The 144,179-nt window shown below is 42.8% G+C and overlaps 6 protein-coding genes, 1 long non-coding RNA gene and 1 pseudogene across 59 annotated transcripts in view; 3 read left to right on the top strand and 5 right to left on the bottom strand.

The window, feature by feature from the left end:
* LOC139549324 (calmodulin regulator protein PCP4-like) overlaps nt 1-3,570 on the bottom strand; it is a 54,630-nt gene extending 51,060 nt beyond the window's left edge. Inside the window, exon 1 of the mRNA XM_071359693.1 lies at nt 3,392-3,570. Within this exon, the coding sequence (XP_071215794.1) occupies nt 3,392-3,400 (9 nt within the window). The 5' untranslated portion in view covers nt 3,401-3,570. The remainder of the gene's footprint in view (nt 1-3,391) is intronic.
* A 37,968-nt stretch (nt 3,571-41,538) lies between these two features.
* Nucleotides 41,539-51,914, bottom strand: LOC139549638 (uncharacterized; annotated as a pseudogene).
* A 4,956-nt stretch (nt 51,915-56,870) lies between these two features.
* On the bottom strand, nt 56,871-74,723 carry LOC139549318 (adapter SH3BGRL-like). 50 transcript variants are annotated; one of them, XM_071359634.1, is made up of 13 exons: nt 74,562-74,723; nt 70,791-70,976; nt 70,558-70,638; nt 70,037-70,165; nt 68,458-68,613; nt 65,308-65,337; nt 65,185-65,211; nt 64,206-64,232; nt 61,624-61,650; nt 60,422-60,451; nt 59,160-59,192; nt 58,694-58,757; nt 56,871-57,821 (listed from the first exon to the last, which is right to left on the bottom strand). In XM_071359634.1, exons 1-12 carry the CDS (start codon nt 74,604-74,606, stop codon nt 58,737-58,739), a joined length of 792 nt encoding a protein of 263 aa, XP_071215735.1. In that variant the 5' UTR covers nt 74,607-74,723; the 3' UTR covers nt 56,871-57,821; nt 58,694-58,736. The 50 variants fall into 50 exon arrangements, with proteins under 50 accessions (XP_071215735.1, XP_071215736.1, XP_071215737.1 ...); XM_071359635.1 differs by having other exon boundaries at nt 58,694-58,754; XM_071359636.1 differs by having other exon boundaries at nt 60,431-60,451.
* A 1,010-nt stretch (nt 74,724-75,733) lies between these two features.
* LOC139549323 (lebercilin-like protein) lies at nt 75,734-81,505 on the top strand. The gene is made up of 8 exons (XM_071359692.1): nt 75,734-76,044; nt 77,779-78,056; nt 78,585-78,827; nt 79,054-79,191; nt 79,955-80,024; nt 80,124-80,257; nt 80,432-80,522; nt 80,814-81,505. Exons 1-8 carry the CDS (start codon nt 75,753-75,755, stop codon nt 81,419-81,421), a joined length of 1,854 nt encoding a protein of 617 aa, XP_071215793.1. The 5' UTR covers nt 75,734-75,752; the 3' UTR covers nt 81,422-81,505.
* Nucleotides 81,506-81,803: 298 nt separating this feature from the next.
* Nucleotides 81,804-94,409, bottom strand: LOC139549321 (guided entry of tail-anchored proteins factor 1-like). Of its 3 annotated transcripts, none has more exons than XM_071359688.1 (5): nt 94,254-94,409; nt 92,368-92,533; nt 82,969-83,036; nt 82,694-82,808; nt 81,804-82,366 (listed from the first exon to the last, which is right to left on the bottom strand). In XM_071359688.1, exons 1-5 carry the CDS (start codon nt 94,341-94,343, stop codon nt 82,293-82,295), a joined length of 513 nt encoding a protein of 170 aa, XP_071215789.1. In that variant the 5' UTR covers nt 94,344-94,409; the 3' UTR covers nt 81,804-82,292. The 3 variants fall into 3 exon arrangements, with proteins under 3 accessions (XP_071215789.1, XP_071215790.1, XP_071215791.1); XM_071359689.1 differs by having other exon boundaries at nt 82,996-83,036; nt 94,254-94,389; XM_071359690.1 differs by lacking the exon at nt 94,254-94,409 and adding an exon at nt 92,963-93,232.
* A 391-nt stretch (nt 94,410-94,800) lies between these two features.
* LOC139549322 (high mobility group nucleosome-binding domain-containing protein 3-like) lies at nt 94,801-98,161 on the top strand. The gene is made up of 6 exons (XM_071359691.1): nt 94,801-95,044; nt 96,425-96,448; nt 96,537-96,566; nt 96,688-96,726; nt 96,842-96,973; nt 97,189-98,161. The coding sequence occupies exons 1-6, from the start codon at nt 95,027-95,029 to the stop codon at nt 97,246-97,248; spliced, it is 303 nt and encodes a 100-aa protein (XP_071215792.1). The 5' UTR covers nt 94,801-95,026; the 3' UTR covers nt 97,249-98,161.
* Nucleotides 98,162-100,297: 2,136 nt separating this feature from the next.
* Nucleotides 100,298-114,736, top strand: LOC139549317 (bromodomain and WD repeat-containing protein 3-like). Of its 2 annotated transcripts, none has more exons than XM_071359633.1 (41): nt 100,298-100,518; nt 100,621-100,679; nt 100,783-100,812; nt 101,031-101,090; nt 101,950-102,097; nt 102,224-102,322; nt 102,492-102,652; nt 102,756-102,977; nt 103,285-103,385; nt 103,476-103,546; nt 103,774-103,874; nt 104,056-104,096; nt 104,194-104,295; nt 104,385-104,538; nt 104,867-105,001; nt 105,093-105,221; nt 105,311-105,536; nt 105,774-105,941; nt 106,202-106,391; nt 106,554-106,644; nt 106,749-106,892; nt 106,991-107,061; nt 107,173-107,374; nt 107,505-107,621; nt 107,860-107,967; nt 108,112-108,236; nt 108,341-108,423; nt 108,562-108,673; nt 108,785-108,846; nt 108,936-109,091; nt 109,236-109,482; nt 109,565-109,634; nt 109,723-109,770; nt 109,859-109,984; nt 110,071-110,223; nt 110,417-110,586; nt 110,689-110,984; nt 111,075-111,230; nt 111,402-111,761; nt 111,888-112,037; nt 112,158-114,736. In XM_071359633.1, exons 1-41 carry the CDS (start codon nt 100,482-100,484, stop codon nt 113,576-113,578), a joined length of 6,702 nt encoding a protein of 2,233 aa, XP_071215734.1. In that variant the 5' UTR covers nt 100,298-100,481; the 3' UTR covers nt 113,579-114,736. The 2 variants fall into 2 exon arrangements, with proteins under 2 accessions (XP_071215734.1, XP_071215733.1); XM_071359632.1 differs by having other exon boundaries at nt 111,888-112,043.
* Nucleotides 114,737-120,606: 5,870 nt separating this feature from the next.
* Nucleotides 120,607-126,350, bottom strand: LOC139549316 (uncharacterized). Its single transcript, XR_011669865.1, has 4 exons — nt 126,173-126,350; nt 122,268-122,318; nt 121,183-121,229; nt 120,607-120,969 (listed from the first exon to the last, which is right to left on the bottom strand). It is a non-coding gene; the product is annotated as an uncharacterized lncRNA (long non-coding RNA).
* Between the last annotated feature and the right edge of the window lie 17,829 nt (nt 126,351-144,179).

Raw genomic sequence — 144,179 nt, 5'->3', positions numbered from 1 at the left:
GCGGACACACACACACGGGCGGACATACACACACGGTTGGGCACAGGCGTGCACACACACGCACGGGCACACACGCCCAGCGGGTTTCTTCCACAACTCAGATGGTATTTTCAGCACAAAATGTCCGTAAAGTGACAGTGTCATCCTCGCTTCAGTCTACCCCAGAGTCTATGTGCTACCAGCCTAAATGTGTGAGTAAACTCAAATACTAACTTGTCACTCGTGTTCTGAAGACAGAATGTCACAGTAAGAGCACAAAGCCTGTTAATTCCCTGGGTGGTAGAAAAGCTTTCTTTAATCTTTCACTCTTTATTTTTCCACAATTGTGACAGCAGAATTGAGAGCTGAACATCTGACTTTACAGACAATAAGCTGACAGACAATTCATAATACTTGTGCCCCAATTCAAACTAACAAAATGTCAGATACTTGGTTGGGATATGGCTATAGCTTACTACAGTATGTAAAGAGTATATGGGTGGACAAAGCATGGAAAACACCATTACAACACGGTTATTCAACATTAGGTCAGCAAATGTGTATTGCATGCTGTCAGTCAAATTACTTAAAGGCCCAGTGCAGTCAAAAACGTGATTTATCTGTGTTTTATATATATTTACACACTATGAGGTTGGAATAATACTGTGAAATTGTGAAAATTATGATAATGCCCTTTTAATGTAAGGGCTGTTTTCAGCCTTTTTTGGTGGGATGGAGTTTTGACATCACCAGGCAGTAAATTAGTTAACAGACCAATAAGAAAGAGAGTTCCAAGCCTCTCTGCTAGTATTCAGTTTCCCCTGCCCATTCAGACCACTCCCAGACAGTCCTAGCAAAATTATTTATTGAGAAATTGCTCTTGCTAAGAAGCTATTTTGGTTTATTTTTTACCATTTCTGGTGAGCGATTAACCGACATTTCGTTTTTTGGGGGTTATCAAACAACTAATTGACCGACATCTGTTCAATTACTTCAATTCCATTAAGTTCTGTTTTTTTGTGAGCTCTAGAGAGAAATCAAATCATTCACGGCAGAAATCAAGTCAAGAACTATGTGGGACGCTGGACTGAAGGGAGTTTTCATTAAGCAAATATTCAACCTAGTTCAGCTCAGAAACGTGGTAATTAACTAATTAACCAGTTTTTCAGTCTCGGACGGAGATGGATCAGAGAGAAAGAGACAAAACGAGAGCTTTCATTCTCGCCCAAATCTGTCCAAAATAAGCCCAATGCGTTTCTATAGGCTTATTTTGGAACTACATTTGTCGCCTGCCTTCCCGTCTTTGGGACAACGACTCCCATTTTTAGGGCGGAGACATGAGCATCCCATCATTATATACAGATCTCTGGACGGATACACGTTTATGCCTGCTATATTAGGTTAGAAACACACAGACCGCATGAGAGATGAATGTACACAACAACGAGAGGGACAGAGACGGTTCGTGAAAGTATCCCTTCTCTACTTTGAAGAATTAATTCAAAAAAGTACATCTGACAGCTCTGCAGCATAGGCTAATTAGGCAGGCTAGCTAAATAGGATGACTAAAGACAGTGCAGTATGGGGAGCACATAGATAATGTTAGGTTTGGCTGGCAGACTGCTACTGCCTGAACAGAGATGAGATGACTTTAAGGAATTTTTGGATAATAAAGTAATCAAATAAAAATTAAGTAAAATACACAACTAAAATATTGTATTATTTTATAGTATTTTCCTATTGATGTCTACCCAATGTAGACCTAACAGAGACAATGGAATATTTTCAAAGTTTTGGCAATTGAATGCTACCTAAAAAAAAGCTATATTTCATGCCTTTGATGTAAAAAAATAAAATGTTATACCGAAATCAAAAACCGTAATTATTTTTGCATAATTCAACCGAAACGACCTCAGAAAGCACTAATCGCTCAACAGTACTGAGCATTTAGTGGTTAATGCGTTGAACTATTAACCGAAAGGTTGCAAGATCGAATCCCCGAGCTGACAGTGTAAAACACTGTCGTTCTGCCCCTGAACAAGACAGTTAACCCACTGTTCCTAGGCTTTCATTGAAAATAAGAATTTGTTCTTAACTGACTTGCCTAGTTAAATAAAGGCTAAAACATGTTTTATTGAAAACAATCACAGTAAGGTACATAATTGTTACCCAGAAATAATTTGATATTGAGATAAAACAGCTGCATTGGACCTTTAACACTGTAATGTGCACAGTGCCAAAGTTTATGGCATTATGACACTCTATTAACACTAAAGTTTATGACATTGTTACATATAGGCAAGCTATTAACACCATAGCTGCAAAAGGGATTGGTGACCTCCACCAGTGTGAATATTCAATAACGAACTTTTGAAACTCTGCCTGATAAAATGTTCTTGCTCTGACAGCAAAAATGGCTATTAATATCCCCCTCCAACCACTTTGAAATGAATCAAGCCAGAACATCTGTGACTAAGGATCAGAGGCCAGTTAGCTGTGGGAAAACCTAACAGCAGTTTCCCATTCCAAGCTGTAAACCCCTGAGAAGTTGCTTGTTGCCTATGACCGTGCTGTATATTGAGTAGCCAGTAACCATCTCAATAATCACCTAACATATAGACTGCCAGTGGTACAGTAGCTTATATGAATTGAGAGGAAAAGATCATTCGTTCTTGAATGAATGATAAGAAACCTATTCATGGCAGTCATCGAGTTATTTGTTCCTCAAGGAAATGGTTAAGACATGTTTACATGGTGCTATAGTATATTGGCCATTGCAATTCATGGTGAGGAATCATTGACATTGTATCTTAATAAAAGTTATTCTTCATAAGACATTTTGAACTGTGATATTCTCAATACACTCATTAGCCTAAGACTGGAAATTAATTACTATACTCTAGGCACCCGGAATTCACCTGTCCATGCAACAATTACTTAATACCTGTTCCAATTGGTACAGTTCCCGCTTATATGTCACATTTAATCGAAAAACAATTAAGCTTCTGACATATCTATTGTAAAGTCATAAACAAGAGTTTCGTGGTCATATTGCAACTCAGTGCCCATGAATGAAGATTAGGCTAAAGTTTTTTAGTCCACTCGTAAACCCATTTAAACCTTTGTAAACGGCAGGTGAGTTGAGAATAGTACAGACTTTTATGGTGCAGCATCCAATTCTGCAAACGTGAATCATGTCTGTTCGCAGCATCAGTGGATTCAAGGTAAATAAACCACATCATTTGGTAGTATTGCAGCAATCTGTCGGTTATGGAGCATGAGGAATATTGAAAGATACCTATCTTATGTATTTCAATGTATTCATAACTAGGCTATTCACACAAGAGCTGTGCTCGTGTGTAAATACTTCTCCATTCTAAAAATGTTCATTCAAAATAAAAAATTATCCTACCTCACTCATGATGTACAGTAGTAATCTCGAGGTTGCTCTCGGTTTCCAACGCTTGAGTTCACCTATTAGGAGTTAACTGTCGTCTTTTTCGCAATGGCTCACCACGGACAGAGAAGCTTTATAAAATATTATGCCGAAGTCCTCAGTGTCATCACGTTCCCACTAAACCAATAGGAATGCCGTCGGCAAATTTGTCTCACAAGTCACCACCCAACTTCTTGAAATATTCATAGTGTGAAAGCTTTTTTAAAAATTATAATAAAAAAAACAGGGCTTCTGATTCTTTCTGATAAACGTTAGGTCATGAATTAAAACAGGGGGAGGCATTTTATGAATGTTTTATTTTTTTTACATAGAAGTCATTATTTCATCATTGCGCATCGCATCATATGCAGAGCACAGGAACGACAATGTATATGACTATCTTGACACATACAATACCAGTCAAAAGTATGGACACACTCATTCAAGGGTTTTTCTTTATTTTACTATTTTCTAAATTGTAGAATAATAGTGAAGACATCAACACTATGAAATAACACATATTCAAAGTAGCCACCCTTTGCCTTGATGACACTTTTGATCACTCTTGGCATTCTCTCAACCAGCTTCATGAGGTAGTCAACTGGAATGCTTTTCAAACAGTCTTGAAGGAGTTCCCACATATGCTGAGCACTTGTTGGCTACTTTTCCTTCACTCTGCAGTCCAACTCATCCCAAACCATCTCAATTGGGTTGAGGTTGAGTGATTGTGGAGACCAGGTCATCTGATGCAGCACTCCACCAGGTTCCTTTTTGGTCAAATAGCCCTTACACAGCCTGGAGGTGTGTTTTGGACTCATCAGACCAAAGGACAGATTTCCACCAGTCTAATGTCCATTGCATGTGTTTATTGGCCCAAGCAAGTCTTTTCTTATTATTGGTGTCCTTTAGTAGTGGTTTCTTTGCAGCAATTCGACCATGTCTTAAAGTAATGATGGACTGTCATTTCTCTTTGCTTATTTGAGCTGTTCTTTCCATAATATGGACTTGGTCTTTTACCAAATCTTCTGTATACCAACTCTACCTTGTCACAACACAACTGATTGTCTCAAACGCATTAAAAAGGAAAGAAATTCCACAAATTCACTTTTAACAAGGCACACCTGTTAATTGAAATGCATTGCAGGTGACTACCTCATGAAGCTGGTTGAGAGAATTTCAAGAGTGTGCAAAGCTGTCATCAAGGCAAAGGGTGGCTACTTTGAAGAATCTCAAATATATTTTTATTTGTTTAACACTTTTTGGGTTACTACATGATTAAATATGTCTTATTTCATAGTTTTGATGTCTTCACTATTATTCTACAATGTAGAAAATAGTCCAAATAAAGAAAAACCCTGCCATGAGTACATGAGCAGGTGTCCAAACTTTTGACTGGTACTGTATGTAGGCTAGTACTTTTCACACTTTTACTTTGATTTCAAGACTAGGCTATAGGTTGTGTTGAGAGGTTTGAACACTTGCATCAGAGAGCTAATGAGAGTAAATTGTACAAAGTTCCACATGATCTCACCATGCGTGAGTGTTTGAGTTTTATGGCTTTACAGAATCTCTGAGGTGAACTCAGACATAAAACTGTATTTGCCTTTTTTGTTCAGAATCAATTAGAATTCCTTTGGCATATCCTCAGTCACAGGGTTTAGATTAAATTGGTAGTCAGAGTGACAATTGTGTTTAAAGGGATCTTTCTTTAGGACAGTTTTCTTGGTGTTATAAGGATATGGTAATTCATATTATGACGAGCTATATCAACTGTTTGACAATCAGGACATTTCCCCAAACAATTCTGCTAAGGGATTGAAAAACTCAGATGTTATTTGTCATATTATTATGATTATTAGTAGGCTAGTCCTCAACGCCATTGCATGTCATTGCATATAGGCCTATTGGCATGAAAACATCCACTATTACTCCACCCCCCCACCCCCCTTTATAATCATTTAATTTGCTTCAAAGCTGTAAATGTTTATCTCTGAACATAATGGACAGAAATTAAGCAATGGCAAATTCCATTCACTCAATAGGGAAGGAAAGATTTCACCCACATTTAGCATGCTCCCCATTCACACTCATCTCTTTGTATCTTTTTCTTTAACAGAAATAATATTGGACAAGGAGGAATTGCGGATGAGCGATATTCTCAGTGCCTTTGTAGTTGGTTTTCACTGTAAGGGTGTACAGCAGAGCAGGCTGGTGGGAGGAGCTATAAGAGTATGGGCTCATTGTAATGGCTGGAATGGAATTAATGGAACCGTATCGAACACATCAAACATATGGAAACCGTGTGTTTGACTCAGTTCCATTAATTCCATTCCAGCCATTACAATGAGTCTGTCCTCCTATAGATACTGTAGCATCCTGAGACCGGGACTGTCATCAGAGTGCCAGTGAAGTCTCTGAAGAGTGATGACAGATGGAAGGGAGAATGATTACAAATGTAGCCTAGGCCTCTTGTCTGTGTCCTTCTGATGAGGGCATCACCTCATCTAGAGGAAATATCTATCCATTTCCATCCAGTGAGACCCATATGGGCTCCCGAATGGCGCAGCGGTCTAAGGCACTGCATCTCAGGGCTAGAGGTGTCACTACAGACCCTGGTTTGATTACAGGCTGTATCACAACTGGCTGTGATTGGGAGTCCCATAGGGTGGTACACAATTGTCCCAGCGTCTTTAGGGTTTGGCCGGTGTAGGCTGTCATTGTAAATATGCATATCGTCCTTATTATCATACATGAAAAGAGAAGCCAAAGGACATTCATATTCACTATGTGCCAATGAGAAACCCCAGATCTTAAAGGTACTAAATGTCTTGCACCCCACAATGAGTTTATAATGATAATGTAGGAGACTTAGCTCTTCATTAATAACTTTGTATACTTATCTTTCATATCTCATATCTTCATGTTTGTAAACATGAAGTGTGACCTCCATAGTGTCTTTTAAGGGATAGCATTGTATTTGATTGTATTTGCTTCGTTAGTTCTGAGCATTGCTCATCCCTCAGTGGGTTGCATAGAGTGTCTATTTCAGAGGTGTGTGTGTACGTATGTGTGTGTGCGTGTATGCGCGTGTGCGTTGTACGTGCGTGTGAGCACTGCTCCTCTCATTCCCAGGTAAGATAAAAGCATTGGTCCCAAGTCAGGTGCTCCTGGCTCAGACACGGTTCAGAATCAATCTCCTCTTTAATACACGAGCCCGAGGAAGCTATTAGACCATAAATAGACAGCTTCTCTTTTTATCTCCAGCAGAAAGAGCTCACCTTACGCTGCAGAAGAGTGGAGGAACAGAGGAACAAAGACAAGAGCTAACAGAGAGGCAGCAGGTAGCCTAGCGGTTAAGCGTGTTGGGCCAGTAACCGAAGAATTGCTGGTTCGAATCTCCGAGCCAACTAAGTATAAATTCTGTCCATATTCCTTTGAGCAAGGTACATATGCCTGAAATGTAACTGCATGCCCTTGTTGACTGTGTGGGATGTTATTGCATAATACAACCTCCTGGTCTAACCAGACTCATGCATGTACAGTATGAGCTGAATTTAAATACTGTAGAAAACAGTTGAATGAACAACACCCATATGCTGTTTTATTACTATCGTAATTGGTCATAGCTTCCCTGTCTATACAGCGGCAACCTGTCATTCAGGCTAGGTGGGGCACTTTAGCTAAAAAATATAGATTTTTTAAATTCAATTTTTTTCTTCTGTTTTGCAAGTTAATTTGGCATTAATTCGTATCACATATCAGTTAGCGAACAATGTAAAAACACATTTATTGACTGAATAAAGCCGCATACAAACATGGTCTCTTTCTTGCTTTCGTGAGTAAGGCAGCTCCAAAATGTAGGTGTTTCAGCCTAACTCAGTGTTTTGTATGGTAGAGAGGCAGCCAGCAGAAAATACAGACTGTAGGCATTGGTCATCTTCTCTAGTTGTGCCGTGATTGGCTCAGTGTTCTGTCACTCATGGGGATACTACGTCACCGCAAAATCTACAGGAAGAGCTAGCCAGTTCAAGCCCCCTTGAGTGCTGCCATAGATTTACATTACAAGTTCCCATCCAAGAAGGCCCAAGGTCATTGGCCACATATAAAATTACGTCAAATAACGTTATATCAACCGTAGCTTTGATTGGACGGATCATGTCAACATACTTTCAAAATCTTAGCTAGCAAGCTAGACAAGCAGTCATTGTTAAAAACATAATAATTCACCTTTGTTTAACCAGGGAGGCCAGTTGAGAACAAGTTCTCCTTTCCAACTGCGACCTGGCCAAGATGAAGCAAAGCAGTGAGACAAAAACAACAGAGTTATTTAATTATTATTTATTTAACAGAGTTAAATTGGATGCAGTCTATCACAGTGCCATCCGTTTTGTCACCAAAGCCCCATATACTACCCACCACTGCGACCTGTACGCTCTCGTTGGCTGGCCCTCGCTTCATACTCGTCGCCAAACCCACTGGCTCCAGGTCATCTACAAGACCCTGCTAGGTAAAGTCCCGCCTTACCTCTGCTCGCTGGTCACCATAGCTGCACCTACCCGTAGCACGCGTTCCAGCAGGTATATCTCACTTGTCACTGTAACGGCAGCCTTCCTCCTCTTCAAGAGAAGAGAAGGTGTAGCAAGGATCGGACCAACACGCAGCATAGCCAGTGCTCAACATGTTTAATTACGACGAATAAACGTGAACACTTACAAAACAAAATAACAAACGTGGCAAACCAAAACAGCCCTATCTGGTGCAGAGAAAACACAGAGACAGGAAACAACCACCCACAAAATCCCAACACAAAACAAGCCACCTATATATGATTCCCAATCAGAGACAACACAAAACATCTGCCTCTGATTGAGAACCATATTAGGCCAAACATAGAAACGGACAAACTAGACACACAACATAGAATGCCCACCCAGCTCGCGTCCTGACCAACACTAAAACAAGCACAACACACAAGAACTATGGTCAGAACGTGACAGTCACCCCCAAAGCCAATTCCTCCTTTGGCCGCCTCTCCTTCCAGTTCTCTGCTGCCAATGACTGGAACGAACTACAAAAATCTCTGAAACTGGAAACACTTATCTCCCTCACTAGCTTTAAGCACCAGCTGTCAGAGCAGCTCACAGATCACTGCACCTGTACATAGCCCATCTGTAAATAGCCCAAACAACTACCTCTTCCCCTACTGTATTTATTTATTTATTTTGCTCCTTTGCACCCCAGTATTTCTACTTTACACACTCATCTACTGTCAAATCTACCATTCCAGTGTTTTAATTGCTATATTGTATTTACTTCGCCACCATGGCCTATTTATTACCTTTACCTCCCTTATCTCACCTCATTTGCTCACATTGTATATAGACTTATTTTTCTACTGTATTATTGACTGTATGTTTGTTTTACTCCATGTGTAACTCTGTGTTGTTATATGTCAGGACCCGGTGCGAGAAACAGTCACTAATAATCGTCAGAACCCAGAAGATGAGGCAGACACAGCAGTACTAGAGATGGTGGTTTAATTAAAGAACAAAATCTTCAGGCAAAGAAACTAAATCCACAATGTCCAAAAATAAAGCCAAGAGGCACAAAATGGAAATCCTCCAAAATACAAAAGAAACTCCACAAAGTGGTAAAAAACAGCAGGGAAAAACAAACCTCAAAAGACTACTCAAATAATACACAAGAACTAAACCAGAGAACCTCTGGAAAATCCAACAAGAGAAATATCTATATAAAACAAGGCTTGGGCTGGGGCTGGGTGCTAACTTACAAACACTGAGCAAGGAACTGAGGAACACACAGGGTTTAAATACTAACAAGGGAATGACCTACAGGTGCAAACAATAATAAGAGCAAGAAAAACAAAAGGTACAAAAAAGGTGCAATGGGGACATCTAGTGACCAAAACCCGAACAGTCGTGGCCAAAACCTGACAGTTATATGTGTCGAACTGCTTTGCTTTATCTTGGCCAGGTCGCAGTTGAAAATGAGAACTTGTTCTCAACTTGCCTACCTGGTTAAATAAAGGTGAAATAAAAAATAAAATAAATTAAACACATGGGATAAACAAATGTACAGTCAATAACACAATAGAAAAATCTATATACAGTGTGTGCAAATGTAGTAAGATTAGGGAGGTAAGGCAATAAATAGGCCATAGTGGCAAAATAATAACAATTTTGCATTAACACTGGAGTGAAAGATGTGCAGATGATAATGTGCAAGTAGAGATACTGGGGAGCAAAAAAGCAAAAATAAATAACAATATGGGGATGAGGTAGTTGGGTGGGCTATTTACAGATGGGCTGTGGGGATGACCAGTGAAATATACCTGCTGGAGCGCGTGCTACAGGTGGGTGTTGCTATGGTGACCAGTGAGCTGAGATAAGGCGGGGCTTTACCTAGCAAAGACTTATAGATGACCTGGAGCCAGTGGGTTTGGCGATGAATATCAAGCGAGGGCCAGCCAACGAGAGCTTACAGGTCGCAGTGGTGGGTAGTATATGGGGCTATGGTGACAAAACGGATGGCACTGTGATAGACTACACACAATTTGCTGAGTAGAGTGTTGGAGGCTATTTTGTAAATGACATCGCCGAAGTCAAGGATCGGTAGGATAGTCAGTTTTACGAGGGTATGTTTGAATGAGTGAAGGAGGCTTTGTTGCGAAATAGTAAGCCGATTCTAGATTTAATTTTGGATTGGAGATGCTTAATGTGAGTCTGGAAGGAAAGTTTACAGTCTAACCAGACACCTAGGTATTTGTAGTTGTCCACATATTCAAAGTCAGAACCGTCCAGAGTAGTGATGTTAGTCGGGCGGGCAGGTGCAGAAATCGGTTGAAGAGCATGCATTTAGTTTTACTAGCATTTAAGAGCAGTTGGAGACCATGGAAGGAGTGTTGTATGGCATTGAAGCTCATCTGGAGGTTTGTTAACACAGTGTCCAAAGAAGGGCCAGAAGTATACAGAATGGTGTCGTCTGCGTAGAGGTGGATCAGAGAATCACCAGCAGCAAGAGCGACATCATTGATATATAGAGAGAAAAGAGTCGGCCCGAGAATTGAACCCTGTGGCACCCCCATAGAGACTGCCAGAGGTCCAGACAACACCCACTCCGATTTGACACACTGAACTCTATCTGAGAAGTAGTTGGTGAACCAGGCGAGGCAGTCATTTGAGAAACCAAGGCTGTTGAGTCTGCCGATAAGAATGCGGTGATTGACAGAGTCGAAAGGCCAGGTCGATGAAGATGGCTGCACAGTACTGTCTTCTATCGATGGCAGTTATGATATTGTTTAGGACCTTGAGCGTGGCTGAGGTGCACCCATGACCAGCTCGGAAACCAGATTGCATAGCGGAAGCCTTGACCAGTTCGATGAAGACGGCTGCACAGTACTGTCTTTTATCGATGGCAGTTATGATATTGTTTAGGACCTTGAGCGTGGCTGAGGTGCACCCGTGACCAGCTCGGAAACCGGATTGCATACCGGAGAAGGTACGGTGGGTTTCGAAATGGTCGGTGATCTATTTGTTAACTTGGCTTTCGAAGACTTTAGCAAGGCAGGGCAGGATGGATATAGGTCTGTAACAGTTTGGGTCTAGAGTGTCTCCCCCTTTGAAGAGGGGGATGACCGTGGCAGCTTTCCAATCTTTAGGGATCTCAGTCGACATGAAAGAGTGGTTGAAAAGGCTAGTAATAGGGGTTGCAACAATTGCGGCGGGTTAATTTTAGAAAGAGAGGGTCCAGATTGTCTAGCCCAGCTGATTTGTAGGGGTCCAGATTTTGCAGCTCTATCAGAACATCAGCTATCTGGATTTGGGTGAAGGAGAAGCGGGTGGGGCTTGAGCAAGTTGCTGCGGGGGGGTGCAGGTCTGTTGACCGGGGTTGGGGTAGCCAGGTGGAAAGCATGGTCAGCTGTAGAGAAATGCTTATTGAAATTCTCGATTGTTGTAGATTTATCAGTGGTGACAGTGTTTCCTAGTCTCAGTGCAGTGTGCAGCTGGGAGGAGGTGCTCTTTTTCTCCATGGACTTTACAGTGTCCCAGAACTTTTCGGAATTCGTGCTACAAGATGCAAATTTCTGTTTGAAGAAGCTAGCCTTTGCTTTCCTAACTGACTGTGTATATTGGTTCCTAACTTCCCTGAAAAGTTGCATATCACGGGGGCTATTCGATGCTAATGCAGTACGCCACAGGATGTTTCTGTGCTGGTCAAGGGCAGTCAAGTTTGGAGTGAACCATGGGCTATATCTGTTCTTAGTTCTACATTTATTAAATGGTGCATGCTTATTTAAGATGGTGAGGAAAGCACTTTTAAAGAATAACCAGGCATCCTCTACTGACGGGATGAGGTCAATATCCTTCCAGGATACCCGGGCCAGGTCGATTAGAAAGGCCTGCTCGCTGAAGTGTTTTAGGGAGCGTTTGACAGTGATGAGGGGTGGTCGTTTGACAGCGGACACATTACGGACCCATCATAATGAATCACGTCGACAATCTACTGGCAAATCCTTTTCAATCCTTGTCATATGAAGAGAAATTATAGATAAAACGTATCGGTGCTCATCGGCCAATAGACATAAATATTACACAACAAGTTGGAAATCGCAAATTCAACATTGAGTGGTTTGGAAGGAGTCAGCGGCTAACTGGAAGAGTTGCAAAGCAATCACTATTTTGCTTCCCCTGCCTGCTATTCGGTGGAGAGGATGTGTGGTCCAAGTCTGGTTTTAAGGATTTAAAACATCTGTCTGAAAGGGTCTATTTTCCAAGGTTAAATGAATAAACATTTATATGCAACACCATGGGCCAGAAAAGGTTGAATACATTGGCCATGCTGTCAATCCAGCATGACGTTCTGCCACGTTCAAAACAACTGGAAACTCGGAACTAGGAAATCTCAGACTTCAGTGAGTTCAAGACAACTGGGAACTCGGAAAAACAAGCTCTGACTGGGAAAATGAGTTTTGAACGATCATCCAACTCAGAATTCGAAGTCCGGAACTCGGGCCTCTTTCTAGAACTCCGACCTGAAGATCACTGACATAATGATTCGACCTTGTTTTTTTCCGAGTTCCCAGTTGTCTTGAAAGCACCATAAATCCAGAAAATTCCAGACTTTGATGACACTAGTTTGATCCGCCACGCCACCTTCCTGTTCAAGTGAGCACAGCACAACAACGGTGAGTCCAAAAAGGTCTTGTATGCTGCTGCATAAATTATGTAATATGCCAGGGAGATATGTATACTGTAGCTAAGAAAGTAATACTAAGTGTATGTTGTGTTGTAAGCTGTTACTAGCCCAAGTGCCTCACCATATTAATTTGGTTCTGATCCCCCTCTGAAATTAGCCTACTGTTCTGACTTGGTGGTGCACATGTAGCCTATAGTCTGTTTTAGAAAAATGTCATCATCAAATATTGTAAGGGCTTACTTTGTCTGCTTATATGCCCCCTTTATTTATCCTACGGTTCTGGCTTAGTGTACAAAGAGACTACTGTAAGAACGGCCCATGTTCTGAATTATGTCACTGTACATTTCAAAAGTGATGGACCAATAGCTATATTGACTACATCCATTTTAGTTCGCTCATTAATGTCTTAATCTAAATGACAGATTGCCTCTTATCTGCTCATCGTTCCCTTTGTCATAGTTTGTACATCTCAATTGTTATAGGCCTATTGCTTCTATAGGATAATCTCATTAGTATCTTTTTCATAATTTTAGGCAATGTTGGAATTATTTCATTGTTTTTCTTACTTTGTGTATTATAATTAGCTCATGTTCTTTTCTTGACGAGGAAGAGATACTATATAATGTTGTTGTGTCTGTAACCATGTTTGCCAGTGACAGTCTCTTCTCATTCAAATATTTGTTTTCAACAAAATGTTCCATAATAGACCCATGTAATTCCAGTTGATGTTGCAAGGGTTGATTTGTTTGCGCAATCTACTGTCTGTGCGTTGGTATACTGTATATAAAAGTGGACCCTCATGATTGTATTTTCCTTCCTTTTTAGACCACATAGGCCTAATAAAATACTGCAAATGGTAGGCTAACCGAGTCTCTCTCAACATCTAGCTGAATTTATCTGAACTAACATCTTTCTGAATTTCTGTCGGTGTCCATTTTGAAAGTGTTACAAGATAAACTACACATGGAATGATGGGAAAGAATATAGGATATAAGGATATAAGGCTTCCCACAATAAATCAGGAGCGATAAGAGAATGAGATTTGGTGACACCAGTTCAGCACTTCAGACCCTATTTCTGGCACATGAAATGTCATTATAAGTGTGACTTTAATGTCTTTCAAACCTCATACAGAAGTAGGATCAGTCATAGACTGTTCTCTCTGCTACCGCACAGCAAGCGGTACCGATGCACCAAGTCTGGAACCAACAGAACCCTGAACAGCTTCTACCCCCAAGCCATAAATAGTTATATAGTGTCTATAGCCAAGTTATCATTACTCATTGTGTATTTATTTTTTCTCTCTGCATTGTTGGGAAGGGCCTGCAACTAAGCGCTTCACTGTTAGTCTACACCCATTGTTTACTAAGCATGTGACAAATACAATTTTATTTTATTTGAATTTTAGCCAGTTTGCCACAGCAGGAAAATGATCATGCAGCAACAGGAAATGTGAATTATTACATGGATTATATTCAATGGACATTTTTGTAGGGGCTGATACATTTTTCATATGCGAAAATCAAGTCTGAAATTTCATGTGGAAATTACAAACTTCAGAAGGCTTTTCAAACCTCAAATACACCACACATTTTCGATTTCCTGCATTTCAGAAAATGTATCCTGCAACAGGCTGATCAAATTAAGATCCTACGTATGTAGTTATTGACAGAAGAGAGTTTAATCAGTGACATCATTAGGGGAATGCTCTTGGCTTTTCTCACAGATAAATACTTGTCTTTGATTAACCAAAATTAACCACTAATGTTATCTTCCTTTAATTCATTAATTTAGATTAGTTAATCATGGAAATGTATCTCCACTGCAAATATGGTGGGGACATTTGGTCTATAGCAATGAAATTACCTAGCTCGATCATCGATCGTGGAATGGATCTTAATGGTTTGTTGTTGTTTTTCTCATCATAATGAGAGTTTAATTTGTTGGCTTAATCGCTTTGGTTTTACTTATATGGTAATATTCAATGTTCATTCTAGATCTAATGTAATGCTGATGTTTAAAGGTCAAGGGGTAGATTAGTTACTGCTACATGCAAATATTTATTTCATTGATAATTTAACATCACATTTAAATGCTTTTTTGTTGTTGTACCTAAATGATTTTAATAACATTTTTATTTAACCTTTATTTAACTAGGCAAGTCAGTTAAGAACAAATTCTTATTTACAATGATGGCCTACCCCAGCCAAACCCTAACCCGGATGACGCTGGGCCAATTGTGCGCCGCCCTGTGGGACTCCCAATCACGTCCGGTTGTGATACAGCCTGGGATCGAACCAGGGTCTGTGGTGACTTCTCCAGCACTGAGATGCAGTGCCTTAGAACACTGATTGATAAAATTCTGAACATTTAAGGAAAAACATCTCCATATGGATTGACACACAGTGATGTACACAGTCCAGGCCTTATTGCTATCTCTGTCGTCCTCAATATCGGGACAGTTAGACCGGTATTAGCTGAGCTTGGTAATATGTCCATGCACTTTCTCTCCATGCCTTCCACATAACCTTGAGGATGGTATGTGGGTGTTTGTGTGCGTTTATGTGCACGTGTCTGTGCATGTCTTGTGTGTGTGTGCCTTAACCTTTACCCTCCCTACATAACCTCTCTCCTCTCTTTATACTGCCCTGCATCCAGAGATCCTACATCCAACACTGGTGTGCCTATCTGTGCACTCTCCAAGTAAACAATGTGACCAAAAAGCCTGGGGACATTCTTAGTGTTTTCATGACTATGGCAAGAAACTTAATTTAATCCTGTGAGCATGGGCACTGCCAGCAACCCCGAGACAGCATAATGAAACCTAATGAAACCTCACACAGGGAAAGCCTGACAGCCTTCCCTGGGCCATGCTGGGCCCAGAACTATTTTAAGGCTCTGTGGGCTGTCTGCTGTCTCTGTCGTTCGCTCTTCCTCTGCCTCCCTTCATCCTAGCCTGTTGTGTTCCCTAATTGCTAGTCGTGTGCCTCACTGTTGTTCAGTCAGATAGACCCCGTTTGGTCAGTGAAGCCCAAGTGTTTTTTGGGCGAAGTCCCTTCTCTGGAGAATCCTCTTCATCAGAATGTGCACAGTGATTGGCTTAACAACTGTTCTTTGGCGCTCTAAGTGGATGGGTGCATCTGCTCCCATTACCTCAAAGCTCATTGAAGGAAAAGTAGGGTGGCTTTAATGCAATGCAATTTGTCTTCCCTCCTGAGTTCATGATCAATACCAATTGTATCACAAGTGGAGCAGTGCCAAGCTTATTTGCACTGTCAGCAGTTGTGTATTGATTGATGTGTCCAGAAATATTGGCATAAGCTGTGTATTTCCCCCATCCAAATGGCAGCTGGCTTTCATTAAGTCATTCCATGCAAAACCCCTCAAATTGTAATTGGATCCATTTCATGTCGGTTTCATTCAGGAAATGCATCGATATCAGTGATTATTGTTGTGTGTGTCACGCCTGCTCCTGGTCCCCCTCCCTGGCGCTCGAAGGAGCCAGTCTCCCCAGCATTACGCACTCCTGCCACCATCATTACGCACAGGTTCCGTCGCCCGTCATGCGCATCAGCAATTATTGGACTCACCTGGACTCAATCACCTGTGTCATTACCTCTCCTATATCTGTCTATTCCCAAGCTCTGTTCCCTGCTTCAGGATTAATGTTCGTATGCCGTTATGTTTCCCGGTGCTGACGCTGTTCCTGTCCTGTTTGATGTCTGTTCTACATTAAATGTTCAACTCCACGTACCTGCTTCTCTTCTCCAGCGTCGGTCCTTACAGTGTGTATGTCTTGCGGATTGTTAACGGGGTCAATAGACATTTTCTGATTGCATTTGAGTGATGATATTGAATTGCCTGATACATCCAATGAGAACTCAGGTCAACAAAAACCCGAACAAAAGCATGCAAACAACAATTTAGAGAGACATGATATCTAACACAGAAACTCAAAACATATCTTGAAGATATTTCAGAATCTGAATGCAGCTCGACCCACAGGGCACACCCTGGTTGAATCAATGTTGTTTCCACGTCCTTTCAATTAGCAACGCGCATACCCCGCCCACCTGAGGATCTGTCTTTTTCAGACATCTATTTCCTGTGTTTGAGGGGTAAAAAAAATCTACTTGTCACTTAAATCTCGCTGGATTGATTGCTTTCATTTTACACCTGCAACTCTCAAACTCTTGCTCGCTTGTCGTTTTTTCAAGTTAACGTTCCAACCACGGAAATGTTGGTAATGACAAAAGTATCGCAATAGTATCTATAAGCCAGAATGTTCAATACAATTATATTTGACATTACTTACATTACCGGTTGTACATGATGTTGGTCCTTTTGGCTTTAGGAGGTGGAGATAGGGTATCCACAGGAAAGTGTTGTTTACCCAACTTTTTGTGGCGCTTGTAGTTTCTGTCGCATGTATTTTTTAAATCTCTTCTTGACTCATTGCATGTGATGCACAATATGTAAAAAACAGCCGAATGTAACCGAACGTAGTCCACCAAAACAAGCTTCCTTGCAATCAGCTGGATGTGTTTGCCTTTTGGTCTGTGGTTTGGTTAGGCCATATTGTGCAAGTGTATGTCACATGCAAATTGCATCAGCAATGAAAATAAAAACCGGAAGTACGATATACAGACCAGCTGTCACGTTCTGACCCTAGTTCTTTTGTTATTTCTTTGTTTTAGTATGGTCAGGGCGTGAGTTGGGTGGGTTGTCTATGTTCCGTTTTCTATGTTGTGTTTTACGTTTGGCCTGGTATGGTTCTCAATCAGAGGCAGGTGTCGTTAGTTGTCTCTGATTGAGAATCATACTTAGGTAGCCTTTTCCCACCTGTGTTTTGTGGGTGTTTATTTTCTGTCTTTGTGTAATTCACCAGACAGGACTGTTTCGTTTCGTGCCAGTCAAAGCTTTGGACACACCGACTCATTCAAGGGTTTTTCTTTATTTTTACTATTTTCTACATTGTAGAATAATAGTGAAGACATCAAACTATGAAATTGTAACAATCGTCGTAATCCTCCTCGTCGGAGGAGCAAGGATCAGACCAATATGCAGCGTGGTATGTATCCATATTTATTAGAATACTTTTCTAGACGAACAAAACAATAAACAAAACGAAACCAACGACGCTACAGTCCTGAACATGTGAATCTACAAAACAAAGAACGCAACGAACAGGAACAATCACCCACAAACAAACAGTGAACACAGCCTACCTAAATATGGTTCTCAATCAGAGACAACGTAAAACACCTGCCTCTGATTGAGAACCATATCAGGCTAGTTAGACAACCCTAAACCAAACATAGAAACACATAACATAGAATGCCCACCCAGCTCACGTCCTGACCAACTAAAGACTGAACAAAGGAAATAAGGTCAGGAACGTGACAGAAATAACACATATGGTATGGACTCATGTAGTAACCAAAATAGTGTTAAACAATTTTAAAAAAACATAGATTTGAGATACTTCAAAAGTAGCCACCCTTTGGCTTGATGACAGCTTTGCACATTCTTGGCATTCTCTCAACCAGCTTCATGAGGAAGTCACCTGGAATGCTTTTCCAACAGTCTTGAAGGAGTTCCCACATATGCGTACAGCGTAAGTTGAGACGCCTTGAGGTAAGTGGGTGATAGTGCTGGTTGGTTAAAGTTTAATTCATAGAATAGGAGTGTGGTATATTGTATATCTGAAATGTATGTCTACATTCAGATATAGATATCTCTGTTAAATATCACTTATCCTTCCATTTCCTGACCAGTTGTCTGAGACAGGGATGCTGTTTCAATGTGCCAATTTATAAGCAAATTCTCTGCATTTGAGGCTACTAAGCCCATGAAACTAGTCTGCACAAATCTTGATACAGTTGAAGTCGGATGTTTACATACACCTTAGCCAAATACATTTAAACTCAGTTTTTCACAATTCCTGACATACAATCTTTGTCCCCATGTGCAGTTGCAAACCGTAGTCTGGCTTTTTTATGGAGGTTTTGGAGCAGTGGCTTCGTCCTTGCTGAGTGGCCTTTCAGGTTATGTCGATATAGGACTCGTTATACTATGGATATAGATACTTTTGTACCCGTTTCCTCCAGCATCTTCACAAGGTCCTTTGCTGTTGTTCTGGGATTGATTTGCACTTTTCGCATGAAAGTACGTTCATCGGAGACAGAACGCGTCTCCTTCCTGAGCGGTATGACGGCTGCGTGGTCCCATGGTATTTATACTTGCATACTATTGTTTGCACAGATGAACATGATACCTTCAGGTGTTTGGAAATTGCTCCCAAGGATGAACCAGACTTGTTGAGGTCTACCATTTTTTTTCAGAGGTCTTGGCTGATTTCTTTTGATTTTCCCATGATGTCAAGCAAAGAGGCACTGAGTTTGAAGGTAGGCCTGAAATACATCCACAGGTACACCTCCAATTGACTCAAATGATGTCAATTAGCCTACCAGAGGCTTCTAAAGCCATGACATCATGTTCTGGAATTTTCCAAGCTGTTTAAAGGCACAGTCAACTTAGTGTATGTAAACTTCTGACCCACTGGAATTGTGATACAGTGAAATAATCTGTCTGTAAACAATTTTTGGAAAAATGACTTGTGTCATGCGTGAAGTAGATGTCCTAACTGACTTGTCAACACTATAGTTTGTTAACAAGAAATTTGTGGAGTGGTTGAAAAATGAGTTTTAATGACTCCAAGTGTATGTAAACGTCCGACTTCAACTGTATATTTAGCAAGCTCAGACTCCATGTCATCATATAAGACCTTATGTGCCTTGCACATAAGTGCCTATTATAGCCTCTCTTTCACACAGGTACATGTTCATTTTCCTTTTTGTCAATGTACCTCTTCAGTGTCATTCTGTCTTTTTTCATCCCTTCCTGCTGCTTGAATGGACTTCTGCATTTCTCTAACTTCCTTGGCTGCTCTCTCAAGAACATTAAGGGGGGCTTGACCCCTGCTTCTTTTACGTTTGTATACACTGGGAATGATTGTCTACTTTGTAACAATAAAAATGCACTATCTTGAGTTCATATGCATGAGACATTGCAAAACTACTATGCATATTATGCATAAAACTGACCAAATGTAATCATAAAGTGTGGCCATTGGCTCAACTTACCCCATGGCAAACATTTTGACTATATTAGTCAACACAGCTACAAGGATGCACTTTAATGCTCGGTTTAGGACCTCATATTGTAGATTACAGAGACCCCAAATGATGTATTAAACAATCTTAAATCTACCTTGTCACACCCTGATCTGTTTCACCTGTCCTTGTGCTTGTCTCCACCCCCCTCCAGGTGGCGCCCATCTTCCCCACTTATCCTCTGGGTATTTATACCTGTGTTTTCTGTCTGTCTGTGCCAGTTCATCTTGTTTGTTCAAACCTACCAGCGGTTTGTGTCTCACCTCCTTCTTTTTCCAGTTTCTCTTTTCTCACCCTCCTGGTTTTGATTCTTGCCTTGCCTGACCCTGATCCTGACTGCCGTCCTGTACCTTTGCTCCACCCCTGGATTACTGAACTCTGCCTGTGCCTGCCTATCATCCTGTACCTTTGCTCCTACTCTGGATAATCGACCCCTGCCTGCCTTGACCTGTCGTTTGTCTGCCCCTGGTGTTACAATAAACATTGTTACTTCACACAGTCTGCACTTGGGTCTTACCTTATCCTGATAACCTACTTTGTTTGTTTTTTTACCTAACTTACAACTTTTTCCATTTGGTTTCTTCCTCCACAGACTCCATGAAATTATGACATCTTCCTAAATATTTGGTCACATTATACATTTTGTGTATGGTTTCCTAGAAACAAGGGGTGGGTCAACTTACCCCACTCTCCCCTTGTAACGGATTTCCTCTTCGTCTGAGGAGGAGTAGCAAGGATCGGACCAATGTGCAGCGTGGTAAGTGTCCATAATGAGATATTTAATAAATCCACAGAACACTGAACAAAATAACAAAAGTACAAACAAACAACCGAAACAGTCCCGTATGGTACTAACACAGGAAACAACCACTCACAAAACACAATAGAAAAAAGGGTACATAAATATGGCTCCCAATCAGAGACAACGACTGACACCTGCCTCTGATTGAGAACCATACTAGGCCAAACACATAGAAATATAACAACAGAACAAAACATAGAAAAACAACATAGAATGCCCACCCCAACTCACGCCCTGACCAACTAAAATAAAGACACCCCTATTGTTCTCCCTCGAAATGAAATGCATTATGCATACCCTAACAGCACTGATGTCTGCATAAATCAGCCCTTGCCCCTACATTATTGTCTAACTGTAAACAGACAGTGTTCCCTTTAGATGTAAACAAACACCCACCACTGTTGAGTGTCCGAACAGCTTTTAAAGTACCACAACAGCAAAGTTCCAGATGAAAGACCATACCCAGAGCTTGATGTTGGGCAACAATTTAAGTTGATAGGTCATTGTTTTAGTCAAAGTATGAAGTATTTGGGCTTGAAGTGGGAATCCAAAGTGGGAACTTTGTGGATATCTGTGTCAATGCTATGTGTTTCCCCTATGAGATGACGTGCAAATACCTTTCAGACTACGTTTCTTTTTAGGCCTGGGTTTTATTTGAATGTCACCACCCACCAGCATGTCATTGTTTATTAATCAGAAACACATGCAAAATTCTTCCTCTTTGCAAGTTGTGACTGAGTCAAATATTTTTATAACTAAACCAAGATTGACCACAACCTGTTTCCAATGGGAACAAATGAGTCATGGTGTGCAGAACAAGCAAGGAGGTGGGCAGAGCTAAGCACGAGCTAGCGAGATCCTATTGGCAGCATCTGCATATTTACGTTAGGGAACGCCTACTCTGTGAAGTGTAGGCGTTTCCTAAGCCTTTGCACTCCTAATTTAACGCGTTTTTTAAAAACTTAGTCCGCTCTGTTCATAAAGATTTTAGTTTGGGAACAGAAAACTGTATTGAGATTAAATATTTAATCGATGAGAAAATTTGCAGAATGTCAGCCAAAATCAAGTTCTTTCCATCTTCTCCCAATGCCGCCCAGTGGGTTTCCTCTCACTACCATATTTGGTAGTGAGTGGAAACGCCAAGCGGATGCTTCACATTTATACATCCAGTGAAATATCTGTCTCATTGTTCTATCTGTGACTGAGCTGAGCCAAACAGCCTTTCGAAGTTCACTTTGGCTTATGAGCCCTGGAGCAGATTAAAATAGGGGGTGCAAACATATTTTTTCACCTGCACTTTTTACCAGATAATTAACATAACATAATCCATTGGATAATTTTTTAATTTTCACTTATTTTTGAGCTAGTCTGTATTAAAATGATATTTGACTAAATTAAATAATTGCATTCTGTAACCCTGCTCCCCCGTCGCCCCAAGAAGAATGGTTTTGACCACTCCAGTTTTGCTTCTCTACACACGCCACTGCTTTCATTGGTGCAGCTAGAAAGCACTATTTCATGATTGTTGATCTTATAATGAAAGGCACCCGTGAAGGAAAATTATATTTTGTTGTGCTGTTACATTTTTTATTGGTGTTTTGTCCGATGCGCTCAGGGTGTTATTACATATCATTTGAGCAGTGTGCATCATGAGCAAAGTCATTGTAGCCTATCATTTCACTTCCCCTGTGGGAACCATGAGTACTGGCTGACTTGGCTTTGCAGTACTGCAGCCAAATATCCTACCAGCAGCCAACCAAAAGTTGCACCTTGTCCATTACAATGTATAAAACCGCATGTCTAGCCCATATCGTTCATTAATTAACCATATTATTCTTTCTAACTATTATATTTTTATGGTGGATTAGCGGCCACAATTTATGGAAGATGACAAAATTTGGAGATAACAATAGATTGTGAAGTGAGCCTTTAAGGTTACCAAGCAGGAGAGAGGGAGCAGGAGAGAGGGAGCAGGAGAGAGGGAGCAGGAGAGAGGGAGCAGGAGAGAGGGAGCAGGAGAGAGGGAGCAGGAGAGAGGGAGCGAGGGAGCAGGAGCGAGGGAGCAGGAGAGAGGGAGCAGGAGAGAGAGGGAAAGGTTAGACTAGAGGAAGTCTGCTCATCCACTTTTACCCAGGGAATGGCTCCAGTGTTTGCTTTTAATTTCCTCCATGAAGGGTCTGGGTGTGAAATGTACATGTTGAATTGGATAGTCCAGGCAGAGTAGCTATGGAGGTGTGCTATTAAGTTAGAGAGAGAAGGTAATAGATGAAGAGAAGAAACCTCAGACAATCTACCTATCTCATCCTCCTACTTTTAGTTCTGGTACAGCTGAACACAAAGCCCATGCAGTGCTGACAGAGAGAAGCAATGACTGCCATCTCCCAGTCAGCATAGTGAGATCAAAGTGAAAGATGGGTCAATGCTTAATTACTGCCCAGTCAGAAGACCTTGGGTTTCTCCACTATCCCAATAGCTTTATTGAAAAATGTTTCTGAAGATTACCTTAAGCAGTTTTTTATGAGATGTGAAAATACTGACGTAAGCAAAGACCCAGACCAGGAGTTAAAAAGCCTTGGGGAGCAGAGGTTATATGACTGATGGTCTACCAATAGCCATTAGCCATTTCTCATTCCCTGCTGCCCTGACAATTGTTTTCGCTAAAAAAGAGGAGATAATATATACGTTCTAGAAACAAGGTTAGTCTATTTAGCCCGAATGAGACCTCAGACGGTGAAAGGAGCAACACAGAGAATCAATGGCTCCAGTGGGTCCTGTAAAAGGAACGTCACATTTGGGAGTCAATCAAGTCCTTCTTGCCCCATTGCTCAGCCCTTGTCTTCAACAGCTCTGTCCGCTCATCTGTGGACGAAAGGCTATAGGGATGCATGTCTTCAGAGCCAGGGCTGACACCTAGCATAGGAGCCAGAGGTGATGCTAAAGGGAGAGGCCTAAGCTAAGGTACTCACCTCTAGAATCAAATCAAATCAATTGTTATTAGTCACATGCGCCAAATACAACAGGTGTATTTCACCTTACAGTGAAATGCTTACTTACAAGCCCCTAACCAACAATGCAGTTAAATACAGATAAGAATAAGAAATAAAAGTAAAGAGTAATTAAAGAGCAGAGACTATATACAGGGGGGTACCGGTACAGAGTCAATGTGCAGGGGCACCAGTTAGTTGAGGTATTATGTACATGTAGGTAGAGTTATTAAAGAGACTATGCATAGATGATAACAACAGAGAGTGGCAGCAGTGTAAAAGAGGGGGGAGGGGGGCAATGCAAATAGTCTGGGTAGCCATTTGATTAGATGTTCATGAGTCTTATAGCTTGGGGGTAGAAACTGTTTAGAAGCCTCTTGGACCTAGACTTGGCGCTCCGGTACCGCTTGCTGTGCGGTAGCAGAGAGAACAGTCTATGGCTAGGGTGATGCATACAAATTGTCTATTTAACTATGTGTTAATAATTGAGGCCGATGATTAACTGTGGAGTGGGATTCACCCAGGGATGCTGCTTTCTATCTCTCTTTCTGTCTGCTAATGGCTAGAGACGGGATTACCCCAGCCCCTCCCCTGCAGCCTCACACTTAGGCTGATCCTTGATGATGGTCTGCATAGTTTAGCGGAGGTGTATTGAAACCAATACCTACATCGACAATGACTTCAACAGCAATTGATCAACCCTCTCTGGTTAGTGCAATAGGTAACTACTGGATCAACTATACATTTCCAATATACACTACCGTTCAAAAGTTTGGTGTCACTTAGAAATGTCCTTGTTTTTGAAAGAAAAGCACTTTTTTTGTCCATTAAAATAACACCAAATTGATCAGAAATACAGGGTATGTAACGATTGTTCTCCTCGTCTGAGGAGGAGCATGGATCGGACCAAAACGCAGCGTGTTGTGAAGACATAATGATTTATTAAATTAAGACGAACACGAAGAACACTTGAACAAACTACAAAATAACAAATGAAGTAAACAGACCTGAACATGAGAACTTACAGACAACGAAGAACGCACGAACGAAACAGTCCCGTGTGGCACAAACACTGACACAGGAACACAATCACCCACCAACAAACGGTGTGAACAGCCTACCTTAATATGGTTCTCAATCAGAGGAAACGTCAAACACCTGCCTCTGATTGAGAACCATATAAGGCTAATTAACAATGAACCTACCTACACAAGAAACAAATAACATAGACTGCCCACCCAGCTCACGTCCTGACCAACTAAACAAAGCTAAACAAAGGAAAATAAGGTCAGGAACGTGACAGTACCCACCCCCCCCCCCCCCAAGATGCGGACTCCGGCCGCAAAACTGAACCTATAGGGGAGGGTCTGGGTGGGCATCTGTCCACGGTGGCGGCTCTGGCTCTGGACGTTGTCCCCACCCCACCATAGTCAATCCCCGCTTCCGTAGCTTCCTCCTACTGACCACCCTCCAAATTAACCCACCTGGATTAAGGGGCAGCACCGGACTAAGGGGCAACACCGGAATGAGGGGCAACACCGGACTGAGGGGCAGCACCGGACTGAGGGGCAGCACCGGACTGAGGGGCAGCTCCGGACTGTCTAACGGCTCTGGCTGGTCATGGCTGGCTGACGGCTCTGGCTGGTCATGGCTGGCTGACGGCTCTGGCTGGTCATGGCTGGCTGACGGCTCTGGCTGGTCATGGCTGGCTGACGGCTCTGGCTGGTCATGGCTGGCTGACGGCTCTGGCTGGTCATGGCTGGCGGGCGGCTCTGGCTGGTCATGGCTGGCGGGCGGCTCTGGCTGCTCCTGGCTGGTGGGCGGCTCTGGCTGCTCCTGGCTGGCGGGCGGCTCTGGCTGCTCCTGTCTGGCGGGCGGCTCTGGCTGCTCCTGTCTGGCGGGCGGCTCTGGCTGCGCCTGTCTGGCGGGCGGCTCTGGCTGCGCCTGTCTGGCGGGCGGCTCTGGCTGCGCCTGTCTGGCGGGCGGCTCTGGCTGCGCCTGTCTGGCGGGCGGCTCTGGCTGCTCCTGTCTGGCGGACGGCTCTAGCGGCTCCTGACTGACGGACGGCTCTGAAGGCTCAGGACAGACGGGCGGCTCTGAAGGCTCAGGACAGACGGGCGGCTCTGAAGGCTCAGGACAGACGGGCGGCTTTGAAGGCTCAGGACAGACGGGCGGCTTTGAAGGCTCAGGACAGACGGGCGGCTTTGAAGGCTCTGGGCAGACGGGCAGTGCAGGCGGCTCTGGGCAGACTGGCAGTGCAGGCGGCACTAGGCAGACGGGCAGTGCAGGAGGTGGCGCCGGATATACCGGACCGTGCAGGCGTACTGGCTCCCTTGAGCACTGAGCCTGCCCAACCTTACCTGGTTGAATGCTCCCCGTAGCCCGTCCAGTGCGGGGAGGTGGAATAACCCGCACTGGGCTGTGTTGGCGAACCGGGGACACCATGCGTAAGGCTGGTGCCATGTATGACGGCCCGAGGAGACGCACTGGAGACCAGACGCGTTGAGCCGGCTTCATGGCACCTGGCTCAATGCTCATTCTAGCCCTGCCAGTGCGGGGAGGTGGAATAACCCGCACCGGGCTAAGCACACGTACAGGAGACACCGTGCGCTTTACCGCATAACACGGTGTCTGCCCGTACTCTCGCTCTCCACGGTAAGATCGGGAAGTTGGCGCAGGTCTCCTACCTGACTTCGCCACACTACCCTTTAGCCCCCCACCCCAAGACATTTTTGGGCTTGACTCACAGGCTTCCGTGCTAGCCGCGTACCTTCATAATGCCGGTTCCTCTCTCCGGTTGCCTCTGCTCTCCTAGCTGCCTCCAGCTGTTCCCATGGGAGGCGATCCTTTCCAGCCAGGATCTCCTCCCATGTGTAGCAACCCTTGCCGTCCAAAACGTCCTCCCATGTCCATTCCTCCTTCTTGCGCTGCTGCTGCTTTTTCTCCACGCTGCTTGGTCCTTTGTTGGTGGGTGATTCTGTAACGATTGTTCTCCTCCTCGTCTGAGGAGGAGCATGGATCGGACCAAAACGCAGCGTGTTGTGAAGACATAATAATTTATTAAATTAAGACGAACACGAAGAACACTTGAAGAAACTACAAAATAACAAACGAAGTAAACAGACCTGAACATGAGAACTTACAGACAACGAAGAACACACGAACAGGAACAAACTCACAAACGAAACAGTCCCGTGTGGCACAAACACTGATACAGGAACACGATCACCCACCAACAAACGGTGTGAACAGCCTACCTTAATATGGTTCTCAATCAGAGGAAACGTCAAACACCTGCCCCTGATTGAGAACCATATAAGGCTAATTAACAATGAACCTACACAAGAAACAAATAACATAGACTGCCCACCCAGCTCACGTCCTGACCAACTAAACAAAGCTAAACAAAGGAAAATAAGGTCAGGAACGTGACAGGGTAGACATTGTTAATGTTGTCAATGACTATTGTAGCTGGAAATGTCAGATTTTTAACTAGTTCTATCAACACATTGATTGTAGTACTCGCTTAGGAAAAGCATTAGATCACTGCTATTCGCCTTTTCGAAATGACAAGTAAGTAATTTAAGCGTGTTAATCCTCACAAGGCTGCCGGCCCAGACGGCATCCCTAGCCGCGACCTCAGAGCATGCACAGACCAGCTGGCTGGAGTGTTTACAGACATATTCAACCTCTCCCAATCCCAGTCTGCTGTCCCCACTTGCTTCAAGATGTCCACCATTGTTCCTGTACCCAAGAAGCAAAGGTAACTGACCTAAATGACTATCGCCCCGTAGCACTCACTTCTGTCGTCATTAAGTCCTTTGAGAGGCTAGTTTAGGATAATATTACCTCCACCTTACCTGACACCCTAGACTCACTTCAATTTGTTTACCGCCCCAATAGATCCACAGACAATGCAATTGCCATCGCACTGCACACTGCCCTATCCCATCTGGACAAGAGGAATACCTACGCCAGAATGTTGTTCATTGACTATAGCTCAGCCTTCAACATCATAGTACCCTCCAAGCTCATCATTAAGCTTTGGGCCCTGGGTCTGAACCCTCGCCCTGTGCAACTGGGTCCTGGACTTCCTGAAGGGCCGCCCCCAGGTGGTGAAGCTAGGAAACAACACCTCCACTTCGCTGATCCTCAACACAGGGGCCCCACAATTGTGCCTGCTCAGCCCCCTACTGTACTCCCTGTTCACCCATGTCTGCGTCACCACGCACGCCTCCAACTCAATCATCAAGTTTGCAGATGACACAACAGTAGTGGGCCTGATTACCAACAATGAGGAGACAGCCTACAGGGAGGAGGGCAGGGCCCTGGCGGAGTGGTGCCAGGAAAAGAACCTCTCACTCAACGTCAACAAAACGAAGGAGCTGATCGTGGACTTCAGGAAACAGCAGAGAGAGCATGCCCATATCCACATCGACGGGACCGCAGTAGAGAAGGTAGAAAGCTTAAAGTTCCTTGGCATACACATCGCTGACGATCTGAAATGGTCCACCCACACAGACAGTGTGGTGACAAATGCTCAACATTGCCTCTTCAACCTCAGGAGGCTGAAGAAATTCGCCTTGCCCCCTAAGACCCTCAGAAACTTTTACAGATGCACAATTGTGGTACGATCTGCCCAACGCATCACCGGGGACACACTGCCTGCTCTCCAGGACACCTACAGCACCCGATGTCATAGGAAGATCATCAAGGACATCAACTACCTGAGCCACAGTCTGTTCACCTCGCTCCCATCCAGAAGGCGAGGTCAGTACAGGTGCATCAAAGCTGGGACTGAGAGACTGAAAAACTGCTTCTATCTCAAGGCCATCAGACATTTAAATAGCTACCACTAGCCAGCTACCACCCGGTTACTCAACCCTGCACCTTAGAGGCTACTGCCCTATATACATAGACATGGAATCACTGGCCACTTTAATAATGGAACACTAGTCACTTTAATAATGTTTACATACTGCTTTACTCATCTCATATGTATATACTGTATTCTGGTCAATGCCACTCCGACATTGCTCATCCTAATATTTATATATTTCTTTATTCCATTATTTTACTTTTAGATTTGCGTTAAATACTACTGCGCTGTTGGAGCTAGGAGCACAAGCATTTCGCTACACCCACAATAACATCTGCTAAATATGTGTATGTGACCAATAACATTTGATTTGATTTATTGATGATTAAGCAGTGTTGAGAAAAACCCCTTACACACTAATTCCACACAGCCTTGCGGTTTGGCAGTATCTAGGCTTTCTGTCATTGATAAACCCATGCAGATTACTCAAAATGCAAGGCGTTGACATTATGATTTGCAATGATGATCATTCAGATCAGGGATTTAAAGATTGTTTAGGCTGCTGAACCAAAACAAATGCCAGTGGTTAGTCAAGAGCGTAATTTTAGCGGACCGGACAAATTTACATTTACAGCTAAAATAGATGCACTTCAAATGAAGTATTGGTGTTGGTGTGCAGAAGAGTGGTTCCGGTCTAACGCACTAACCTTAGGGCATGGCTACCGTCTAGGTGCTTCTAATTGGGGGGTGGGGCAAACTTGGCTTTGGGTTTTGACAAACATGAATTTTGGGCATGTGCTGCTCAAGTGGAGAGCAGAGAGGATCATCAAAATGGACAGCTGTGGCTGCTGATAAAATACTGCCCATTGCTAAGCTCTGCTAGCATGTTGTGATAAACCTGGAAAGCTTCTTTCAGAAACATCAACATTTTCCAGACCAGTGTGAACCTTTTAAAATACCTGACACAGCACTCGAAGTTCAGGAAGAGAACATAGAGTAAATTCATAAAAAAGCTTGAAAACTGTCACCTCGATTGGTACCCAATGTACTGTACTGGCATGTATGCATCCCTATCTTGACAAGACTTTACAGGGGGTGTCCTGCCCAGCTGCCTTCACGGTTTCATTTCGGTTTGATGTGACAGAACATAGTCTGTGAGAGAGGTTCACTTTCCTAGCAGAGCCAGAGGTGAACTCTCTCATAACCTCCTGTACTAGATAATTCCAATCCACGTATCGGTAGGTGCCATTATTGGTCACGGTATGTGTCTTTAATCTGTTGCTCATGGGCTAATACCGGAGTTAGCAAACTAATCCACACATACTGTATGAGGTCTAACATTCTACCTAATGCTGTAGGTCTCCATTTGGGAGTTGTTTTACTAAGTTACTTCTGTGATGTGGAGTGAACAATGATGAGTCAATGCAGATCTGTTATGAAAAGGCTTTCTGTCAGGGGCTTTAGTATTGCATGTCTTTTGCCTGCTGCCCAGTGACACCTGGGTGTCATTTATCAGGACGAGAGCTGTCAGGGTACGTGAACTGCTGCCCACTTTCTGCCAAAGTCCCTGCCATCTCAGCCCAGCAGTGACAGATGAGCAGGTCGGGACATATGGAAAAGGGTCCACAGAATCTGCAGAGAGTTCATCGGAGCAACTCTGGGTGGACTCAATGTAAGTATGGGTGGTATGATGAAATGAGATTTCAGTGAAGTGTCCATGCACCCAATCTCACTGTGTTAATATTCAAATGTGTACAGGGTAAAACAAATACAATAGACTGGACATAAGGAGATAACATCTGTTAGATAAAATATGTTCTTATTTTCCCAAAACGGGTGAAATTCAAGTGATAAAAAACAACAGAAAAATGTGAATCAAATGCAGTCTACACTGATATAAAAATGATATCCATCCCTGGTTGGCTGGTGATATAATCGATTCTACACCCTCGTTTGAAACATCAGGTTGCCCTTAGCAACACACTACAAAGCAATTCCCCAAAATCAAGATATTAGGGACTGTATTTATTTTATATTTTTGTCTACAGAAACAAAATACTTCTATCCAGTTTACTTATGCTTCCCAGAGAATCGCCAGGGGTAATATAAAAACATGCTGCAAAAAAATAAATAATAACTTGCACTCTTGAAGAAATGAACCAGAACATTTTGGACTGCAAATAATTATTTGAGTGCACATGACATGAATCGTTCCCAAGGCTTAACTTGGGGACGATACCACATAAGTTGAATAGCGCTTTCTTGCCAGCTACCATTGAGTCATTAATGTGATTAAAGTCTGTTGACACATAGGAAAAGGAGAAAAACAAAGCTAAGATGAAAGAGTTGTCATGCAATGATATTGCTATGATTTAGCAATGTACCATTAGAGTATAGGGAGCACTATACTGTATGTATACTGTATATTAATATTCTTCCTAGAATGGCTAAAAGGTGACCTTGACATTCATCCCATGCTCGTTCAAGATGCATCCCACTAGAGGGCTTGTTGTTTTTATTCTGGTGATAACCCTCATGCAGCTAAAAATGTGTGTTTGGCTATGGCTAATGTTAATGGTAGGATATGAAATTGAATCTGACTGAAAGCACTGTGAGTCAGAGACACATACTGGATGTAGAGGGAAGGCTGGGGAGGATTGGAGATGCCTCACAGACTTAAAAGTGGAAGTGCCTTGCTTAGCTAGAAATCAGATTGTGGCCATCCCTTGACCCTGCTCCAAATTCAGCCACAACCAGTTAGTGATGCTCCAGAGCTTTTGTATAATTTCAGCCAGTAGTTTTGAAAGTAGTGCTCATGAGCCAAAATGGGTCCGTTCTAATTTTTTGTAAACTTTTTTTGTAATTCGTATGATATGTTACAAATTCCTAAATGCTTAAGATCCCAGACTGCACCTTCAATCAGCCACTGGGGCCTGGAGGGAAGCGAAGAGACGTGTACCACTCTGCCTCTCACAGAGATCTCTCACAGAGATCTCTCACAGAGATCTCTCACAGAGAATTGACCACCACATGTAGCTCTCACTCTGTTGCACTCCGGTAAAGGGCTGCCGCATCTATTTCTAAATTGCATTAATCAGCTAATTAAGAGAGACTTGATTATGTTAACAGGGTCACGTCAAGGATGTTTTGCTCCAGTTGCCTTTAATAGCCCAGGCACATAATACAGTAGCAAAGGGATGGTTTTGGAAGCCCTTCACTCGTGCCCAGGCCAGTGAAAGACGCACTTGAGAGCATTGGCTTTCAATAAGGAGAGGGAGGGCGTGCTAAGTTATTCATCAGCATTGGCCCTGAGAGGCACAAACCGAGCACGATTGTTTTATTTGCCCTGACCAATGCCAAGAGGGCCCATTTAATTCAAGTCAATTATATAAACTCAGGACCCATCCTGAAGAGGCAAAGTATTGTATGTCGCTGTGGTCTAATATGAATGAATACATGTTTATAGAAATGGTGAAGAACTCAGGCTTTATACCCTAGTATTATGTTAATATTGGAGTGACAGAGTTGCACTCTTATCTACATTCATGGATCAATAAGGAGAGATGAATCTGGTGCCACCTTGCCTTGTATTGACTCAATAGAATAATCTGTTTTCCTATATCTGTGCAAGCCATGTTTCTCTCAGGCAACAGCAGTTCAAGATTAAGGAGATACTTACTGTATGTACAATGTTTAAACTGGCCTGACATAGCAGTAAACACAGCTCTAAATGGTACTGTGGCGTTTTGAGGTCACCTGTTTCTGTTTTTCTGTTGCATCAGTGCTCGTCTCTGCTCCCTCCTCACTGACTCAGTTCTCCATAATGGACACAGCAGTCCTACAGGAAGTAAAAGTTCCACATAACAAGCCACTGGAGAGAACCTAAAAAGCTTCAGAGAGCCATTATCAAAGGCTCTATTTATTGATTCATACATTAGGAAAGGTCTTGGGCACCCTGGGTAATTGCGAGGGTAAGCTATGAAAGGAACCTGGGAGCTGAACCCTTATCACTGCTTCTCCTCATTGGTTGCTTTTAATTGTGGAACATCTGCTGAGATCTCCTGTGTTCTGTTCGAGTATGAGGGGAAAAACAACTGCCGAAATTACAGAAGCCCCTTGAAGAGAGGAGTGTTGATTACGCAAGAGCTACACCCAAAAGCTGAGAGACAGGACGGCACCTGAGAGAGACTGTGCAACGTGACCGCCTCACACAAGAACCTGAGCAGGTGGAGAGCTAACAAAGGAAGGAGGAGAGATGGAGAATGAGTGAAGGAGAGACAGAGATGGCTTTTAACTTCTCTAGGATAGGGGGCAGCATTTTCACGTTTGGATGAAAAGAGTGCCCAGAGTAAACTGCCTCCTACTCAGTCCCAGATGCTAATATATGCATATTATTATTAGTATTGGATAGAAAACACTCTGACGTTTCTAAAACGGTTTGAATCATGTCTGTGACTATAACAGAACCTATTTGGCAGGCAAAACCCCGAGGACAAACCATTCAGATTTTTTTTTTTTTAGGTCACTCTCTTTTCAATGTTTTTTCATTGGGAATCCAGATTTCTAAGGGACCTTCCTGCAGTTCCTATCGCTTCCACTGGATGTCAACAGTCTTTAGAAATTGGTTGAGGTTTTTCCTTTGAGAAATGAAGAAGTAGCAATGTTCAGAATGAGGCTCCAGTGAAGTGTACTGTTTGTTAGAGGCGAGTGACCAGAAAGCATGCTACACATTGTTTTCCTCCGGTATTGAACACAGATCATCCCGTCTTCAATTTTATCGATTATTTACATTAAAAAATACCTAAAGTTGTATTACAAAAGTAGTTTGAAATGTTTGGACAAAGCTTACAGGTAACTTTTGAGATATTTTGTAGTCACGTTGTGCAAGTTGGAACCGGTGTTTTTCTGGATCAAACGCGCCAAATAAATGGACATTTTGGATATATATCGACGGAAATAATCAAACAAAAGGACCATTTGTGATGTTTATGGGACATATTGGAGGGCCAACAGAAGAAGCTCGTCAAAGGTAAGGCATGAATTATATCTTTATTTCTGCATTTTGTGTCGCGCCGGGAGGGTTGAAATATGATGGTCTGTGATTGTTAGCTGGGGTGCTATCCTCAGATAATAGCATTGTTTGCTTTTGCCGTAAAGGATTTTGAAATCTGACACGTTGGCTGGATTCACAACAAGTGTAGCTTTAATTTGGTATATTGAATGTGTGATTTCATGAAAGTTTAATTTTTATAGTAATTTATTTGAATTTGGCGCTCTGCATTTTCACTGGATGTTGGCCAGGTGGGACGCTACCGTCCCACATATCCCAGAGAGGTTTTAAGAGACTGCCAAGACGTTGATGCTGGAAAGGCACACCTTGCCTGAAAAACTCTTGGTGTTTTAGATGGCTCACAGCGAAATGAATACATTGTTTGTGAAGGGTAACTGAAAACCTTGGAGCTCAAGTGAGTTCCAGAAAGGGTAACGTTAGTCTGGAAAACAAAACACAGAACAGGGTCATGTAATAGGCCTCTCATATCACGCCTCTCTTTGTCACTGGAGGATGTTTAATTTATTTAATAGCTGCCGCTTTGACGGTATGGCAGGAGTTTGGTATGTTTGGCGACTTTCCTCTCAGGCACAGGCACTATGTGACTTTTAAGATGGAGAAGATCTGTACTATCACCCATCTGGTGAAATAGAATTACGGTGAACAAAACGTTATTTCAAATCAATTAAAATTATATTTGTCACATGCGGAGAATAAAACAGGTGTAGACCTTACCGTGAAATGCTTACTTACAAGACCTTAACCAACAATGCAGTTCAAGAAATAGAGTTAATAAAATATTTAAATAGTCAGTGGCCATTTGATTAATTGCTCAGCAGTCTTATGGCTTCGGGGTAGAAGCTGTTAAGGAGCCTTTTGGACCTAGACTTGGCGCTCCGGTACCGTTTTCCGTGCGGTAGTAGAGAGAACAGACTACGACTTGAGTGACTGGAGTCTTAGACAATATTTTGGGCCTTCCTCTGACACTGCCTAGTATATAAGTCCTGGATGTGAGGAAGCTTGTCCCCAGTGATGTACTGAGCTGTACGCACTACCCTCTGTAGCACCTTACGGTCAGATGCCGAGCACTTGCCATACCAGGCGGTGATGCAACCGGTCAGGATGCTCTCGATGGTGCAGCTGTAGATTTATTTTTAAGATCTGGGGACCCATGCCAAATCGTTTCATTCTCCTGAGGGGGAAAAGGCATTGTCGTACCTTCTTCTCTAATATCTTGGTGTGTTTGGACCATGATAGTTCGTTGGTGATGTGGACACCAGGTATGCGTCCTACCTGGGCGCATACCTGGTTGACCGGGGTGTCGGTGTTGAAAATCAGGCTACTGTTCTGTCTTGCCGATAGAGTGTGTAACCCGCCAGCTGTATGTTCTTAATGTCGTCGTTCAGCCACGATTCGGTGAAACATAAGATATTACAGTTTTTAATGTCCCGTTGGTAGGATATACGTGCTTTCAGTTCGTCCCATTTATTTTCCAGCGATTGAACGTTAGCTAGCAGAATGGAAGGCAAGGGCAGATTAGCCACTCGTCGCCTGATCCTTTCAAGGCACCTGGATCTTTTGCCTCAAAATCTCAGTTTCCTTCTCCAGCGAATCACGGGGATCGGGCCTGGTCGGGTGACTGCAGTATATCCCTCGTAGCCGATATCCAGAAGCTATTTTCGGTCATAAGAGTCTGTAGCAGCAACATTATGCACAAAATAAGTTACAAACAATGTGAAAAAAAAAAAAAGTATCACAGTTGTTTAGGAGACCGTAAAACGGAAGCCACCCCCTCCGGCGCCATTGTCACATCCTTATTGGGGGGTGTCTGAGGGAATATGCTTCAATAATGCAATGGATGTTGTCACTGCATAATTGACAATAGGGGAAACATATTCCCTCAGACGCCACCCAATAAGGATGTTATGTTTTTCATTTACTTTCTATTAAAAGTTCTCACTCACTCTCTGACACTAAGTGTAATCTTCCAGCTGCAGGCAGCACAGATACAATTACTGTACCATTTACAGATAGATAATGTAGACTAGAAACCCCTCATCTGCAAATAAAGAGGTATTAAGGTCAGGGCCCAAACATTTTGCTTTGTTGTGTTTTTAGGTCCAGTTGAGGTAGCACTTACAATTTGATAGTCTTGGTCATTATTACGCCACTCACCAAAGATTTCAGGCCCCTTGTTCTCCACCAAGGTCACAGGTACTGATAAGTCAAATCAATGTGCTAAACAGGTCTTTAAAAATGCTTACATACACTGAGATGTCGGCGTATTTTCTATTCACAACGCATAAGCCACTGAATTGCATTCCTTGTCACTTTCTGCTCCCATGCTGTTAAAAGATGTAGCAAATCAAGCGTCTCTACCTCTGAGATAGAAGTCATAGGCATGTCATTATTTTTATGCATACCGACTCTGTAAATGACAGCAACGTATGTGTGACTATAGAATTGCTATGACAGGTTCATATACCTCCACCACTCGCGACTATTGTCCTTCACCATTATAATATGCTGATGTTATATCCTCCCTTCTGGAAGAATATCCACTTTCCAATGCATTGCTGAGCCTCTCTCTCACAGGAGCAGCAGCAGCATACCACTCAAAGCTTTTCCATGGCTGTTGTAGCCGTTTCCTCTCCTCATAAGGGAATTAAAGGAGGCGGGGGTAGAGGTGCTGACACATATTGGAATACGGTTTAGTTGTAAAAAAAAAAAGATTCTATGAAGGAAAGGGAACAGGGGGAAACAATCCTTTCTGACTAGCTATTGTTGGGGAAAATGGTTATTTCGGCTTAAATGTTTTATGACACTCTGGTTCCTCTTCATTGAATATTTTAGGGACACCGACTGACCAAACACTGTTTTTCTGCAAGTTTACTGGGGTTTGGTTGCTCCTTGGTTGCTTAGCTCTATTAATGGGTAGATAGAGACAGTGAATGTTCTTCCTATTCATGCCAGTAGTGTGTATTGAATACATACATTATTGGATTATTGAGTTCCAGCATGATCATATTGTGTAACATAGCTTTCCTCTCATATAATATAGGACATGCTTTATATCATAGACAGCTTTTGAAGAGCACGTCTGCATATTGCATGTAATAAAAATGTATTTCTGTCTTCCTTTTTGTTGAATGTCTCTTGTATCCATTTTCACTGGAGGGGATAGCATACATTATTAATGTTGGCATCATTCATCGATGAACACAAGAAGGTACAGTTGAAGTCGGGAGTTTACATACACTTAGGTTGGAGTCATTACAACTCGTTTTTCAACCACTCCACAAATTTCTTGTTAACAAACTATAGTTTTGGCAAGTCAGTTAGGACATCTACTTTGTGCATGACACAAGTAATTTTCCCAACAATTGTTTACAGACAGATTATTTCACTTATAATTCACTGTATCACAATTCCAGTGGGTCAGAAGTTTACATACACTAAGTTGACTGTGCCTTTAAACAGCTTGGAAAATTCCAGAAAATGATGTCATGGCTTTAGAAGCTTCTGATAGGCTAATTGACATCATTTGAGTCAATTGGAGGTGTACCTGTGGATGTATTTCAAGGCCTACCTTCAAACTCAGTGCCTCTTTGCTTGACATCATGGGAAAATCAAAAGAAATCAGCCAAGACCTCTGAAAAAAAATTGTAGACCTCCACAAGTCTGTTTCCTCCTTGGGAGCAATTTCCAAACGCCTGAAGGTACCACGTTCATCTGTACAAACAATAGTACGCAAGTATAAACACCATGGGACCACGCAGCTGTCATATCGCTCAGGAAGGAGACACGTTCTGTCTCCTAGAGATGAATGTACTTTAATGTGAAAAGTGCAAATCAATCCCAGAACAACAGCAAAGGACCTTGTGAAGATGCTGGAGAAAACAGGTACAAAAGTATCTATATCCACAGTCAAACGAGACCTTGTGCAAAGTTACTTCAAGAACAATGCAAGGGGGCAAAAGAAACTCAGCACCAATCTAAGGACGGTGTAGTTGCCATATCGTTCTCCCATCACCATTAGTGATCATGCAACAACTCTGAACATTCCTTTGATCAATATACCAATCAGTTACTGGTTTTTATTTCTTAACAATCTTTATAAGATAATCTAAGAAGCTCCATTAACTCATCAACATTGATTAACTAATATCCAATATACACTGCTCAAAAAAATGAAGGGAACACTAAAATAACACATCCTAGATCTGAATGAATGAAATATTCTTATTAAATACTTTTTTCTTTACATAGTTGAATGTGCTGACAACAAAATCACCCAAAAATTATCAATGGAAATCAAATTTATCAACCCATGGAGGTCTGGATTTGGAGTCACACTCAAAATTAAAGTGGAAAACCACACTACAGGCTGATCCAAATTTGATGTAATGTCCTTAAAACAAGTCTAAATGAGGCTCAGTAGTGTGTGTGGCCTCCACGTGCCTGTATGACCTCCCTACAACGCCTGGGCGTGCTCCTGATGAGGTGGCGGATGGTCTCCTGAGGGATCTCCTCCCAGACCTGGACTAAAGCATCCGCCAACTCCTGGACAGTCTGTGGTGCAACGTGGCGTTGGTGGATGGAGCGAGACATGATGTCCCAGATGTGCTCAATTTGATTCAGGTCTGGGGAACGGGCGGGCCAGTCCATAGCATCAATGCCTTCCTCTTGCAGGAACTGCTGACACACTCCAGCCACATGATGTCTAGCATTGTCTTGCATTAGGAGGAACCTAGGGCCAACCGCACCAGCATATGGTCTCACAAGGGGTCTGAGGATCTCATCTCGGTACCTAATGGCAGTCAGGCTACCTCTGGCGAGCACATGGAGGGCTGTGCGGCCCCCCAAAGAAATGCCACCCCACACCATGACTGACCCACCGCCAAACCGGTCATGCTGGAGGATGTTGCAGGCAGCAGAACGTTCTCCACGGCGTCTCCAGACTCTTTCACGTCTGTCACATGTGCGTGTGAACCTGCTTTCATCTGTGAAGAGCACAGGGCGCCAGTGGCGAATTTGCCAATCTTGGTGTTCTCTGGCAAATGCCAAACGTCCTGCACGGTGTTGGGCTGTAAGCACAACCCCCACCTGTGGACGTCGGGCCCTCATACCACCCTCATGGAGTCTGTTTCTGACCGTTTGAGCAGACACATGCATATTTGTGGCCTGCTGGAGGTCATTTTGCAGGGCTCTGGCAGTGCTCCTCCTTGCACAAAGGCGGAGGTAGCGGTCCTGCTGCTGGGTTGTTGCCCTCCTACGGCCTCCTCCACGTCTCCTGATGTACTGGCCTGTCTCCTGGTAGCGCCTCCATGCTCTGGACACTACGCTGACAGACACAGCAAACCTTCTTGCCACAGCTCGCATTGATGTGCCATCCTGGATGAGCTGCACTACCTGAGCCACTTGTGTGGGTTGTAGACTCCGTCTCATGCTACCACTAGAGTGAAAGCACCGCCAGCATTCAAAAGTGACCAAAACATCAGCCAGGAAGCATAGGAACTGAGAAGTGGTCTGTGGTCACCACCTGCAGAACCACTCCTTTATTGGGGGTGTCTTGCTAATTGCCTATAATTTCCACCTTTTGTCTATTCCATTTGCACAACAGCATGTGAAATTTATTGTCAATCAGTGTTGCTTCCTAAGTGGACAGTTTGATTTCACAGAAGTGTGATTGACTTGGCATTACATTGTGTTGTTTAAGTGTTCCCTTTATTTTTTTGAGCAGTGTATTATCGACTAACAAACTTTAATCTATATATCCAGCAAATCACATTTTCAACAGTCAGTTAGTTATCATATACAGTACAGTAGGTGTATTTGTATTTATTAGGATCCCTATCAGCTGTTGCCAAGACACATTAAGGCACTTACATTACATACAGTATCAAACAAAATATAAAACAGTACATCATATAACATTATTACACCACTAGATATCTACAATACTAAATGTATAATACCACCATACAACAATATTACAATGTGCGTGTGTGTAGAGTGCGTGTGCTAGCGCTTGTGTGCATATACTTGTGGCTGTACCTGTGCGTGTGTGTCTCTTCACATTCCCCGTTGTTCCATAAGGTGTATTTTTACCAGTTAAAAAAAAACTGCTTGCATCAGTTACCTGTGCGCCTCCTATAGTCTGTTCTGGACTTGGGTATTTTGAAGAGACCTCTGGTGGCATGTCAAGGGAGGTATGCATGGGTGTCCAAGCTGTGTGCTAGTAGTTTAAACAAACAGCTTGGTACATTCAGCTTGTCAACACTTCTTACAAAAACAGGTAGTGATGAAGTCAATCTCTCTTCCACTTTGAGGCATGAGAGACTGATATGCATATCATTAATGCTAGCTCCCTGTGTACTTTAAGGGCCAGACGTGCTGCCCTGTTCTGAGCCAATTTTCCTAAGTTCCTCTTTGTGGCACCTGACCACGCTACTGAACAGTAGTCCAGGTGCTACCAAACTAGGGCCTGTAGGACCTGCCTTGCTGATAGTGTTGTGAAGAAGGTAGAGCAGTGCTTTATTACGGACAGACTTCTCCCCATCTTAGCTACTGTTGTATCAATATGTTTTGACCATGATAGTTTACAATCCAGGGTTACTCCAAGCAGTTTAGTCACTTCAACTTCCTCAATTTCCACATTATTCATTGCAAGATTTAGTTGAGGTTTAGTGAATGATTTGTCCCAAATACAATGCTTTTAGTTTAAAAAAAAATATTTAGGACTAACTTATTCCTTGCCACACATTCTGAAACTAACTGCAGCTCTTTGTTAAGTGTTGCCGTCATTTCAGTCGCTGTAGTAGCTGACATGTATAGTGTTGAGTCATCCGCATACATAGACACACTGGCTTTACTCAAAGCATGTTGTTTGAAAAAAATAACGGGCATAAACAGCTGCCCTGGAGAATTCCTGATTCTACCTGGATTATGTTGGAGAGGCTTCCATTAAAGAAGACCCTCTGTGTTCTGTTAGACAGGTAACACAATATAGCAGGGAGTGTAAAGCCATAACACATACCTTTTTCCAGCAGCAGACTATGATCGATAATATCAAAAGCTGCACTGAAGTCTAACAAAAACAGCCCCCACAATATTTGTATCATTAATTTTTTTAAGTGCTTGTTGAATGTCCTTCCCTATAAGTGTGCAGAAAGTCTGTTGTCAGTGTTTTACTGTAAAATAGAATTGTATTTGGTCAAACACAATTTTTCCCAAAAGTTTACTAAGGGCTGATTGGTCAGCTATCTGAGGCAGTAAAGGGGGCTTTACTATTCTTGGGTAGCGGCATGACTTTTGCTTCCCTCCAGGCCTGAGGGCACACACTTTATAGTAGGCTTAAATTGAAGATATGGCAAAAAGGAGTGGCAATATCGTCCGTTATTATCCTCAGTAATTTTCCATCCAGGTTGTCAGTCCCCAGTGGCTTGTCATTGTTGATTGACACCTCTTCCACAGTCACTTTAAGGAATTCAAAAGTACAATGCTTGTCTTTCATAATTTGGTCAGATATACTTGGATGTGTAGTGTCCGCATTTGTTGCTGGCATGTCATGCCTAAGTTTGCTAATCTTGCCAATGAAAAAACATTAAAGTAGTTGGCAATATCAGTGGGTTTTGTGAAGAATGAGCCATCTGATTCAATGAATGATGGAGCCGAGTTAACCTTTTTTCCCAAAATGTCATTTAAGGTGCTCCAAAGCTTTTTACTATCATTCTTTATATGATTTATTTTTGTTTCATAGTATAGTTTATTTTTATTTAGTCACATGATATCTCAATTTGCAGTACGTATGCCAATCGGTTGTGCTGCAAGACTTATTTGCCATACCTTTTGCCTCATCCCATTTCAACCATGCAATTTCTCAATTCCTCATCAATCCAAGTGGATTTCACAGTTTTTACAGTAATTGTCTTAATGGGTGCATGCTTATTAGTAACTGGAATAAGCAATTTCATAAATGTGTCAAGTTCAGCATTATGAGTGACTCATGGACCCTGGTCAAAACTAGTGCACTATATAGTGAATAGGATGTAATTTCGAATACAGCCATTGAGAGTTAACTGTCCCCCGGTAGGGGGAGGATCTTGGTAATCCCTGCAGTCCCCGTCAGTGAGAGCCTGGGAGGTGTCAGGGGCTCCGGCTGCAGTATGGAGACTGACTGCATTATTCAACTGCGGTAAATTGCTCTCTCCCTCTCCTTACCTTGTGAGTGCTGATGGAGCTCATCTGGCTGTGGGTTCCCCCAGTGATGATGAGGTCACTGCGGCCAGCTTCTGTCGAGAGAGAAATAGGTGTTTACCTGACCTGACATCATCTGACCTGACCTTTTCACTGGACCACACTGTATGCTCAGGGGAGGAAGTATAGTACAGCGGCTCCAACATAGAACATGGCATTATGATTACATCATAGTCAATTATAGCCTCTAATGCTGTTAGTAGCCTATAATACTTAAAAAAAAAAAAAATCACATATAAAATAGCCTATCCAATCTGGTTTTCTATGCCAACATACCTCACTGATCTCATTAGATGTTGAAGATAATGTGTCCTAATGAGGAGCAGTGGTATTTGTCACACTGACTCTCACCTGAGTGGCCCTCTGTGGTGTATCCCAGGTTGACCTCCCCCCTGTTGCCTTGGCAACAGAGCTTCTCCCACTCTGTGATTCGTCTATCCTGTGGAAACCCAGAGTAACAGCTCAATAGAAAATATGACCAATTCCTACCCTACAAAAGGAAAACGGTGCAACCTTGAAAGAATCAACAGTTTTGGGAGCTTTATGTTGGTACTATCAATTGTCTTGCCGGTGTACAAGCTGATACCTACGAAAAATCCAACATCATTATTCAATTAATTTAGACTTAACCACTCTTAAGTCAGTGTGTTCACTGCTTCAATAGTAAAATCGTATCATGAGGGACATTAAAACTGCTGACAAATGGTATAAAACTAGATCTACTAGCAATGCTTGACCCTGCCTAGAGTATACCGCACCAGCTTGGCACAGCTCCTTGACTCAAGCCCTCTCTGAACATCTCGAGAGCATACAGAAGCGTACTTGCAGAATCATTGTTGGCACGGCATATCCTGGATACGACAATGCTCTGCCATCACTATCATTGCCCTCACTTCATGAGAGAAGAGAGAAACTGTGACTGGACTTTGTTTCAAGTCCCCCTTGAGAGACTGGTAACCTGCCTGCTGGGGACAAGTGTTAGGAAGTTCCACCCACAGCACACACCTGCTTTCAATTCCACAGGCCAGGACTGACAAATATAAAAAGTGTCCCATTCCATACCTATACAAATTTATTTGAGTCTTCTGAATGTACTGTACATATTGTCATGAATTTCACTTGTTTTTACTGATATCCACATGGAAGTTAATGCAGTCAATGAAACAGAAATACATTGCAGTAACACATTCAAGTTGAATGTTTTGGGGGGTAAACTAGAGTTTCAATCTTAATGTGGATGTTATAATCTAATAACCATCTAATGTTCCAAATAATTATTCTCAATTCTTTATTTTAATTAACTCTAAAATCCCAGTATATTTCTCAGACACAAGGCAGACTCGGAGACATTTAAATACATGCCTTTGGGTAGACTTATTTACTAAGATTTATGCCGAGTGCCAGCAGTAACTTATGTAAAGGACTAATGGAATTTTGAATGAATAGGATGACACTGTATTAGTACCCTCTCACAAATGTTTCCAATAAATCATTTCATGGATGGTTAGTCATATCCTCTAAAGTAGCCATACTTGATCCTGGATCTTCATTCGGCAGCTCTTGCCAATAAAAAAATGCCAAGGTCTGTACCTTTTCAAATATTGTATAATCCTACATTAACAAGCAAGTTGAGAGGTTGGAAAGAATGGTACAAAGAGCGTCAAACACTCACCTTATTGTCTACAGTTGGCTTGATTCTGAAAGACAACCAAATACAGAAAATTACAACAGTCAGTATCTTATGTGAATTTATATTACAGCTATCGTACAGGATTTTCACTGTCTCAATGCTCAATCTAGATTAATACAGTAATCCTGACCTTCCTTGTGGTTGCATAGACCACAGCATCGGCTGTCCGCACAGGGTTTGGGTTCCATTTAGAAAGGGTTCTACCTACAACCAAAATGTGTTCCTTTAAGGTTCTAGATAGAACCTTTTTTCTAAGAGTGTATGTATGACAGCTGTAAATGCAGCGTTAATTCGTTTTGGGCCAGCACACACTCACTCAAGCCTGAGGTCACTTTAGAAATGTTAGAGTGAAAGCCTGAGCTGATTGTTAATGAATCTTATCACGCAGCATCATTACCTTTCTTAGCCCAAGGTCCTGGCCAGAGCCAAAACAATCCTATAACAATGGCGGTACAGATGGTGCCAGCCCAGGAGAAGGATAAACCAGACTCTTTACAGGAGGAGAAATTGCCTCTGTCTTGATGTTTTAAACCCATACTGTCCAACGTTATTAAGGTGAATATATTTAATCCCCATTCTGTACGAATAATTGCAATGCATGCATTACTCTTCAGTGTGTTGGATTAGCCAACTGAGAGCAGTACTGACTTGGAGTCATGCCATTTTGTTAAATGTGAAAAATCCTGATTATGTTGATTTGATGCTTTGCTGCCTGGGAGTTATAGTAAGGAAAGCGGGGAAAGGAACTGGACCAAATCAAGGACAGTGAAAAAGATATCAGACTATTGGGTGAATACTGTAAATGTACAAAGGAGGGCACACCTGCTTTATTAAGATAATCCTACAGCTCCCAATCATGGCCCTGGTTTGCACTGGTCTGAAATTAGTCACAGGGATTAGAGCAGTCTAATGCATGACTCAGGGGCAGGTTTTGTTATCGTACACAAACAGCCAGACGGACGCCTCGTCGCACACAACAACGATCCCCTCTGAGATGGCTCTCCAGAAACTCCTCACCATCCGTCTCTACTCTGAAAGCCGCCAAAGACTCACAAAACCTTCTATTCACTGTCTGCTGGTAACCCAGTAAGACATTAATCCCAGAGGTGGGAAGTTTAAGATTTTTGGGGGTCACTTCAGAGACATGTTTGTGGGTTGTGGCCCCTATTAGAGTCATTATGAATCTGTCTTGGTATTTGTAACACCAGATCATAAGACTGTTTGATGATTGACATAACTCTCCGATTATTCAACATAGCAAATGGAAAGTAAACTGAATATGCTAATTTCTGCCTAATGACATTCTCACCCATATTCATGAGTATGTCTATCTGTGTTACTTAGTGACAGAATAACTGCATTTCCATATAGTGACCACCAGGTGTGTGTCTCTTCTGGACAACTGTCTCTCCATGGGGGTGCTCCTGTGTGTTGTGGACAGGTGGGGGGTTAGGCCAAGCCAGCACTTTAGAACTGGATCATTCTGCTGACAGCGGAAGTTCTGTATACGTTCAAAAACCCTATGCCCTTGCCGACGCAGGCGTGGAACACATTGCAGAATCACTGCGCGTGACCGCCTAACTCCTTCATTATACTTTAATCATTGTTCCCGTGAGGGTGGGGGGTTGGACATTTTTCACTGAGCGGTACAAAAAGAAAAGAAAGGCGCTTACTTGCTCTTCTCCTCCGTCTGTAACAGAGGACAATGCAGATGCTTAGCAACAGGAGCAGGAGGACAGTGGACACTGAGGCTGTTACTCAAATCAAATCACATTTTATTAGTCACATGCGCCGAATACAACCGCTGTAGACCTTACAGTGAAATACTTACTTACGAGCTCCCAACCAACAATGCAGTTAAAAAAAAAATACGGATAAGAATAAGAGATAAAAGTAACAAGTAATTAAAGAGCAGTTCAACAACAATAGCGAGACTATATACAGGGGGGTACCGGTACAGAGTCAATGTGCCGCGGCAACGGTTAGTTGAGGTATTATGTACATGTAAGTAGAGTTATTGAAGTGACTATGCATAGATGATAACAACAGAGAGTAGCAGCAGTGTAAAAGAGGGGGGTGGGGGTGGGGTCAATGCAAATAGTCTGGGTAGCCATGTTCAGGACTCTTATGGCTTGGGGGTAGAAGCTGTTTAGAAGCCTCTTGGACCTAGACTTGGAGCTCCGGTACCGCTTGCCATGCGGTAGCAGAGAGAACAGTCTATGACTAGAGTAGCTGGGGTCTTTGACAATTTTTAGGGCCTTCCTCTGACACCGCCTGGTATAGAGGTCCTGGATGGCAAGCAGCTTAGCCTCAGTGATGTACTGGGCCGTTTGCACTAACCTCTGTAGTGCCTTGCTGTCGGAGGCCGAGCAGTTGCCATACCAGGATGCTCTCGATGGTGCAGCTGTAGAACCTTTTGAGGATGTGAGGACCCATGCCAAATCTTTTCAGTCTCCTGAGGGGGAATAGGTTTTGTTCGTGCCCTCTTCACGACTGTCTTGGTGCGCTTTGACCATGATAGTTCATTGGTGATGTGGACACCAAGGAACTTGAAGCTCTCAACCTGCTTCACTGCAGCCCCGTCGATGAGAATGGGGGTGTGCTCGGTCCTCTTTTTCCTGTCGTCCACAATCATCTCCTTTGTCATCTGCAATTAGAACAGTGCAGTCGTCGCATACATTCTCCACCATCACCTCTGCAACTAAACAAAGAAGGTCATTTATGAGGTTTAGTCCCAAAGAAGCCGAAAAATGTAATTCGTCATTTAATATTTTAATCGATCAAATCTATTATCAGCATTTGCTGTGATTGTGGCAGGGAGAGTGTCTTGTCTTTTGTTTACACTATTGAATGTAATTCAAGATTACCCAAACCACAGAGGGGAAACTCAGTATGCAACATAACACAGTGAGCGTACCAAATCCTGTAGCTCCCAATACTCTATTTATGTAGGATGACTTCAATGGTGATAAAAGATGTCTCTCCTGCAATGCCTTTCTTGTCATTCCTCTCATCAACAATAACAAACCCCCACAGTCTGTTTTCACTGATGAATATGAGGATGTAGACAAATCTCAGCTCTGAGTAGAGGGAAAGAGAGAGAGCGAGCAATTTTGTGTTTCTCACCCACTGTCAGATGCACACTGCTGGACTGAGGCATGGGGAGGGCAGACACAGAGGCTAGGCACTCCACATGAGAGCTCTCTGCTGCCTGGACGCTGAAGTTACTGATCAGGTTGTGGAGGCACTCCACATCAACAGTCCCTTCAGCCCTGATGTTGTACTGACCCTGGTCCACTTCTCTGCCATTCACCAGCCAAGTCAGACTGAGCTCTGGGTACCAGCCTACAGTCAGGTACTGGAACAGGACCTCTTCCCCTTCACCACGTTACCCTTCTCTGGAAATAAAAGAGAAAGCATTTTGGGATACTGTATGTATTTCTTACAGTTTGCCAGGTCATTCTAGTCCATTGTGCTATTTTGCAAGAGTGTGTGTAGTATTTAGCTGGTTCGGTCACATGCATAGCTGTGTGTTTCTGGATTAGAGGAAGGCGCTGTGTGTAGTACGCCATATGAGTGTGTACTGTATGCATGCCAAGTGTATCCTGAGACGGATAGGGATTCTCTGATCGGAATTGACCTGCTCACTTAGAGGCTTCTTACTCTTCCTAAATGATCAATCGTGTGCCTCGAGGTCTCAAAAGACTGATGGGAGAAAGCCTCTTTTCCCCTATCTCATACACTGGCAGCCAAATAAGCCACTTAGACTGGGCGTTATCTTCTGTGAAGTCTATTGTCTGGCAGAGTGAAAGGCAGAGGGTGCAGTAGAGAATTGCTATAGATAGACGGATAATTACTGAAGCTTTGTCGCTTTGTCTAACCAAATTACATGTCTATGTTGATTCAGGATCAAAGCTCTCAATGTTCTGTGCACAATGATGGCTTCCCTTGTTCCTTATAGGCTGCATCTTGATATTTGATTTGGTGTCATATGAGTTGATAACTTTTATTTTGCTGTCTCCCCATTGAAAATCTCAGCAGTGCAATAAAGTAAAGAGGATCAGAAGAAGAAAACAGTATCTCACTTCCATGGACTAATAAACTACTGCAACTAATCATGGATGGAAAATTGATACATTTGAGGAAAGATAGTCAGTCCCTTACAACATTAGGCTCGTCCCCCATCATTCCAATCTAAGTGATCTCTGAAATAAGGTTTCATAAGGTTCATTAATCACAGTAAGCCTAGCCATCTAAGACAGGCTTTGTGACTGTTCCCTGAGAAGATGCTGGTGAGGAGTACAACTCTTTTTAATTCCTGTGATTTTTCAACAGGGCCCTTGGCAGAGAAATTGCCACTCTGAGGGACAGCCTTTAATCTGGAAAAAGTATGGGCGCCTTCTACTCGGATGAGCAGTATTGTCTCTCTCCAACAGCACTAGTAGCTGTCTATGTGTGTCTGTCTGTGTGCATGTGTGCGTGTTAGTGCATTTATTCTGATGAACAGCACACTGCGCCTCTCCAGCCCAATCACCAAAGGCACGCTCACTCGCCTCTGATTTACATCAAAGTGGCCTCATCCTCGGCTCTAGCCCTTACAGCACATTCTGTTCATATTCAACAACCCCATACAGACATATTGATTTCTTCATGTTAAAAAGTGTGAGTGTGAACACTATGTTCATGCATGTATGTGTGTTTGTGTGTCTGCAAGCAGTATGTCTGTGTATGTTCTGTGTGGGCATCATACTCATATTAGACAATTAGAACGAAGGAGTGAGACCAGTCTCCAGTGTAGATTTGTGGTTCTCCTCCAATGGAATATTTGAACCAACGGGCCACAAATCACCAGCAGAGTTGCTGATGGTTAACTGGAAAAGGCCTAGATGCACAATTAATTCAAAGGCTCTGAGATCCTCTGCATCCACACTGGAGGGCTTGATCCACCATGCACTATTGTTAATGGGTAGTGGTTACATACACTGAGTATATAAAACATTAAGAACACCTGCTCTGTCCATGACATAGACTGACCAGGTGAATCCAGGTGAAATCTATGATCCCTTATGGATGTCAATTGTTAAATCCACGTAAAATGTAACCTTTATATAACTAGGCAAATTCTTATTTACAATGACGGCATACACCGGACGACGCTGGAACAATTGTGCACCGCCCTATGGGACTCCCAATCATGGCCGGTTGTGATACAGCCTGAATTCAAACCAGGGGTGTCTGTAGTGATACCTCTAGCACTGAGATGCAGTGCCTTAGACCGCTGCACCACTCGGGAGCCCTAAGGGAAGGAGACAGGTTAAAGAAAGATGTTTAAGCCTTCAGACAATTGAGACATGGATTGTGCATGTGTGCCATTCAGAAGGTGAATGTGCAAGACAAAAGATTTAAATGCCTTTGAACGGGATATGGTAATAAGTGCCAGGCACAACGGTTTGTGTCAAGAACTGCAATGCCGCTGTGTTTTTCACGCTCAACCGTTTCCCGTGTGTACCAAGAATGGTTCACCAGCCAAAGGACATCGAGCCATCTTGACACAACTGTGGGAAGCATTGGAGTCAACATTGGCCAGCATCCCTGTGGAACGCTTTCGATACCTTGTAGAGTCCAAGCACAGACAAATTGAGGCTGTTCTGAACGAAAAGGAGAAACAACTAAATATTAGGAAGATGTTCATAATGTTTGGTATACCCAGTGTACGTCAGTGATAATGTGTAGCTCTGGCAATACAGGAGGACTCCTCCTGTAATATATTGAAGGCAATGGGTCATTGCTTTGTTCCCTCCTTTTTGCATGGAGGACATTGCTCAGGCTTTTAGTTGAGCTCTGTTTGCAGCAGGGTGAAATTAGCTGAATAATGAGAGAGGAAAGGGGAATACGTGAATATCCTCTATGGTGTAATAAAGATTCATCACCCAGTGATGTCATCATCATGCTATTTTTTTTACACATCATCATCATAACCATCTCATTAATTTTTATGCTAAAACGTTCCAGAGTTAACATCATTAATAAAAACATAAGTATTGTATCAAAAAATGAATTATACATTTCTCAGCTTGTGTTGTTTACAACCTATTTGTCTTCGGTCCAACTTTCTAATATGAGTGGAGTTTAAAATAAGATTATATGAAAAATGTAGAAGAGATATGAGCAACACCTCCTAGCATTGCTACTGTCTTAACAGCTTATCAGTTTTGGTGAATTCTGGGGCAGTGTATGGGTTGTAATCATTCTTCATCTTTCTTCATTTCTAGTTGAGTATTCTTTGTGGCATGCAGGGTATCCCCAGCAAACTCTCGGAGATGATTCACTGGGATACTTTTGGCTTGGAGAGAGAACAATTTCAGATAACTATTTTGACACTGAATCTCTCCACACCTTTAGCCCCTGTGGAACAGAGTTTATCTGCATACTGGAAACAGGGTCACAGGGAAACATGGACAGACGGATAGAGGGGAAAAGGGAAAGTCAGCTGTACAACTGAATGCATTCAATCAAAATGTCTCTTCCGCATTTAACCCAACCCCTCTGAATCAGAGAGGTGCGGGGGGCTGCCTTAATCGACATCCAAGTCGAAGATATGGAAAGAGAGATAGAGGGGGAAAGGGAAGCAGGGATAGAGCAATAGAGGAATTCAGGGATAGAGGTAGGCGTTACGGCTGTCGTCGGCGTACATTTTGAATGTATTAAATGAACACCAAAAAAACAAGAAAGATAAACGATACGTAAAGTATTGTAGCGCTAAACCAGCAACTAACAAAAACATGATCCCACAACAGAAAGTTGGAAAAAGGGCTGCCTAAGTATGATTCCCAATCAGAGACAACGATAGACAGCTGCCTCTGATTGGGAAACATACTCTGCCAAAAACAAAGAAATAGACAACATAGAATGCCCACCACAAATCACAGCCTGACCTAACCAAATAGAGAAATAAAACAGCTCTCTAAGGTCAGGGCGTGACAGTAGGGCATATCAGGTGAGGGATCACAGACTCTAAATACCGGGTGGTGTATGACTGGTGCTCAGGAGAGTTCCCTCCACTTTGTATTTATAACTGGCCCAATCGATTCCCATCCCACACCCTTCAGCCCTGCAATGTCATACAGCCCATCAAAACAGCCACTGCAGCAGTCCTCCTCTTTGATATACACCTGGATCGATGCCCAACAACTAAATCAGCTGCTTTGAGAAAAATTTGAGAAAATCTACTGCATGCATGAAACCTCAAACAAATTTAAACAAAGGTTTTCAATTAAAGCAACAAGCCAATATGGCTTAGGAAAACATTGAGTTTTTGTCTCTAGTGTCAGGGAGTGTGTGGGTGGCATCATCAAGGATTAGGTTAAACTTTTGTTTATTCTGCTTTTCTTCTCCTAGTCAAGGTTAAATTCCCCCTTTTTGTCTTCTTTCATTCTGCCATTATTTTCAAAAGGGGTTCCACCTGTTTTGTTTTCTTTGTGTGTGTATGCACGTGTACATGTGAGTGTGGATACATGTGTGAGAAACAAGGAGAGAGAGAGAGAATCCATAAGAAATGAAAATCCTACTTCCCAGCTGGCCTTTGAAATCCTCTCTTGAAAAACCTTTGCAGTACTGTAACTGTGGCTCCTTTGTTTCTCTACAAAAGCTGAACAACATACACACATCCAGGTACTTTCTGCAGGTGCTGGAGTTGTAGGCAAACTCATGGAAAACAGGAAGGAAAACGCTGCATGCTGCTCATGCTCCCAGGTGATATTTAGGTCTTCAGCAGGCATCCATATAGCAGGTGGGGGTGGAAGGTCCTATATATAGGGGCAGTACTTAGTGACATCACTTCCTGAAACAGGAGGTAAAAAATATCTAACATAGGTTCACATTATTAACATTCAATTCATCAAAATATATGATCATACACAAGGAATGTGATCAATATTTACAGTAATATATATTCAATTAGGGCACACAATAATTTTGACATTTTGTCACTAAGTACTGCCCCTATATATAGGACCTTCCACCCCCACCTGGGATGTGGATAACTGATGAAGACCGTTATAAATAAGTATCACCTGGGAGCATGAGCAGCAGTGTGTCGAGTTTTCCTTTCTGTTTCCCTTAGTTTCTCTGCCATACTGAATACTGTCAGCCTGCCAGTAGGCAGCCAGCTCAAGGACAGCCAAATGAGAAAAGCACACAAAACTTGAACAAACAGATCGTCAGTTTGCCTCTGGATGTTTTGGAGGTCACAGGTCACCTGTCCCTGGTGGCTGCACTGGACTCTCTTCAGGACAAATTCCCAGCTAAAGACTTGATTGGTGGAGCGGTTTATGGCAGTCGCATTGGAGTTGTTTGAGAGAATACCGTACTGGGCTGAAATGGTCAACACAGAGCCACCAATGAGGTTCCAAACCTCGCAGCACCGGGATGGTTCTGGGCTCCAGCTGCACCCGGGCCTCCAGCACTGACAGGGACAGACATAGAGACATGGGCGTCAGAAGCATGGTGGTCGGGGAATGTGGGTGACATTGGGGTGTTGTGATAAAATCATGATTGAGTTATAATGGAAAACAATGACACATTTCCATTTAACCTAAAGGAGTAGTAAAGTGTTTGAATTCCACTGAATTATTCTCTGGTATGGTACATGAGGTGTGACCGTCTTTGTTGATTGGGAAGCTGTTAGAAACATGCACGATCTGACTGTAAGATTCAACCTCTGAAAACATTACCTACTCAAGCTTATCTCTCTTCGTCTTACCCCAAATCTGTGTATAAATCTGTTTTGATTGCCGACAGACGTAAAACATGAGTCACATGCTTGTCAGCTCCAGATAAACACATGTTAAACCAGTGAGACAAACACATGTTAAACCAGTGAGACAAACACATGTTAAACCAGTGAGACAAACACATGTTAAATCAGTGCGACAAACACATGTTAAACCAGTGGGTCCAAATGAGGAGAGCAACTCTAAATCTATGCCGAGCTGTCCAGATGGCAAGCAGGATCTGTCTCGGGAACCAGGACTTACAGAGTAGAGTACAGACCAAAAGGGTCGAGTAAATTAGGGCCCATAGCAGCAGCAGGCAGCGGGTGGGCGCTCTATAAGTAGCACTGCGCTGGGATGGGTAAACAAACACATTAACAGCTGAAGTGCCATGTTAGATTTAATAGCCCACAAGACCATGTACCTGATTAAGAATAGATAGACTGTATAGTCTGTGAGGAGAGAAGATCTATACCCTGTTGTGAGGCATTTACATTACACTCCTCCTTTAGAAAAGTCATCCCCCAATTGGATTTCAGTGGTGCTTCACAGAGCTTAATTCCATTGACAGATGGAGGTGAAAGGGGAGAATATTTGTGGGTCAGGTGCGACTTTGGAATATAATATAGTAATATGCTCGTTTCCAAGTAATCTGGGTGATCTATAAATTGTTTGTGCAGTGCTAACTGTGTTAGCCGATATGGCCTGTGTGGAGTCATAAATGATGTATCCGTTTAGGAAATTAGGTCTGAGAAATATCTAGGGCAGCTTATGTAGCTCATACTTTTCCTCCAAATAGGAGAATGAATGAAGTAATGAACATTTTCATGCTCTAATTTGAGATGGGATTCAGTGACACTCTTGTTCCTGACCACTGTATCCTCCCACTAACAAGAAACACAGCCCTTTTGAGGAAATTAATTATGCAGAGCACATAGATCATTAGGAAGTTAATTAGTGTGGCTGTAGGTTTAATACCAAGGGGTACAATGACCAAGCACATTGTGGTGGTGGCGGGTGGGTGTGTTGATGGTAAACCTTCAATGCGTGTTGATGGTAAACCCTTACTCATTACAGGAATGTAGGAGTGTGTTACATTTATACTTATGCCCACCGTTTTGGCAGTAATCTTGATTTGCTTTCTTTTCTAAATTAAAACAGAATGGTAAAAGGTAAAACAGAATTTATTTTGTGTAATGAATGTTATTCAAATGTAAACACCTACTACCTCTGATTAAATGGACCAAGAAATAAATCAAGGTAATTCAAACAGTTTTTCCGCTTCAGAGTATATTTATTGCATATCAATTAAATTGACTTAATTATCTCAAATAAGAAAAACAGATCGCAAAATGTTATTTTCTAATTGTTCCTTTGAATAGTTATATTTCAACCAACCTGAATTTATGTGCACTGACAAGGATTAAACAAACATTTCCCTATGGTATAGCTCGAGAAGAAACAATCTTAGTAAAATAAGTACAGTAAGTCCCAAGAGATACACACCAATATTTCCCATACAGTGGTGGAAAAAGTACCCAATTCTAGTACTTGAGTAAATGTAAAGATACCTTAATAGAAAATGACTCAAGTAAAAGTGAAAGTCATCCAGTAAAATACTACTTGAGTAAAAGTCTAAAAGTATTTGGTTTTATACTTAAGTATCAAGAGTTAAAGTTAAAGTATAAATTATTTCAAATTCCTTATATTAAGCAAACCAGACGGTACCACATGAAGCATGTGTGTTTAGTGAGTCCCCCAGATAAGAGGCAGTCAGGATGACCAGGCATTAGTGAGTGAATTGGACCATTTTCCTGTCCTGCTAAGCATTCAAAAGTAGTTTTGGGTGTCAGGGGAAATGTATGGAGGAAAAAGTACAATATTTTCTTTAGGAATATAGTGAAGTAAAAGAGTAAAAATATACATAGTAAAGTACAGATACCCACAAAAACTACTTAAGTAGTACTTTAAATTATTTTTTACTTAAGTACTTTACACCACTGGTACTATAATTTAAAAAAAAATGTAATCTCGATGCAACTTCTCAAACTTATATGTTGTAATAACATTAATATCCTACTATTCATTAATTACAGGATCTTTATGGTAATATGCTATGTTTGTCCTCCTATTGTACTGTATATGGTCGATACCACAGAAATATGTTGACTGGGTGAATTTATTGTTGAACTAAATACAGCTTCTTCTTTTTTTACAGTATCTATTTCACTTACCTCAGTGTGACTTTGGGGATTTCTGACAGGTACTGCACCACAGGCTGACAGCTGCACCACAGGCTGACAGCTGCACCACAGGCTGTCACCCAAAATCAGCCTGTTAAACATTACAACAGACCAGTGGCAACTTTGCTCCCTGCCTCGAACAAATGGCGGCAAACATACAGTTGAAGTCGGAAGTTTACATACACTTAGGTTGGAGTCATTAAAACTCGTTTTAACAACCACTCCACAAATTTATTGTTAGCAAACTATAGTTTTGGCAAGTCGGTTAGGACATCTACTTTGTGCATGACACAAGTAATTTTTCCAACAATTACATTTACATTTACATTTAAGTCATTTAGCAGACGCTCTTATCCAGAGCGACTTACAAATTGGTGCATTCACCTTATGACATCCAGTGGAACAACCACTTTACAATAGTGCATCTAAATCTTTTAAGGGGGGGAGGGGGGGGTGTATTGTTGACATACAGATTATTTCACTTATAATTCACTGTATCACAATTCCAGTGGGTCAGAAGTTTACATACACTAAGTTGACTGTGCCTTTAAACAGCTTGGAAAATTCCAGAAAATGATGTCATGGCTTTAGAAGCTTCTGATAGGCTAATTGACATCATTTGGGTCAATTGGAGGTGTACTGTACCTGTGGATGTATTTCAAGGCCTACCTTCAAACTCAGTGCCTCTTTGCTTGACATCATGGGAAAATCAAAAGAAATCAGACAAGACCTCTGAAAAAAAGTCTGGTTCATCCTTGGGAGCAATTTCCAAACGCCTGAAGGTACCACGTTCATCTGTACAAACAATAGTACGCAAGTATAAACACCATGGGACCACGCAGCCATCATACCGCTCAGGAAGAAGACGCATTCTGTCTCCTAGAGATGAACACACTTTGGTGCGAAAAGTGCAAATCAATCCCAGAACAACAGCAAAGGACGTGAAGATGCTGGAGGAAACAGGTACAAAAGTATCTATATCCACAGTAAAACGAGTCCTATATCAACATAACCTGAAAGGCCGCTCAGCAAGGAAGAAGCCACTGCTCCAAAACCGCCATAAAAAAGCCAGACTACGGTTTGCAACTGCACATGGGGACAAAGATTGTACTTTTTGGAGAAATGTCCTCTGGTCTGATGAAACAAAAATAGAACTGTTCGGCCATAATGACCATCGTTGTGTTTGGAGGAAAAAGGGGGAGGCTTGCAAGCCGAAGAACACCATCCCAACCGTGAAGGGCGGGGGTGGCAGCATCATGTTGTGGGGGTGCTTTGCTGCAGGAGGGACTGGTGCACTTCACAAAATACATGGCATTATGAGGATGGAAAATTATGTGGATATATTGAAGCAACATCTCAAGACATCAGTCAGGAAGTTAAAGCTTGGTCGCAAATGGGTCTTCCAAGTGGACAATGACCCCAAGCATACTTCCAAAGTTGTGGCAAAATGGCTTAAGGACAACAAAGTCAAGGTATTGGTGTGGCCATCACAAAGCCGACCTCAATCCTATAGAAAATGTGTGGGCAGAACTGAAAAAGCGTGTGCGAGCAAGGAGGCCTATACAAACCTGACTCAGTTACACCAGCTCTGTCAGGAGGAATGGGCCAAAATTCACCCAACTTTATTGTGGGAAGCTTGTGGAAGGCTACTCTAAATGTTTGACCCAAGTTAAACAATTTAAAGGCAATGCTACCAAATACTAATTGAGCGTATGTAAACTTCTGACCCACTGGGAATGTTATGAAAGAAATAAAAGCTGAAATAAATAATTCTCTAAACTATTATTCTGACATTTCACATTCTTAAAATAAAGTGGTGCTCCTAACTGACCTAAAAGAGGGATTTTTTTACTTGGATTAAATGTCAGGAATTGTGAAAAACTGAGTTTAAATGTATTTGGCTAAGGTGTATGTAAACTCCCGACTTCAACTGTACATCATGATTCACTCCCACAGTCCCAGAGAGAACAATGCCATTGAAATTCCCCCAGTCTACAGGGGCTTTATGGCAGCTCCCCTCCCTCTTCAGGAGAATGGGTCTGGACAGACATGATGACCTGTGTGTGAATTTAGAGGGAGAGCATTGATCACTGTAATGCCAACCGACCAAAAGTATGCTGTGTTCCAAGGGAGAGACCACAGATGATATCGATTTCTCAGGTCTCTTCCATTCAAATGCATATATCTTTCAATATAGGTATGTCTTCAAAGGAGAGCACCAAATATCACATTTCAGGACAAATTCACAAAACTAATAATACTCTCTCAAAATGTACACATAAACGTACTTTTACACTGTGCAATACCCTCCTCCATACCTCTTTCTGCAGTCCCCCAGAGAAAGGCTTTACACAGAGCTACATCCTGTTGACTTGACCTTGCTCTGCCCAGCCCTAACATTGCACACTGATCTATAAACAAAACCCAATGAATTGAAAATAGAACATAATAGGCCATGTAACTTTATTGGCATTTCACTTCTCTTACATCTAGGGAGGATCTCTTAGTCATCCACTTCCTTTTACATTCAACAAACTGCAGAGTAAATCAGCAAACAGTAATGTTCAGTGAATGGTGTCCAGTAGCTGTCATAAGGCACGCTACATGAGGGTCGTCACTAGTTTCCATAGCCACATTATGGCTAAACCCCGCCCATTTCTACAATTTCTTAACATTTTATTTGAAACCTAACCCTAATCACACGGCTAACCTTATCCTTAACCCTAACCTTATTTGACTTTGTGGCTGTGGAATCTGACTTTGTGGCTATGGAAGCTAGTGGAAACCCTACATGAGGGTCTTTCTCATGTTGGACTGAGGCATTGAGAGTCACTGGGTTCCATTCACACATATAGATCTAACATCTTTGCCGGCATCGAGTGAGAGGCACTGCATTGATAGATCAGTTTCAGTCCGAGAGTCCATTCACTGGTTGCAGTTCACAGTAGAGTGATCTTCACTCAGATACTCACAGGGTTAAAGCTGTCGGTCATTGACTGCTAAGGTGTTGGTGGTAAGATGCTCATCATCCTATACAAACTGTGGTATAAAACTACCCTTTTCAATTTGAAACATGAGAAGTATGTCTGAAATATTTAAATGCTTAACATATGACTGTGTATGTACAATTAGAAAAGTTGCTAAAAACGACAAACTGATAACACTATTTAATTGAGCTACACACTGAATGCAATATAAACATCTGGTAAAACAGGGGGTTATCTCTGGAGTATGGGTGGGCCGACAGTGTGTAATTGGCAGGTTTCAGCCAGCAGGTTCCAGCAGGGGGACATGTGCGTTCCCAATGAGCAGTTGGGGGCAATGTGAGTAGTCCGGTGGTGGACGGTCTGAGGGATCAGAGGGGTCAGGAAGGGCCGGAACAAGGGGTCTCTCTAGGCTGGAAGACAAAAAAAAGGTCACCAATGGGCCTCTGCTAGTGGCTGTGGGTCCTAAGCTTCTAGTCACCACTGTGCCCAAACTGCCCATGCCATCCTGAGTGCCAGTCCCTCTCGAGGCCCTTCAGTAGCTCACTTAACTGCTTTCTCTAACTGGGCGTGACAGGTTTGTTTTTGGGGGGGGGGGGCTGTGCCATCCGATCAAAGTCTCAGGCTGTTCCCTCTCCTCAACCCAAATATCTCCTGCAGCGCCTTTTTCTACACTACTAGAGAGGGGCGAAGAGCGCAGCTTTGAAGATTACGGTTATTATCATCATCATCACTGCCGCAGGAAAATAAAAGACAGTTCATGAGATATCGTTTTATATGGCTGTTCACTTGATCCTTCAGGCATTTTGTGCTCACTGAAGCTTTCGGTGTAAAGAGACTGGTGACAGTCCCAATGCCCAATGCCCAATGCTCTGTTCTCTCTAGCTTCTCTGATAGAACACTTGAAAACACACAGCTACCAATACAGAACAGCAACACAGTGTACATTAAATACAGGGATTATATCCTCACCTTACACTGGTTGGGTTATGTGTTTTTTAGGATTTGTATCTGTAATCTGGGTACATGTAGGGCACTAAACAATACAATGGTTTAATAATGCCAGTATGAGGAGACATTTGATAAAAGGGTCAAAAAGGCACAAAGTAATACATGTACTGAATAGTTTTATTTTTTAAATGACTCTAGAAAGATATTCAGTAACAAGACATGTTTACGAGTTTTACGATGCAGCCATCAGTTCACGGCAAATTAACTGCTCTAATACTGCCACTCAGTGGCAGAGAAGAGAATTCTGATTAAGTAATAAAGTAGTGTATTTTACCTGGGCAGTAGTAAATCACATCCTAAACCTTTCTTGGCTGTAACTACTCATCCTCTTCTTCCTGCTGAGAAAATAAAACTGAGTAATGACAACGTTGATGACAAAGTAAAGCAAGACAACAGAAGAGAGGAGAACCAAGATATCCCACTCAGTCCTATCAATATAAGAATATAAGAGCCAGACCGTTGTTTAAATCCATATTAGTTTCATAAAAAAAAAGAGCACAGATAACTCATCTTACAGTGCTAGTTTAATAAAGAGCAGCCAGAACAAAGCTTTCCTCTTCAATTAAGTGTTATCTCTCAGCTGTACTTGATTACAGTTGAACAAGATTACTGAGGAGTGGAAAAACTGATTTCATTCAGATAAGGCAATTTGTCTTTGCATCAAGGCGAACACTGGTGAGTCTTTGTATCAAGGAGAACACTGGTGAGAACATCAGTGTGTTTGCTGGTTGATATACTACCTCTGATTCCTCTGTCACTTCTTCTTCTTCCTCCTTGGCATAGCAAAAAAAAAGACAATTTTTTTGTTGGTTTTTTTGTGAAGGGAAGAGTCCAGCATAGGGGAAAAGGAAAAAGTAGCGTGTATAGTTGGGTTAAAAGGGAGTTAAACCATCCAGGGGAGGCATCAAGAAAACAGGTAGTAGAGATGAGACTGGGAGGACACTAGGAACACTAGGAATATCACCATTACTTAGGTCAATGGAACAAGTTAGCCACAGGGATAGTGCACCATTCCCTTAACTGCTAGTGAAGTAGTAAGAGTAGTGTGGGCCTTTAAGCAAGGCCCTCTATGAGGTGGTATCATATGACGTGAAACTGCAAGGCACTGCATTCTTCAAATCATCAGACCACATTCACTCCGAGGTGCATCTGTTGGGTTGAGCATGGTGTTGCAATTAGATACATTTCTACAAATGTAAAAAGCCTTTACCCTATATGCTACACTTAAAACAGGTGGTGAAGTGCAATTAATTAGCCCTGTGACCAATTAATTCACTGTTTTTAATGACTAAGTTTTACAGAAAACTTGCTTGTGGATATAGTGCTTGCTATGTATTCAAGATTTGATAAATGATGTCCACATTAACACATTATTTAAAGCAGTGTAGTTTGGTGAAACATATCTGACACTGCCAAGATCTTGTTGTGGGGGAGCATTACACAATAACAAACAGTCCATTAATCTTCTGCTGTGCTTGTCCTGTCCACATTCAGTCTCAAGACTCTCCTCGCAAAGTGAAGCCATGCCAATGGCTATTTAAACATCCTGGTTGTCATGGAGTTCTGGTCAAGTCACTAGGGATCCCTACGCAACACTGTAAGATCCAATTCACAAGCATGTCTGTGTCAGACTTGTACTCATGTGCGCAGAGGCAGATCTTGACACCAAACAATGAATGTCACCTGTTATGAAACATCCACTGGCACAATGCTGCAGAATCCTCAAGCCTCCAGGTAAACCAACGGGTAATGACGTCATCCCAGTCACACAGCATCAAAACCACAACCAGAGTCCAGAGAGAGCTCAATAATTTCCCCAAATTAAAGACAGCATACCACAGGAGGGATGCTGGCAGCCTTGAAGAATAAGAGGGTAGAGAGCTCTTCACAAACCAACCCACACTAAATCCACATATGAAGGAGTAGGGTCATGCATAAGATCCATTTACTCCACGTCAGGGGCCACACCATGCAATGGGCTTGGAGCACAGCCAGAATATACCTCTGTTACCTCTGGGGCCTCTTCTTCTTCCTAAGGTAGGGGATATCAGGGGTTTTAAGCATTTCAATGTCAAAGAGGGAACAAACGCAAGAGATACAACAGCCTATATTTGAGATAAGCGAATCGGCATGTCACTAAGGAGACTACAAGAGGGAGGAAAACCCTGTGTTACTTAATGTTCCCATTATTATTACCATAAGTGAACCGAATGACGGTGTTGGCGATGTTGTGTCTGCCATGCTGCACACCATCAGTTATCTGTACCACAGAGACCACCACCCATGCAGCAGAGAGAGAGAGACAGAGAGAGGGTCTTTCCAATCTAAGATCCACAGAAGACGCCACAAATTACAACCAGAGGAAACTATTTCAACCTCACTGACTGACTCTTCTTGCTCCTGCAATGAAATTATAGGAGGAGGTGGAGGAGAGCAAGAAAGTATAGGAGGAGGTGGAGGAGAGCAAGAAAGTATAGGAGAAGGTGGAGGAGAGCAAGAAAGTATAGGAGGAGGTGGAGGAGAGCAAGAAAGTATAGGAGGAGGTGGAGGAGAGCAAGAAAGTATAGGAGGAGGTGGAGGAGAGCAAGAAGGTATCGGAGGAGGTGGAGGAGAGCAAGAAAGTATAGGAGGAGGTGGAGGAGAGCAAGAAGGTATAGGAGGAGGTGGAGGAGAGCAAGAAGATATAGGAGGAGGTGGAGGAGAGCAAGAAAGGGGAGAAAGAATAAGAGCAGAGAGAGCAAAAGCAGTGAAGCTTGTGTGGAAGAGAAGAGAGGGCAGGCAGGGGCAGTAAGGAATGTTGGAGAGGCTCTGTGTGAGTGAGTGAGTGAGTGAGTGAGTGAGTGAGTGAGTGAGTGAGTGAGAAATTCTAAAATCAGGATGAATGACAGTACTGGGTTTCTCTATCATGGTCTGTGTTCTGATGGCTACCAGAGTTACCATGTTGCTCATCCAACTATGTGATTGAGATATCATTATCTGGCATGAGACAGAGGGCTAAAGAAATATAGTAAAGGGCTACAGTCTGTTCAGATGCCATAGGTGAGACAGGGTCTGTTCCATCTACACAAAAAGTAGTGAAGGAGGAAATTGAAGGAATGCTGAATAAACTGTGCAAGATGTGGAAGCAAGAAAAGCAGCATTGATAGAATGGTGAAGATGCAGAGGGGGGATGAGTGTAGTTGGAAAAAACACTTATCAATCTACCTCAAGCTGTCGCAGCTCTTCTTCCTCCTAGAAAGGATGAGATTGAGTGTCAGTGGTGTGGATGGTCTGGTCTGGTCAGAGGTGACACCAGAAGCATGCGCGATAGGAAAAGTCTGTTGTTAAAATTTTTATCTACAGGGATAGTTCAGGCTGACAGAAAGGAAGCAGCTACAAACTAGGGAAGAAATGAGGAGGAGGAAGGCTAAGAGAGAGGGGAGAAAGAGAGGTTCAGAGGGAGTGAACATGGACTACTGATGAGGGAACGAACGGCAGATAGATCACAAGACACAAGACAAGCCATCACATTTACACAAGTATTCAAACCCTTTACTCAGTACTTTGTTGAAGTACCTTTGGCAGCGATTACAGCCTTGAGTCTTCTTGGGTATGACGCTACAAGCTTGGCACACATGTATTTGGGGAGTTTTTCCCATTCTTCTCTGCAGATCCTCTCAAGCTCTGTCAGGTTGGATGGGGAGTGTTGCTGTACAGCTATTTTCAGGTCTCTCCAGAGATGTTTCAATCAGGTTCAAGTCTGGGCTCTGGCTGGGCTACTCAAGGACATTCAGACTTGTCCTGAAGCCACTCTTGCATTGTCCTGGCTGTATGCTTAGGGTCGTTGTGCTGTTGGAAGGTGAACCTTTGCCCCAGTCTGAGGTCTGGAACACTCTGTAGCAAATTTTCATCAAGGATCTCTCTGTACTTTGCTCCTTTCATCTTTGTCTCGATCCTGACTAGTTTTCCAGTCCCTGCCGCTGAAAAACATCCCCCACAGCATGATGCTGCTACCACCATGCTTCACCGTAGGGATGGTGCCAGGTTTCCTCCAGATGTGACGCTTGGCATTCAGGCCAATGAGTTGAATCTTGGCTTCATCAGACCAGAGAATCTTGTTTCTCATGGTCTGAGAGTCTTTAGGTGCCTGATTGGTGGAGTGCTGCTGAGATGGTTGTCCTTCTGGAAGGTTCTCCCATCGCCACAGAGGAACTCCAGAGCTCTGTCAGAGTGACCATTGGGTTCTTGGTCACCTCCCTGACCAAGGCCCTTCTCCCCCGATTGCTCAGTTGGCCGGACGGCCAGCTCTAGGAAGAGTCTTGGTGGTTCCAAACTTCTTCCATTTAAGAATGATGGAGGCCACTGTGTTCTTGGAGACCTTCAATGCTGCAGACATTTTTTGTACCCTTCCCCAGATCTGTGCTTTGACACAATCCTGTCTCGGTGCTCTACGGACAATTCCTTCAACATCATGGCTTGGTTTTTGCTCTGACATGCAGTGTCAACTGTGCGACCATATATTAGACAGGTGTGTGCCTTTCCAAATCATGTCCAATCAATTGAATTTACCACAGGTGGATTCCAAGTTGTAGTAACATCTCAAGGATGATCAATAGAAACAGGATGGACCTGAGCTCAATTTTGAGTCTCATAGCAAAGGGTGTGAATACTTCTGTAAATAATATATTAAAAAAAAATACATTTAATACATTTGCAAACATTTCTAAAAACCTGTTTCAATTCGTCATTATGGGGTATTGTGTGTAGATTTCTGAGATTTAAAAAAATGTAATCCACTTTCAAATAAGGCTGTAACGTAACAAAATGTGAAAAAGGTCAAGGGGTCTAAATACTTTCTGAAGGTAATGAATGTTGATGACTAGGGTATCTAATGATTATATCTCTAAGGTGGCATGCCATAGAAAAGATCAGTAGTGTTCTAAAACTGTGTCAAAGATTAAGATGAAATGCATCCAAACATACAGAAATCCCTCCATAGGAGACCTGTGGAAAATGAGAAGGGGGCAAAAACGATAAAAGTGGATCTGGAGTTGCAAGTCATGGGATTACGAAGGAAGAGGGGTTTCAAGCATTCAATACTGCACAAGAAAAGCTACAACAAAGAAGAATATGTGAGGTTAGTTGTCTGGACAATCAGACACAGACCACAATCACAAGGATGCAAACAAACCACACATTAAAACTGAACACCCAAGGCCCTTAGCACAGAAATTGAGAAAACAGTATATAATGAATTCGATTTAAGGACTGAACACTACAGCTATAGAACATGGAACACAATTCAAAGTAGATCTACCTCGGCCTCCCAAGTGGCGCAGCAGTCTAAGGCAATGCTAGAGGCAATGCTAGAGGTGTCACTACAGATCCGGATTCGATCCCGGATTGTGTTGCATCCGACCGCGAGACCCATGAGGCGGCACATAATTGGCCCAGCATCGTCCGGGTTAGGGGAGGGTTTGGCCGGCTGTGATGTCCTTGTTCCATTGCGCTCTAGCGACTCCTTGTGGCGGCCAGGCGCATGCACACTGGCTTCGGTCGCCAGCTGTACGGTGATTCCTCCGGCACATTGGTGCGGCTGGCTTCCGGGTTGAACGAGCAGTGTGTCAAGAAGCAGTGCAACTTGGCGGGGTTTTGTTTCGGAGGACACATGGCTATTGACCTTCGCCTCTCCCGAGTCCGCTAGGGAGTTGCAGCGATGGGACAAGACTATAACTACCAATTGAATATCACGAAGTTGGGGAGAAAAAGGGATTAAAAAAAAAACATAAAAAAATAAGTAGATCTACCTCAGAAACCGGCTGATCGTCTTCTCCCTAAAACAACGAATAGCAATGATTAGCTTTGGATCAACTCACTAGCTTTCACCAGGTTACTGTAACTAAGAAATAGAGATTTTAACAAATTGACTATTACTACATTCCAATAACATCACAAGTGCTTTATCTATTGACACATTGCACATAAGTCTGATGGATATATTCAGATGAACTTGTTCAGAAGTTTATAACTTTATATCTTATCAATAAAGAGTTGATAGTGGTTCACTCTGTAATGAACAATAGTGCACTGGGTAACACTAACCCGTCTCGGTTTACTCTGCGTCTGTTTGTTTGTACCACAGCACTTTGTATTCAATACCAGCATTAGCTAGCTTCTGTGCCACTTCTGAGCCCAAAAGAACACAACAGTGGTATGAGACATTAAAACAATGTGATATTTGACCTTTGCTGATCAGTCAGGCTTTTGCCTTCCTTTAACCTTTACCATTCTCAATACAGCTCTCAAGTCACAATAAAAGCATTTATTGATTAATTAAGCTACTGGTGAGTTGTGAAACTTTGCAAATGTATATAGCATGTTATTAAGCATGTATGATGTAATCATGTTTTGTTACAATGGCTAGCAGACATAGCTGTGCCTGGGCATTGGAAGAGAAACTTCATAGTACTGATAATCAGTGACTATGGCCAGGAAAACATAGACCTAAGATCTGTATGTCCCTTTTAGACGTACATGTATGTGCTTTGTTTAGAATAGTTGGATGACTAAAATATCTACAAGTTAATAATTTACTTAATTCCAGAATATTAGAGTTCAATAAAGGCACAATGTAGTATGAAACCATGTGTCAGGTCTATGAGATCCAGGCTAAGATCGTTTTTTAGTGGGGCAGATGGCACAATGCAGCGAGCAGTGGCTGTTGTTATTAATGACAATGCCCTTCATATCAGTCATTACTCCGGTGGACACAGTGTCGCCTGTTACCTTAGCCTCTTCATCATCTACTTCTTCCTGTTTAGGATAAGAGAGAAAAACAGTGAGACTGGGACATGACTCCGAAATTTCTATTTGATTTCAATACTTTTCAGAAATGTAAAAACAATTTACCTGGGCTTCTTCCTCCTTCACGGGGGCCTTCTGGCAGAAAGGGGAGAAAATAGAAAAGATTGTGTATCAGGATTTTTAGAATGATAGCATGACCTCAAGGAGGCTTATGGGAAACAGAGAACCTCTCCTCAAACATGGATGAGACACTTCTACATTGGAGGTCATGCAACTTGAACAGATCTCACAGATTACGCACATTGAACAACAACATGGTGGGATTTCCAGAGGACCCCCACCAACACATACACACCTAGACATGGGTGGACAGTGGAACGACACATACACACCTAGACATGGATGGACAGTGGAACGACACATACACACCTAGACATGGATGGACAGTGGAACGACACATACACACCTAGACATGGATGGACAGTGGAACGACACATACACACCTAGACATGGGTGGACAGTGGAACGACACATACACACCTACAGTGAGGGAAAAAAGTATTTGATCCCCTGCTGATTTTGTACGTTTGCCCACTGACAAAGAAATTATCAGTCTATAATTTTAATGGTAGGTTTATTTGAACAGTGAGAGACAGAATAACAACAAAAATATCCAGAAAAATGCATGTCAAAAATGTTATAAATTGATTTGCATTTTAATGAGGGAAATAAGTATTTGACCCCTTCTCAATCAAAAAGATTTCTGGCTCCCAGGTGTCTTTCATACAGGTAACGAACGGAGATTAGGAGCACACTCTTAAAGGGAGTGCTCCTAATCTCAGTTTCTTACCTGTATAAAAGATACCTGTCCACAGAAGCAATCAATCAATCAGATTCCAAACTCTCCACCATGGCCAAGACCAAAGAGCTCTCCAAGGATGTCAGGGACAAGATTGTAGACCTACACAAGGCTGGAATGGGCTACAAGACCATCGCCAAGCAGCTTGGTGAGAAGGTGACAACAGTTTCTGTGATTATTCGCAAATGGAAGAAACACAAAAGAACTGTCAATCTCCCTCAGCCTGGGGCTCCATGCAAGATCTCACCTCGTGGAGTTGCAATGATCATGAGAACGGTGAGGAATCAGCCCAGAACTACACAGGAGGATCTTGTCAATGATCTCAAGGCAGCTGGGACCATAGTCATCAAGAAAACAATTGGTAACACACTATGCCGTGAAGGACTGAAATCCTGCAGCGCCCGCATGGTCCCCCTGCTCAAGAAAGCACATATACATGCCCGTCTGAAGTTTGCCAATGAACATCTGAATGATTCAGAGGACAACTGGGTGAACGTGTTGTGGTCAGATGAGACCAAAATGGAGTTCTTTGGCATCAACCCAACTTGCCGTGTTTGGAGGAGGAGGAATGCTGCCTATGACCCCAAGAAACCATCCCCACCGTCAAACATGGAGGTGGAAACATTATGCTTTGGGGGTGTTTTTCTGCTAAAGGGACAGGACAACTTCACCGCATCAAAGGGACGATGGACGGGGCCATGTACCGTCAAATCTTGGGTGAAAACCTCCTTCCCTCAGCCAGGGTATTGAAAATGGGTCGTGGATGGCTATTCCAGCATGACAATGACCCAAAACACATGGCCAAGGCAACAAAGGAGTGGCTCAAGAAGAAGCACATTAAGGTCCTGGAGTGGCCTAGCCAGTCTCCAGACCTTAATCCCATAGAAAATCTGTGGAGGGAGCTGAAGGTTCGAGTTGCCAAACGTCAGCCTCGAAACCTTAATGACTTGAAGAAGATCTGCAAAGAGGAGTGGGACAAAATCCCTCCTGAGATGTGTGCAAACCTGGTGGCCAACTACAAGAAACGTCTGACCTCTGTGATTGCCAACAAGGGTTTTGCCACCAAGTACTAAGTCATGTTTTGCAGAGGGGTCAAATACTTATTTCCCTCATTAAAATGCAAATCAATTCATAACATTTTTGACATGCGTTTTTCTGGATTTTTTCGTTGATATTCTGTCTCTCACTGTTCAAATAAACCTACCATTCAAATTATAGACTGATCATTTCTTTGTCAGTGGGCAAACGTACAAAATCAGCAGGGGATCAAATACTTTTTTCCCTCACTGTAGACATGGGTGGACAGTGGAACGACACATACACACCTAGACATGGATGGACAGTGGAACGACACATACACACCTAGACATGGGTGGACAGTGGAACGACACATACACACCTAGACATGGATGGACAGTGGAACGACACATACACACCTAGACATGGATGGACAGTGGAACGACACATACACACCTAGACATGGATGGACAGTGGAACGACACATACACACCTAGACATGGATGGACAGTGGAACGACACATACACACCTAGACATGGGTGGACAGTGGAACGACACATACACACCTAGACATGGGTGGACAGTGGAACGACACATACACACCTAGACATGGATGGACAGTGGAACGACACATACACACCTAGACATGGGTGGACAGTGGAACGACACATACACACCTAGACATGGGTGGACAGTGGAACGACACATACACACCTAGACATGGGTGGACAGTGGAACGACACATACACACCTAGACATGGGTGGACAGTGGAACGACACATACACACCTAGACATGGGTGGACAGTGGAACGACACATACACACCTAGACATGGAAACATACAACATATACACACCTAGACATGGGTGGACAGTGGAACGACACATACACACCTAGACATGGGTGGACAGTGGAACGACACATACACACCTAGACATGGATGGACAGCGGAACGACACATACATACCTAGACATGGGTGGACAGTGGAACGACACATACACACCTAGACATGGAAACATACAACATATACACACCTAGACATAGTTGTAGAACAAAGGACATAGTACATAAAGAAAATCAAGACCAACGATTATGTAGTCATTGAGACAACATTACAGTTAACTGCTACAGAACAGAGAAGTGGTTGAACATCCAACAGATCTAAGGAACAAACAGAACAGTCAATTGAAACAGTTATGGGACAGTCAATATAACAAAATACAGGTGGGTTAGTATGGTCCAGAGTTGAGGAGGATACAAGAATAACAGGAGCTCGAGGGAAACAAAACCCTGAGGTCGAGAAAAAGACAACGTTAAAGAGATGGAGAGAGGAGATGTCACGGGAGGACACAGCATGGGATTCTGGGAGCCAATTACAGTGTCCTCTAAGGATTCCTCTGTGTCTTCGACTGCCTCCTTCTCCTCTGCCACCTTCTCTTCTGCGGCCTCTTCTGCTGCTTCCTCTCCTGTTTCTCCTCCCACCTCCTCTGTGTGTTCATCTCCATTGCACTCCTCCATCGGAACCTCTCTTTTCTAGAGTGAAAACAACCATGTGCCATCAAGGGGGAAAAAACGACGTGTTAGAATAATAATGACACAGCAGCTGTCATGGGCACACATCAAACACCAGGAGGGGGGCAGCCCTACTGCTGGAGTCACATGTTCAAAGACATCACAGAGTAAGGCATCAGCATCAGCAGCCCCTCTGAGTAAAGGAAAATGCATGAATAAATGAAGGGCAATTACATATGGTTGCAAGGTGATGAATAGCAGCATAGTGGTGCTGCGGAGATAAATTAGAGGTTTTCAATGATGTATGCTGTAGCGAGGAAGACTGCATATTATAACACTGCCGGGAGCCAGCTAAATCAGTCCAGTCAACAGTATCAATAAAAAAAACTGTCATTCCAACAACATTGCAACTTAAATGGAAAATAAACCGGCCTGGTACTCTGGAGAACAGCGAAAGCAGAGGGCGTCTGAACTCTTTTCCCAGAAATACCCATGAAGCTGGTCCAGTAAAATTAACTCAATTTGCACCCTTCTCGAAACAGCACCCTCTAAAAGCCTGTGGGATTTGTTAGAGGAATATCACAGGTTCAGCTGGGCAATACTTTCTCTGCTGTCCCTTGTCACCTTTTTGGAAAAAAGATACAAATCATTTCTCTGATGCTCATGCACCAGGCCTATCTCTACGGTTTGGCAGCATCCCAAAGTGAGTTGAGAAGTTTACGTTTTTTCTTAATATATCTACGTTTAAATGTTCATATAATTTTTTACAACAGCATCAGCATGTTCTTCTATAAGAATAGTCCTATTATACAAATAATTAATTAGAAAAATAATTAACTGATTCCCAATCGTCTGCTTTCTATTGAGTATAAATCCTATATAATATCATAGAATTATTATAAATACTTTATATGCTTTGCAAAAACTACAGATGAAATATAAACACAATGAAACACTATAAAAACTGAGAAATGTACACATGTTAATTAATGAGAGATGGGTACACTGTTTTTAAACCAACTCTAAATTGCCACTCATCCATGCAATGAGAGGATTAGCAACATTACTGGTTACTTGGGGCGGCAGGTAGCCCAGTTAGTGGTTAGAGCGTTGGGCCAGTAACCAAAAGGTTGCTAGATCGAATCCCAGAGCTGACAAGGTCAAAAATCTGACGATCTGCCCCTGAACAAGGCAGTTAACCCACTGTTCCTAGGCCGTCATTGTAAATAACAATTTGTTCTTAACTGGCTTGCCTAGTTAAATAAAAATAAAACTTGGTAAACATCCATGGAAAATTAAACCAACAAGATTTAACTGGGTAACTGGAAAATGAATCCAACAGGAGTTAACTGGAGAAATGGTTAAGGTTATGCTGGATGGGAGGAAACCAGGGGAGAAATGGTAAAGGTGAGACAGGGACTGAGAGATAAGAGAAAGACTTTACTAGTGTGTCATCATCAAGGTTCTCCTCCTCAGCTTCAAGGTTCTCTTCATCCTCAGCATCATCAGTTCCGTTTAAAACGGTTCCATTCTCAACAGGCCCATTTTCAAGGATAAATGCCTCTTTCGCTTCCTGCACCAAGGAAAATTGGCAGGTTGTTCAATTAACAAAGTTGCAACATGCTCAACTACGTTAGCCTACATGTCACATCGTATCCCTCTCACACAATTAACCTCACTAACTCCTACTTGCCCTCCAAAGGAATATGTTATGTGGAGTGCACTCAGACACGTCTCAACCTGAGCAAAAACAAATTAGGAGGACAATACATGCCTGAGCATTTCAGCTAAACAAACATTAAAACAGCCTGTCTCTGACATTGAGATGAACAATATTGGGGTGAGTTTATTTGCATAATAAAATCCATTGAGTGGAAAACACATTGTGTGGTTGAATTCTATAGCTAAAAAGCTATATAATCACAATTTATATTTTAGAAAATGAAGTGAAAGTTGAATTCCAACCTTGGAACCTGGAGGAGGTGGCAGACCCAGGAAGGCATACACCGCATTGTCTTCTTTGGCGTCAAAGAATGTCTCGTAGTCCTAAGGTAAAAGGCAAATTAGACATTTCAGTTTATTCTCCAATCGTTCTCTCAGCATTTGAATGGACACTTCCCCTCACCTTTACCTGAACCATTCAGTAGGGAGTAGGCTTATTGGTCACCACACCTTCTATATTATGTTGTTATACTCACCCCACAGTAGCTCTCTTCGTTGAAGATCTGAGGGGGTAGGGGGATCCCGTTGGTGGGCTTTTTCTCCACAGGGACATTTTCCCTCATCCACATGCGGTTGTCCTCATTGCAGGCAATGTCCAATGGAGCGTAGTCCACTTTCAGGGCCTCCAGGAACCCAAGCACATCCTGTTGCTTCTTTTTGATCTGGACCATCACACAGGTGTACAGACAGACAACAAACACAGTATAGATAGGCTTCTTCTTCATGAGAACATGTTTGGCAGATTTTTTTTCTATCACTAGGTTGGGGAGAGCAGAGTAGAAGGCTAATACATTAATGAAAGCTTTTTACTTTTTGTTTTATAGTTTGACAAAGAATCTACTCACATATCATACACTATATGCAGTTGAAGTCGGAAGTTTACATACACTTAGGTTGGAGTCATTAAAACTCGTTTTTCAACCACTCCACAAATGTATTGTTAGCAAACTATAGTTTTGGCAAGTCGGTTAGGACATCTACTTCACGCATGACACAAGTAATTTTTCCAACAATTGTTTACAGACAAATTATTTCACTTAATCACAATTCCAGTGGGTCAGAAGTTAACATACACTAAGTTGACTGTGCCTTTAAACAGCTTGGAAAAATCCAGAAAATGATGTCATGGCTTTAGAAGCTTCTGATAGGCTAATTGACATCATTTGGGTCAATTGGAGGTGTACTGTACCTGTGGATGTATTTCAAGGCCTACCTTCAAACTCATGCCTCTTTGCTTGACATCATGGGAAAATCAAAAGAAATCAGCCAAGACCTCAGAAAAAAAATTGTGGACCTCCACAAGTCTGGTTCATCCTTGGGAGCAATTTCCAAATGCCTGAAAATACCACGTATATACCAAGAATAAACACCATGGGACCATGCAGCCATCATACCGCTCAGGAAGGAGGCGCGTTCTGTCTTCTAGAGATGAACGTACTTTGGTGCGAAAAGTGCAAATCAATACCAGAACAACAGCAAAGGACCTTGTGAAGATGCTGGAGGAAACAGGTACAAAAGTATGTATATCCACAGTAAAACGAGTCCTATATTGACATAACCTGAAAGGCCACTCAGCAAGGAAGAGGCCACTGCTCCACAACCACCATTAAAAAGCCAGACTACGGTTTGCAACTGCACATGGGGACAAAGATTGTACTTTTTGGAGAAATGTCCTCTGGTCTGATGAAACAAAAATAGAACTGTTTGGCCATAATGACCATCGTTATGTTTGGAGGAAAAAGGGGGAGGCTTGCAAGCCGAAGAACACCATCCCAACCGTGAAGCACGGGGGTGCCAACATCATGTTGTGGTCCCGTGTGGCTCAGTTGGTAGAGCATGGCGCTTGCAACGCCAGGGTTGTGGGTTCAATTCCCACGGGGGGACCAGGGTTCAATTCCCACGGGGGGACCAGGATGAATATGTATGAACTTTCCAATTTGTAAGTCGCTCTGGATAAGAGCGTCTGCTAAATGACTTAAATGTAAATGTAATGTTGTGGGGGTGCTTTGCTGCAGGAGGGACTGGTGCACTTCACAAAATAGATGGCATCATGAGGATGGAAAATGATGTGGATATATTGAAGCAACATCTCAAGACATCAGTCAGGAAGTTAAAGCTTGGTCGCAAATGGGTCTTCCAAGTGGACAATGACCCCAAGCATACTTCCAAAGTTGTGGCAAAATGGCTTAAGGACAACAAAGTCAAGGTATTGGAGTGGCCATCACAAAGCCCTGACCACAATCCTATAGAAATTTTGTGGGCAGAACTGAAAAAGTGGGTGCGAGCAAGGAGGCCTACAAACCTGACTCAGTTACACTAGCTCTGTCAGGAGGAATGGACCGGAATTCACCAAACTTATTGTGGGAAGCTTGTGGAAGGCTACCTGAAACATTTGACCTAAGTTAAACAATTTAAAGGCAATGCTACCAAATACTAATTGAGTGTATGTAAACTTCTGACCCACTGGGAATGTGATGAAATAAAAGCTGAAATAAATCATTCTCTCTACTATTATTCTGACATTTCACATTCTTAAAATAAAGTGGTGACCCTAACTGACCTAAGACAGGGAATTTTTACTAGGATTAAATGTCAGGAATTGTGAAAAACTGAGTTTAAATGAACTTGGTTACGGTGTATGTAAACTTCCGACTTCAACTGTATACAAAAGTATGTGTACACCCCCTTCAAATTTGTGAATTTGGCTATTTTAGCCACACCTGTTGCTGACAGGTGTATATAATCGAGCACACAGCCATGCAATCTCCATAGACAAACATTAGCAGTAAAATGGCCTTACTGAAGAACTCAGTGACTTCCAACGTGGCACTGTCATAGGATGCCACCTCTCCAACAAGTTATTTTGTCCAATTTCTGGCGTGATAGAGCTGCCCAGGTTAACTGTAAGTGCTGTCATTGTGAAGTGGAAACATCTAGGAGCAACAAGGGCTCTGCCGCGAAGTGGTAGGCCACAAAAGCTCACAGAACGGGACCGCCAAGTGCCGAGGCGCGTAAAGATTGCCTGTCCTCGGTTGCAACACTCACTACCGAGTTCCAAACTGTCTCTGGAAGCAACGTCAGCACAATAACTGTTTCGTCGAGCGCTTCATTAAATGGGTTTCCATGGCTGAGCAGCTGCACACAAGCCTAAGATCATCATGTGCAATGTCAAGCGTCGGCTGGAGTGGTGTAAAGCTCGCCGCCATTGGACTCTGGAGCAGTGGGAACGCGTTCTATGGAGTGATGAATTACGCTTCACCATCTGACAGTTCTACTGATGAATCTGGGTTTGGCAGATGCCAGGAGAACGCTACCTGCCCCAATGCATAGTGCCAACTGTAACTTTGATGGAGGAGGAATAATGGTCTGGGGCTGTGTTTCATGGTTCGGGCTAGGCCCCTTAGTTCCAGTGAAGGGAAATCGTAACGCTACACCATACAATGACATTCTAGATGATACTGTGCTTCCAATTTTGTGTTAACAGTTTGAGGAAGGCCCATTCCTGTTTTAGCATGACTATGCCCTCGTGCACAAAGCAAGGTCCATACAGAAATGGTTTGTCGAAATCCGTGTGGAAGAACTTGACTGGCCTGCACAGACCCCTGACCTCAACTCCATCGAACACCTTTGAGATGAATTGGAACACTGACTGCAAGACAGGCCTAAACGCCCAACATCAGTGCCCGACCTCACTTATGCTCTTGTGGCTGAATGGAAGCAAGTCCCAGTTGCAATGTTCCAATATCTAGTGGAAAGCCTTCCCAGAAAAGTGAAGGCTGTTATAGCAACAAAGGGGGGACCAACTCTATGTTAATGCCCATGATTTTGGAATGAGATGTTCGACAAGCAGGTGTCCACACACTTTTGGTCATGTAGTGTACATTTCCTTTGATATTGTAGATTAGGTTTGAGGTAATCCAAATATATTCCAGAAGGTTCTGCAAGTGAATGCATGGTGATTCATCTTCAACAGATTGCTGTTGCAGGTTAGAAATATGATCTCAGCGACGGTAGATATATATAAGGAACTCGGGTAGTTCTAGTGCTCCTCAAATGTGAAGTTAGACGCAAATAACGGTACTAAAAGTTGACAAACCGCTAAATTGCCTAGGCCTATAATAACTTCAAGCGATTTGAATCTGTTTGCCAGTCACATAAACGCATGAATTAAGAGCTGAACAATAGTCGTGGTAAACCGGCCACGAAGTTAATAGCATTTAAAAACAAAGACTCGGGTAAGTGCTTACCGCTGTCGATCCTGATGAAGAAGCTAGAAATACTTTTATAACCATTTTGTTACAATGTGTTCTGTAGAATGAGGTACTAACGTAGGTTAGTAAAGATAAAGGCTGCCTCCCCTAATAGTAGAGCGCACCCAAGCCACACCACTGAGGCTATTTTTGTCCCCGAACTCTCCATCACCGCAGGATTGGTGGGCCAGGTTTTAGGGGTGCAGCGCTGACCGAGTGATTGGCAACTTCAGCTGTCTGTCGGCATGGGGACCACAAAGTTAGTTCGCAGCTACATGCATAGTGCATATATGGACAGAAATAGCCACTGCCCAACAGAGCAACTAGTGAAAACAAAACCAAGAGTTAAAGCAGCAGGTGAAATGTATGCTGTTGGACCATGATTATCTATAGGCCTAACAGTTATTTTTGTAGATCTACAGTGTGCATGTTTATTATAGGCTAGTGTGTCGTTTTTTTATTGTAGTATATCCTGAAAGTTGATCAAAACAACAATTGTACTAAGTACTAACTTGTACTAAGTCTAATATAATTGGTTTAGTTGAAAACAGTTTGAGTTTATTTACAAATTAGGATGGCGTGTTTTTAAATTCTCCCAAAAGCTGTCAGTTCAAATAAATGTCCTATGAGCTGTGATTTAACCATATAATTAGAACGTATTCCAAAGCGGTTCAGTAGACAGACAACTACATTTCCCATTGTTCTATTCTATGAGAACGCTTGTTTCTAGGGCAACCAAAAATACATTTTCAGAGAAAGCCAGCCAGCAACATAATCGTCAATGACTGTCTCTTGCTATTGAAGATAAATAATAACTCAACTGAATGCGAGTAGGGGGGGAAAAACATTTAGATATTTTAATAATTGAATGTAGGGATAGCCTTGGCATGGGGAATTATTAGGCTTGGTTGTTAGTTATGTAGAATAGTTGAAGTCAGGAAAGGTTTTCAATCAAGCTTATGATTGTCTTCACTCTCTCTGTGTCTTCAATTGGCTAGACCTAGCTAGATAACGTTAGATAGCTAGCTAAACGGATTATAGTATTAAATAATGTAAGTACGCTATAGTTGGAAGTATAGATTGCTTTGATTCTTATAATTTAACATACAGTGTGGCTAAATGAACTACTTCAACTAATTGGATATCTTTCTGCTATATTACAGAAACTGGTGCAGGCTCATCTTTTGCATGGGAGACATGTCTCTGGGTCTGAGACACCACACCAGAGGCATAGTGCAGCAGGACGATGCTAACTATGAAGTTGGAGCAGGGGATGTAGACTCAAGCTGCTCCTCAGGCCAGTCCACCCCCTCCAGGTCAAGCAGGGGATACAGCAGTAGGACAGGCAGCAGGGTAGACTCTCAGGGGTCATGCACCCAGTCAGACTACGAGGAGGAGGCTGACACTACTGCAAATAGGACCTTTGCCCTCTCACCAAGCAAGAAGCCAGGTCTAGGCACGAAGACAGCTAAAACACGAAGTATGTGATATCTGATATTTCATATCTTCTCATTACTACAGACAGCCTAGCTTTAATGACATACAGTGCATTCGGAAAGTATTCAGATCCCTTGACTTTTTCCACCATTTGTTACTTTACAGCCTTATTCTAAAATGGATTTAATCCGTTTTTTCCCCTCATCAATCTACACACAATACCCCATAATGACAAAGCGAGAACAGATTTTTTGCAAATGTTTAAAAAAAACACATAAAAAACGGGGAGGAGAAATGTACATACGTTTTCAGAACCTTTACTCAGTACTTTGTTGAAGCACCTTTGGCAGCGATTACAGCATCAAGTCTTCTTGGGTATGACCCTACAAGCTTGGCACACCTGTATTTGTGGAGTTTCTCCCATTCTTCTCTGCAGATCCTCTCAAGCTCTGTCAGGTTGGATGGGGAGCGTTGCTGCACAGCTATTATCAGGTCTCTCCAGAGATGTTCGATCGGGTTCAAGTCCGGGCTCTGGCTAGGCCACTCAAGGACATTCAGAGACTTGTCCCGAAGCCACTCCTGAGTTGTCTTGGCTATGTGGTCAGGGTCGTTGACCTGTTGGAAGGTGAACCTTCGCCCCGGTCTGAGGTCCTAAGTGCTCTGGAGCAGGTTTTCATCAAGGATCTCTCTGTACTTTGCTCCGTTCATCTTTCCCTCGATCCTGACTGGTCTCCCAGTCCCTGCCGCTGAAAAACATCCCCACAGCATGATGCTGCCACCACCATGCTTCACCTTAGGGATGGTGCCAGGTTTCCTCCAGACGTGACGCTTGGCATTCAGGCCAATGAGTTGAATCTTGGTTTCATCAGACCAGAGAATCTTGTTTCTCATGATCTGAGAGTCCTTTGGGTGCCTTTTGTAAAACTCCAAGCGGGCCGTCATGTGCCTTTTACTGAGAAGTGGCTTCCGTCTGGCCACTCTACCATAAAGGCCTGATTGGTGGAGTGCTGCAGAGATGGTTGTCCTTCTGGATGTTTCTCCCATCTCCACAGAGGAACTCTGGGTTCTTGGTCACCTCCCTGACCAAGGCCCTTCTCCTCCGACTGCTCAGTTTGGCCGTGCGGCCAGCTCTAGAAAGAGTCTTGGTGGTTCGAAACGTCTTATATTTAAGAAGGATGTAGGCCACTGTGATCTTGGGGACCTTTAATGCTGCAGACATTTGTTGGTACCCTTCCCCAGATCTGTGCCTCGATATAATCCTGTCTCGGAGCACTACGGACAATTCCTTCAACCTCATGGCTTAATATTTGTTCTGACATGTACTGTCAACTGTGGGACCTTATATAGATAGGTGTGTGCCTTTCCAAATCATGTCCAATCAATTGACTTTACTACAGGTGGACTCCAATCAATTTATAGAAACATCTCAAGGATGATCAATGGAAACAGGATGCACCTGAGCTCAATTTCGAGTCTCATAGCAAATGGTCTGTATACTTATGTAAATAAAGTTTTTCAGTTTTTATTTCTAATACATAATACAAACATTTCTAAAAACCTATTTTCGCTTTGTCATTTTGGGGTATTGTGTGTAGATTGATGAGGGGGGAAAACTATTTAATCCATTTTAGAATAAGGCTGTAACGTAACAAAATGTGGAAAAAGTCAAGGGGTCTGAATACTTTCCAAATGTACCGTAAGTGTAGGCCTATAGGCAGAGATGGTTTGCAGCATATTCCCATGTACGCATCACACTTAGGCACATTTTTCCTCTCAGCGCAAAACAAGGGAGGGCAGTGGTGCAAAAAGAAGAAAAACACTAATTTAAGGAACCGCAAGGCCTCTCTCATCCCTCCAATCAAGCTCCTGGAGGGCCCAAACCACCGCATTAGGTCTGCCCACAGGCACCGCATCAAGGAGCTCAACAGCCAAGTGTGGGAGCTACAGCAGCAGCTGAGTGGTGTCGCCACAGAGAACAAACTGCTAAAGCAGCTCCAGGTCCGCCACACGGTGGCGCTACAGCGCTTCCAAGACTCACAGAGTGGCCTTCCTCAGGTACGCTACAGTTTTTCTGGGGGCTTTAATAACTGATCTATAACACAGCTGTAACAAACTCTGATCTGTAGCACAGCTATAACAAACTATGATCTGTAACACAGCTATAACAAACTCTGATCTGTAAGACAGCTATAACAAACTCTGATCTCTAACACAGCTATAACAAACTCTGATCTGTAACACAGCTATAACAAACTCTAATCTGTAACACAGCTATAACAAACTCTGATCTGTAACTCCGCTATAACAATCTCTAATCTTTAACACAGCTATAACAAACTCTGATCTCTAACACAGCTATAACAAACTATGATCTGTAACACAGCTATAACAAACTCTAATATGTAACACAGCTATAACAAACTCTGATCTGTAACACAGCTATAACAAACTCTGATCTGTAGCACAGCTATAACAAACTCTGATCTGTAACACAGCTATAACAAACTCATCAGCTAACAACATTAATCTGATCTTGTAGCATTGGCTAAGATCATAATGTTTTGCACCCACCCACACCCTCAGGTCCTGGCCAAGCACGGCAATGAGGTGCGCGGTCTGCAGGAGCTCCTGCGCAAAGCCCGCATCCGCCGCAACAGTCTGTCCAGGCGTCTGCGGGGCACGGAGGAGGAGCTGCTGCGTACCAAGGACGTTCTGCACAGGCTGCAGCTGCTCAGTGAGGACCGCAGCCTGAAAGAGAGGGAAGAGCTTAGCCACAGGCTGGCCCTGATCAGTGTGGACCTGAACAGGAAGAACAAGAGGATACAGGTACAGTACATGCACTCACAAGGCAGGGCTGACTCCATGTTCACAGGCCAGGTGGATGTCTGTATTGAAACTGATTGGGTTTTCAACTCTGTCCATCTGTATTGGTCTTCTACGGGGAAACCAATATAGGTGGACAGGGTCAATACAGTTATGCTAGATTGATACTGTACACATAGTATCACAATGTTATATCTGTAGTGAAACTTACATATATTGTGTGTTGCAGGACTTGGAAAGAAATTTTGAGCTGAGCCAGATATCCTTCAATCGCCATCTTGCCACAGAAACAAGGAAGACGAATGAGGCCAGAAAGATGTCTGATTACCTCCAGGCACAGATCAGTCTGTTGACCCAAAAAATCAAAGTAAGTTTATAAGTACTTGAGAGCAGCAACATACAGAGTGTAAAAAACTTTAGGAACACCTTCCTAATATTGAGTTGTACCCCACCCCACCCGCAACCTGGTCAGTCTATATCATGGAAAGAGCAGGTGTTCATAATGTTTTGTACAATCAGTGTAGGTAAACTGTTCCAGATCTGAGTAGATTTGGAACAGTACTGTTGTTTGAAAGAGTGACAGTCATTTAACTCGCAGTACTGCAATGTAAACACAAGAGGGTGTCTAATACAGCTGTATTTCAAAAGCCATAATTTAATGAAGCGAAATACCCATTTTCCCTCTTGTAAACTTGCCTGGCTACCCAAACGCTATGCCACACCCATAGACGTTAGTTTCTTCTCCGCAATGAACCTGGATCTGAGTACCTCCCCGACGATTTCTAGAACGCAAACACATTCTAACCCTTCTGATTGGTCCCAGAAACCGATGGGTTGGGCCAGAGCCAGAACACACATGGGTAAGGCAGCGTTTTGAAAATGTGTCATTGGCTTTGATACTCTAATCTAATTGGTAAGAAATTATCCAATCGCTGATTACTTTGTTTTGTTCAACAAAACAAAGTAATCAGAGAAGCGGACTAATTCAGTTTGAGTCGTCAGTCAACTGGCAACAAACCAGCCTGGTAACAGATATCAGGATGATTACACTACATTTGAGAAAGTAACATTTATTGTACATATTGCATTCTTGAGAAATGGTTTACTGACGCATTTAACATGAAATATAGGAAAAAGAGAGAGAATTGGAGATCCACAATATCTACTCACATAGATTTCCAAATGGCTGGAACGGAAAAGGTACAAAGACATTATGAGCTACTTTTAACATGTTCAACCCATGATCCAGATCAAACTATTTGTTTTTACTTGAGGCTGAATATCTTTTCACATTTACAGGGGCAAGAGAAACTAAATATGTTCAAACAGATGACTTATCCTCTCTCCCCATTGAGGCTCCATGCCAACTTGAACTAGAATATGCCTGTTCACTCCAACATCTGGAGTTGGAGAAGCAGAAGAGTTTGAGCTGGGTATGTAAATGGATTTCGTTCTCTCTCACATTCTGTGCAGAACGCTGTATAAATGGGTAATGGTCAATAAAACTTTTATTCAATATTGACTGATAAAAGCAAGAGAGTAACTCCTTGATAAAAGTTTGTGTAGTGAGTTCCAGTGTAAAGCTGATATCTGGTTGTTTTTTTCAGGAGTCCTTTGCCATCGACTTCACAGACAGAAGTGACGCAGCAGACACGTTAGTGGATGACAGAGGATCAAACAATAATGAAGACTTTGCTGGTAAGGATTTTTTAAACTTTACTACAGACTATTGGGAGAACCAATGGACAGCTGCAAAGCGAAGGGGATATTGGGGAAATAAATGGTTAATTACATTCTGAAGAGTCTTGTATGTACTCTCCAGTCACAGTATATGCAAACACAAAACACTCCAATATTGGGAATAATTCAAGCTCACGTGTCATAGTAATTAACAGGACTGAAATAACCTTTCCTGTGTCATGTTATATCCCAAAACAATCTGGGGGAATAACAACCGCAAATGCAAGCAACTATCATATTTATCCACAGAGGATGGAGAGTTGGATGGTGATTCTGACAAGGAGGATCCTCAGCTTCAGGGTGAGGAGGATTGCATTGCAGAGAAGGCAGCGAGTTCCCTGAAGGCTTCAGGAGATCAAACAGAGCCATTTGAAAGCCAGGTCCGGTACACTCTGGAGGATTTTCTGAATACAGAACGTGCCAACAAGGCCCTTGAATCCTCTCCCAGGACCAAACGCTTCTACAAATTCAAAGAAACCATCCAGAACCTACACAGTGGAAAGCCTGCCTATACCAGCCATACCCACAGCCTGAGAAAGAGCCCTCCTAGATACATCAAGAGCCAGGCCAGGGTGGAGAACCTTGGGTCTGGGGCATATGAGCCCTCCTTTGTCCCTCTACCAGCAGAGAAGTGGCAAAGGCGTGACACCAGGGGCCCTCAACCGGAGGATGGTGTAGTCCGCAGCAAGAAGAGCAGCTTGATGAAAGAGCTTTTCGGCCAGGCCCCAATCACTGATCCAATTGCCACAAAGACAGGCAGATCCAGAGTTCAAAGCACAGACCTGGACAGAATGTCATCTCACCATACAGGAGATGCTAGCCCGGTCTCACCTGGGAGAGACCAAGATCATTTTTGATTGACCCAAGAACAATACAAAATGATAATCTATTTTCACAAGTTGATTATTTTAATAAATCTTTCATCTGCCATGGCAACTCAACGCATTGCTAAATGGAGTATTTGTATACGTGATATTTATAGTGAGTTATATACCTGGAAAGTATTGTTTAACTATTTGTTACAGAGGTAATATTAAGCTATCTGTTTATAATTAGAGCATCAAACATTCTCTGACACTATTGCTCATGACGAATTCCTTAACTCCCTTGAAATCAGATTGTAATGAAAGCAACATTCAATGAAGACCATTCCCATGCCACAATGGTACATTGTAAAATTTTGTAACAGCTTCTGTAAAATACCCAAGATGCTAAGAACAACCAACACTTGAGGCCTTCGGATTTCAAATTCTTTATTGTGTTGAAGTACGCATATTTTCTCATGCAAACTTCAACACTTCCAAAACCCAAACAGTAAACTTTGTGATATTAGTTCAGCAAATGAAAATGTGCCACATACCATGCCTACAATTAACATGAATAACAAAATGACATAACAATTAAACAATTTTCACACTTCTTGCTCAACTCATCTCAATAAGTTGGAATGAGATTTAAATACATGGTCATTAAAACATGCTCATACAATCATTACGCAGAGTAGCAACTTATGAAATAACATCCAATTCCAAAGCCAACATGAGAGACCGTCAAATATGTGCAATAACACTGGCAATGTAAGGCAACGTTTGAATATGGAGTGCTTTGTAAAAAAGTGCTTACCAACAGTACCGGTTTAAACTTTAATATCAAAGCGCTGAGTAACACTGCCTGACTTCATTCTCAGAACATTTGGGGAATAAATAAGACATGAGAAGATACCATTCCTTAGCTAACAGCATGTAGACCAATAGACACCACTTTGTTGCACACCACCAGCCAGCATGTGATTCCAACACCACCTGAAAGGATAAAAAGACTGGTTTCAAATAGGTTTCGTCAGAGTTGTCGGTTAGCAGTATTTGATAACAGTTTTCAAAAGAAAAGAAAGTGTAATTTGGATACAACAGAGTTTTGAATTCCATGTTAAGATGAAAAAGAGTCATGTGATTCTATCTTCAGTATTTATAGAGACCGAATAAAAGGGACATTCAGTAGTTGTCTATAATTAGCCAAGACTAGGTCTTTTACACATTAAACACTAAACTTTACAATGATTACAATTAATTTACCCACAGTGAAAGCAAGTGTGGGCCTCAATTCTCAGGTGTTGAAATCACACAATTTACCTGCTACTCTAGATGGGAAAGCCACCAGCCGCTCCAGGGGGGCAATCCACTTACTGGGTACAACAGTCACTGGGTCAGCATAATACTTCCAAATCAGTGAGATCATCAGAGCAGCCTAGAGAGACACGAGAAAACAGCCTGATTCAGTGCATCAGAATTACTTGTGCATGTCTTCTGGTGGTGACAACTGACATTTTAAAATGTGTATGTATATTTTGTACCTATTAAAGAATATAGGACATACTGTATTTCTCATTTAAATATGTTTAACTAACCTGCAGGATATAAAAACCTATATTCACCATCCATTTCATTTTGGCTTGTTGAGCAGTTCTTGACTTGACTGTAAGAAGAAAAAACAAAAATGACCAATCTGCACAGGAACTATCTAAATTAATTATTGGTATCCATTCTATAAATATCAAAGAAATATCCACTAAAATGCCTACAGACATACATTACATGTTAGGAATTTTGGCAGATCTAATAACAGTTGCCTTGTGTGTTCTTCACAATTAATTTCAGTGTATACTACACAACATGCATTGGAATAGAACCTGCTTTGTATGGTATGGACAAATAAGACTGATGTGTGACCAGTGTATACAGTGCATTTAAAAAAAAAAAGTCTGTTTATTTAACTAGGCAAGCCATTTAAGAACAAATTCTTATTTACAATGACAGCCTACCCCAGCCAAACCCTAACCCAGACGGCGCTGGGCCAATTGTGCGCCGCCCTATGGAACTCCCAATCACAGCCAGTTGTGATACAGCCTGGAATCGAACCAGGCTCTGTAGTGACGCCTCTAGCACTGAGATGCAGTGTCTTAGACCGCTGCGCCACTCGGGTATGACTGGAGAAATACATGTGGTGCATTTCAATGTGAAAATGCTTTTGATTCCAAAATAGTGAAATATTCCTGTCGTTGAACAACAGGATTTGAACTTGAAGGCATGTTGATTGATAGGCAGTGGCCCTGAACTGAGACAACATATAAAACACCATATATCAAGGTCACCTGCGTTGTGACTCATTTAAACAATGTGGTAAAGAGTGAACGTGTGGACTTTTTTGGCCATTTTGACAAATTCAAAACTAGTTATTTTAAACAGAACCCCAAAAATTGCCTTTGGGTTTTTGCCACAACCTGTATTTGCCCCTGTACAAAAACAAAATAATACTGTAACAGAAATCCACTGAGGAATGTTTTCCAAACTAACAAACAAATTCTCATTCCTGAGAATTTGTCCTTAACATAATAAAAAAAAAAATTTAAAAAATCCATCTGAGTATAGTATTTCCTTGTTTGCTCGGTCATAGCCCTTACGGTTACAGGGCAGGCGCCATAGTGTAATGCAAAGGCTGTCATTCATATGACATTAACTCGTCAAATGGCTGTTGGAGACATGTGGTTGTTGTCTGATAGTCAATGGAGTGTGTGTCTGTATGACACACTCGTAATGGAGCTCTATACTATGCTTCCTGCCTCTGTAGAGTTCAGAGCTATGGCCTGGACATGAAGGAGAGCAACAAGCAGCAACTGCAACAACAGGCCCCCAAGTGAACACTCAGTCTGTTATCTAAACCCCACCTCCCACTGTCCACGCATGGTGCGTTAACATGCAAGTCCCCTATAGGCAGCAGAGAGCAGTTTGAAAAACCTAGAGGTATGGATTATTTGGTTTCCCGCCTTTTTGCCCCTTATCTTATATAGAAGGTAAATGATGGAGCTATAGCATCTGCATCTACATTGCTTGCTGTTTGGGGTTTTAGGCTGGGTTTCTGTATAAGCACTTTGTGAGATCTGCTGATTTGAGAGGAGCTACAGGAGGGGCTCATCTTAACTGCTGGAATGGAATCAATGTAACAGTATCAAACAGCCTATAGCTCCTCCCACCAGCCTGCACTGAGCTATAGTAAAAGTCTGACTTTCATCTAACCCCCCCAAAGGTGTGATAATGTCTCACTATTAGGGTTCCAAAAAGGGTCGGAAATTTACCATGGGATGTTAAGCCCGGGAATTTTGCTTAAATTCATCAAAAAAGTTAGCTTATAACAGTGAAGTTTTTTTGTGGGATACACATAAGGCAACTCTAGGTCTTGTGGCATATTTTGGTTAAACTATCCCCAATTCAATGGAATTGCAACCCTCTGCATGCACAGTGCATTCTTCCATCACATGTACAGTGCACTCTTCCATCACATGTACAGCTGATTCTCAAGATCTTGCACAGGAATAAGATGATGAGTCCACACTACTACACTGTCTGAGCCAAGGACTACATGCTTTCTGGTAATTTTTGATTACAATACTGGGAGGGTTGAATATATTTTATAATGAGATACATGATTTTTTGTAAACTAGTAGCCTATGGCAAAGTGTGTTTAAATCATTTCTAACTTAACAACTTCTGCTAGTTAGTTTTTGCTACCATGTGGGTTTTAGCTTGCTTGAGCCTGCTAACTGAGGAGTGTTAATTCAGCTGTTTGGACTTGTTTAATCTAACTGCTTAACTATTTATCTGTACATGGAATTGTATTTGGATTTTTACATTTTTATTTTAATCTTTACAGGAAAATGCCATGGGCACTATATGATGTGTGGAGACATGGGGACAGAAGACAAAGGACAGTGAGACCCTGGCTTAATCTTAGACACATGGAACGTAGGGTGAATATGGAGGGTACGGGGTAACAAGGAGACGGACAGCAGTGGAACTAAGGACTCTAGATATGGAAACAGACCAATGAAACGGGGGGACAGTTTGCGGGACTCTACCCGAAGGAGCAGGTCCCGTGTGGACAGCCATACCCTCCGGCCAATGCGGTAGTGGGGAGCTGGAGTCTGGTGGAGGTCCGCTTATTGACGATACCTCGAGTTGGTCTTGAGAAGTGCTACCCGAGCTCTTCTCCAGGTACGTCGACAGCGGCAGACGAACATCTGGGCCGAGGGTGTTGACTTCCGGTTCTTGTTCTGGGAAGAGCGGAGGTTGATTCCCCTTTTGAGTGCTCCATGGGGTGAGTCCCGTTGCTGAACAGGGAAGGGTGTTCCGGGCATACTCCACCCAGACCAGTTGTCAGCTCCAGGTAGTGGGGTTGGTTGAGACCAGACATCTTAGGGTGGTCTCAAGGTCCTGGTTAGCTCGCGTCGACTGGCCGTTCGACTGGGGGTGGAATCCGGAGGATAGGCTGGTCGACGCCCAAATTAGGGTGCAGAACGCCTTCCAAAACTGAGATGAGAATTGAGGACCCCAGTCGAAAACCATATCCACCGGGAGTCCATGGATCCGGAAGATGTGCTGAACCGTGAGCTGGGCCGTTTCCTTGGCAGAGGGAAGTTTGGGGAGAGGGATGAAATGAGTGGCCTTAGAGAACCGATCCACCACTGTCAGAATGACGGTGTTGCCATCAGACGGGAGAAGCCGAGTGAACGAAGTCCAGAGAGATATGGGACCAGGGACGATGAGGAACCGGTAGTGGCTGAAGGCCAGAAGGAGCTTGCAGTGGAGTCTTATTCTGGGCGCACACCATGCATGCGGTGACAACGGCAGAGACGTCAGGAACCATTGTGGGCCACCAGAAACGTTGTCGGAGGAATGCTAGGGTACGACGGGAACCTGGATGACAGGTTAGCCTGGAGGAATGAGCTCATTCCAGGAACCGGGACCGGACTGAGTTAGGGACCAACAGCCGGTTAGCCGGGCCCCCTTCAGGTCCAGGCTGGGAGCATTGTGCCTTGCGAACCAGGATCTCAATACCCCAACGTACTGTGGCTGCAAGGCTTGAGGTAGGGATAATGGTTTCGGAGACCAAGGGTGTGGCAGAGGAACTGTATAGGCGGGAGAGAGCGTCAGGCTTAACATTTTTGGACCCTGGGAGGTAGGAAACGGTGAAGTTGAATCTAGTAAACAAGAGAGCCCACCGAGCCTGCCTGGAGTTAAGGCGCTTGGCTGTACGGAGATATTCCAAATTTTTATGGCCGGTCCAGACCAAGAATGACTGTTCTGTTCCTTCCAGCCAGTGCCTCCACTCTCCCAATGATATCTTGACCTCCAGGAGTTCTCGGTTGCCTACGTCATAGTTCCTCTCTGCAGGATTGAGACGATGGGACAGGAAGGCACAGGGATGAAGCTTTTGGTCTGGCCCCCACGCCAACATCAGAAGCATCAACCTCAACCACAAATTTACGAGACGGGTCCGGATGGATGAGAATGGGTGCTGTTGTGAACCAATGCTTCAGGTCCACAAAGGCTTTGTCGACAGCTGGAGACCATGTGAACGGTACTTTGGGAGAGGTGAGTGCATAGAGGTGGGCCGCCAGGGTGCTGTAACCCCGAATGAAACGGTGGTAGAAGTTAGCAAAGCCTAGGAATCGTTGCAACTGCACCCTGGACTTAGGTTGAGGCCAATCCACCACTGCTTTCACCTTACCAGAATCCATCTGGACATTAGCCTCAGCAATGACATATCCCAGAAAGGCGATTGTAGAGCGGTGGAACTCACACTACTCAGCTTTCACACGAACAATTGGTTCTCCAGGAGGCGCTGAAGGACCTGCCTGACATGAAGAACATGTTCTTGGGCAGACCGGGAAAAAAACAGGATGTCGTCAAGGTAGACGAACACAAAACGGTTTAGCATGTCCCGGAGCACATCGTTTACCAAAGCCTGGAAGACAGCGGGGCGTTGGTGAGACCAAACGGCATGACCTGGTACTCATAATGTCCGCTGGCTGTGTTGAAGGCTGTTTTCCAATCATCCCCTACGTGTATCCAAACCAGGTGGTAGGCATTCCGATGGTCCAGCTTGGGAAAAAGGGTGGCCCCCTGAAGAGGTTCAAAAGCCGAGGAGAGGAGTGGTAGGGGTACCGATTTTTAACCGTAATGTCATTCAGTCCCCAGTAGTCAATGCACGGATGCAGGGTCAAATCAAATCAAATGTATTTATATAGCCCTTCTTACATCAGCTGATATCTCAAAGTGCTGTACAGAAACCCAGTCTAAAACCCCAAACAGCAAGCAATGCAGGTGTAGAAGCACGGTGGCTAGGAAAAACTCCCTAGAAAGGCAAAAACCTCGGAAGAAACTTAGAGAGGAACCAGGCTATGAGGGGTAGCCAGTCCTCTTCTGGCTGTGCCGGGTGGAGATCATAACAGAACATGGCCAAGATGTTCAAATGTTCATAAATGACCAGCATGGTCAAATAATAATAATCACAGTAGTTGTCGAGGGTGCAACAAGTCAGAACCTCAGGAGTAAATGTCAGTTGGCTTTTCATAGCCGATCATTGAGAGTATCTCTACCGCTCCTGCTGTCTCTAGAGAGTTGAAAACAGCAGGTCTGGGACAGGTAGCACGTCCGGTGAACAGGTCAGGGTTCCATAGCCGCAGGCAGAACAGTTGAAACTGGAGCAGCAGCACGTCCAGGTGGACTGGGGACAGCAAGGAGTCATCATGCCAGGTAGTCCTGAGGCATGGTCCTAGGGCCTGGGCACAAAGAAAAACCCTGCGCCGGCAGAAGATGCAGACGGACGGACGGCCCCAGTAGCCAGAGACTCCTCTATGTACTCCTCCATAGCCTTGGTCTCCGGCCCGGATAGAGAATATAGCCGACCCTGAGGTGGTGTGGTGTCTGGGAGAAAATCAATGACACAATCATAAGAACGGTGCGGGGGGAAGGGAAGTAGCACGTGGCTTACTGAAAACTTCAAGGAGGTCATGGTATTCAGTGGGAATGGCAGAAACATCCGAAGCCTTGCTAACACCCTGACCAAGACGTCTGGGGGAAGGCTGTGCAGCTTGAAGACAGTGGGAATGGCAAAATTGGTTCCAACCCAGGATGGAGCTCGTGGTCCAGTCAATAACAGGGTTGTGTTTTTGGAGCCATGAAAATCCCAAGACAACCAGAACATGGGGAGATGCAATAAGGAGGAACTGTATGGTCTCACTGTGGTTACCTGAAATATATAGCCCCAGAGTCAATGAGCAATCGGAGAGACAGACTGGTCTCCCCACAGCAAAAGCACAAAAAAAAGGTGCGCGGGTGATGGGAAATAGGGAACTCCCAGTCTGCCTCACCAGAGTACTTGAGACAAAGGTTTCCTAAGAGGGCAGGTAGCTACAGTATATAATGTCCTGCCCCTCCACAGTACAGACAACAGTTTGAACCCGTCATTGATGATTCACGAGGGAACTCGGGGGGTTTCGTATCCTCTCTGAAAAACTGCCTTTGGGAACTTCCGGATTCCTTCGAAGGTGAGCGAGCCATAGCGGATCAACAAGTGTGCCCGAGACCAGACCTCTCACTCCTGCGTTCCCTTAGGCGTCCATCAATTCTAATGGTGAGGGAGATGAGGGAGTCGAGGTCCACCGGTAATTCCCGAGCAGCTAGCACATCTTTTACCACCTCACATAATCCGTGAAGAAAGGTATCGAAAAGAGACTCCGGATTCCAGGCACTCTCGGCGGCCAACGTGCAAAAATCAACCGCGTAGTCTGCCACACTACTGGAGTTTTGAAGTAATTCAAGAAGTTTACTGGCCGCCTCTTTCCCGGATACCAGAGAATCAAATACCTTCCTCACCCCGCAATGAAATCCTCCACATGACAACAAATGGCGGATTGTTGCTCCCAAACTGCCGTAGCCCAGGAGAGCGCCCTTCCTGATATTAGCGTAATAATATACGCTATCTTCGACCGGTCCGAAGGGAATGAAGATGGCTGCAGCTGAAAAATAAGGGAGCATTGAGAAAGATAACCCCGGCAGGTTCCAGGATCCCCAGAATATCGCTCCGGAGGTGTTAAGCAGGGTTCTCGGGGAGCCGGGGTAGGCTGTACAAACCCACCACTGATAGTAGACAGGTTAGTGGGTGGTTGGGAGGTCTGAGGTGGCAGGTTGCCTATGAGCTAACTCACTGATTCGCACCATGATAGCCTTGAACCCTTGGTCGTGACATTCCGTCAGGGAACGAAGCCCTTCCAAAAGGTCCAACAGTAGATCCTCATGCCACCCAATGGTGGCTCCCTGCAAGGAGACAGCATGGCGGAGCTGGTCCAAGTCTGCTGGGTCTGTCATGGCCAGTTCGTACTATACAAGGCGAGACTCAGATGCAGACACGGGAGGCAGATGGTTCGAGTCTTTGATATTTATTATATCCAAAAGGGGTAGGCAAGAGAATGGTCGTGGACAGGCAAAAAGTCAAAACCAGTTCAGAGTCCAGGAGGTACAGTGTGGCAGGCAAGCTCAAGGTCAGGGCAGGCATAATTGTCATGCAGGCGGGTAACGTCCAGAAAACAGGAAAGGATCAAAACTGGGAGGACTAGTAAAAGAGGATAGAAAAGGCAGGCGCACAGGAAAAACACACTGGTTGACTTGGAACATACAAAACAAACTGGCACAGAGAGACAGGAAACACAGGGATATATACACCAGTGATAACAAGCGACACCTGGATAGGGTGGAGACAATAACAAGGATAGGTGAAACTGATCAGGGTGTGACAGGGACAATAGACACACCGGTCTCTACATTGCAGATGAGCTGAAGGCAGTCATCAATGACCTTGGACCACAGAAGGCATTTGCACTGGTGACAGACAATGCAGCGGAAATGAAGGCTGCTTTGTCTAAAGTGGAGGAGTCCTACCCTCACATCACACCCATTGGCTGTGCTGCTCATGAATTGAATCTGCTCCTCAAGGACATCATGGCACTGAAAACAATGGATACACTCTACAAGAGAGCCAAGGAAATGTTTAGCTATGTGAAGGGTCATCAAGTTATAGCAGCAATCTACCTCACCAAGCAAATTGAGAAGAATAAGAGCACCACATTGAAGCTGCCCAGCAACACCAGTTGGGGTGGTGTTGTCATCGTGTTTGACAGTCTCCTGGAGGGGAAGGAGTCTCTCCAAGAAATGGCCATATCACAGTCTGCCGATATGGACAGCCCCATCAAGAGGATCCTCCTAGATTATGTATTTTGGGAGAGAGTGGTAAGCAGCCTGAAACTCCTGAAATCTGTAGCCATTGCACGGATTGAGGGAGACAATGCCATCCTGTCTGATGTTGACTCTGCTTGCAGATGTAAGAGAAGAAATCCTTACTGCCCTGTCCATTTCACTGTTGCTCCATGCAGAGGAAACTGCAGTTCTGAAATACATCAAAAAGCATGAAGACTTCTGCCTGAAGCTCATGCACGCCGCAGCGTACATGTTGGACCCCTAGTATGCTGGCAAGAGCATCCTGTCTGGTGCAGAGATCAACAAGGCCTATGGTGTCATCACTACCGTGTCTCACCACCTTGGCCTGGATGAGGGCAAGGTTTTTGGCAGTTTGGAAAAGTACACTTCCAAGCAAGGGCTTTGGGATGGAGATGCAATATGGCAGTCATACCAACATATCTCATCAGCCACCTGGTGGATAGGACTTTGTGGATGTGAGGCTCTTTCCCTTGTTGCCTCCATCATCCTTCAAATCCCACCAACATCAGCCGCCTCAGAGCGCAACTGGGCCTTGTTTGGGAACACACACACCAAAGCATGCAACAGGCTGACCAATACAAGGGTTGCAAAATTGGTGGCCATCCGAGAAAATTTGAGGCTTTTTGAGCCTGACAACGAGTCATCCTCAACAAGGTTGGAAAGAGACAGTGAAGATGAGGCCTCAGAGTCTGATGTTCAAGAGGTGGACATTAAGGAGGTCCAGGGAGAAGACATGGAAGCCTGAGAGGAAGACAGTCTAGAAACGAAAGATTTGGTTATCATTTTACAGATGTATGTTGAAAACGTTTTTGGGTGATGCGATGGATCATTGGGGATCATTCAATATCCCCTTTCTTTTGTTGTTCAGTGAAATCATCTCATGTGAAGAGTCAACTCATTTAATTAAAGTTCAATTTGTAACTAAATAGTTTTTATTTCTATTGGAAGGATGTAATAATTTGCAATTATGTCTACTTATGATAAGGTAAAATGTTTATGTTTCTGTCTCCATATGATATGGTAAATATATCCAATGCAAAAAACATCTACATTTAAATTATATTAATATTAATTTGCATGTATTTCCGTTAATTCCCATATATTCCCATGGAGAGTTTCCACCTCTGAATATTCCCCAAAATGGCAACCCTACTCACTATCAGGGATTTTTCTGCCATTGCAATCTCTGGCCGGGCAGCCTAAGCATTTTTTCAGGCCACCTAATTCCGAACAGTGTTAAATTTAAAAAAAATGATAATAATACAATACATTTTTGGGATGGAAAAACACTTTCAGTGTAAACTTAAAACAACTAAAACCAGCTATAAAGTATGTAGAAAATTTAAAAGACATATCTTTTTAAATTAAATAACCTTTATAAAAGCTAGAATATCAGGTGGAATTGAAAATTCCAAAGCAATGAATTTAGCAGTATTAGCAATGGCGAATTGCAAGAAATAAGCTTTAAAACAATTTTCTCTTGGCTCCATTGCAGAATGTGGAATTGCATTAAATTTACTTTAAAACTGCAAAAATGTATCTCAGCTCCATGGAGAAAATGTGTAGAACTGCAGGAAATTTCTCTACATGGCCAAGATAGGGGTGTAGAGAAATTCAGCAGAGCCAACTGGCCCGACCACGCCCCCTGCCACACTGACCACCTAAACCCACTTTAAATTGTGTGTCTCTCTTACCATGTGTCTTCAGCTTGTCAGTCATCTTGTTGATTTTGCGCTCTAGTCTGGCGTATCTGGCAAACTCATCCATCATGCTAACGGAGTTGTGCTCCTTCTTCATCTCCTGGATCTCAGCCCTCATATCCCTCTCCTGCTCAGCATCGTTCTGAAGGACCTTCGACAGCTTCACATCCCAACAGACAAACATTTAATTTTATATTTTGCTAGAACATAGCAAAAACACACTACTAGGCCTACTGCCAACAGATGGCGCTATTATTCCATATGTTTTTTGTCATTTTCAATGGGAAATGACAAAATACGTAAGGAATAAAAGCACCATCTGCTGCAGCAGGGCTAATACACTACATGTTTAGCCTGGTTTCTGATAGGAGATAACTTTGGGATTGTTACCAGTTTTCCCTTGATCATGACTCAGTTTCATTACACATAATTCATTGGACGAAGGTGTCTTCTATACAGTGGAACTTTGTTAAGAGCCCCGACGCTCAATCTGAACATTAACACGCATCGCTTAAGCTACGGTTTTGGAAGCATAAGAAAGGACCTTATCTTTTATATCAGCGAGAAATAAAGGTAAATTTAAACACACCTTGATAGGTTTAGGGTTAGTGTTCCTATGCGGCCATATCTCCATATTACAGCGCTTGTTTATGGCAGCCAAGAGGCAGGCCACCAGTGCTAATTAGCATGCTCCGAACACCTGTGTGTAAGTGTAACTCGGGAAGTGTAGAGGAAGTGTAGTTTCTTCGGATGGAGGCCCCCATAGCTGTATGTATCTGTGCAAAACTGCTACAGTAAGTGTAGATTTTTTATTTGAAACATTCTTTCTCCCTGGTGAAAGATAAGGGCCATATGTTTCGAAAGCCGAATCGCAAGTGATGATTATTGATGTTCCTAAACATTAAAACACAGCGTCAGGATTGTAGTTCACATGAGGTAGTCGTGGACAAAGCTAATGGCTGAAAACTGTAGGGAGAAGGCAGAATGCCGCCTAGAGTTTGTGAGCTAGTGCAACAAAAGTGCAAAATTATTGGAAAGTTGTACTATGTCCGATAAACACTGTACGTCATCCTGATAAATGTGTTGTTCTGATAGTCAATGATGTTCGTGAATTGCATTCACATGTAGGATACCAAATGTTTTACTAATTGTAAAGTCTATTTTCTTTGTAATGAAATTGCCTTGGCAAGTGACAAGTATTTTCTGCCTCCATGGGTCATTTATGGTTTATTGCATGAGAACATGCAACACCTGGTTTAAGAGTATATTGCTTAATAAGGCACAATGAGGTGTGGTATATGGCCAAAATATCACATCTACGGGCTGTTCTTAACCACGATGCAATGCGGAGTGCCTGGATACAGCCCTTAGTCATGGTATGTGTCATACCATGACCACAAACCCCAGAGGTGCCTTATTGCTATTATAAACTGGTTACAAAATTAATTAGAACAGTAAAAATAAATGTTTTGTCATACCAATGGTATATGGTCTTATATACCATGGCTTTCAGCCAATCAGCATTCAGGGCTCGACCCACCCAGATTATGACAACCCATATTCTTTGCCTATAGGCTAGAAATACCATAATACCTCAGATGTATTGACATGTTATGGTTGCTATTTGAATCTGTACCCAATAGATAACTACACGGCATTATCTACCCGCCAATATTATCAGCCTAACACACCTTCCATGATCCAATGTAACAATTTGCCAACAGGATGGAATGGTTGGTTAGCTTCGTTGTTTGAGGGGCGCGAGAGGTGAAATAGCAAGCTAGCTAATTTAACCTGTGCAAATCTGCCAAAACATTACATGATTTACAAGCCAACCCTGCATTTCTCACACTACCAATGCCTAAATAACCCCTACTTACGAAAGAGGAAATGGTCGGCAACAGTATTTTGAAGAGATTGCACAAAAAGACAGATCCCAGCACCAGGAACCAAGCGCACCCGGCAGCCATTTTTTCTTATCAACCTTTGTTGCTGCTGCGCTCATCATAAATGGAAGACACATCCAGTCTGAACTATGGGCTGATTTTCACATTAGAAACTCTTATTTATTCAAATACAGCATATTTTATTAACTTCAAATCATTATGAGAATGTGCAAAATATATGCATAAGAAGATGTAATATATCAATTCATCCACATAGGCTAAATTTACTAAATTACTTTATTCAATAAAATAATATTGACAATTCTATAAGGGTCATTTACAGTATGTGTATATTATTCTAATATAATATCAACGAAAATAACACAATTTTGAATCCAGCTATTCCCACCCCTTTAATAAAAATGTAAAGTTGGAACGACTGATTGGCATACAAACATACCCACACAGGTAACTTGCTATGGTTTAAAAATATGTTGCCTGGACCTTAAAGCCAATCAATGGCAACAAGGGGCGGAGAATGCATTGGCCGTCAGGTTGGTAGGATAAGGAATATAATATAGAGAGGGGGATCCAATCCGGTTTCAGCTCGTTTCTGTACGTAGGCCTACTGATGGCACATTTATGTTAGTTACAGTGTGTTCTGAAGGTGCTGACTGAGTTACATCGAACACTTTCAGAAGCCTGCACTGAATGTTCAGTAACTGAGAAGGCTAATTTATTATCTAGACAATACAAGTAAAGCAGCCATGCCGAAAAGAAGCAAAGTAAGTTGGATTGTGTATCTTTAATTTAAACCTTATTTTACAATATATAATTTAACACAGGTGTTTTATAAATAGCTGCAACAATTGTATGTACGCTAAAATATGGTTGATACAATGTAACACGTTTGCTTTAAAGTCTGAATGTGTTTTTGTGTGTCTGTCTTGTTGATATGGAAGTGGCGCCTTTTTACTTAGTGCGGTAACATTTCCCATTCGATCTCACTTTCTCCTTTTAATAACCCGTACATGATAAACTATCGCAGCTTGTGCTTTTTATTTAAGTAACGTAATCATCTCATTTAATTTGACGCATATATTGGGTATTTCATTCATGTAAAGTAGGTTAATAGCCTTCTCAGCAATGAGATCAGACAAAGGGGTGTAACCCACCAGCGATGTAAGTAAGCTAGCTACATGTTGCCATTGCAGAAATGCGTGCATGAACTATAGGATATTTTGTGAATATTGGAAGTGCTTTAATCGCCTACATATTAAGTTCACGTTTTGTATTCAAATACTTTTAATAGCCCCGTTTTAATCCAAAAAAAACAGACGCGTGTGGCATCCTATATTATCACTTTGTGTCCTGTGTGCAGTAAAGCGTAGTGTAATGCGCGACACCCTATGGCATGGAAAGGTACAGTCTTTGGAGTGTCATGGCAGCCCTTGGAAGTACGAAAGGCATCGACAACTCAGCGTTATGTATCACTTAAATGGGGTCATAGAATATTTTTTTTTTAAAGAAAAAGACCACCTAAATTATAGGTGGTCACGGTAATAAAAAAAATGTTTTGATATTTGTTCGTGCGTATTTCTTGTCTTACATAATGCAACAATGTTGCATTATGTAACATTTAATTTCTCTGGACATGCACGAAAGCGCATAAGGGATCGTATAAGGGTGGATCAGGAAATTATAGATATTACTAATGGCGGGAACATACAGTAGACTGGTTGACATGGCGGGTGGATGGATGCCTTCATGTAACACAATCTCCGTGTGTTGCTGGTGGATTGGGGGGGCTGCTATTTGCCCTTTATGTGTACAGGCTACTAAAGCCTGACTATAACATACTGTTTTACTTGTCGCTCTCCCGGTAACTGGTACCACAAAGGCTCTATTTTTGCATCATGACAATAGGAAAAGTCAAATGGCATAGTAATGTAAATACGTTAGCCTACCCTCCCCCACACAGTTTCAGATTACATAATTCCCTCGTTAATTTGGGGGTGGAGCGGCGGGGGTACAGCATGTGAGCCCATCCCCCTCCCCAAGCATTACACTCCCACTTCTCCCGGCCGCTCCCGATCCATGAATGTGGGATTGTTGTTCTTGGTTTTTACTAACATTTTATTTTCTCTCTCCCCCCACCCCCACAGGCAAGTAATGACACTGAAGTCGAGGTTAGTATTTCATGCTATTATATTTGTCCATTATAAATCAATTATTTTTCTGCAATAACTGATTTAACTTTTTTGTTTTTCTCACCAGCCAAAAAGGCGATCCACGAGGTTGTCATCTGTAAGTTTACTATATATCGTAATATTTATATGTTGTATAGCCTATTTATGATGTTTTCGATTAATAGATGCTATTGTCTATTTGTAATTGGACTAATTATCAAATATTCATTATTTTGCAGAAACCCACTACTCCGGCTAAACCTGAGCCTAAGACAAAGGTAAAAACAAATGTTGTAATTGTCAACTTTTGCTGAAACCAAAAAGAACCCAATTATTATGCGTACTATGCATTTTTACATTGACATGTATCTCATGTTTGTCTGTTTCTTGTAGACACCAGTCAAGGCAGCAGCCAAGCCCAAAAAAGTAAAGGAGGTAGTAGAGAAGGTCAAGCCTGAGGAGAAGAAAGAAGATCCTGAGGAAAAAGCAGCACCGGCAGAAAATGGAGAGACCAAAGATGAGGAGGCAAGACTTGTTGGTTTAGTTTCAATTATACGATATACCATGCCACTGATATATACAGCATTCAAAATCAGGAGTATTAGGTATTACAAACAGGCCAACTATTATAATTGGCATTGACAGCTGTTTGTCCCCCACACACAGAAATATTGTGTAACCAACAAGACCTAAAATAACTATCCTATAATATGAGAATGTTCTTTTTTTTCATCCTCCAGGAGGCAGCAGAAGAGGCTGATGCAGATGAGCCTGAGAAAGAGGAGGATGAGGCAGAATAATATGCTTACACTTGCCAGTGCTCCCCGTACCTCCTTTCTTGTACAATGCAGAGGAATATTTTTATCAACTATTTTCTTAAGAAAAGGCAGGTTGTGTAGTAGTAAGATTGTATAAACACTTTTTCCCCCCTGTTTTTTTTTTTACACCTCTGGAAGAAAAGTTATGGTCATTGTGTGTTTCCCTTTTCTTTTGTAGTCTGGGGCAGTTGTCAGAGGGAGGGGGGCAGGTTTGCAGCAATGACATGCAATCATGTCAATATCAGGAATTTGTTATTCAACTGGGAGAGCTTGTCTGACACTAACATTCCATTGGCTTTATGAGGGACAGTTTATTTAACCTGTATTGTATGGGGAAGGGTTGGGGGGTTTATACACAATAATACTTGTTTGATTTTTGTTTATAATGGGTAGGAAGGTGGTGACTGTTTAAGCTGTGCTCTATGAATATTAACTGTTTCATGAATCCACAGTTATGGTTCATCATCATCCTCCCTAGTACATGTACTGGATTTTTCGTCAGGCCTGTGCATTATGTTAAATGTTGTTTGACTCTGTTCGGTGATGGCATTGCAATAACATTTGATATAGCTGCTGTGAAACTAAGTTTTTTTCATAATTTCTATGCAGTATGTAATGGTACGTTGTGAGGAATGGGGATGGTTCATGTGTTTTTAGCCAAGCTAATAACATGAAATGCATTACAGTGTTAAACATACTGGTTGTAGCTTATCCTTTTGGGGATACTGATAAACATGACTGTACTTTCACTTAATCTTTCAAGTGAACATAGCAGCTGTAGCAAGATTTACATGTGGTTTTAGGATTTTATGTACAGTATTTCTCCTTTTTTTGTAGCTGTATCTGTGTCATGATTGATATAAACATGCCAATTTAATTAAATGGTTGTAATTTCTCTGTTTTCTCTGTTCTCTTATTGATCACAAGTGAAGTAAAACCTGTATACACGTGATATTCTAATTCACAGACACTTACTATGCATTGATTAAATACTCTGTAATATCTCTTATACCATATTGATTGAAAATGTGTGATTTTTTTTTGGGTGCTTGCCAAATATTGAGCATATGTCTAATTATATTAGGCCAGTGTAGCCATACACCACCTCAGGCTATTTGACGAGTAGCTGCATGACAATCACAATATTTCAGGGATTGTCAACTTGTGGCCCGAATTCGTCCCGTTATTGATTTTATTCCCCCGCCCCCAAGTTTTCGGAATAAATTCTAATAGCCTACAATGATCCGTTGGGCTTCTTGTGTAAATTTGCAGAGTGCACAGTATTTATGTTTATGTTCCGGTCCCGACCATCCGCTCAGGAAAAAATCGGCCAAAAATCAGCTGGATCTAATTGATGGCCCATTAACTATTTAAACCAATTAGTTACCTATTAATAACAGTTATAACTATCCATAAAGTTATGCTTTTTTTTATAAGTAACTACTCAGTTATACCTACTTATGAAACTTTCATATCTGTTGCATATGTCATTCTTTTTTCAATATGATTTTTTTTTTAACACATGACATTTGTTGTACCGTAAATACAGAATGGGTTGTGTCTTGAAGGGATGCCGCTAATAACAGTGACATCAAAACTTTCATATTTGAATAGCATCGGGGAGGATTTTTGCGTTTTAACTAACCTTAACAGAATTCTCCAAACCTGCAGCGTAAATTCTCCTGACCTGCTACAAAAAGTCACTTCTGACATTAGCTGCATATCCCATCTAGTCAAGATCCCTCAAATGCAAGTGCAGGATAGACACCACATGGAGACTAGAAAACAATATGCAGTATTTACATGATGTAAGAAATGTGGGTATATCATGTAATGTCTCCAGACAAATGTCTAAAAATAAATTGTCATAGCACTAATATTTCACCTACTTGTCAATTCAATTGAAGCCTACTGTGCAGTGCACAGGAGAACGCTTCTTGCCGGAATGCATAGTGCCAACTGTAAAGTTTGGTGGAGGACTAATGGTCTGTGGCTGTTTTTCATGGTTCGGGCTAGATCCCTTTTTTCCAGTGAAGGGAAATCGTAACGCTACAGCATACAATGACATTCTAGACGATTCTGTGCTTCCAACTTTGTGGTAACAGTTTGGGGAAGGCCCTTTTCTGTTTCAGCGTGACAATGCCCTCGTGCACAAAGCGAGGCCCATGCAGAAATGGTTTGTTGAGATCGGTGTGGAAGAACTTGACTGGCCTGCACAGAGCCCTGACCTCAAACCCATCGAACACCTTTGGGATGAATTGGAACGCTGACTGCGAGCCAGGCCTAATCGCCCAACATCAGAGCCCGACCTCACTAATGCCCTTGTGGCTGAATGGAAGCAGGTCCCCACAGCAATGTTCCAAAACCTAGTGGAAAGCCTTCCCAGAAGAGTGGAGGCTGTTACAGCAGCAAAGGGGGGACCAACTCCATATTAATGCCCATGATTTTGGATTGAGATGTTCCACAAGCAGGTGTCCACATACTTTGGGTCATGTAGTGTATTTACATGATGTAAGAAATGTGGGTCTATCATGTCATATCTCCAGACAAATGTCTAAAAATAAAAAGATAATATTCTTGATATTGTCATAGCACTAATATTTCGCCAATGCAATTGAAGCCTATCGTGCACTGCACAGGCTAATACTGCATTGTTCTCAAATGGATGCATGGATGTTCTTCTTTATTCAGTTGAGTTATTGAAACAAAGCCTAACTAGTGTAGCTAAGTGAGTGTATCAAAGACAAATTGCACCGGGTAAAATTAAATGTGACAGATTGACATTTTTGTTTTGCCATCACATATGACGTCATCAACAAGACACTCGACCTTGTCAAAGACAACAACAATGCGTCTTTATACTATAATTTCGCATATATAAATAGCTTTCTTTCGTTACATTGACCAAAAGCTTTCTAATGTATTCAAATAGAATATCAGTTCATTTATAGGGCGAGCTTCGCTTTGTCTTTGTTGTAGTCGAACAAAAAATAAAGAGTTGTTCCCCACCCCCTATTTCCTCTGCTGTGGCGGAAGTAACTCGTATTGCTGAGGCCTCATCCTTCCAATGGCGACTGAAAACAGGCTGATTAGAAAGCGGGAGCAACTGTGGAGGGGGTCAGAGCAGTGTAACCGAAATTAAATAAATATATCATACTCTCACTAGTCATAAAGTTAGTTTAAAATTGTAGACCCACCAAATCACGGCCGATTCAATGGCCAAAAGTCGGAATATTTCGCTCCTTGAATCAGGTAAGGCGAATATAGTTGCCTAATTCATTGCTTAAATTATATATAAATCTTGATTTAATTGATATCCAATTGTGCTCACTATTTTATTCTATTCACTTACAGAGCTATATTACCTAATTTCACGTTTTCTAACAACGGGTCCATGTCAGAGCGCGGCTGAGGTAAATTGGCGTGCCTTATTGACATCATTTTTCTTACTATTCAAAATTGTTGGCGAAAAGTTAATGAACACATTCGAAAAACCTATTTTTGTATCTATTGCAGGTTCTAGCGAGCGAACTAGAAGAATATCAGGTGTGTATTCCGGTAGCAGCGGCGTTCTGCCGTCGGTGTATGTAGCTACTAGCTATCCCGATGGACTGGAACGTAGAACTTGTATCACTCACGAGTTTTAATGCTTCTCTGACCGCCTCACTCGTTTGACATCACATGTTTTTACTAACTTAATTTCTGGCAGTATTTCTAGCATCTTGAGTGTTGAGATTTACACTAACACGCACCTTTTTGGATAGCTTTTGCCTTGCAGATTAGACTGGCAAGGAAATGAACATCCAAGATCTTACGAAGATTTGGTAAGTCTATAATCTATAGATGTAAATTAAATGTCGAATATCTGTTATTGTTGAATGACAGCCACGTTGTGTCCATGCATGGGCCATTTACTCTTTGTTCTTTTCAGCTTTATTCGTTGTTACATTCTTGTTACATAATAACCTGATTTTAAACTTTTACCGGTATGTAGGATTACTTATTGTTGTATGTTTCGAAAGCTTAACGCTGTAGTATAGAAACACATTTAACACATTTAAATGTATCTGTTGTACTGCAGATAGGGTGGGGACTCTTGGGGTTCTGGCTACGTCAGGACACCACTGTTGACCAATCCACGTCCTAGAAAGGCTGTAGTTGCGTTATTTTCCTTGTGACCTGTGTTGTGATTCGTCGGTTGATGAATGTGTTTTACATAAAACGTTCTGCCCACAAAGAATACAGCACACTGGTGGAATGAGATCCGATGTACATGAAGAACCCAAGTTATGTCAGTGATTCATTTTTTACCCCCTAGAAAAATAAATGCAATTTTCTTACAGTGCCACTGGCTGACAGTCTATAAGACAGAAAGACTACGATGACCTAAATGATAATAAATAGACCGTGTGGTTGCAGTACTGTAGTTTCATGATTCCTGGTGTTTTTTTTGTTTTTTTTCGTTTAGCAGACGCTCCAGAACGACTAAACCTAGTCGGCTCGTGGATTTGAAACGGCGACAATTTCGGTTACTGGCCCAACGCTCTTAACAGCTACCCAAATATAAATGTACAAATGTTGTGATGGCTTGATTGAAGAAAGAACAAAGCATGCATAATGGTTTAACAATGAAAGCTGGATTAGTCATTCTGCTCATCATCAACACTATTTTTGATCCCATAGGTTGCAGCCAACGGACACATTGCACCTGACCATTTGCTGCAGATCTGTAAGCAGATTGGGCCGATTCTGGACAAAGAAGTGCCATGTGTTCCAGGCGTACATTCCCTACTGGGAACTGGGAGGCAGTCCTTACTCAGAACATCAAAAGGTGCAAAGCTTTACATGCATCTTGATTGAGCGTGCATTCTAAATGTATACATCAGCAACTATTCCTTCTGAAATCGAATTGTAAGATGAAATGATTCAATTACTTATTTCTTTCCATCTCTTCCAGGTTACGGCAATGTTCGGAGGAAAGGCTCATCATTTGCTGCCCTGCACAGAGGGAGACCACCAGAGATGCCTTTGACCTGCAAGGATCCTCCAAATCTAGGTGGGTATTCCCTGACACAGGATTGACATGTTCACACATTATTTTCTATTCATGCCGGTGCAGTAAATTCAATGTGTGCTTATAACTCAACGCATTCTGTGTTGTTTTCTGTTAACATGATTCTGTTATCATGTTTGGACTCTGAGTCATAGTGTTTTGTCCTTCACAGTGGAGGTGTACAGAGGAAGGGAGCTAACAGGTACTCAACGGTTCAGCACTGTGAACCCTGTGAGCAACTATCAGCACATGCGGATGCACAGGAGGATTCTGGGTCATCTGTCTGCAGTCTACTGCATTGCTTTTGATCGGACCGGTCTCAGGATTTTCACCGTGAGTTTTGTCGTCATAAAGATCAAGTTCTTGGGGGAAATCATGTTAGGTGGTATACCCGAGGCTCATCACTTTATCTACCTTATCAAACCCCACTTTCAAGGGCTCGGACGACTGCTTGGTGAAGATATGGTCTTCGTTTGACGGGAGGCTTCACTCAACCCTGCGAGGACATTCTGCTGAGATCTCAGACCTGGCTGTCAGCTTTGAGAATACCTTGATGGCAGCTGGCAGCTGTGACAAAACCATCCGAGTGTGGTGCCTTCGTACCTGTGCCCCTATGGCTGTCCTACAGGGGCACAGTGGATCCATTACCTCCCTACAGGTAGGAGCTTCCATATTCCTCCAACACCCTTATTATGATCGACTGTAATGTTAGCCGGGCAAATAATATGTAAGCTAATGCTGTACACAGTTTTGCAAATGTAGGACACCATGCAACAGTGTAATGCGTTAACTGCACACAGCACTTTTTAACTCATGATGTACATACTAAACCTTATTGCTTCAGCAGCTCACATTTGACCACTAGTGTGATTTGCTGTCTGTACCGTAGACATCCCCCAGTATAGATGTGGCTGCATAAGTATATCTGGAACAGCATTTAACTTTGTGAATTACATCTGTCTCAGTTCTCACCGTTTGCCAAGGGCTCAAAGAGATACCTGGTGTCCACTGGAACTGATGCAACAATCTGCTTTTGGCAGTGGGATGTCAATAACATACATTTCAGGTGAGTTTCAACTACTGGTAATTTGATTTAGATAGTAATTGCATCCTGAAAATGACATAAATCTGAAACATTTACACTCTGTTTGTAAAGTGATCGCCCGCAGAAGTTTACAGAGCGACCCAGGCCGGGAGTTCAGATGGTGTGCTCATCATTCAGTCCAGGTAACGATGTCAAGATGGCAGTTTAGTGTAAAAGAATGCTTTGGCTCTTTAAATACATTTCTACAAATTGATCATACTATTACACTAACCATAGCTGATACGATTTTAACAGAAGTATTGATTCAACTTTTTACCTCACCAACAAGTTATTCTAACATGGGTATTTAAAGGCTGAACCAAACTGGGATAAATTGATAGTCGTTTTTTTGTTTTATAAAACATTTTAGGTGGCATGTTCTTAGCGACGGGAAGTACTGACGATGTCATCAGAATATATTACCTGGGAGGTGGGAACCCTGAAAAAATATCAGAGCTTCATGAACACACGGTAAGATCCTTTTGAAGAGCAGATAAACCATCACATAGCAGCGAAAAGCTGAACACAAGAAAATAATGAGTTCCTAAAACAAATAATAATTAAATCCATTGAAGCTTTAATTTACAACAAATACAAACAACGTTGATGTAATATTCTAACCATTGTTGTCAATATATGTTCTAATTTTTAGGACAAGGTTGACAGCATCCAATTTTGCCACTCAGGAGAAAGGTATGATCAGTGTGATTAGTTGAAGCACTCACCTTAGCCCAACCGTTTTCATGAGGATTGCCTAGAGTCCATTGTCTTGGTTTGCCTCGTCTCGTAGGTTTGTGAGTGGCAGTCGAGATGGCACAGCACGCATCTGGAGGCTGACTCAGCGTCAGCAGTGGAGGAGCCTTCTTCTCAACATGAATGCCACTCTACCAGGGTAAGGAATGAACAGCTTGCCGGCACCATTACATACACCTACACATGCTTGTATCTGTTTTTATCCGTTCATATCAACTTTCTCCGCAGCTCAGAACACGCGACCAATGAGGAAAGCTTTTTCAAACCCAAGGTCACCATGGTAGCGTGGGATCGCCATGACAACTCAGTAATCACAGCGGTCAACAACCATATCCTCAAAGTGTGGAACTCCTACACGGGCCAGCTGCTACATATCCTTAAAGTAGGAGCAACTGCATTGTCTTACATTCTATTTTCATGAACAGTGCTGTCTCACGAAGATAGCTGATTTTGTATCTATGACTACTAGTAGTGTAGATGAATTTCCATCCTTCAACTATTTGTATATAAAGAACTGTTGAGGGATAGTCCTAGATTCCTTAGTCAGGAGGACATTATAGTTGTACTGTTTTTCCCCTTGCCACTGCTTGTCACTGTAAGCATGCTTTTCAGGAGCATTTCCTCAAAATATTTTGTCCGGTGACTTGGTAAAATAGCGGAATAGCATCCGACAGTGATTTGACCTGACAGCTGTGTGATGCTCTGTGCAGGGCCATGAGGCTGAGGTGTTTGTCCTGGAGCCCCACCCCTCAGATCCCAGGATCATGCTGTCTGCTGGCCACGACGGAAACGTCTTCATCTGGGACATCGTCCGGGGCACAAAGACACAGCACTACTTCAACATGGTGAGGAGGAGCCATGCACCACAGAAGACAGTAACATCCATTCTCTCCAACTATGACTGACTCCATCTTGGTTGCTCTGTCTGCCCTACAGATTGAGGGCCAGGGTCATGGTGCTGTCTTTGACTGCAAGTTCACTCCCGACGGCCAGCGCTTTGCCTGCACAGACTCCCACGGTCATCTGGTCATTTTCGGCTTTGGGAGCTCCAAGCCATACGAGAAGGTAAGGCTGGAGCTCCTACTACATCTATGCATAGGAAAGAGTCCTTTATTCAATGGTATGAGATTGACTGCCTGTCTGTCTTTGTCCAGCTTCCAGATCAGGTGTTTTTCCACACCGACTATCGGCCACTGATCCGGGATGCCAACGGCTTTGTGTTGGATGAGCAGACCCAGCAGGCACCCCACCTCATGCCCCCTCCCTTCCTGGTGGATGTGGATGGGAACCCCCACCCCCCTAGATACCAGCGGCTGGTCCCCGGGAGGGAGAACATTGCAGACGAACACCTGGTGCCTCAGCTGGGATATGTTGCCACAAGTATGTAAACTAGCATTTACAGGACAGTTGTAAGGCAATATGATCCTTTTGTTTATTGGACCAGTACAACAACACTAAAATAGCAGTTGGGCACGGGTGGATTTTGTTTGACCAGTGCAACTACCATCTGTTTCTCTGAGAGTTTGTGAGTGGGTGGATGTGTGAATCTGTTTGAGTAAGTGGTTGTGTTACTTAAGACCCTGTTACTTAAGACTGTGTCCATGTTGTCCCCCTCAGGTGATGGCGAGGTGATGGAGCAGGTGATCAGTCAGCTGACCACAGACCATGAGGAGGCCACGGCCAGACGCAGCATTCTGGACGACACCATCAGGCAGCTGCAGGAGCAGCAAGACAGGCAGAGCAGACCAGGGACACTAGCCCCAGCCCCCAGCACCCCACGCAGAGGTACCGGAACACACCCATACTGTCAGTTCTACTAGCAGTATTGTGTGGTGGCATGCAAGATAACATATTCCTAGCTATTTTCCTTTCTACAAGCTACCATTGCTCTGGGGCATGCTCAAAAACTTTGTATTCCTACATGTTAATGGTCGAGGACTCTATTGGAAATGGAAAATAATTTATCATCCATTATGGTTGAATGAATGATTGGGTCCTGGACAAGCAGTGATGTTGTGTTCCCTTCTCTCCCACTCTGTACCCAGCATCAGTGAATGAGCGAGGTGCAGCTGAGGTGCAGTCATCCCCTAACGTGGGTCTGAGGCGCAGTGGGCAGGTGGAGGGGGTGAGACAGATGCACCAGAATGCCCCTCGCAGCCAGATGGCCACGGAGAGGGACCTGCAGGCCTGGAGACGCAGGGTGGTGGTACCTGAGCTCTCATCCAGCAGTTACAGGTGAGACCGACATCCCTCAAACAACAGGGGGAGATAATCTGTATAGTTAGTTATATAACACAAAGGATGTCATGTATATTAACAAGTCTACTCCTGAATGGTTCATTTCTAGAACATTATTCCTGTAATGCACGTTTAAATTAAATGTGTAAATGATCTTAGTTACCAGGATGACTTCCGAATTACAAAAGGAGAGGAGGAGATTGCCTTATACAATGCAAAGAAACGCCGTGTGACATACGGCAGTTGTAGAGTAAGTAGACATATATTTATTACTTTTAAAGATCATGACTGACCACAGGAACTTTTAAATGATACTGACGTCATACCTGCATTTCTGCTTTGCTTCTGCCTCAGGATGATTCTGAAGATGAACTGCCTTGCATCAAACGAGCACAGTCCCGCAAAAAGCAAAAAGTCTTCCAGCAGAGCAGAGATGGCATTGTGGAGGAATTAATCGAGTTCTCCTGTGAGGAGGGAGAGGGGACCACAACATCAGAGGTACATTCTATGCTTTTGACATGTCCGTTAGAGAATAACAAGCTATTTGGAATATTGGTGAAAGAGGTCAATCTTGCCATCTCCTATCCCTCCTCTAGGACCATGAGATGGAGGGCAGTGAACTGGATTCATCCAATGAGGAAGAGGAATGGAAAAGTGACAGTTCAAGGTACAGATAAGCTCTTTGCTTCTCTTGATTCCTTGCAAGAGGTACATGACGTATGTCATATTGTTGTTTCCCTTGGTTTAATGCTAACATAACTTGCATTTCCCATGACAGCCACTCGTCCAGTGAGTACTCTGACTGGACAGCAGATGCTGGGATTAACCTGCAGCCCTCCACCCCCGTGTCATCACGGAAACGAGTTCGCCGCCAGTTTAGCAGCTCGGAAGAGGAAGAGATCGAGGAGGAAGAGAAGCAGCAAAGTGAGGATGAGGAACGACCACCTCAGACTAGCAAGCAGAAATCCAAGAAGCCCAAGGTTAGCCACTGTACTAACCTGCATATTTTTTGTCAGTGCTTGCATCCTGTTATGGTATGACAAAAAGTAGTTTCACACTTCTCTATTGAATATTAAATAAATCTTACGTAATTGTTCATTTGTATCACAGCGGCCTAAAGCCAGGCCGTCGATCAACAGAGAAGTCTCCAATGAGTTCAGACCCTCAACGTGGATCACTGATGTCATTCCCAGGAAGTCTCCCTTCGTTCCCCAGATGGGTGATGAGGTACGTGGCTCTGTCTGGACCATATGTCTCCCCTACTGTGTTGTGTGCATGCATCTCTGATGTCTAAATCAGAGGAGGCTGGTGGGAGGAGCTATAGTAATGGCTGGAATGGAACGGTATCAAACATATGGAAACCACGTATCCATTCCATTCTAGCAATTTCAATGAGGCTGTCCTCCTATAGCTCCTCCCACCAGCCTCCTCTGATCTAATTACTGTTACCCTCTCTCTCCCTCAGGTAATCTATTTCCGCCAGGGTCACGAGGCGTATGTGGAGGCGGTGAACAGGAACAACCTGTACCCCATTAACATGGAGAAACAGCCCTGGAGGAAGATGGAGCTGAGGGTAAGAACACATCCACTGCTCCAAACTAGGAAACGGATTAATCTGTCTTCCACTGATGCGGTAGAAAACGGGCTAGTGTGTTGAGGGCCTGTGTCTAAAAGGACATTGTTGAAGAGTAACTTGACGCTCTCCTTCTCTCTACAGGACCAAGAATTTGTTAAAATAACTGGGATCAAGTATGAAGTGTGCCCTCCGACACTCTGCCGCCTGAAACTGACGCTCATTGACCACGGCACACGCAAAATCACAGACAAATCATTTTATGTCAAGTAAGTGATGCAACCGCTTCAAAGTGTCTAACATTAAAGATGAATGTACACAGATATAACCAGAGACATTTGGTAACTTTGGACTTCTGTACGCCTCTCCTCAGGTATCATGACATGCCAGATGTGATTGACTTCCTCGTGCTTCGGCAGAGTTATGACGAAGCACGCAGTAGAGTCTGGCAGCCAAGTAAGTTAACAATACGTCTCTCCTCAGGGGTTCCTCACACTACTCAAGGTCCAGTAACGTATGAGATGAACAGGTCAACATTTCGATACAATGTTTTCTGCATTCCCCCACCTAAAATGGTAACATTCCTCACTGCAGATGACAGATTCCGGTCCGTAATAGATGATGCCTGGTGGTTTGGGATCATTGTTTGTCAGGAGCCATATCAGCCTGAATATCCAGACAGTCATTTCCAGTGCTTCAAAGTCCGGTGAGAATGTATTAAAGTGCTAGTATGATTGGGTCTGCGATGTTGGAAACCAGTCAAAATGGTCCCCAACAGTTGATGCTTCTAACCTGCTTGTCTTTGTTTTGTTGCCAGATGGGACAATGGTGAAACGGAGAAGCTAAGTCCTTGGGATGTGGAAGCTATTCCAGAGGATGGTAATTTTAACAGACTCTGTTGTAAATTGGACATTCTAGTACAGTATTTGGTAATGGACTATATGGCAACAATGGTGTGTGCTCTTCAGCCCAGCAACCTGATTGTGTAGGTGGAGGGGTTCCAGTGACAGCAGAGGAGATGAGAGAGGTCATGTATAAACCACAGACAGGAGAGTGGGGTGAGAGGAGCAGAGATGACGAGTGTGAACGCATCATAGCAGGCATTGACCAACTCATCACTGTCGGTAAGCACACTCACCTCACCACTGCATTTTGGTACTACTTCCTCCTCAACAGACCCTGCATTGTATACCATTCCTAGGTGGGCTAGTGAGGTTTTGAATTTCAAATTCACACTACTTGTTTTTTCTTTTTCTTCTCATTGACAGATATTGTAGCCCCATTCTCTGGCCCGGTGGACATAGTTCAATACCCAACGTACTGCACGGTGATAGCCTTCCCCACAGACCTGAGCACCATCAGACTGAGACTGTTGAGTAGGTTCTACAGGCGACTGTCCGCTGTAGTTTGGGATGCCAGATACATTGTGCACAACGCCCGGACCTTCAATGAGCCAAGGAGCAAGATAGCCCATTCAGCAAAACTTATTACAGATGTCCTGCTAAAGTTTATCAAGTGAGTTGTACAAGTGTTATTGAGCTCAAACTTTTATACAGATACATTTTTAACGACTTATGTTGCCTTTTTATTTCCTCAGTCGACCTAGCTGTACAGATATCATGGAGATCTACAATGCAATTGAAGACATGGACTACACGGATGATGAGGTAAATCAGGTTTTGATGTGGCAAGTCATTCAAACCTTGCTCTGAAATGTTTGGGATGAACTGATGTTGATTTGAATGTCTTTCCCAGGACCTGGAAGAGGCACCAGGCCCCTCTTCTGGACACAGACTGTGCCAGGTAAGTAATGAAAGATTATGTAAAATCAGCAATGAAAACTGAGGGAAGTGGCTGGGGATGTTATCTTATGTGTCTTCCTTCATCCCAGCGCTCTTCGGAGACGGTACCTGACCCAGACTCCTGGAAGGGGCAGTGCAAACGCCTGATGAACTATGTCTTTGAGTGTGAGGACTCTGAGCCCTTCAGAAAGCCTGTGGATCCTACCTCCTACCCAGTAAGAGAACACAGAGACTTCTACTGTAATAAAGACTCTGGCTTTGACAGAACTGTTGATCGAATGTGACTCATGTCTGTTTGCAGGACTACCTTAGCATCATTGACACACCCATGGACTTTGGGATGGTGAAGGGGACCCTTGAGGAGGACCGTTATGAAAACCCCATGGAGCTCTGCAAAGACACACTTCTGATATTTGCCAATGCTAAAGCCTTCACACCAAACAAACGCTCAAAGGTATTTCAGCTCTTGCATTTCCAAACCATACAAGTGATTCCTGTGTAAAAAATCCTACCTTGATCAAAAACTTATTGAGTTGATTTTTCATTTACAATTTGACATTGATGACAATCCAGAACCTGACCAATATAGTGACTAGGACCTGATGCCAAATTGGTGCTCTACATATTTTTATCTCCTCTGTCCCCAGATCTACAGTATGACTTTACGGCTCTCTGCATTCTTCGAAGAGCGAATCAGAACAATCATATCGCAATACAAAACTGCCGTCAAGAGCAGCGAGAAGCTCCGCCGCAGCCAGAGGTTCCGAAAGAAGCTTCAGCACCACGAGTCTGCTGCACCCAGCACTGACACCACAAGGTAGGCCTCACTTCTACTGCCCACGGACCTCATTGGGCTTAAGGAAATGTACTTGTCCACATGACGTACAGCACTTCTAATTATATTGTTCTTTCCCTACAGTCAAAAGAGGACTGCTCTGAAAACTCAGGAAAAAGTGGAAGCGGCGTTGACGACCAAATCTACCTTAGCCAAAGTGTCTGCTCCTGAGAGAACCAGGAGGAGGAGCCACAGCAGTGACAGCTCAGGCCACAGCTCTTCTGAAGCTTCCTCAAGGTCAGACTCTGAGATTTACAGTGAGTTATATATGAGTGACTCTGAAGAAGAGAAACGCCCGAGGTCCTCACAGCACCATCACAGCAGAGAGACCAGGGGAACCAGAAGAGTCACCAGGAACAATGGGGCAAAGAAGAAAAAAAGTGAGTATTTCACATAAATCCGGCAGAAGGCAGCTAGCTCTTAATAGCTGTCCTTCTAATAAAATCCCTGTTTTTGATGTTTTATTTCAGTTGCTGAGAGCGAGAGTGAGTCCTCCAATGAGCGGGAGGAGAGTGAGGACGGTGAGAAGTTGTCCAACTCAATGTCTCGCCGATTCCCCAGCAGGTCCAGCGCCAGGCTAACCAGGAACAATGCTGTTACCCATAGGAAGCATACCAAACGGCCAGGTAAACACCATCACACCACAGATCAAGGAAAAGGAGAGAACTAGAGCAGGGAGTGGAGAGCAGATAACTGCCCTTCTGGTCAAAGGTCTGAACTGTCTGTACAGAGCAGATATTTATTTTGTTATTATATGATTATTAGCCATTAAAATGTTGCTGCTGCACTGTGTCCAGAGAGGGGTTCCCAGATGAACGGTCACAGCAGAACATTTGGGCGAGAGAGGCGACGAGGAAACAACTCTGAGAGATCACCATCCCAGGGTACAGACACTTACAGGGAGGAGGATGAGGAGGAGAATGTGGGCCGCAGGACATTGAAAAGGAAGACTGCCAGGGCAGCCGTCAACAAGATGAAGCTTCTGGAAGTCTCTGAGGAAGACTATGGTTCAGCCTCTGAGGATGAGGACAAACATAGGCGGAAAAGCAGCCGCCATGCGACCCGAGTCAGCAAACGCACTGCCGTGATCCAGAGCAGCTCTGAATCCGAGGATCAGTCATCAGCCTCTGGATCCGAGGATCCGTCATCAGCACAGAGTAAGCACACAGTCGGCTTAGACTGGTTTGGATCAACTTTTTTTGTTCAAGGATCTACTGAACCAGAGCCACAAAAGGGGACATTCTTTGAGAACAAATTTCAACACACTTCTTTCTCTCACCTAGGTTCTAAAAAAGGCAAGGATTCATCGGGTGATTGGGAGAACAATGAGGACAGTATTGAGAGTGAAGCTTCATCCTCTCGTTGCCATCAGAATGGAGAGAGTAAGAACTCCAGCAGCCGCAGGACGACCAGACAAGCTGCAGGGACGGGGGGTAAGGGTAAGAGCTACAGGCATACTGTAGATGCTTTCACAGTCAAGGCTACTTTCTCTCTGCCTTTACTCCAATTTCATTCATTTGTTGCTATAGTGTTAATGTTTCTATCTCTTTCAGAGGATTTGTCTCATGTAAATGGCTACAACACAAAATATCAACCGGCTGATAGTAACTCTGAGAAAGAGGATGAGGAGAGCTCTGATGGTGAAGAAGGGGAGGAGGAAGAAACTATTGTGTCTCAGAAGTCCTCCAGAAGCACCGCAACTGCTGCAGTGAGCAAAAGTAGAACTTGCATTACCAGTTATGTGGCGGAAGAGAAGTCTGGCTCCAGAAAGAGACAACACACAACACGAGACCACAATGCTCAAAAGCACCCTCACAAAAACGGGAGGAAGGTGGAGAAAGAACATCCTAAAGACTCTGAGAAAAATTGTAAATTACCATCAAAAAGCCAAGAGCAAACATCTGCCTCAACCCACAAACAGGATGGCCCTGAATCAGAGGAACTCAGTGACACTCCAAAGAGATCAAGCTTTCGCAAGAAAAGACTCAAGTCTGAAGAGGAGGAAGATGGGGAGGAAGACGAAGCAGACAGCAACCATTCATACGATGAATCAGAGGGAGAATCCAATAAAAAACCTCCATTGCGAAACAAAAGACAGAGTCGCAATGACTCTGCTTCAGAGAGCGAGGAGGAGGAAGTTGTACCCAACAGGAGAGCAAGGAGGAAACTGCATGCTTCCTCAGAGGAAGAATCTGATGGGAAGGAGAAGCATAGCCCTAGCATGCGGCCTTGCCTTCGAGCCCAACCAAAAAAGAAATATATCAATGAAGACTCTGAGGACTTGGACTCTGAGGAGGACTTGGACTCTGAGATGCAAGGCAGTTGTAAGAATGGGAAGAGCAAAACTGTTTCACATAAAGGATATCAACGCAACCGAAGAAAAGCCTCCCCAGCTGCTACAAAACGACAGTCCTCTTCCAAGAGAAAACGCATTTACACCTCAGACTCCTCAGAGAACCCTGATGAAAAGAAACAGTGCATGCGCAAGGCTAAGGGCTACTGTGATAAGGACGAGAGAGAGACTAAACGATCCAACTCAAAGCACCCCAAAAAGGAATCTCGATCCAAGTCAGAACCCGAGGACGGTAATAGTCAGGAAGATGCCTCTTCTCAAGGGTCAGAGGAGGAGGTTGAGTGTCCGAGGTGGAAGAGACGTTTGGAGCGACAGAAACGCAAGCGAAAAGAAAGCTGCAGCAGCAGTGCCCACAGTTCTGCCTCTGAAAGCGAGGAGGAGGAAGAGTCCTCTGCCTCTGAGAAGTCCTCTGCTAGCTCAGGTTCCCAGAACAGTACAAAGAGAAAAAGTCACAAGAGGTCAAGTGTCAGCGAAAAGGGTGCCGCCCGCCACTCTCGACAACGCAGGAGGGATGCCTCTGAGGCAGACAGCGACCAGTCGTACAAGGAACCCCAGAGTGGAACACATATCAAGACCCGAAACCGTGGCAAACGGACGGTGACATATCACGACAGCGAATGAAGGACTTGGCGCAGCAGGCTTAGCCAGAGCGAGACTAACTGGAGACCTTGAAGACACTTGATCACCACATTAAGGTAGTAGCACTGGAGCCCTTTCAAAAGGAAATGCTGTGAATCTGTTTCATTCAGGGATATTTATATTTTCTATGAAAAAAAAAAAAGTTTATAAAATGTATGAATGCAAGCATTTGAACAGCTGGTTTTCACAAGTGTGTATATAGAGCAAACCACCTCCCATTCTGCTTTTGTGATTTGGCCAGCTAAATAACCGTTCGGGGGAGCATTGTCAGCTTGGGTGCTATCTTAATATACCTCTGTTTAATCAAGCATATTTTGCTGGTTTGCACTAAGAAACACACTGTAAAGAGGTATTTCATACACTAGTTTTGCATTAGGAACTCAGGGGTCAACTAAGTTTACCGTAGTCTCAGAAATGCAGTCTTGGGAGTTAGAGTAGGTAGGGATAAACATTTCCAGGATGGCGGATTCAGTCCAAGCACACTCGCTGAGACAACTAATCTTCTTCACCCTCCTTTTGACTTCAACACTCCTTTGTAAATCCACATGAATTATCCTTTACTGTATTGTGTGGTGACTTGTTGATATGAGCCAAAATGTACAAATTTGAATTCCTAGTTTTCCTCTGTTTTGTCTTCATTTTTTCATTGTTTATTTTGCAATATTTCGTTATGTGTATTCTAGTCATTGATTGAGGTGTAAATATGAGATTGAGTGACATGGTTTGGGGATCACTCTGTAGCAAACCATTGCTTATTTAAATTTGAGTATTCATTTTGTTTTTGTATGACATTACAATGCATTGTCTTGCCACATGTCACAAATTGGTACCCTTTTGCCAAGTACAGGAAACCAAGAAGTACTTATTGCAAAATACTGTGATTTCTCATATTGGGAAGACATTCTAGTGTTGTTCTGTATTATGTACGCTCAGTATTAAAATCCTTTTCGGAGATTTTTGCCAGTCGTGTGTGTGTGGGGAGGGGGTCTTGAACTGCAGTTGCGTTGACATTTTTGCTTAATGTTTTTCATACTTTGATACAAACAGATTTCACAGGGAAAAGTTCCTGGTACTCAGTATGGTTGTGGAGTGCAAGAGGGCTGTTTTTTTCTGGTAATAAAGACATCAATTCAAGGCTAATTTTGTATGTGTTATTAATTTCAGTGTTGGTCTCGAGACCACATATTAAGTGTCTCTGTTGGATAAATTTGTGCTCGGTATGACAGTGAGGACATGTAATTTCTTCCCGAGACCAGTCTCAAACAGCAGAGTAAAGAAACAAATGATCAGCTTCCATTGTCAATGCATAAAACCGCTTCGCCAGACCAAGTCGATACAATTCTGCCTTGAAACATTAATACAGTATCTTAACAGCATATATATTTATTATTATAACATGTTTTTTTTCGCAGTGGGAACCTAATACTAGTGCACTCATGTAGGAGAGTGCACTCTTTGTATAACACAGGCCCGTTGGTGTAGTGGAGTTTATACGCAGGTATAAACCGTATACCCACTTCTTTTCAGTGGCTATTGCATATACTTAAGCAATACGGCATAAGAGGGTGTGGTATATGGCTAATATACCACAGCTAAGGGCTGTTCTTACGCACGACGCATCACGGTGTGCCTGGATACAGCCCTTAGCCGTGGTATATTGGCCATATAACACAACCCCCCGAGGTGCCTTATTGCTATTATAAACTGGTAACCAATGTAATTGGAGCAGTAAAAATAAATGTTTTGTCATACCCGTGGTATACGGTCTGATATACCACAGCTGTCAGTCAATCAGAATTCAGGACTTGAACCACCCAGTTTATAATTACTTCTTAATATCTACTGATGCGTATCAAAGTATTGTAGTGCAGGTATACGATTTATGTAGTGCAATAGAGAAATCATGCACAAAGTAGCATACGCAATCGCAAAGCACGTGAAATCTATTCACATGCCCGCCGCGCAGTTTCAGCGGAATATCATCTGCAGGCAGCCAGTGTGCAGCTCTCAACTGGTTTTGGCATGGAGCAGCTCACAGAAGAATGACATCGGTAGGGTAGGAAAGACGTTTCAACATATCTACCAGTAAATGCTAAATAAGGCAACAATGGGTATGCAAACTAGGTATTGAAAAAGTTTAGTCCGAAGTGTTGGTTCGGGTCTGGGTGGACAGAGGCCCACCCACTGGGAGCAATGCCCTGACAGGCCCACCCAATCAGATTGATGTGGTTTAAGCATTGTTGTGGACTTAGACCATCACATTTTTGTATTTTTTTCTATTAAGGTGTGCTTTTGAGAGTGAAAATCTGAAAAATCTATAGGAAAACTAAATTTAAAAAATAATAGGAAAACAGGATTTTTCATACAGGTTGCCTTTCCTTCGCTGGGTGGGCCGCTTGGGAACTTTTTGGCAAAATGTGAGTATACCCACTTCTTCAGGCACCACTACACAACTGCATAGAGCCAATGGAAAGACAGCAGTCACATACAGCATGATGTTAAAAGTTAAGCAATCCATAAACTCAGACATAATAAGCCAGTAGGTCCCAATCATAAGAATACAAAAATACAACCATTAAGCATTTCTCAATTGAAATGTACAACTATTACTTCCCATTGCAAAAAAAACATTTAAGTTTAGCACACAAAGTAACCAGTGACCTGTTTAAAGTGGATCTGACAGCGTTAATTTGAACTACTTTGCAGATATGAAACAGACAATCGTAATATCAGTCAATATTAAATGCACAGTTTATGCTACAAAACCAACTTTATAAGAGGTTTTAAAAATAGGTTTTATTTGACTCAGTGTTCCATAGCGTATACTAAGGCATTGTTGGCAGAATAGATGGATGCAGTTCAATGCATGATTAATATAATTCAACAATACATTTCTTGGTAGTCCCAAAAATATTGCTATCTGGCCTAGTAAATTGATTGCTTCCTCCATTGGGATGCTCTGGTAGAGTTTCAATGACTCAATATTCTGGCCAAAAATTTACAAATGTAACTAAGCCTGGGAATGTCAATACAATAAAACTAGCAAGGGCAGCAGCCTTCTGAGTGGCGCAGTGGTCTAAGGCACAGCATCGCATTCAGTGCTAGAGGCGTTACTACAGACCCGGGTTCATTTCCCGGGTTGTGCCACAACCGGCCATGGCTGGGAGTCCCATTGGACAGAGAACAATTGGCCCAGCATTGTCTGGGTTAGGGGAGGGTTTGGCCAGTGAGGCTTTACTTGGCTCATCATGCCCTAGTGACTCCTTGTGGTGGGCCGGGTGCTTGCGGGCTGACCCCGGTCGCCAGTTGAACGGTGTTTCCTCCGACACATTGGTGCGGCTAGCTTCTGGGTTAAGCTGGCGGGTGTTACACATGGAACAACAACAACAAAACAGAATAAACAAACATACAGTCAATAACACAGTAGAAAAAAGTCTATATACAGTGTGTGCAAATGAGGTAAGTTAAGGGAGGTAAGGCAATAAATAGGCCATAGTGGCGAAATAATTACAATTTAGCAATAAAACACATGCAGAAGATGAATGTGCAAGTAGAGGTGCAAAGGTGCAAAGGAGAAAAAAAATAACATGAGGTAGTTGGATGGGCTATTTATAGATGGACTATGTACAGGTGCAGGGATCTGTGAGCTGCTCTGACAGCTGGTGCTTAAAGTTAGTGAGGGAGATATGAGTCTCCAGCTTCAGTGATTTTTGCAATTCGTTCCAGTCATTGGCAGCAGAGAACTGGAAGGAAAGGCGGCCAAAGTAGGAATTGGCTTTGGGGGTGACCAGTGAAATACACCTGCTGGAGCGCGTGCTACAGGTGGGTGCTGCTATGGTGACCAGTGAGCTGAGATAAGGCGGGGCTTTACCTAGCAAAGACTTATAGATGACCTGGAGCCAGTGGGTTTGACGACGAATATGAAGCGAGGGCCAGCCAACGAGAGCATTTTTGGTGACAAAACGGGTGGCACTGTGATAGACTGCATCCAATTTGCTGAGTAGAGTGTTGGATGCTATTTTGTAAATTACATCGCCGAAGTCAAGGATCGGCAGGATTGTCAGTTTTACGAGGGTATGTTTGGCAGCATGAGTGAAGGATGCTTTGTTGCGAAATAGGAAGCCGATTCTAGATGTAATTTTGGATTGGATATGCTTAATGTGAGTCTGGAAGGAGAGTTTACAGTCTAACCAGACACCTAGGTATTTGTAGTTGTCCACATATTCTAAGTCAGAACTGTCCAGAATAGTGATGCTGGATGGGCGGGCAGGTGCGGGCAATGATCGGTTGAAGAGCATGCATTTAGTTTTACTTGCGTTTAAGAGCAGTTGGAGGCCACAGAAGGAGAGTTGTATGGCATTGGAGCTCGTCTGGAGGTTAGTTAACACAGTGTCCAAAGAAGGGCCAGAAGTATACAGAATGGTGTCGTCTGCGTAAAGGTGGATCAGAGAATCACCAGCAGCAAGAGCGACATCATTGATATATGCAGAGAAAATGGCGGTTATAATATCGTTTAGGACCTTGAGCGTGGCTGAGGTGCACCCATGACCAGCTCGGAAACCAGATTGCATAGCGGAGAAGGTACGGTGGAATTCGAAATGGTCGGTGATCTGTTTGTTAACTTGGCTTTCGAAGACCTTAGAAATGCAGGGTAGGATAGATATAGGTCTGTAGCAGTTTGGGTCTTGAGTGTCTCCCCCTTTGAAGAGGGGGATGACCGCAGCAGCTTTCCAATCTTTGGGGATCTCAGACAATACGAAAGAAAGTTTGAACAGTCTAGTAATAGGGATTGCAACAATTTCGGCTGATAATTTTAGAAAGAGAGGGTCCAGATTGTCTAGCCCTGCTGATTTGTAGGGGTCCAGATTTTGCAGCTCTTTCAGAACATCAGGTATCTGGATTTGTGTTAAGGAGAAATGGGGGAGGCTTGGGTAAGTTGCTGTGGGGGGTGCAGGGGTGGCCAGGTGGAAAGCATGGCCAGCCGTAGAAAAATGCTTATTGAAATTCTCAATTATTGTGGATTTATCGGTGGTGACAGTGTTTCCTAGCCTCAGTGCAGTGGGCAGCTGGGAGGAGGTGCTCTTATTCTCCATGGACTTTACTGCAGGATGCACATTTCTGTTTGAAAAAGCTAGCTTTTGCTTTCCTAACTGCCTGTGTATATTGGTTCCTAACTTCCCTGAAAAGTTGCATATCGCGGGGGCTATTTGATGCTAATGCCGTACGCCACAGGATGTATTCCATTCAGCCCTAAAATGCACACAGCTTTTCCTTCTACATTAGCTGCAGTGAAATGTCTCCACACATCAGATAGTGCCCGTGGCATTTTCCTGTAAAGATTAGAAAAAATGAGTAAAAAAAACAACAAATACAATTCCATGTACAGATAAATAGTTAAGCAGTTAGATTAAACAACTCATTTGAAAGATAAATGTTTTAAAATGAACCAAGCTAAAACCCACATGGTAGCAAAAACTAACTAGCAGAAATTGTTAACAAGTTAGACAGGGATGTAAACTGCTGAGGGCCCAAAAAGGTGACACTTTTTTTTTGTTGCACTAAAACATGCAAAATATCCCTGCTAGTGGGAAATGCAGGTTTTAACTCATTAAACAACAAAGAATATGATCTACATGATCAGTCTCTGTGTGTAAAATAAAAAGTGGTTAATGTTAACCTAACTCAGCTAAAAAGTGTAAAGAAAGCAATCCAATGTTATTTGTTGTCTAGACTTTACTGCAAATGACACTCAAGTCTTGAGAAAAAACAGTACACTAATATTGCAGTTAGCCATGACAGCCTTTATAATAGAATGCTTGTTACTATGACAGCCTTTATAATAGAACATCATAAAGTCAAAATAGAATGAAACAAACAGGCATTCTATTTTTGCTCTATTATAGTGGCCACTATAGTTGACATTGATCAAGTGCACAAGGCTACATGTGTGCAAACATACCATTCATTGAGTAAAAAAAAGTATAATCCCCTCTCACTCACACACACACGTGTTACTGTCAAGTTCAACACAACAAAACAATATCTTTGGGCTACACTGCAAATTATTACACTGTTCCACAATGTGCCAGCAAAAGTGAGAAAGAGGGAAAGTGTATTGTGTTCCTTTCAACTCTATACTCTATCCAGCTTAAGCCAGGCCCAGCTCCAGCTACACTTGATCCCTGAATCCACTTGTTTAACAAGTAATGCCTCATTTTCACCTAATTCTCTAATTCTGAAAATTAACCACACACTGTAGAGGGAAAACATTAGTTAACAGATAGTGGTTACTTTGTTAGCTAGTTAACTAGTTAACATTTCACACAGATTGCCAGGGTCCAGTAAGCAACTAACGCGTTATAACTTGAGAAACGGCAAGGAGACGTATACCAGTTAATACTATAGTGAATTGGTTAGGTTACTAATGTTAGCTAATCTGATGTTGTAACGTTAGCTGTCTGACTTTATTAGCAAGCTAATTTTCACACCATAAAGTCAATTATTTGATCAGATAAGTTGGCTAATGTTGCTCAACATTTCTCTGGATAGCTAACGGAGAATTCAATCCAGCTAGCAATATATTTGACTCTGCCCACATTTGACCCTGCCCACTTTTTTTTGTCCATCTGATGTTTGACAGTAACACACATTTGCGCAATGCACAAGTTGAATACAAACATATTTCATTTTTGAAGATTGTAAGAAATATTATAAAGTACCAGCAGATGTAACACTTTTTGCTATATTTGAGACAAGCTACTGATATTGTTGCAGTGAACAGCAGACTTGTTATGTACTGTTAAAATTGTGTTGATAAATGTTATAACTTTGTAATTATATTAGTTAATTGAGCATATATACACACAGTTACTACCTATCCTGATTTATAATGTTATTTACTTTCCTCATGAGAATGGAGACAGACTATACCATATAGACATACTGACAAGCTGAATGTGCTTTGTACATTAAGTTTTACCAGCTCCAGTAAAGAGATCAGAGACTCAGGGTGACTTCTACGTCATCTTTACTAAACATAACACAATTAACAATTGAAACAATTAACACAGCAGACAAAGTTTGACCACTCTTCAAAAAAGACTTTGCTCCTCAAGAGACAAAGACAGTAATTTTCTTGTTGTCAACTGCCTCCAAATAGAACAACTCATAATCTCTCTGTAACATGAATGGTTCCTTGAGGAGAACATTTTCATCTTCATCCAGGCCATCATACAACTTAGTTCTTTAAGGGTTGTAATGCGGTCTTCCCCTTCCATCCCAATTACACTAGGGAGGGAAACAGTGCCTTTAAATGTTTGGAGTTCACATCACCTTGCTGCCTCTAGGGTGTCGCTTAGAAGAACATCTGCTTCCTTGAAGAAAAAGGAAGAATAAATATTAAGAGTAGTGCCTCATTGGGTGATCAGGTCAAATTACACTCCACTTTCACTATACCACCATGCAAACAAAAGCCCCTATTACTAAAGGGGTTTTCAGTGATATCTATAACTACTAAACAAGTCATCCCAACTATTATATCTTGCCATGCATCAAGTCTTCAGGATTACACACAGTAGACTACATACCCAGTTCACAGCTCCCAGTTCGCCGTGCATTTTGTTTTCAGTATCGCCTAGAAAGAAAACAGACAGTGGTCATTAAGGGGCAGCAGGTAGCCTAGTGGTTAGAGCGTTGGGCCTCGAATCCCCGAGCTGACAAGATAAAAATCTGTTGTTCTGCCCCTAACCCACTGTTCCTAGGCTGTCATTGTAAATAAGAATTTGTTCTTAACTCACTTGCCTAGTTAAATAAAGGTTAAATAAAGAAATTAAGTAATGTAACCTCTAGGGATGTGTGTACAAGAATGCACCTTACTTTAGCTAATAGCCTATACAGTACCTGATCCTGCAGAGCCGGATGCTGATGTACTGTGCCTTCTTGGGGGGGGGGTTAGTCTTTAAACATTGGTTTAAGACTATACCACTAATGACACCTCCCTGTAGTGTGTTTTGTTTTCGCTGGCTTTTTCGATCTTTCAACCATGACCATGAATGACACACATACATACATACAGAAATATATTCAGGTCAGTCTGGCTACAGTGAAACAAGTGATTTAAAGGATGCAAATGAAAAGTTTTTATAATGTTCAAGACGTACGGCATGGGAAAGTTCTGCAGGAGAACTAGGCACCACCATCGCCTAATTTGCTGCATGTTTTCCTTTGAAAAAGAAAATCACACAATCGGATGGGGATCCCAAAAAACATATCCACTAGTGATGAGAAATTCATAATTTATACATACCTCAGTGAAATCACACTGTGCTTCCATTGCAATGTACAGTGTAGTGTAAGTTAAGAAAGAGTAGGTGTTAAGTTTGATTGTTATGATAACAATAATGATAATACCACCCCCCCAGGAATATATTTCAGGATGTAGAAGACAACAACCCCCCCCCCCCCCCCCCCGGCATCCAGCTCTGTAGGAGTTTGATGTATGAATTGTGTATGTAAAAACAGGTCCCAAAAAGTGTCAAGAATAATAAACAAGAAAAAGTATGAGCAATAACAATAGTGTGCTTTACATACTGCACGCACAGAAATAATAACTTTTCATATGTTATAACAGATAATAGGACTAATATAATATACTGAATAGCCAACATCTTACCATCAAAACAAACACCCCACAGTTGCTTGAGAAACCTTGCTTTGGTAGGCCCTGTGGTGTGAACAAGGTACAATTTTCAATAAAGGAATGACAATCAAATGGTACAGTTCAGTGGAATAATTTAAAGGAATATCTAACCAGATCATCATCCACAAAAGTCCTCCAAGGTCCAGGGGACAAGATCCGAGCAATGTTTATGTGAACACAGTGTATGTGAAAGTAAAGAAAAAGTACAATTCAACAGCGTTTTAATACTCCAGCTTTCATAACAGTTTTGAACAAAGTTGGAACTGAATTAGCCCAAGTATTTTTCACAACATGTATGGGTTTTGCTGGACCAGAAAATGTATTTGACTGCAAACACACCATTTCTCACATCAATGCACTCACATGCCAAAAATGTTTCCTTGGACACTGTTTCAAAGCAATGTGCATGACTTCTTCGTAAATATGTTTTGAAGTTTTTCTTATTTAACTTCTGTTTGCAGTGTGGACAAGTTGCAATGACTTTTCTTGACTTGCCATGTATTTCATTATTGTATATACTAAACTCAGCAAAAAAAGAGAAACGTCCCTTTTTCAGGACCCGGTCTTTCAAAGATAATTCGTAAAAATCCAAATAAATTCACAGATCTTTAAACCCTGTTTCCCATGCTTGTTCAATGAACCATAAACAATTAATGAACATGCACCTGTGGAACGGTCGTTAAGACACTAACAGCTTACAGACGGTAGGCAATTAAGGTCACAGTTATGAAAACTTAGGACACTAAAGAGGCCTTTCTACTGATTCTGAAAAACACAAAAAGAAAGATGCCCAGGGTCCCTGCTCATCTGCGTGAACATGCCTTAGGCATGCTGCAAGGAGGCATGAGGACTGCAGATGTGGCCAGGGCAATAAATTGCAATGTCTGCCATGGCCAGCGAAGAGCCCAGATCTCAATCCCATTGAGCATGTCTGGGACCTTTTGGATCGAAGGGTGAGGGCTAGGGACATTCCCCCCAGAAATGTCCAGGAACATGCAGGTGCCTGTCACGTTCTGACCTTTATTTTCCTTTGTTTTTGTCTTTAGTTAGTATGGTCAGGGCGTGAGTTGGGGTGGGCAGTCTATGTTATGTGTTTCTATGTTGAGGTTTGTCATTTGGCCTGATATGGTTCTCAATCAGAGGCAGGTGTTTTGCATTGTCTCTAATTGGGAACCATATTAAGGTAGCCTGTTTTCACTGTTGGTTTGTGGGTGATTGTTCCTGTTCATGTGTTCCTGTTTTTTTCTGTGTTCACTAGTTCGGGACTGTAGCTTCGTTGGTTTTTCGTCTGTTTATTGTTTTTGTTCATATTGAGAAGTATTCTAATAAATTATGGATACGCACCACGCTGCGCTTTGGTCCTCCTCTCCTTCTACCGACGAAAGCCATTACCCACCACAAAAGGACCAAGCAGCGTGGTAACAGGCAGCGGCAGCAAGAGCAGCGCAAGAAGGAGGAATGGACATGGGAAGACGTTTTGGAAGGCAAGGGCTGCTACACATGGGAGGAGATCCTGGCTGGAAGGGATCGCCTCCCATGGGAACAGGTGGAGGCAGCTAGGAGAGCAGAGGCAGCCGGAGAGAGGAGCCAGCGATATGAGGAGGCAGCACGGCAGCGCGACAGGTACGAGAGGCAGACCCACATTTTTTTGGGGCCAAGGCTGCGAACCAGAGCTCCAGTGCTCCCCCACAGCACGGTCCTTCAGGTGCCTCTTCCTAACACCAAGCCTCCTGTAGGTCTCCCCAGCCTGGTGGGTCCTGTGGCAGCCCCACGCACCAGGCTGTCTCTCCGTCTCCTCCCTACAGGTGTGCCCGTCTGTCCAGCACCGCCTGAGCTGCCCGTCTGCCCAGCGCCGCCTGAGCTGCCCGTCTGCCCTGCGCCGTCTGAGCCGCCCGTCTGTCCTGAGCCGCCAGAGCCGCCCGTCTGTCCTGAGCCGTCAGAGCCGCCCGTCTGTCCTGAGCCGCCCGCCAGTCAGGAGCCGCCCGCCAGTCAGGAGCCGCCAGAGCCGCCCGCCAGTCAGGAGCCGCCCGCCAGTCAGGAGCCGCCAGAGCCGCCCGCCAGTCAGGAGCCGCCCGCCAGTCAGGAGCCGCCAGAGCCGCCCGCCAGTCAGGAGCCGCCAGAGCCGCCCGCCAGTCAGGACCTGCCAGAGCCGCCCGCCAGCCAGGAGCTGCCAGAGCCGCCAGCCAGCCAGGAGCTGCCAGAGCCGTCAGTCAGCCAGGAGCTGCCAGAGCTGCCTGTTAAGCCGGCGATGCCGGGATTGCCTTTCACTCCGGCGCTGCCGGAGTCTCCCGCCTGTCCGGCGCTGCCGAAGTCGTCCTTTACTCCGGTGCTGCCAGAGCCGCCCGCCAGTCAGGGGCCGCCAGAGCCGCCCGCCAGTCAGGACCTGCCAGAGCCGCCAGCCAGGAGCTGCCAGAGCCGCCAGCCAGGAGCTGCCAGAGCCGCCAGCCAGCCAGGAGCTGCCAGAGCCGCCAGCCAGCCAGGAGCTGCCAGAGCCGTCAGTCAGCCAGGAGCTGCCAGAGCTGCCTGTTAAGCCGGCGATGCCGTGATTGCCTTTCACTCCGGCGCTGCCGGAGTCTCCCGCCTGTCCGGCGCTGCCGGAGTCGTCCTTTACTCCGGTGCTGCCGGAATCTCCCGTCCATTCGGGACCCATGGCTAGGGTCCCCAGTCAGAGGTCGGCGGCAAGGAGCGCCGCTCGTAAGAGGCCACGGGGGCGGTTGAGGCGGACTAAAACTATGGTTAAGTGGGGTCCACGTCCCGCGCCAGAGCCGCCACCGCGGACAGACGCCCACCCAGACCCTCCCCTATAGGTTCAGGTTTTGCAGCCGGAGTCCGCACCTTTGGGGGGGGGGGGGGTACTGTCCCGTTCTGACCTTTATTTTCCTTTGTTTTTGTCTTTAGTTAGTATGGTCAGGGCGTGAGTTGGGGTGGGCAGTCTATGTTATGTGTTTCTATGTTGAGGTTTGTCATTTGGCCTGATATGGTTCTCAATCAGAGGCAGGTGTTTTGCATTGTCTCTGATTGGGAACCATATTAAGGTAGCCTGTTTTCACTGTTGGTTTGTGGGTGATTGTTCCTGTTTTTTTTTCTGTGTTCACTAGTTCGGGACTGTAGCTTTGTTGGTTTTTCGTCTGTTTATTGTTTTTGTTCATATTGAGAAGTATTCTAATAAATTATGGATACGCACCACGCTGCGTTTTGGTCCTCCTCTCCTTCTACCGACGAAAGCCATTACAGTGCCTTGGTGGAAGAGTAGGGTAACATCTCACAGCAAGACCTGGCAAATCTGGTGCAGTCCATGAGGAGGAGATGCACTGCAGTACTTAATGCAGCTGGTGGCCACACCAGATACTGACTGTTACCTTTTAACCCCCCTCCCTCCTTTGTTCAGGGACACATTATTCAATTTCTGTTAGTCACATCCCTGTGAAACTTGTTCAGTTTATCTCAGTTGTTGAATCTTTTTATGTTCATACAAATATTTACAGATGTTTAAGTTGCTGAAAATAAACGCAGTTGACAGTGAGAGGACATTTCTTTTTTTGCTGAATTTGTGTAGGCTGTGTAGACTCGCTATGTGCAACTATGGGAATGGCATCAACATAGACATTTAGAGCCAGCCAAACACAGCAAGGCATACATTGAAGAAACACAGAAAATCAACAATCAAATTGATTACATAACTGTACATGTAAACCTAGGCTTACTGCTCAAGTAGGCAAATTTGTCCAAATAAGTGTCCCTTATTGTGACCAATTAGCTAGCTTGCTTACGTGCAAATGGGTGCTAATTAACGCTATGCTAACATTAGTGCGGTAGTTGGTTATATAAAAAATATACCACTGCACTGGTATAACATGAATATTACCAGTCTCACTTACTTCCATGGTTTATATTGCTATCCATGTAGGTTAGGTTTGATTAAGATTCGCTTTCGTTGACAACATCGACGTTTACCTCAACTTGTGTGACCTCAAAGGAGATGGGAAGGTTTTGGGTTAAACGCTTTAGACTCCGCACCCATTGATCCCGGCCCCGACATTTGACTCCGCCCACATGGAGCCCGGCCCCGACGTTTGACTCCGCCCACACCCTGCAGTCAGGGGCTTCTCAGCAAGTCGCAGCAATGAAAAATGTAGTGTGTGGGCGTTCACGCGAATGTGGGGAGAATTTTGGCATGGGGGGAGATTTTCGGCACAACACCGGCAAATGTGCAAATATATCTTTCAAACACCGGCGTGGAGGGCATTATCACTTTTATACAACGGGTTACCAACATATTCAAATAATGATTGACATATTTTCATTCAAAACGTTATTTTTTATTAATTTATCATTTCATCCTTCCACAAGATATATTCCCGAGACCAATCTAGGGTTGCTACCCAAGCCGGCTGGGCGTTCGTTCTATTGGTTCGGTTGCCAGAGACGCGACCCAGTTGTTCAGTCTTTTTGTTCTGTATCTATGGGCGCGACCAAGTCCTTCATTCTAAATGTTCCATTGCCATACTGGCTGGCAACGTCCTTATCGTTTAGCTAGCCAACTACGGCTTACTTACAGTCACGTCAAACAGTGCAGACAGAATAACAACAGTAGCTGCATTTGTTTAAGCTGTTTTCTAGTGACATTTATTTGGATTCATCCATAACAATGAGCTAATGAGGCACGATTTCGCTTGGCATAGAAAATGTGCTCACTCGTCAGGACACTTGTTCAGAGGAGCTAGCCAACTACAGTAACTGCACTTCGTTTCGTTTTACCTTTTTTCAATTGACATTTTTTTGTGATGCCAGCTGATTCATGATTTCGACTGGCTGAGAAACGCTGCCTGCCTGTCTATCTCGTCCCGTCTCGTTCATTACTATGGGACAGCTGTAGATCGAATTTAAATATTGAAACAATGTTGCAAATATCGGAGAGACAGACCAAGGTTTATACAAATCTCTGCTGTTGGAAACTAAATGTTATTCCCCAAAAAAATTGAGATAATGTCTAGATGCTTTTTATAGTGGAGATCAAGTTTATAATATGCCTGGCTGGGTTGATGAGACAGTGGATTGCGCAGTCAAATGGAACAGAGTAAATAGCCATTTTAACGTCATAGATTTAGCTGGTGGTAGTTTGTGGAATAGACACCGGCTGGGATGCGCTTTTAACCAACAGTCAGTGTACAGGATTAGACCCACCCGTTGTATAAAACAGACTATGGAACACCTTTTCACACGAATGTCCACGGTGGGTCTCTGTAAATTATGCGATTATATTGGAGACAGGTTAATAGCGGTGACTGTCATCTATTAATTTACTCTTATAGTATTTCTAAGTAAAATCCATATCAGCCAGGGAAACTTTGTGATAGAACATTCAGATGTGTCTGCCTGACTGTGTGGCTCTATACCTGAATTATTGGGATTTTATTGTGATCACAACAAAACTAGGTATTTTGATCAAATATAGATATAATAAATGTTTATCTTTGAAAATATGGGCCTGGCTGAAAATAGAACATTCCGTTTTCTGCCTGAGTGTGGCGCTGTTTACCACATTTAAAAAAAATCATTTTGTGACCGTAACAAAGTTACTTTTACTCAACTGGAGATTAAAATACACTGCTCAAAAAAATGAAGGGAACACTTAAACAACACAATGTAACTCCAAGTCAATCACACTTCTGTGAAATCAAACTGTCCACTTAGGAAGCAACACTGATTGACAATACATTTCACATGCTGTTGTGCAAATGGAATAGACAAAAGGTGGAAATTATAGGCAATTAGCAAGACACCCCCAATAAAGGAGTGGTTCTGCAGGTGGTGACCACAGACCACTTCTCAGTTCCTATGCTTCCTGGCTGATGTTTTGGTCACTTTTGAATGCTGGCGGTGCTCTCACTCTAGTGGTAGCATGAGACGGAGTCTACAACCCACACTTGATCTTTCTTGAATAAGTTCCTCCAGTTTTTTTTTTTTTTCCTCTAACTTATTCTGTGCCTCTATGGTACAGTTTTCTATCTATCTGGACTGTTAGTCCAGTTTTTTTTTTTTTAAGATGAGTATTGAATTGCATGGCCTATAAAGCCACATTTATAAGTGTCCATTACAATAGGAGGATCTGCTGTACCTATGTTGAAAAAAATATTTTAGAAATTCTTCTGTCCTGGTTATAAATAAGTTGTTATCCAATAGAATTTGATAACATTTCCAATATCCTCGCCCACGTTGAAATCCTGTAAGAGTAATGTATATACCAATTATTTGATGGTCCGACCGCATTCTGTCCCCTATCAATACTTAAAAAAAAACTTTTGGTGCCAACGACTAGCTTGATTGAGCCTCTGCCTTGTATTTTTCATTAGGTCAGGATATTTAAGCCTCCATATATCCACTAGTTCCAATATATCCATGATATTCGTGATTTCCTTTAGTGCATGAGGGTGATAGTTTGTAATGTGATTTTCTTATTTTCTTTTTTCTAAATACAGAAATTATAATCTCCCACCATAATAATAGAGTCTTGTATTGCTTGTAGGCTTGATCAATTATTATATATTTTCAAAGAAGCATGGATCATCATTATTTGGACCGTATAGATTAATGAGCCAAATCTGTTATGGTCCTTGCGGATCTGTTTGGACAATTTGCATATTCATATCAAAATTATTGTTAATTAATAACACCACCCCTTTTGAGTTTCTTTGCCCATGGGAGAAGTATATTTTTCCCCCCCAGTGTAACGATTTTCCTCCTCTTCAGATGAGGAGTATGAAGGATCGGACCAATACGCAGCGTGGTAAGTGTCCATGATAGTTTAATAAAACTGAACACGACATAATACAAAAATAACAAAGTGAATGATAACGAAAACCGAAACAGTCCTGAAAGGTGACCCTAACACTAGAAACAATCACCCACAACACACAATGGAAAACAGGCTACCTAAATATGGCTCCCAATCAGAGACAACGATAAACAGCTGCCTCTGATTGGGAACCACTCCAGGCCAAACACATAGAAAAACAACAACCTAGAAAAAAGAACATAGACTGCCCACCCTAACTCACGCCCTGACCAAACTAAAATAGAGACACAAAAACGGAACTAAGTTCAGGACGTGACACCCAGTCCCTTTTCCACACAACTTCATCTAAAATTGTTGAATGAGTTTCTGTAAACAATATTATATTCCTTCTCTTTTAGCCAGGTAAATACTGAAGGTATTTTCTTATTATATGCTAAGCAGTTACAATTATAACTAGTTGTACTTATTTCACCGTTTACGATAATGACATACAAGTTTCAATTCTATTGATCATAATATGTTTGTAAACTTACCATTTAAAATATGATTGAGTGTCCATACTGTACCATGACATTTGCACTGCTACTGAGTAAACCTCCATTGTTCTCTAGGAAGGAAATATATTTTCTCCACCTTTGTTTTGAAAAGATGATATGTATCCTCTCTACCACAAGGTGACGATATAACCTTGAGAGAGTTAATTGCTCAGTGCTTTCTAAGTTTAGTGAAGTAAAGGTTTTTATGTTTGAAAAATATATATATTTGAAGAATCCTAAAATACAAATGTGTGAATTATAATTTATATGCTGGAACTTTCAGACTTCCATTTTTTTGCCTACCAAATTGCCTATAAAGCAGAAATAATAGTTAATTGAATAGATGAATACACTTCATGCAATTATTTACATATTTAGTTTAATTTGAATTAGGCCTAACAGTGAAGTCAGCAATCACATCAGCCACTCATTATAAATCTCTTCCCATACAGAACCGCAATAGACTTTGAAATGATTAACCCCAGATTCAACCTCCGTATTGCGGTAAATACTGCTTTGTTGTCTTTTATAAATATTTATATCCTAACTGATTTAGTAATGTGCATCTAAAGATATGAGTCCGTAGTGAGATGTTGGTAACCCAATGTAAATTGTCCAGGTGGCCATTTGATGAATTGTTCAGCAGTCCTATGGCTTGGGGGTGGAAGCTGTCCAGGAGCCTTTTGGTCCTAGACTTGGCGCTCTGGTACCGCTTGCCGTGCGGTAGCAGAGAGAACAGTCTATGACTTGGGTGACTGGAGTCTTTAACAATTTTTTGGGTCTTCCTCTGACACCGCCGAGTATATAGGTCCTGGATGTCAGGAAGCTTGGCCACCAGTGATGTACTGGGCCGTACGCACTACCCTCTGTAGCGCCTTACGGTCAGATGCCGAGAAGTTGCCATACCAGGTGGTAATGCAACCGGTCAGGATGCTCTCGTTGGTGCAGCTGTAGAACTTTTTGAGGATCTGGGGACCCATGCCAAATCTTTTCATTCTCCTGAGGGGGAAAAGGTGTTGTCGTGCCCTCTTCACAACTGTCTTGGTGTGTTTGCACCAAGACAGTTAGTAATATAATGTTTCTCTTCCATAGGAGCTCATGCCATTGGACCCTCCATACTTCAGTGGTGTGTTGTGTGCTAAAAGGTGAGTATCACAGTCTTAGATCGAATATTTAAACAAACCACCTGACACAGTTATTCTCTGCCAACTGCCAATGAGATACATCTGTTTGAATTCTGTGTGTGTGTGTATTTGGGTGGGTGGGCGCAAACTTCATATTTCATTGTAGCTCATCATTTTATTCTTTACCTGGTCCTCCGCATCAAATGTTACAAAGACTGTTAGGAGATACATATGGGAGCTACATAAGTCTTTGTTTATCTTATATCAACTTCCTTCGCTCAGTTGAGCTGTCACCTCATTTTACCTGAAGATTTTCCCTTCTGCGTTTATATAATTAACTAATTATCCTAATTATCCTGTCATTTTGACTTATTTGATAGAAAATATAAAAAACAATGGATTAGAATATGCAACCTGAATCACTGTTGCCATACTACATACAGTATAGAAAGACCGTTTGAATGTGTTAGGCAGATGAGAACCATCCAGAATACAGTGAGGACCAATGTTCCCTCTGAACTGTGCACGTGCAGTAGCCCCAAGACTGCCGCGCAGCTCCCCCGGGACTGTGGTGCAGAAATATCAGCCCACAGAGGGAAGATAAAGGCCTCCCCAGTGGAGCAAAGGTCTAAGGCACTACAGACCCGGGTTCGATCCCAGGCTGTGTTGCAGCCAGCCGTGACCGGGAGACCCATGAGGCGGTGCATAATTGGCCCAGCGTTGTTAGGGGAGGGTTTGGCCAGCCGGGATGTTCGTGTCTCATCGCGCTCTAGCAACTCCTTGTGGCAGGCCGGGCACATGCACGCTGACTTCGGCCGCCAGTTGTACAGTGTTTCTTCCGGCACATTGGTACTGCTGGCTTCCGGGTTAAGCGAACAGTGTGTCAAGAAGCAATGCGGCTTGGCAGGGTCGTGTTTCGGAGGACACATGGGTCTCGACCTTCGCCTCTCCCGAGTCCGTACGGGAGTTGCAGCGATGGGACAAGACTGTAACTACCAAATGGATATCAGTAAAAAGGGGTAAAAAGTTTAAAAATAAATAAATAATACAACAACAATATAGCCTTTTTATTTTATTTGTCTTGGGCTGTTAGAATATATAAAATATACTTGGATTTGTTTAATAATTTGTTGGTTACTACATGATTACATATGTGTTATTTCATAGTTTTGATGTCTTCAGTATTATTCTACAATGTAGAAAATAGTAAAAATAAAGAAAAACCCTTGAATGAATAGGTGTTCTAAAACTTTTGATGTTATGGGATGCATTTTCTCTATAGTTTTTGATGGTAGGCCACTGGTAGGCCTACAATATGATCAAATAGCCACAGTCGCCTACTTGGCCACTGTTAAAACTGTAACTTAAAGCGGGTACAGCTTCTGTGTTCACAGTAAACGTGTGCTGGAAGTTCCACATCATTTTCACAACGTTGAAGTTGGCACACAGCAGACCTGAAATTTGCTCAGTGCCGAAAAAAATTAAAGGGGACATTGGTAGTATTCAAGTCAACCTAAATCTGAACTCATTGCAGGACTAAACCCCATTTTAGTCTGTCGGGAAAGGATTTCTCCAATAGCATATACAATATGTTGTATTATCTGTTGAGACCCTACTCATCGGTTCTAGTATGTGTTATGTCAGCAGTTTGATGCTGATTAATGGGCTTTGGGCGGTTAAGAAAGCGTATTATCTTTATTGCCAAGGGTAATTCATAAATGTTACAATTCCCAGATGGAGAAGTGGAATGGCCTAATCTGCTGTGAACATTTTGAGTGAATGGGAGATGTGGTTGGTCACATCTAGCATCTCCAGTTTGTGCCTGTCTCACATCGTCTTTTTTATGAAAATTATTAATGAACTGCTTTTCCTCTCAGGCGCTCACCAGAGGCCAATAAGTCTAAATGCCAAATGTGCTGGATAACAGTTTATTAAAGCTTTATTGCAGACATTCCAGTTCCTGGGGGATGGACTTAATGGCTGTTTCCACCATGGGGTTAGGCACAACCTCTGTCTGAGGAGGGGGAGGTGTTGGAGAGTCTTTTTTCCCTCCTTTTAACTGAGGAAAATCTGTTTCCGAATCTCTTTCCCCTCAGCCCTCTCCATCTCCTTGGTGTGCTATGTTGTTGTTAGGAGTTTCATATGGAGTTGGGTTTAGAATGCGGTTGGTTCCCAGGGATTGCTGGTTGCCCAAAGTTGCCACCACCACTGCATGGCTCCTGGTGCTCATACTCTGTCCTCTTCTCCTGGAGTCTGAAATGGGTTTCTGATTATGTGCGGTAAATGAAGCCCTAGTAGTACATCATGTGCAAAATAGTATAAATTACTCCCTTTAGTAGTCTGTAGGAAAGATCATATGATTACTGCTACTATTCCATTAGCATTTGGTGAAAAAGCTTACTGTTGCCCCTTGAGTGAAGCATAGTATACAGTGTTACCTGAGTATTCTTTCAATGTGAAACACCACTTAAATAATACAGCACACAATGTACAGAAACACTTTGTCCCATATACAACAAGCAAGGAGGCCACATCATGTGCTGCTGTGTGCCTAGTCATGTCTATAAAACTGGGCCTAGGAAATGGGCTTCTCACTGGTTTTAATTAAATCCAAGTGACATTTGTATATGCCTCCAGGGAAGGCACTGCTTGCTTCAAATGGAATGCGTTGTCCACACCAGAACTGAGTAATTGTGCGTGCTTCCCAAGATTGTCAGCAGCCTTGCAAATCAACTGATAGGGCTGCCCCCCTTATGTCTGCTAAGCGTTAGTCCCAAGAGTCACCATGACAAGTGTTAATCAGAGCAACAAGTGGCTTTAGGGGGGAATAAGAGGAATCTGTAAAGCACCATAATTACCTATGGAACCTTGCTAATAGGTACCAATTTGGTTTTAGCAGGAGATTCCTGCAGTCATCTACAGTAGATTGTCTCTGTCACACAACTGGGATTAGGCTAAAATGTTTTCATGTCATTTTGTGGTTGTGTTTTGGTTGCTGGTACAACATTTATCCCAGCCTCTACAGTCCCTACTTCTCCCTGGGGTCTTGTATGGAGGACCTGAACAGCCTCTTCACCCAGCTTTATGGAGTCTCTCTCATGTCCAAAAATCCAAGTGCATGAGATGTGTGGAAATATGATGTCCGCAAACTGGTAAAAACCCTTGTATAACTATTCCAATGTCCGTATAATGTTACAGTTGTGGTTTGTTTGCTGTGGTTATATTGTGTCTAAATTGTGTTTCTATGGTGGGATCTCCTACTTTGGCTCATTTGTCTTGTCACTTCCTGCCCAGGCTGTAGTTCATGAGACAGAGGCGTTGCTGGAATACATCTACTGTGAATTCTTCCACAGAGCAAATAAACTGCACCAGGTAGACAGAGCCTCACACACCACGCCCACAGCACAACTGCTTTCTTGAAAGATGACATGAGTTTCAGTAGATCAAAAATGTTTTCAGTAGTTCAAAATGCGGTCGTGGCTGTTGTTTCTGGCATGTTCAAAAGAAAAGGTCTCTATGGCCCTGTGGCACTGATCTTGAAACCAGCAGCATATAGAGTGTGCTCACACCTGACATGATGGAGAACCTGGTCCACGAGATGGGCAATGCCATGCACTCCATGCTGTAGGGCGCACGTGCTACCAACACATAACAGGTCAGCCATGCTCATCTGACGATCTCAGAGATGAACCGTTAACTTTAGCTACTTTAACCTTGTGCTTAGCTTGACATTGTGCTTATAGGTAATTCCATGGAAACAAAGTGATGCTGAAACGTCCAAGTCGTCCTTGAGCATAGAGTTGTATGGTTTGTTTAACTTCGCAATCATTGGTTTTTATTTGGCATAGATTATAAAGTGAAAAATCTGAGTCTCAGCATCACTCTGTTACCATAGAATTGCCCCTATGTATTTGTGAATAATAATATGGGAAAGTCTTTGGAAATTACTGTATGTAAAGCTCTCTCAAATCAATAGGCCTAATAGTCAGAAGGATTGATTTCAGTATCAATGGTTTAGTGGTTGGTGATTTCAGTATCTCCTAGTGTAGTGGTTGGTGTTGTGTATGCCATTTTACACACAGTGCATCTGATAATGATGGTCACAGGTTAGAATGGCATGCATAGATTCTGTGTTCAGTCATGGTGTGGAGACTTGAAAAGGCCTGTTAAATCCTATTGAGAATGATACTGTTTGGTGAGGGAATCCACACAGGTTATCATTGGATTGATTGCATGCTCCTTTACTTGTTAGATGCAGACTAGGGATACGCCTTAGCAAGCAACTCAAGATACTTCAAAATGTCAATTTCATGGAGAGAGATATCCACTTACATTAAATAGATGTAGCAACTTGAGACTGTGGTTGTGCCACTGACTTTGCGGTGGCCACTGATTATTGAGTAGTGAAACAATTTGCCAACCATTATCAAACAGTGCAGGTACACAAACTCACCATTTTGCTGTGGCAACATGTTGATGACCCAAAATTGATAACAAAGCCATATATTAGTTTTGTTTTAAAGTATTACTATAGTGAACAAAAATATAAACGCAACATGCAACAATTTCAAAGATTTTACTAAGTTACAATTCATATAAGGAAATCAGTCAATTGAAATAAATAAATGAGGCCCTAATCTATGGATTTCACATGACTGGGAATACAGATATGCATCTGTTTGTCACAGATACCTTAAAAAAAATATATTGGCGAGGATCAGAAAACCAGTCAGTATCTGGTGTGACCAACATTTGCCTCATGCAGCACGACACATCCCCTTCACATAAAGTTGACCAGGCTGTTGATTTTGGCCTGTGGAATGTTGTCCCACTCCTCTTCAATGGCTGTGAGAAGCTGCTGGATATTGTCGAGAACTGGAACAAGCTGTCGAGCATGTCAATCCAGAGCATCCCAAACATACTCAATGGGTGACATGCCTGGTGAGTATGCAGGCCATGGAAGAACTGGGACATTTTCAGCTTCCAGCAATTGTGTACAGATCCTTGCAACATGGGCCTGTGCATTATCATGCTGAAACATGAGGTGATAGCGGTGGATGTATGGCACCACAATGGGCCTCAGGATCTCGTCACGGTACCTGTGCATTCAAATTGCCCTCGATAAAATGCATTTGTGTTCGTTGTCCGTAGCTTATGCCTGCCCATACTAAAACCCCACCGCCACCATGGGGGACTCTGTTCACAACGTTGACATCAGCAAACCTCTTACCCACACGACGCCATACACGTGGTCTGCGATTGTGAGGCCGGGGGGACGCACTGCCAAATTCTCTTAAACAACGTTGGAGGATGTTTATGGTAGAAAAATTAACATTATATTATCTGGCAACAGCTCTGGTGGACATTCCTGCAGTTAACATGCCAATTGCACACTCACTCAAATCTTGAGACATCTGTGGCATTGTGTTGTGTGACAAAACTGCACATTTTAGAGTGGCCTTTTAGTGTCCCCAGCACAAGGTGCACCTGTGTAACGATCATGCTGTTTAATCAGCTTCTTGATATGCCACACCTGTCAGGTGGATGGATTATCTTGGCAAAGGAGAAATGCTCCCTAACAGGATGTAAACAAATTTGTGAACAAAATTTGAGAGAAATAAGCTTTTTGTGCATATGGAACATTTCTGGGATCTTTTATTTCAGCTCAATAAACATGGGATCAAGACTTTACATGTTGCGTTTTATATTTTTGTTCAGTGTAAATGGGTTACTGTAAAGATATGGTGCAATATTTCTGCTGAGAAATTCATGTCTTCGTTTTTTTGCAGCCTCTGCCTCAGAGCATGGTGGCTCGTCTGTGTGAGTCCAAAAAGTTGTGTAGTGTGGCAGACACTCAACTACAGATAACTCCCCCTGACACACAACAACAATGAACTAAATGGGTCACAGTGTTTACTTTCATGGGTTACATTGACACTGAACTCTCATGCAAATGTACAAATGTACAAATGTCCTCCTAAACTACCTGCACTGCAGCAAACACTGACAACTCTTATCTGCTCATCTTTATAGTCATTTTTTAACAAGGTATCCCAGATTGTTACTGTTGCTTTAAAAACTCACTTTAACACAATGGACATAAGGGTCCTGTAAGTGCTTTGCCTGAGTGATTGATGGTAGATAAGTGTAGAGACTTAACAGATATCAGCCTTTTTCAGCCAACAGAAAATGCCTTGACTCAAATAGGATATTTGGGAACATTTCGAAGGTTTAACATGTAACTGCATGAATGATTCAGCCTATTTTATTTTTTCTGTGGACAGATTTTCTACTCTGCTCTGGATCAGATTTATCATGGAAAACCCCAAAACTGATCAACGAGTGGTATTTTAAAAGACATGCAGCAGAAATTCGACGGCCTACCATATACTCCAAACATGATGGGTACCTCAGTGTCAAAATGGTCTTTGCCTTCACTGAGTTGGTGGGCTATAGATCTTTGATTATGTGCTCAAGTACAGCCTTTATAGTTAATGAATGTTTGGGGGGCATTCTTTGCCTAATCCTCAAAACTGTACCACAGTGTGTGCCTTTTCTCGTGCAACAGAGGGACAAAAACAGCTCAGAGCATAGAAAGAGCGAGGTAGAGGGAGTTATTTTTTGGCTTTTCTTCCCTGGCTCTGTGGTTTTATATCTCTTACCCAGGCGCAGTACCGTTTAAGGGATTAAAGCTTTTTTGGAGGCCCTGCTCAAATAACAAAGCAGAGGTATACTTTGAATGAGCACTCCCTGGGGGAAATATTTGAAACTCTTCTTTCTGTGGTCCTTTAATGAAAACATTTTTTACAAAAGAGGACAAAGTCAGGAGGGAATAGAGAATGTAAAACACAGCCAACATTTAGCCAGGAATGGCCTTCATAAGGCATTTATCCTCAACTATAATTATGTGGGCCATCAGGAATAGAGAGCACTCCATCAGAACTATATTCCTCCTCACTTTAATTGAGCTTACCAGCCACAGTTGCTTTAACCTCGCTAAAAGTCCTACTTCCACTTTTATCCATGCAGCGACCGACCTCTCAGGGGAGTGTGGTTATAAAACCATGCCGAAATTCAACATTTCACTCAAATTACATGTTATGATGGAAGAGTAGTTTTCCTCCTTTCAGCCCCACTTACAAAAATCTGAATTGTATTGTTAAAGGATAAGTCATGGGATTGGAGCAAGCGAAAACAGATTTGTTTATGTTCTGCTGAAAGGACTATATTTCTGGTCTTTTACTCTCTCTCCCTGCCCTTGCTAAACAGCAGTGAAGCAAAACCTTCCACACTAAACTGAACATTTGAATAGCTAATAGGTTACATAAAGACCCAAATAATAAACACTGGGGTGATTGTGACATGTATATTGGTTTATAGACCAGAGGTATCAGTTCTGAATGGAGAGAAAAACTTTCAGCTGTTGTTGAGTACATGGACCAAATGGAAAGCCCTGCAACTGCGATAATAATATTTGGAAAGCCTGACATTCCTTCTGCTGTGTTGATGATTCTTTGTCTTTATCAGTTCTCTTGGAGCCATAGAGAGTCAAGACATGGTCTTTTCTCACCCAGAATGTGGTGTTGATCCCTAGCACCCAGAACAAAGGCCTAGCAGCCTGGTCTACAAAGGACAGGAGTGTCTTTTATCTAATACACAAGAGAACAGAGTGAAGGGCTGCTCTGACTTTCCTCGTCTTTGTGTGTGAGGATCAAAATAGATCTTTCCCTGAGATGTTAATTTGACTGGGCTATGACCTTCTCAAAAGTTGACATCTAGCATTTGAGGCAAGCAGAGGGATCAAAAATAAAGCAGAGCACTGGTGTCTGAACTGATTAGTTTGAGTGTTTACTGTCCATCTCAAAGTTTCAGCCATTCTGTCAGTCATACCTGTAGTTCCGTTTCATGCTCAAAGGTGTTATACGGTTGGAGATATCTTGCCACAGGAGGATGAGGGTGACCGCATATCTACTATAGGCCTCTGGTACTGCTGTAGGCCTCTGGTACTGCCGTCCGGACAGCTGGTGAATTCTCTCCTCACGATTTGTGCTCACTTTCCTAATGTTTTGGTTTCCCCCTTGTATTGCCTCTGTCAGGGGTACTGTTTACCCTTATTAAAGTCATTAGGGCCCAGATGGGACCCATCATGCAGACACTTGGCGGCTTAAGCCTGTTTCACGCTAGACGATCTTCTTTCACAACGCTCGCTGTTTAAATAAGCAGCACCCCTCTCAAAGGCAGAGTACAGGGTGCTTTAGACTAGCCCCTTTCAACTTATCTCTCTCACCTCTCCAAGACGGTATGGTAAAGTGCACAGTCAGGGATAAAATAGCAAGATAAAAATCTTGTCTTTTTTTTCCCTCCTAAGAGCAAAAGTCACTCATTAATATATAAAGATCTGGGCTCAGATTTGGATGTTACTTTGGGCTACTTCATTTGGAGATATCCATGTGACTCTAGCAGGTTTATAAGGTTCCTTGTGCATTACAGCCTTAATGCTCTGATACAATTCTTACAGTACTTAGCTTTGCATTTGTGTTTTATAACCACCGTGGAGACTGGGGTATAATTTAGTTTTATTCCATCACTGCTTTCTTCTGACTGACTGACTGACTGTTTGAATGTTTGCCAGATTAATTTCCCCGGAGTCCCAAATCAGGCATGATCATAGAGTACATTGCCTTTATAGTTAGGAAGTTGGACCCTCTAGGCAACAAAGTGAAAAGGAAAAGTGTGCACTTTTAGGAATTTCCATATTCCTCTAAAAGCAAAGTAAAAGGTTTGAAGTCAAATGTATACAGTGTAACCGAAGTCTGTATTTGACTTAATCATTGGCCAATTGAACAGTAGCCTACATTTTGAAGCAGACAAAACAGTGACCAGACAGTAACTAGAACAAACATCAATAGACATTCTTTAATGGCCCAGAATACTTTTGGGTCTTTTCCTGAGGGGGAAGTAGATGATGACAGAAGAATATCTCTGCTTGTCTTTTCCTTCAGCAACATTTATGAGCAGGAACCTTCAAAGCTGAATTGGCCTTGCTATTCAAACTTCACTCTCACCATACATAGTAGAAACAAACTCATTTAATGTTTCCTTTTGTCATGAATTAAGCATTTTTTTTCGAAAGGGAAAGATAATTGCATTCAATCGGTCTGTCTATGTTTAAAAAAACAATTGAGATCAAATGTTTCCTTGTCAATATACCTACAGTGGTGGTCTTTATGAATCATGGTATAAACAGTGGAACCTGTTGAAAGCCAGTTTAATTTGGGTTATTTATTGGGTATTTATTTATGGTGTTGTTAATGACGCTGTGATATTGTGAAATGCTTTGTTTTCCTTTGCAGGCATGGCAGCTGAGATTCAACCACCTCATTGGCTACGGAGACAAGTACTACTCCTATATCATGTCCCACGCTGTGGCCTCCATGGTGGGAAAACAGTGCTTTGTTCAGGATCCTTTAAACAGGTGAGACTGAGAGCCATTCAGTGTCCTCACACAAACCCTTCATCAGGAAATACACACAATATCAAGGCGTGGCTGTCTGCAGCACTTACTTGACTTTTATGGGTATGACTAAATGTAGGGTATGACTAAATGTAGGGTATGAATAAATGCAGGGTATCAATAACCTAAATGCAGTGTCCCTACAGAAAAAAAACAGTTTACTGTAATAACACAAGGAACTTCATCTGAGGCAGTCAATGTTTTTTTTTAAAGCAAAACCAGACTTTTTTACTAATGTCAGGACAATTTCGTGATGTATTTTTCTGTGTCCCTTGAGATTTTTTGCCTGTGTGTGATCATATACCGGGAACTTGTTATTCAAAATTCAATGAATAACTGTTGTTATATCACTAAAAGTTACAGTACATTTGACTGGAAGGTATAAACATGTTTGCATTTCCAAAAAGACTGAGCCAAATGCTCTCTCACAAGCAACCTTCCCTGGGTAGTGTTAAGTCTCTCCGCCTGACATTGAACATGACATCAATATGAAACCCACACCAGCTTGGCAGGTGTGTACAGTAATCCAGTCAGAGTCACCAGCATCTACATTACATAGCCCACAGCCCTCCCTATCAGCTCTGCTCTGACTTGGACTCCACAAAGGCTTTGTTTCCAGATTCATCTCAGAGATTCGAGCCCCGCAGCCCTTGTCTCTCTCTCTGCCTTCCTTTCTCTCCTTTCCCTCTGACATTTAGTTCCACCTGTGGTTGTTGAACCTTTGTTTCCTAGCATCAGGAGGCCCTAAAAATTGGCAAAGACTCCAGCCACCCAAATCATAGACTGTTCTCTCTGCTACAGCACGGCAAGCGGTACTTTTGGAGCCAAGTCTAGCTCCAAAAGGATTCCTAACAGCTTCTACCCCAAGCCATAAGACTACTGAACAGCTAATTAAATGGCTACCCGGACTATTTGCACTATTCCCCCCCCCCCACACACACTTTTTTACGCTGCTGCTACTCACTGTTAATTATCACTTTACCACACATAGTCACTTTACCCCTACCTACATGTACATATTACCTCAATTACCTCGACTAACCTGTATCCCCGCACATGGACTCGGTACCGGTACCTCCATTTATATAGCCTCCTTATTTCATTGATGCTCTTTGATTTGTTGTTTTTGTTTGTTTATTTAGTCAATATTAAATAAATAACTCTTCTTTTTCTTAACTGCATTGTTGGTTAAGGGCTTGTAAGTAAGCGTTTTAAGGGAAGGTCTACACCTGTTGTATTCGTGTCATGTGACAAATACAATTTCATTTGATTTAATTGATCAGCCCTGTGAGGGGAGAGCTGAGACTTTGCCCAGGGCTCTCAGGATGGGGAAGAAGAGCTGCTGTAGGAGAATGCATATGGCTGTAATCTTATATCTCTCCTCTCTCTCCCAGGGACATGGGAGAGCGCTACCGTAGGGAGATGCTAGCCCATGGGGGAGGGAAGCCCATGCTCATGGAAGGTATGTCATGGTCTTGAACTTTGGGCTTTCAGAGACTCTCACCACCTCTCTGAGAGCCACTGGACAGGTTGTGTAGTGGCCCACTTCAGGCTGATTTACCTCTTTAGTGTCCCAAGGTTAAGGAGTGTCCATTAGACTACAAATGAAGGTGCCAACCAACTTCTCTAACTATATTTCAATGAATTTTGTTCAGAAGAGAATGGGTATGTCTGCTCTAGGTGACCCTTGATGACCCGGTGGAACTAGAAAGAAAGAGTCAGCAGTAGTTCCTTCACTTCAGACCTGCTACTGTTGTGGTTAGTCTGGTCTGCGGTAGGGGCCTCAGAGCGGAGGATATTTAGCTCTCCAGCATGCTTCACTGCCTCTCTTACCTTGTGTTTACAGGGGCTCTATCATTATAGAGCTATATAGCCCCTCGTATGCTGGTGGTTAGTCTTGTATGGTGGTAACTAGTAACCTATAACAGAACACAAACCCTTATAGAGTGCATTTGGAAAGTACTGAGACCGCTTCACTTTTCCACATTTTGTTACGTTACAGCCTTATTCTAAAATTGATTAAATAATTTCTTCCCTCATCAATCTACATACAATGTGAAAACAGAAATACCTTATTTACATAAGTATTCACACCTTTTGCTATGAGACCCGAAATTGAGCTCAGGTGCATCCTGTTTCCATTGATCATCCTTGAGATGGTTCTACAACTTGATTGGAGTCCATCTGTGGTAAGTTTTATTGATTGGACATGATTTGGAAAGGCACACACCTGTCTATATAAGCTTCCACAGTTGACAGTGCACGTCAGAGCAAAAACCAAGTCATGAGGTCAAAGGAATTGTTCGTAGAGCTCCGAGACAGGATTGTGTCGAGACACAGATCTGGGGAAAGGTACCAAAAACTTTCAGCAGAATTGAAGGTCCCTAAGAACACAGTGGCCTCCATCATTCTTAAAAAGGAAGAAGTTTGGATCCACCAAGACTCTTCCTAGAGCTGTCTGCCCGGCCAAACTGAGCAATCAGGGGAGAAGGGCCTTGGTCAGGGAGGTGACCAAGAGCTCCAGAGTTCCTCTGTGGAGATGGGAGAACTATCCACAAGGACAACCATCTCTGCAGCACTCTACCAATCAGGCCTTTATGATAGAGTGGCCAGACGGAAGCCACTTCTCAGTAAAAGACACATGACGGCCCGCTTGGAGTTTGCCAAAAGGCACCTAAAGGACTCTCAGATCATGAGAAACAAGATTCTCTGGTCTGATGAAACCAAGATTCAACTCATTGGCCTGAATGCCAAGCGTCACGTTTGGAGGAAACCTGCACCATCCCTACGGTGAAGCATGGTGGTGGTAGCATCATGCTGTGGGGATGTTTCAGTGGCAGGGACTGGGAGACTAGTCAGGATTGAGGGAAAGATGAACGGAGCAAAGTACAGAGAGATCCTTGATGAAAACCTGGTCCAGAGCGCTTATGACCTCTGTTACGAATCCCTTTGGCCCGGCAGTCTAGGGGGGATGTATCGAGACCGTAACATAACTCATGCAAATTATAACAGTGAAAAAGTAACAGTGAGAACAAAAACCACAGACAACTAAATTACCGTCAAACACTCATGGTTTATTTTTAAACACACAGTAAAGGGGGGCGGGGAAAGGGGCTGAGCTGGACCCAAGGAAAGAAACAATTATCCAAAAACACCCCTAAGCTAGACTAGCCTACTTCAATACAGTTAACTAACTAACCAAAAATACAGCGGGTGGTCCGCCCAGTTCTAACTAGGGTATTTAGACAAAGTATTCCTACGGGTAATGTATGCCCATGGGCGACTTGGCTTGGTACCCCCTTTTCCCACCATCAAACAAACAGTCAAACACCATAACCAAAATAATACTCACAGGTGGGACAAAGTGACATGTAGGTGTAAAAACAAACGAGAGCTCAAAGAGAGAGAGAGATATTGCGAGAGATTGAGACACAGAGAGTTTGAAACACAAAGAGATCGAGCTCTAGAGAAAACAACTGAATGGGTTTTTAAACCAAGGGAAAGGAGATGTGATTGGGTAATGGAAACAGGAGGAGGTGTCTTCTGATTGATGACTGATTGGGGAATGATGATTGCCACCTGTGAGGGGAGAAGGAGAGAAAAGAAATACACACACAGGATACAGTATATATAGATTCTCTTTTTTTCTTTTTTTTCTACTATGTTATTGACTTGTTTATTGTTTACTCCATGTGTAACTCTGTGTTGTTGTCTGTTCACACTGCTTTATCTTGGCCAGGTCGCAGTTGCAAATGAGAACTTGTTCTCAACTAGCCTACCTGGTTAAATAAAGGTGAAATAAAATAAATAAAATAAATAAATACACACACACAGAATACCTGTATCCGTAACAACATCAGACTGGGGGCGAAGGTTCACCTTCCAACAGGACAACGACCCTGAGCACATAGCCAA

Source organism: Salvelinus alpinus, chromosome 22 (assembly GCF_045679555.1).
Source record: "Salvelinus alpinus chromosome 22, SLU_Salpinus.1, whole genome shotgun sequence".
Taxonomy (NCBI): Eukaryota; Metazoa; Chordata; class Actinopteri; order Salmoniformes; family Salmonidae; genus Salvelinus; species Salvelinus alpinus.
Note: the sequence above shows the minus strand (reverse complement) of the source record. Positions and strands in the feature narration are given on the sequence as shown.

Coding starts and splice junctions, on each gene's coding strand:
- LOC139549323 (XM_071359692.1), top strand. CDS start 75,753: ATGGGAGACATGTCTCTGGGTCTGAGACACCACACCAGAGGCATAGTG. Junction 79,192..79,954: donor TGTTGACCCAAAAAATCAAA/GTAAGTTTATAA, acceptor CATGAAATATAG/GAAAAAGAGAGAGAATTGGA. Junction 80,258..80,431: donor AGCAGAAGAGTTTGAGCTGG/GTATGTAAATGG, acceptor TGTTTTTTTCAG/GAGTCCTTTGCCATCGACTT.
- LOC139549317 (XM_071359632.1), top strand. CDS start 100,482: ATGGCCAAAAGTCGGAATATTTCGCTCCTTGAATCAG. Junction 107,968..108,111: donor GGAGGAAGATGGAGCTGAGG/GTAAGAACACAT, acceptor TTCTCTCTACAG/GACCAAGAATTTGTTAAAAT. Junction 108,424..108,561: donor CAGTAGAGTCTGGCAGCCAA/GTAAGTTAACAA, acceptor TCCTCACTGCAG/ATGACAGATTCCGGTCCGTA.
- LOC139549318 (XM_071359634.1), bottom strand. CDS start 74,606: ATGGTTATAAAAGTATTTCTAGCTTCTTCATCAGGATCGACAGCG. Junction 64,233..65,184: donor TAGATGATGAAGAGGCTAAG/GTAACAGGCGAC, acceptor TCGTTGTTTTAG/GGAGAAGACGATCAGCCGGT. Junction 60,452..61,623: donor AAGAGCTGCGACAGCTTGAG/GTAGATTGATAA, acceptor CCCCTACCTTAG/GAAGAAGAAGAGGCCCCAGA.
- LOC139549321 (XM_071359688.1), bottom strand. CDS start 94,343: ATGGCTGCCGGGTGCGCTTGGTTCCTGGTGCTGGGATCTGTCTTTTTG. Junction 92,534..94,253: donor TGCCGACCATTTCCTCTTTC/GTAAGTAGGGGT, acceptor TGGGATGTGAAG/CTGTCGAAGGTCCTTCAGAA. Junction 82,367..82,693: donor TTTCCCATCTAGAGTAGCAG/GTAAATTGTGTG, acceptor TTATCCTTTCAG/GTGGTGTTGGAATCACATGC.
- LOC139549322 (XM_071359691.1), top strand. Junction 96,567..96,687: donor GATCCACGAGGTTGTCATCT/GTAAGTTTACTA, acceptor ATTATTTTGCAG/AAACCCACTACTCCGGCTAA. Junction 96,727..96,841: donor AACCTGAGCCTAAGACAAAG/GTAAAAACAAAT, acceptor TGTTTCTTGTAG/ACACCAGTCAAGGCAGCAGC.